We start from the raw sequence: 144,179 nt of genomic DNA, 5'->3' as shown, positions 1-144,179 counted from the left end.
CTCCCTGCTTAACTATGGTCGTTTCACAGCAGTGTTATCTTCAGATAGAGAAAAAGAAGCTTTTGTGTAGAGAACAAAAATCTACAGTCTTTTCGAATTACAATATACTTCTCCCTGCTATTGGAAGAACCAGGTGTCTACTTTGATCCAACCTCACTCAACCTCACGCTCACAAACTCATTTCGACCTCACGCTCACATCATCAGTCTGACCTTACGCTCACATCATTAGTCTGATCTCACGCTCAGTCAACCTCACGTTCACATCACCAGTCTGACCTCACGCTCACTCGACCTCACGTTGACATCACCAGCCTAACCTCACGCTCACTCAACCTCACGCTCAAATAATTAGTCTGACTTCACGCTTACTCAACCTCACGCTCACATAACCATCCTGACCTCACCCTCACTCACGCTCACGCCACCAGTCTGACCTCAAACTCACATAACCAGTCCGACCTCACGCTCACTCAACCTCATGCTCACTCAGCCTCACGTTCACTTCGTGAGGTTGAGGTCGAGTGAGCGTGAGTTCCAAACACGTAAGCGCCGACCTCATGAGTTTGGACACCTTTGCAGCAGAGTGAGCATCAAACAGAAACCACTCAAAAATTTTAAATAAATTGTGTTGGATGCTATGTAATGCACAGTAAAAGTTATTTTCATTAGAAAAACAGTTTTGTACATCCACCTGATACAAAATGCTGTTTGCTGATACAAAATGATAAATGGCTTACATAAAGTTTTATACTACAACAAGCTAGGAAATAATTGACAATATTTAAAATCTTCGAAATCCAAGTTCCATCATTTTGAGGCGCTAACATTGTAAAGTACCAAAACCTATTAGAATCGTCAAAAGAATGGGTTCCAATGGGGTCCACCAACTCAATAGAATATCATTACATTCCTCTTCGAGTAAACAGTCGGGGAACAAAACTTTTGCCCATTATCCTACTCTTCCTTCGGTGATTGCAGTATCATTATTATTGTTGTTTTCAGTTTTCCTGCTTGATGAAAATATCTTGCGTCAGCTTTCTAAATTACAAGGATTTTGTATTTAAAGTGTAAACTAAAAATTATACTTACTTACTTAATTATTATACTTACTAATGGGAATAACCATTTTTCATTTTTTTTTATTTCAGTACAAGCATGCTGACCTTGTATATTTCCCCACAAACAAAGAACAATTTATGAGAAATTATCTTTCTTTCCCAATGTTCACAGCTAGCAAATGTTGTCCAGAAAGAACATAATAATAATAATATTTGGTCTAGGAATTAATTCGTGCGTTTGGTACGCACACATTGAAGCTGTAGTACAAACACAAAATACATAAATACCTTAAGAAAAATACTGTCCATCGCTAGCCACCACTTTCGCCCATCTGTCAGGCAATGTACGGATTCCGTGGCGAAAGAAGTCCTCATCCTTGGAAGCGATCCAGTCAGAGACCCATGTTTCGATATCTTCTAAAGAAGTAAACCGCTGTCCAATCAAATCGTTGTTCATGCAATCGAACAAGTAGTAGTCCGAAGGAGCAACGTCTGGTGAATACGGCGGGTGGGGTAAAACTTCCCATCCGACATTTTCTAAATAGGTTTTGACCGGTTTTGCGACATGTGGGCGAGCGTTATCATGTTGAACAATAAGTTTATCATGTCTGTTCTCCCATTCTGGTCGTGTTCTGGCCAGAGCTTGCTTCAAACGCATTAATTGTCGTCGATAACGTTCTCCATTCATAGTTTCACCCGGTTGCAGCAGCTCATAGTACACCACACCTTTCATATCCCACCATATGCACAGCATAGCCTTTGCACAGTGAATATCTCGTTTTGGTTGTGATGGACCTGGTTCACCTGGTTTCACCCAGGCCTTTTTTCGTTTAGGGTTCTCGTAATGGATCCACTTCTCATCACCCGTAATAATTCGATGCAGAAACCCCTTTCTGCTCTTTGAAGCAGCAATTCGCAAATGGTTTTTCGTCTTTCAACGTCTCTGTCTTTCAATTCATGTGGAACCCAATGTGACATCTTTTGAATCATTCCCATGGCTTTCAAGCGTTTGGAGACTGTTGTTTGATCAACGCCTAATGCTGCTGCAAGTTGTTCCTGCGTTTGACACGAATCCTGCTCGAGCAATGCTGTCAATTCTTCGTCTTGAAATTTTTTTGGCTGTCCAGCTCGCTCTTGGTCTGCCAAGCCGAAATCACCACTTCTAAACCGTGCAAACCACTTCTGACACGTTCGCTCAGCTAGAGCATGGTCACCATACACTTCCACCAAAATACGATGACTTTCAGTCGCACTTTTCTGCATGTTAAAGTAATGCAGCAGGACACCCAGCAAAAACACTTTATCAGGCACAAATTGCGCCATGTTCACTTAACTACAAACTGGTGTGTTGACGCTTTAATCCACTGCCCTATACTACGAACGATACGCGATGACAGGGGTTTGCAACACATGTGTGGATACACGGAACTGTGGGACGCTCCGTTCGTTGCGCCATCTCTTGTCCACCCGCACGAATTAATTCCTAGACTAAATAATAATAATAATAATAATAATAATAATAATAATAATAATAATAATAATAATAATAATAATAATAATAATAATAATAATAATAATAATAATAATAATAATGAATATCTTAGATCGATAATCAGAAATTTTTGTATATACAATACATACTATAAATAAACCTGAAGCTCAATATTGATAGGACCTAACTAAATACAACGGGTGCGGAAACAATGGGGACATCAGAGACAGCCGTCTTGTAGAGAGCTAGGAAAAAACAAAAAATGTCTAATAAACCTTGGGCGGAAAATGAGTCTCCCAAAGTTAAAAGGTATCGAAAATGACGGAAACAATTTTAAAGTTACATACAATAGTTATTAAAGTTATGAGGTCTACTGAAATCGGCGAAAGGATTTACTTAGGAACTAGTATGTGCTGCATTTAAATATTTGTGTTGCAGAATCCTACAATAACAACTTGTACGAAGGAAATTCGGGAGCAGGGATACGCTTTTAAGTACTAATAATTAAGTATCAATAATAATTTTCAAGTAGATGACATTTAAAAATAATTTTATTTTTCTTTTACTAACAGATATAACTGATGCCAAGTTTCTCTTACATATGGCAAGTAGTATTTTCATAATTTATGCAAACAAACACAATAAAGGTATTTTCTCATTACAGGAAAGCTTTTGATAATAAAAAGGATCGCCGCTCCCGAAGAATTCTGAAACATGAACATTGAGATAGACTGCACGCTAGTTTCTAGGTAAAATACTGAATTAGTTAGGAAAGGTCCCATGATTTTAAGCGTTGACTTGAAAATATAAGAAATAATAATTAACATTTCAATAAAGTATATTAAATAAATTATACATAATTAATGTATAAAGTGTCGAAGACGACTGAGATAATAAGTGAACTACATTATATGCTAACAAGTTAATTGATGTGATTAATATAAAAGAGAATATATGGACATAAATAATATAAACGTAGGTACTGAAAAGTAATGAAATAAGTAAATATTAAGACAGTGAGATAATTAAGATTTAAGTACCTCAAATACTCAAAATGTGCTAACACTAACGTCTATAGAAATCCTAAGTTAACTTATCAAATTCTTATCTAAAGGAGTATCATCTTCACCTACTTACCTGGATTGTCGCTATCCAGGATCGAAACCAGCCACAGAGGTTTGGGGGGCTATGAATATGTTAGGAGGGGGGCAAGTCATTAAAAATTCTCTTACACATATCTAAATTGTTTTTTTGCATTGAGGTCTGGAGGGGCTACGAAAAGTTTAGGGTGGCCAGGCCCCCTAGCCCCCTCTGGTTGCGGGCCTGTAACTATCTGTACTATATATCAACCTGAGGAAATAATATCTTTGTTGTTATTGTATATGTATACTCACCTGTTATTGCGCCTTTGGCGTGGGAGACCCGGGTTCAATTCCCGGCGGGAGCTCATGTGGTTCGGATTCCACGTTAATCAGTAGGTCCACGTCTCATATAGCCTCGCTGCTGAACGGGACGTAAAACTCAAAATCAATCAATCAATCAATCACCTGTTATTGCACCAAAGATCTAAACCCTAAAAAACACTTTACTTTGTTACCTGCTGTGTAAACATAATACACCTATTTGTATCCAATGCATGCTTGCATATATAAATCGTCCGGTTCCAAAACGGCTATTGTCCATTTACAGAAAATCTCAGAAAACCGATAAAAAGTCTAGGATCTATGCGTTTTGTAGAACTGGAAATATTTGAGGATAGTCAAATTTTTCATATGAACACACTGAAGTATTCTCAGTTCTACTAAACATGCAGCAAATCTGCACGTTTAGAATCTATGTTTCTTCTGTTTTCTGGAATTTGTTGTAAATGCACAATAGCCATTCTGGAACTGGACGACTCATATGTGTTTGTTATCCATATAATAAATGTATCAAAATGAATTCAATGTTATAATTCTTTGTGCACTTACATTTTTTTTTTAGTGCTTACTTCTTATTTTCGATTTGTGTAATTTAAATCGGTATAATGATATTCATATTTGTTTGTCATATTTGCCTTTTAAAAACATATCTTGGGTGTAAATTCATAAGGTCGTGATTCATAAGGTATTTAAAGTTTAGTTTCGCTCGTTTTCAGCAGCTTACAACTTCGAAAGAATGTATTACTTCACCCTATCTTTCCTAGATACACTTTTGCTTCTTTCGGGTGTTACATATAAACATGCATTTATTTTACCACAGTTTGAGAGACAGGCACGTAGCCAAGGGGGGGTCCAGGGGGTCCGGACCCCCCCCCCCTTTCGAGACAAGAAATGAAAAAAATTACGGAAGGATGAAACAAAATGAAATTAGAAAAAAGAAGTGTCAGCGTTAAAAATAAACTAGAGGAAGCTTTTGGTTACTCTTTCTTATGAGGAAATTTGTATTACTTGCAATACATGGTTGCGAGGTGAGCGATATATCCTGGAAGAGTCAGGGAATTTAAAATTTCTAGAAATGTTGCGGAATTCTCAGAATTTCTGCTACTAGTCAGGGAGATTTTAAGCTTCCGAAAGCATAGTGCCGTTAACAGCGTGGACTTTTTTATCATAATTTTTTGTCATCGTATCCTGGCAATATTAAACATGTTCTTTCAAAAGCAATTTTCTACTGCTCCTTTAACTGTCATTTGAAACAGACAGTACTTGACGGAATAATAAAAACAATGTGGAATGAAAGTTCTGTTCACATTTGATTCAACAGAAAAAGGAACGCAGATATTGCAAAATATTTTACAAGACATTATTGAGTATCTACTTTTTATAATAGTGAATATGCACTTTTTATAATGGTTGAGGTCATAATGAAAGGAACATTGTTATATTTGAATAATCAGAGGAAGGATGTAACTATTGTATAATCTTTTTCAATACTTTTTTTTTTTTTTTAAATTTTACTCGAGATTTCTGCATAGTTTATTAAAATACTTACCAACATATCCTCACAAACCAATATATGTTGATAGTAAAGTAGTTTAGATTGATCGAGCTCCTGGGCCTTCAGAATTTCATGTCACCCCACTCCACCACCCCCGGTTACGAAATCCTGGCTAAACGAACCAATATATGTTCCAGTAAAATTGTTTAGAATGATCGAGCCCCTGTTGTGATGACAACAGTATTTCATGTCACGGACCCCCCCCCTTCACGAAATCCTGGCTACGTGCCTGTGAGAGACATTAGGTAACGGAACTATGATAATTTGTAATCAGAATTTCCGCTAATAAATAAATGTAAAAAATTGATATAAAATGTGGCATAAAATATTTCTTCGAACACTTTTCAATATTTGAAGATATCAAGGAAAGAAATATTGTATAATTCTCAAGAAATATTACTGTCTACATCATAGGTGTCTCTGTAATCGATGTCTGCCTTTCCTTCAAGATAGATAGTCAACGAAATTGCATAATTATATCTTTATACGATACTGAAAACTGATTCATCGCAATTCCTATTCAAGCACCATATTTGGACTATTTCATTATATTATTTATTCACTAATTCACTTGTTTAATACATTTTATGAATTGAAGAAATTCCGTTTTTCCTAGTATAGGTGGACATAGTAGGTTAAATTTATAATAAGATTTAAGGTGATTATTTTTTTATGAGATTCTACCCTACTAAATGCCAATTATATTATATTTTGGCTCAATTATATTTTATGGTATGCACTGCTCCGTTTGTTCATTTAACAGACGCTTTGCCGTTTTAAATCTTAATAATTTTGCATGATTTGAGATGAATATGCCCTTGTACTTTAAATACTGTAACAATAAGAGTAAAACGAAAAAAAAAAAAAAATAGTTGTCATAAAACTAGGGTAGAATCGTTTCCATTCTTACATTAAATTTGCTAGCACGTTCTGCAAACCTTATAGCCGGATAAGGCGGTGAAAAGTGGCGTTACACGAATTGCTGTGATCTTTATACCAAAGATACCTCATATCCAGAAAATCAACTTCAAATTCCTTCGAATTTCGAAGTTATTGTTGAAAAAGCGTTCATATCTCGGAAACGACTCAAGTTATGAGGGTAAAACAAAATGTGAGTATACGTTGCTTGAAGGGTCTTACCGAAAAAAGAAAACAATGTATTTCTATCTTCAAGGGAACGCAGTGGCTTAGTGATAGAGCGTTCACCTCCGGTGCTTGGGGCCCCTGTTTCGATCCCAGCTCGCATCGTGTGGACAAACCGTGCTCGTGGGTTTTTCGGGGTTCTCCCGTTTCCTTCCACTTTCTTCATTCCAGCATTTTATTCAATTCTCATAATCACCGTCTCCTTTAGCCTAACCGGCATAAACGTTGGACGTAAAACTCAAAGATTTCATTTCATTTTTTCGACCTTCAAATTTCTAGCACAAAATGCGTCGAAGATATTCGAATTCAAATACTTTTGCTTTATGTTTGAGTGACCGCCTTCTATTTTTCACCATAGAAACAACATCAACCCACGTATAATATATTTTGACCATGGTTTCATACTCGCGTGCAACTTTCTGTCCTCAATTGGTGCAACTGAGTATTAATGCATGAAACTTTATATCCTACACATGCGCAAAGAAATAAAAATTTAACTGCAGATGGCGTAGATAAGTAGCGACATTTCATTAGTGCACGTCTTTTATTAACATATCTTTGCTATGTTATTCTTTGGAATCCGTTCTTTAGGCTATGTGATCTGTGCTTTAGGCAAGGAAGCCAAGAATTTGCTATATGGTAAGATTTGCTGAACTCTTCACATTTTAAATATTGCACTTTTTATCCAATGAAGTAGGAATAATATTACTAATCTCCCACAATTTAAGTATGTGTTCATTAGATCACCAAATAATAGTATTAAGAATTACTGGCTCTCTGTAGAACATAAACTGCAGAATATTATTAAGATGCAATTAAATGAGACACTCAGAAGCATGTAGTATTTGAAATGTAACATTTCTAAAGTGTATTTCGAAAGAAATCACCTACTGAATCGTGAGTTTTAAAATTATTTATGGATAAACTTTACAATACATGCCCCAGTTGCGCATCGATAAATAGGACCGCTTTAAAAGGGCATAGTAGAGTAGGGTAGGGTAGAGTAGAGTAAGATACGGATAAGTAGGGTAGGAGTAGTAGCGGGCTATCTTAAGGTTAGAGAAGTTTTGATCCATTTTCGTAAAATTAATAGAGTGTAATTTTTCGTTTCTGTGTGAGTATACCAGCTGGAGCGGGCGTTGTAAAGTTAACCCTTGGGTGCAGTTTTACTATACGGATCCATAGATTTTTAAAATTTACAGAAGAAATTTTTAATAATAATTTAGTAGAGTAGTGTATAAGTAATGGAAATATGGTCTGCACTTACGTCTGAGATGCGCAATAACGTGAAATTAAAGTCGAATCTGAAATGCACGTAATCTTACATAAGCTGGCATAAAATGTTGTCAAGTATCTAATTTCCCCATTTTATGTCGAGAACTGTACCCAACCAAGGCCTACGGGGCTTCTAACCCGTTCCTACTCCTCCTTCTACTACTAGGGGAGAGGGGGGTACATTTGAACAGGGGGTACCTTTGAACATTTAAGATAACAGGCTAGAAATAATAGCATATCTGGTGGTTTCAAAATTTTTAGTTTGGCAAAACTGCGTTGCATGACGGTCAACTGTTATCTGCAATTTTAATGTAACTGTTGATGAACAGCAGTACTTTGTTACATTTGTGGGGTGAAAAGTTGGAATTTTTGTGAAGTTTTGTAAGATTTTTGACAGAAGCCTGTGTTTTGATATTATCTGCCATTCATTGCAGAAGCAAGTACATTAATTTACTTATCCAATGTTGCCCTTTGTATTTCACAATAGCTTGTACTATCTGGATATTATCAAATTCTGCTTGATCATGCCGGTTGGGGCAGCTTTGAACAAAAATTAGGGGGCACATTTGAACATTGTTCTACCTATGCTTTTCTGAAAGTTATAAGTACCAGCAACATGTTTGTGTTCTCAGACAATGAAGACAAATGTTCAATACCAACTGCTGATATTGTGTGTGGACTTTCTAATTCTTGTCTGTCGTTTTCGATTACTTTTAAACTCTCGTCCGCCTCACTTGGGAGTTGAGTATAACCTTGAAGTTGAATTGGAATATAACTGTCACTATTCATCTCAGTGACCCCAAAAACTATGAATTCAACTCAATTCAGATGTGTTTCCAAAGGGAAGGCAAATTATTTAGAGCACAGAGGCGCACAATATACAAATACGGGCCTGCATATATGTTTCAGCAATTATTACTATTATTATTATTTCCTTGCCATACGCGATTGGTTAATTCTTGTGCCTTAAACTGTTAATGCTGCTTTGTTACATTAGCCTTGTTGTTCGTAAACGAATTCATCCTGAAAATAACGATTATTGTAGTAAAATAATGGTTTGTTCAAAACTGCCCCACGTATGTTCAAATCTACCCCATGCTTGTTTAAATCTACCCCCCAAGGGGGTACATTTGAACGACACCCCCTGCGCCCTTGCACAGAATGACAAGATCAAACAAACTACTCTATTTTATGGCAAATATAATGTATATTATATTTAGCTTTTGTTACAGTTCTATAAGGAAATTTACTGGGTGTTTGGAAACAAAAACGAATATTCGAAAACAGATGTTCAAATGTACCCCCCTCTCCCCTACTTACTCTTATTCTTACTACTACTACTACTGCTACTACTACTCTTACTACTATTACTACTACTACTCTTCCTACTACTGCACCTACTCCTACTACTACCACTACTTACTCCTATTCTTACCACTACTCCTACTCCTACTACTCTTACTAGTACCACACCTACTCCTACTATCACTTTTACTACTACTACACCCAGGCACGTAGTCAGGATTTCGTAATAGGGGGGGTCCGTGACGAAATACTGTAGTTATTACACCAGGGGCTTGACCATTCTAAACTATTTTACTAGCAACATATATTGGTTCATTTATCCAGGACTTCGTAATGAGGGGGAGCGTGACATGAAATACTGTGGTTGCACACCATGGGCTCGGTCCATCTAAACTATTTTTACTGGCAACATACCCATATTGGTTTGTGAGGACAATAAAATGAAGATATGTTAATAAGTATTTTAATTATAAAAATGAAGAAGTCTTGAGTAAAAGAATATTTTTAAAAAGTATTGAAAAGTGTGTATATAATCTTCCGAGAACATTCGAACTCGGTTCTTCTTGTCTTCTTTCTTCTTTTTCTTATCTTCGTTTAGTATAATCAAGGATAGCAACGACATCTCTTTCGGTAGTAAAGACATCCTATAAAATTGATTAGTGTTGCCGCGAAATTGAAAATTTTTAACAAGTGTAAGTGGAATCTATAATGCCAGGTTCATATTATCTTTATTGGTGATTGTAGGCATTTCTTAAGTTCTACCTGAGAGTCTATCTGATTAAACCGGTTTACCGATCATCATTTGTAGTCCATAGGAATAGCATGGAGATAGATGGAATTCGGAATGCTCCGTTACAATAAGTATCCATTTTTAACTTGACCCCCGTTTCCTCCACACAAAGCTCCTCATAGGAAAGATTAATCAAACGCTTGCTGTGGCGTTTTATTTCTAACACTAATTCTTCTTTTGCTCCTTTCTTTTTTGTTTCACCCTTCCTTAATTTTTTTTATTTCTGGTCTCGAAGGAAGGGGAGGGGTCCGGACCCCCCGGACCCACCCCTTGGCTACGTGCCTGCTACACCTGCTACTACTTACTCCTACTCCTACTACTAGTCCCTAATCCTACTCCTACTACTGCTACTTATACTATGGATCCGTATAGTAAAACTACAGGTTGCTTGGTGTTTTGCAGAAGGCCTGTTAAAATGAATCTGCACCGGAGAATGCAAGAGCACACCTCGGAAATGATTGCTGAAGCTACAGAAAATGAAACCAGAGAGAAAGAAGTATGCTTTTTATGAATTTCTGTGTGCATCTGTATAATAAAACTGCACGTTTAGTTGTTTAATTTATGCAACTTTTGGTTATAGAAATAGGGATTAAATACATAGTTGCGTAGCTTCTTTATAATACATACATTTATGTTATGAAGAAAGAAAATGTAAATCAGAAAAATGTTTATGATTGAAATAGGATTAGCTTTACAAAATCCGTACCAGTTAGTTTAAAATTAAGACGATGAAATTAAATTTTATGTGGTCACAAATACTGTAATCTTTTATTTAGTCTTATCAGTGTAATTTGGAAAACATTTTGGATTGAGGGCTCCAAACTTTGACATGATTAGATTGTTTCGCTTTTAAGTTTTTTTACAGGACCTACAACAGAGGTTACAGGACCTACAATTTAACGTTGGTTGCGAACAAATTAGCATCGCCAGGAATCGAACGTTTCGTTTCTATTTTTCTATTTAGCGTTCGTTACAGCGGCGTGCTTATATAAGGCATGGACTGACAGCTTAACGTCGGATCTGAACCATATAAGCTCCCACCGGGAATCAAGCTCAGATCTCCTGCGTCAAGCTTCTCTTCATGACGCACAGAGCTTCCCCGTTTTTGATGGGACTTGCGACAACACGTGACTAGTATATTACAATTTCCTTCAAGAAAAAATTACATAATCGCCTACCGATATAGTGATAACATTCAGGTTAGATGTAGGAGTATGTTCCAGAATGATATTTGTTGTAGACTTTGAGTGAGCATTTTCTTTCTTCTCCAAGACTAATGACAGTGGAAACCTGAAGTGAAAGTTTGCACATCGTACTTTCGGAGGTAGTGCTCTAATCTTTAGCCTAGGTTCGCTTCCATTTTCGTGTCTTTAACTCTTCAGTTGGAGTTCTACCACAAGAATCAGCTGTGTTTTTGCAGCGCTGACTCCTCGTAAGAAATTCTATACCCTGGCACGGGCGTCAATCCCACCGGGGGACGTGTTCTCACCAATATTTGTAAAATGATTTTCGTCCTCCCTCTAATATTTCAAGTATCTTAGGTCAACTATGACCTAAAAGAACCTTAAACATGTATCTTTATTTCTCCTGGATATTCCCCTCACACTATATTTTATTACTACTCTTTTTTTTTGACATAGTGGTAGAGCGTTCACCTCTGGTGTTTGGGGTCCCGGGTTCGATCCCAGTCCCCGCCAAGTGCTTTGCGGTGGACAAACACCGTGTGCGTGGGTTTTCTCGGGGTTCTCCCGTTTCCTCCCACTTTCTTCATTCCACCATTTCATTCATTTCTCATAATCACCGTCTCCTTTAGCCCAACCAGCATAGGCGTAGGACGTAAAACTCAAAGATTTCTTTTTTTGACATACACTTGATAACATTTAAGTTTAACTAAAACTGTAAAACAAGGTTGAATTTTATGTTTGAATAAACAAACAAGCTAAGTCTGTGTGTGATTTAAAATCACATTTAAAAAAATCAGTAAAACAAAAAAATAAGTTTTTGTTTGTTTTTAAGTAAAAAGTGCTTTAAAATGCAGTGTACAAAGACTATTTTTTAATTTTTGGTGAAGCACCCCAGACTCCCCCCTTTTTTTTTTGCACGTATTGCTCCCCAGTCCCGCCGTAGTCTGTCTCCCAAAGTTTATGTGCTGCTTACGCCAATGTACCCTGGGAACTCACCCAGATTACTTTTCCTGCTCCTGGTTGTCTCATTTCACTCTCAATCATAAATCATAAATTCAGTCACAACACTGTGCAACTTAACATAACTATAATGTGTCTCCTGTTCTTTCACATGTCTTTGCTTCTTTATAGTTTACACATAATTGTAAGCAGCATTGAATATATAATGAACCCACAGATAATACAAACTAGAATGCTAACTTACCTATTGTTGATCAGGGAAACTATTCCGCTAATTTCAGATTTTCTGCAAAGCTTCGTTTTCTTCCTACGGCGCTTACGCGCACTCTACGCTATCACTTTTTTCAATTGCTCTTCTCAAAAACCAGCACTAATGAACAGGTACCCGTCGTTTTATCCATAAAGGCTAAGTCTTCACACTAATTTAAAGAGTGTTTGTGCAAAGTTGCCCCTCAGGTGTGAAGTATCCCCAGTTTATAGTATATGCTACGCTTGGACAGAATATTTGGGTAAGTAGTAATAGTGGGATATCTTATGAAGTTTTTTAAAAGTTTCGTGTTCTTAATTTATTTTGTTATAGCTTCACAATCTCGTGACTGGGCCCATAAAAAGATAGAGCAACATGCTCTATTATTGAACAAAAACATCCTGTAAGTTTCGTGTTGATAGCTCTAACTGTAGCTGTGAACGTATGGCTCCACTACATTCTTTATTGCAAATTATCTAAGTGATTCACACTAGCTTTGCTATATTAAATAATTTACATTAAAATACAAATTGCTGAGCGAAGCAACGTTTATTATAAAACAATAAATGTGTGACAGTTTCGCCAACTAACTAAACATATTGGCTTCATCAGTGTCTGATGAAGTCAAATTATCTAGCTGGACTGGAGTTTAGCCTTCCTTTCGGCCTTCCATGTTCCAAATATCAAAGCAGACTATTGGTTCAAGTTAGCGTAATGTGTTGTTTTCATCTTGTTCACACGTGCAGTAAATATGTTCATTCTTGACTGAAATAAGTAATTCTGTTTTTGTTATTCATTGACACGTGCTGGATCCCAGCCATGTATCATCATCACCAGATTTCACTAGTAGAGTTAAGAGTTAACGCAGGGTCCGAATCACACCTGGGATCGAAGCTCTTACCAGATTGTCTATCACACTCGGCTCTCCTGCACCGAGGGCGTGTATGCTAACCATAGCGAGCGAAGTAGCTCAAGTGGTAGATCGTTGGCTTCGCATTCGGTAGATCGTGGGTTCGATTCCCGCTGCCGACCATCCTGAATGGGGTTTTCCAGGGTTTTCCTCAGTCCGACCAGGCAAATGCCGGGATGGTACCTACTAAATAGGCCCTGGCCGATACCTTCCCAAATCCCTTCCATTGTTATTGTTGTTGTTAAATATCTAGTATAAAATGGCCTCTGAGCTTATCTGGTGATTATGAAATGAATACAGCTACGATGAAGCTTGAAAATTGTCCGGATAGGTAGAGAGAAGGCGATTGGCGCTGTTCGGTACAAGTGGAGTTTTTAGTAACAATAGTATGAAGTGTAACATCTAAGATCCTCTTGATTCGATTTTATACCTTCTAATAATATAATAAATAATACACTATAATACAATATAATACAAAAATGTATATACTCTAATATATAATACAACAATAAATCACGAGAATTTTCTGGAAGTTCTCAAAACATCTCTATATAACATCTTACAATATTATGTGTCTCAGAGTAGAACACATTACAAACAAAAACACTTAATTACAACTCAGACAAGGTATAGTCATGCCTATAGTGAAATTGAAACATTAAAGGATCCAATGTCTTTTCTCGCCAAAGCAATTAAGGTGTTGTTGGTGGGTTAGCACTTATTTCAATATTCCGAATAAATCAATGATGACAAATTCCCCACTAGAATGTTTGTGAGAAGGTTGCTTTTCATTCAAAAATTAGCTCAATTGAATAACAATATTAAGTAGTGACTCAAGAGACCTCAAATTCTGAATGCTTGTAAATTTGGAACGATTAGAGAGAGTGATACTATATCTTGACTAGGGCAATGGAGGTAAAACAGCAACTATTCCTGTATAGTACCATCAAGGCTGATACCTTGAAGTCTCCTATTTGGATTCAGGTCAAATCTTTTTAATAGAAATGGTCTCATGTGCATATCGTTTTGTGGTAGCTTTTCATCATAAACCTACATTTCACGTATTTCCTACTAATCTTTAATCATTTAATAGATATTACCTTGAAAATATCTCTTTAATAACTTACAATTCTCTTTCCAAAATTTAAGGAACCTTTACCTCATATTATATACGGTAAAGCATTCAAAACTTGGGACACCATTTGATATTATTCAATTGAGCTAACTTTTCTCATGCATTTTTATTATCTGATATGGAGCTATTTTAGAAAGTCAGACTAAAAAAATTCGGAAATCGAAAAATATGGACAACCGTAATATGTAAAGATAACCAAGAAAGTTCTGTCGCTTTTTGTGGAGCTCTGTGTTCCATTGGCCCTCACACCTTGAGTTGAATACGAATAGAAATAAGGCGAAGATCAGTTGTTGATGTGGGTATATCTAACATACTTCCTGGTTGTGGCAGTTCAGTTACAGAGTGAACTTGCGTAAGGACAGAATGAATATGGGACCACCACAGGGCGTCCTAAGAGCGTGTATGCTGCACAATTCAATCTGGGGTCAAAGGCAGCTGCGGCGGGGCTGAAGTTATGCCAGGCCTTTGGAGAGAGTGTTGTGACTATGCGGATAGTGCTGCGGTAGATTAACTAATTTAAGGACGGTGACGAAACACTCGAAGACGCACCACGCACATGCACAAAATGAAGATCTTCAGGCAGCAATTCCGGCGAGTAAAGAAACCATTCGGTAGCACCTCCATCAACTTGGGAAACGCTACAAGTTGAGTCAATGGATCCTACATAATTTGACTCCGGGCCAGAAGGCAACGCGAGCGATACTTGTGTTTCTTTTCTGTCTCGTCTGAGGAAGGAGCCATTTCTGTGATGAGAGGTGGGTTCTGTACGAAGCTCCACAGCACAGTCATCATTGGTTAGCATCCATGAACCGGTTCCAATCAGCCGGAACCAGCACTGCACCTGAAGATGGTCCTCCTATGTGTTTGGTGGCCTGCTCGCAGCATCGTGCATCGGGAATTCTTACCGACTGGTCAAAGCATCAATGCAACTGTGCACTGTGAGCAGTTGAGTTTTGAGGAAAACTGAAAACTCTGGAGCCAGCACTTCTGAATCGCAAAAGGACCCTCCTGTCACAGGACAACGCTAAACCCCACATGGCTAAGATGTCCTGGGACATCAGTCTACTCCTTGGATGGGAACGCTATTGCATCCACCATACTTCCTGGACATTGCACCGTCCGATTATCACCTGTTCCCTTCCTTGGGCAATCACCTTAGGAGACGTTAGTACATATCCCTAGTAGAGATGCAAAATGCTTCGCACCACGGGCCACCAAGTTCTATCGCGATAGAATTCATGGCCTTCCAGAACCTTGGCAGAACGTTGTCGATGCTGATGGGGGCTATTTTTGATCTTCCAGGTACGTCTTAGGTGGCATATTGGTGTTCGAAGATGATAAGTGAAAATGCGATAGAACTTTCTTGGCTATCTTTATAATACATTATTAGTGTGTATCAGTTGGTTAAGTTACATTTCAACGTATGTACCTGCATTTTCCATACACTTCTGGAATCTTTTAAGAACAGAATTCAATGCTCATCTTAGCATTTCAATCGAAACGTTTGCAAACACTTCACGGATATTTTTTTCAAGACTCTTAATATGCCTTGGTTTTAACTTGTACACTTGTTTTTTAGCTCCAAAGGAAGAAGCCACATGTAGTTAGATCGAGGCTGCGTGCAGGCCATTCTGCAGGTCCCTGAGGCCAATCCATCTGCCAAGGAAATTGTCATCAAGCCATGCTCTCACTTGAATTGCGTAGTGGGGCGGAACTCTATGTTGCATGATTAAAAATTCCCTTTCATTTTCCCATCCTTGAATCACAGGCCATACACACGTTCGAAGCATCTCCGAGTATCGTTCACCACTCATGGAGTTGCGTAGCGCGTATGGCTCAATGAATCTGTTAGACGTCATTCTACACTAGGCGGTTACCTTTCGTCTTGATTACATATTTTCGCCGTTACATTTGTATCAAACTATGAACAATAATGACAGTTGTGACAGTTCAGAAACTGAGACATGTTTGAAACAGCGCTTCATTTGACCACTGGATATTGTCGTACAAATGTGGATAATCATCTCCCCAACCAAGCATATTCTCACAAAATTCCATTTGCCTGTGACAGTCCTCATCAAAAAGTTCGTGAACGTAATATTGCTTCCAATATTAAAAATGTAGCTCAATTTTTAAAATGGTCATTACCGTGTGACGTTACAATTCTGTTTCCCTAGCAGCTTGTCGTGTAGACTTTGAAGGGCTACGTTCAAACATATTAATTGTTTTCCGATTGGAATGTTAAGGGCCGTCCAGATCGACTTGCATCAAACACACTACCTGTTGTCATTAATTTCTTATCAAAACTTTTTATTGTCTTAGGGTTAAGCGTTGCATTCCCACCTCTCTCTTCCTTCCACTATCTCTGCACTTGCACCACCGACTTGAAATCTTCATATCTGGTGGCAATCTTCTACGCTGTATACACCACTCATTTTGCGGTTTTTACTGGATCAACTTCTGAAATCATACAGACGTGTTCAAGTTGTTAGATTCAGCATTCAGTTTCTGAATATTTTACTGTTCTTACAATATTACGTGACAAAATACGTTTGATCTTAGTCCAAATTACTACTTTGTAACTGTCCTAATTTCTAGTGGATGTGGCATATGCTTTTCAATATCAATAAAACAAATGCGTACTTAACATTCAAATATAATTAATTACTATAAAGTGTGTATATCCAAATTGGAAATAAAAAATGAAATGGAATACTTACAAGAAAATTATCTCTCACACAAAGATTAATATTTCTTATGAAATCTATTATTCTTTATTAAGTCTTTAATCCTTTTGGTATCCTATGTACGAGTTTAACACATTTTGCCTTCAATTCAGCATCGTAATACCACAAATTGTTGATCTTGATCAATTGAAGTTTGGTTCCAATGTGCGTCTTCTCTTGCTTTTCTTTCATGAAGCTCCACAAGTTTTAAATCGAGTTTATGTCAGGACTAGTACCTGGCCACGGAAGAACACTAATTTCGTTGTCCCCAAATAATTTTGTCACAGCTTTGGCTCGGTGGCAAGGCGTTCCATCATGCATAAAGAGGAATTGTACGTAATCAAACTAGAGTGCAGTTAGGGAAAGCAGTTCTTATTGAAGAACTTGTACGTATTGATTGTGCTTCATTGTCCTCTACTATATACAGTCTTCCAGGCCCGAAGACAGAGATCACACCCCAGACCATGACGGAAGTAGGATGCTTCACGGTTTATTAAAGACATTCTAACTTGAATTCCTCCCAGGTCAACATCGAAAATATTGTGAACATTCATCAGACAGAAAGATACATGATTCATCACTGAAATACACTATTCTCCAATAATCAGCAGTCCAATATTCTAGGCCTCGTGCCCATTCGAGGCGCTTCTTTGCCATGATTGGAATAGACTCTAATTTTGGTTTTCTTTCTTGACCGTGTGTGCTTTTATTCCCTCGGCACAAAGAATCCTTCGAACAATTTCAGGCCAAATGTCTGCGCGATACTCAGCCTCTTTTATGCTTAAGTCTATTGGAAGTTGCACTTCTGTTTCCGAGAGCCAATCTTTCATTTTTCTGATACGTCTTAGCGATAGCTTTGGTTTTTGCCAACACTTTCTAACCCTATTTTGGCTCTTGTTCATTTCAACAGATTCTACTCACAGATTTTTGTTCTATCCCCACTCTACTAGCAATGTATTGCCGTGTATATCTTATTTCCACCAGAAGTATTTTGTTAACTTCTATTTTACGCGGAGAAAGGTCTTTTGCTTTTCCCATTATGCTGCTATTACAGGACTACACAGAATGAAAGATTGATACACGAAACACGTCACGATCATTTTAAACTGGTCTATTCGAACTGCTGAGCGCTTTGAATGTCGTTATCTTCTTACGAAAGCAACCACAACACTTCACACTGTAACTTGTTGATAGGAACTACAATGGCTATCTACAACTGAAACACCACTTTCAGAATTTCCACCCTCACTAATATCTGCTGTTCAACGGTGATATCACCACTTCAACTGTACAATAAACAAATGAAGGATTCTATGTGTGTGGTTTAACCATTAAATTAGAGGTTCTAGAACTCTGAAATTAGGACTCCTACATCAATTTTGCATTTTTCGAGCGTGAGTCTAATGATTTGAACACGTCTGTAAATGGTAAACCACACATTAGTAAACAGTAGTATAGAGCTGATGCTAGTGTCTAGGAAAGTCTAAATTAAAAATATGCATTGAATTTACAAGCACTTACATACATACCTACCTACACACACACACACACACACACACACACACACACACACATATATATATATATATATATATATATATATATATATATATACACACGATGTGAAGAGCATGAGATAAGTGGGAGGAGCTTTCCATACCCATCTCACCCTCTCACCACAGGAATGTACGACATATGCAAATGATATGTACATGTTGTAAATAATTAATAAAATTTTAGATTAGCCAAAATAAAAAAATAAAAAAAATAATATAGTGTCGGTAGAGCCAAAATACAAATTAAGTTAGAATTTACATTCCTGTAAACATGAGTTCTATATTAACGTCCCATTGCCCCGTTAGGGACAGTAATGCTGCTTGAAGCTCTGACTTACGTCAGATATTATCTTAATATTAAGAAAATGTGAATTTATCATCAAATTTCATTAGTTAAATCTGGCAGATACAACATATCCTGAAATGCCTGAAAAGTAAAAAAAAATATATATATATATATTACAAGTTATTTTGTACTCACCCTGCGGCTAAGTATTCAATTAAAAACTCCACACACTTTCTAGAAAATGGACACATATTTATTTTTAATTTCACTACTGAACACACAACAACACCACACGCAATATATATAGATATATATACACTAGATATTCAATAGATATATTTTTTTATCAACTTGATAACTGCTTAAAAGAGTTTTTTTAAATAATAATAGAGATCTCTCTCAAATTCAAATGTTCACTGTCACTAAACCGTTTAAACAAGATATTTCAATTCACAGTCACCGTAATTACACTTCACTCCAGATGATTCTCCGGGAGAGGTCCAATTATCCTTCATTGGAAGTCACTGTCTTTAGATGTTATCTTCTATTCAGAATAAAGTTTGTTTCAGAGAAATTGTTGATAAAACACATTGGCATCTTGTGTTTAAGAAAATAAATCAATGATGTCAAAATGACGTTCAGCTATGAACACAGTGTTTTCACTTTTGGTATGCTAACTGATATTCGTTTACTTGTCAGACATTTTCAGTTGTAACTTTGTCAATAACGATTATTGATTTTAGCACCAAATAAAATGTGGTTCTTCAAAATAAATATCTTTTTATAACAGATGTCCATATTACACTGTGCTCTCTTCTTTACGGCTGAAGTTATGTATGTATGAAGATATGACTTCAACTCTCAATTTCTCCAAAAAAAATAATTGTCTGACCTTGGTGACAGTGGATCTTCAACTAACTAAATGTTTTTACTCTCCTTTGCTTTTGTTACACACACTAAAGCTAGTTTTTACCAAAACTCGCCTCCTTCGCGGCTTTCAAAAGTTTTTTTTTTCATTGTCAGAGGATAGCGGGACTTTCTTTCACAATAAGGGTTGCTTGCGAGAGACCTGACAGGTGTATCCCTCTAGCGGTTACTGTTTCTTTTTCGAATGTAACCAACCTCTCTCAGTGACCGATATCCTTCTCTGTTTACATTTATATTTAATGATATTACTGATTAACGAATTACAATTGACATGTAACAAAAGTTGAAAACCAATATTTAAATATCCTATTTTACATTTATAAACTTGGGTGGAGTTGTCATTGTTAAAAAGCAGAAAAAATACCAAATAACTTGTTTGTGGTAGACAATTGTCTTCTGCTACCTTCCATCACACTCCAAGGCATGCCGGGAGTGCCAGAATCAACATACAAATTAAGCAAAGAATAGCAAACTGCCAAAATAGCTATTCTATAAGAAAATACGGTAAGGATCGCGATTCTACATACTAATATAACTATATCGGATCTGTCCAAGAATTGTTAGAGGTTGGAATTTATATTCAAAAATATATTTCATATTAGTACCTTCTGGTAACCCTGGAACAATATGAAAATTGAATTGATGAAGGTTCGCTGACTAGGCACCCAGAACTGTTGAACCACCCCCACCGGAGAGGTAGCGGTTCCATTAAAAGTGTGAAAATCGCGGTCAGTGAAACAATTTCTCACGTATTGTATTCGAAAATTCGTATCTAGGTGTGTATAGTTTAACAAAAGATTGCTCAGCGACTTTCTGTCGCCAATTTTGTTTTGTCCATCCTTAGAATTTCTTTCCTTTTCTTACAATATATTTCTATAATAGTTATAACACATTAAGAGAACCTTGATTATAGTATTTTCTAGATACTATAGGTTGGCAATATTTGGTACTCTAAAGGTCACTAACCTCTATCTCCCTGAAGTTTCAAAATTCATACAGAACTTTCCAACAAATATATAAAAGAAAAATCAGTTTTCTGTTATGCCACTAAACTTAATGAAATTTAAAATAAAATAAAATAATATCAGAATGATTGCTTGAAATCTAATGTATAAAGAATAACTAAACTAATTAAATATATATATTAATTCTGTATATAAAATTGAGATTGCATATGCAAATTTTATGAATAATAAAAATAAAATAAATAAAATATCTCTGTTAAGCTTGCTCATAACAAATCCCCATTTTGGAAGGTTGGGATATACTTGTGAAAAGATATCACAACGTTCTCACTTATGCTAATTAAACATGAATAGAATTACCTAGAGTGAATACTATATATGACACTTTTGATTAAAATTAATAAAATACAACTATTCTAGAGAATTTATGCTATTTGTCTACCTATCTATCTATAGACTTGTATGAAAAACTATATTACTAACAATACTATATATATAGAAATATGCTTTAACCTAATGTGATTATATGTGTGAATATAATAATATAAATACTACTTAATGATTATCTATGTATCCCATGATACGTTGGAGTTACCATCTTGAGAATTTATGTTTCTGCATTCTCCTTTTCAGGTGTATCACTTTCTCGCATGTTATATTTTTTTTAATTGAAAAGCATTTCTCTTAATTATCTCCTTGCCAGTGTTGAGGTCTGCACGTGTATAGACATTGGTGTCTGTCTTGTGGACTACTTTCCAGGGGCCACTATATAAAACCATTAACTTTTTGGACACCCCTGCCAAGGCATCTGATTTTGGAAAGAGACGAACGAGTACAAGGTCTCCAATATTATACTCTACAAGCCGATGATGCTTGTCGAAGTATGCTTTTCTTGCTTCTGCCTTTTTCTTCAAGTTTTTCTGCGCAATTTCCACGTAATACTTGGTTTCAGCAGATCTGTCCACTTCCGGTACCTCAAACAGACAAGCTATATCACTTGTTTGTGAGATGTTTAGATGTAGCTCATAGGGAGAAAATCCCGTACTTAAATGTTTTGCTGTATTTAAGCACCTTTCCACTTTAGTAAGTAATCGTGGCCACTCTTTTTGGTTATGAGAGCAATATTTACGTAACATACGGACTGTAGACTTTACAGCTGTTTCCGCAATTTCTCCCTGAGGAAAGTAAGCACTACTCATAACATGCTTAATTCCTAATTCTTTCATTGCATTTTTCCACTGTGTGGACTGGAACTGGGTCCCTCTATCCGTAATGAGCATTTCTGCATTTGGGCATAGTTTGAGAAAATCTCTCAATTTTTGTAATGCAATGGATGTAGTTGCTCTCTTACAAGCATAAAGACCTACTAATTTTGAAAACACATCTAAAAATACTAATATGTATTGATAACCACCATATCCCTTAGTGATTGGACCGCAGAAGTCAGCACTCAGAAAGACGCTTGGCTTCTCTGCTATAACTGAATGCATAGGACCTCTATAATAACAAGTAGGAAGGTTTGCCTTCTGGCATATGGAGCATGAGCCACAATATTTCCTGATTACAGTGCGCATTTTTGGCCAAAAGAAACTCTCTGTCAACTGAGGCACAAGTTTGCTAGCTGAAAGATGTCCACTTTGTTCGTGATAGTAATTTAATAAAGGTTTGACTAAGACTTCCGGGATACATATGCGTATGCCCATGTTATCTCTCTTACATAGCCTACCATTCAATATTTCATACCGGTGGCTTTTCCCACAAACTTTACCATTCTTTTCTCCATTTTCTACTTGTCTTTTAATGGGACCTAGAAATGAATCTGAAGTTTGTCGTTCAGGTAACATGCTAATTAAACTTCTCATTTCACATGGAATCTCTTCTAAGATACCCATTAATGATTCAAAACTGGTTTGGCTTCAATGTCAAATTCAACATTACTATGTGGTGGATATCTTGAATGATAATCAGCCATATTATCTTGGGCTGAAAACTGAAGTCTAAATTCGCTAATGAGAGTGCCCATCTTAAAATTCTCTGATTGGTGAGTCTACATAGTAAAATAAACCTTAAGGCCTCGTGGTCTGAACGTATTATGAATTTATTTCCTATCAAATAGTGTTTAAATTTTGCTACCCCATCAACCAATGCCAAAAGTTCCTTTTCAGTCGTCGTGTAATGTTTCTGAGGGCCAGAAAATATTCTCGAGGACATTCCTGTCACTCTTTTCTCTCCATCATCGTCTATTTGATACAAGAAATTGGAACTCGTTCGATCAGACGCATCTACTTCTAAAATAAATTCTTTGTTAGGTAGTGGCTTTTTAAGCACTACTTTCTCTTGAAATATTTCTTTTATTTTATTTAGGGCTTCCTGATGCTGTGAACTCCATTTGAACTTAACATTTTTCTTTATCAACTCATAAAGAGGATACAAGACATCCGAATATTTTGCACTGAAACATCTGTAAAATCCTAAATAACCTAACAGCTTACGTAACTCTTTTACATTCTTAGGTGGTCTAAAATCAATTACTTTCTTAATTTTATTCTCATCCTTGCCAATTCCTTCTTGAGACAATTCAAAACCAAGTATCTTAATTTTTGGTTTCGCGAACTCACATTTTTTTAGCCGGAGTGTAACTCCTCCTTCTTTCAATAAGGTCAACACCTGGTCCAAATGAGACAGGTGCTCTTCGAAGCTAGTAGATGCTATAATTGTATCATCAACATAAGTATTACAGAATGATTTGACATCATTTCCAAGAATTTGATCAAGTGCTCTGATGCACGATGACAGACTGGTTTTTGTTCCAAATAGTAGTTTCATGAAACAATACGATATACCTTCATATACGAAACCTAAAAATTGTTGGTCTTTTTCCCTGACTTTCACGTTTACAAAGAATTCAACTATATCGAGTTTACTGAAATAATTCTTATTACTAAGTGATTGTAAGATGTCAAGAGGGACTAATGGTTTGTCGGTCTGTCCTTTTATAACTTGCGAAAGCCTCCTCCCATCCACACATAGACGAATCTGCCCATTTGGTTTCTCTACAACAACAAGTGGATGACTATAGCTACTAGGTGATTTTTTTATAATTTTCCATGCGAGCCATCTGTGAATTTCATTCCGAATTGGATTCTGATATTTCATGGGAAAATTGTACATTTTTGACCTAATGGGTGTGGGATCAGTTATTTCAATACAATGTTCATATCCTTTGATTGTTCCAGGTCTCTCGTCAAAAATATCACGATGTTTAATTAATAAAGAAGCTAACATGGCCTTTTGATCATTATTAAGTTCTACATAAGCGTTTACATGTTCGTGGATTTCTTCTACAGTGGTTTTCGTATCCACCTGTAACCATTCTGAGGGTGACAATACTCTTTCTTGCAGTTCCTTGATTGTTGGAAACTTTCTAAGCTTCAACTGTGGCTTGGGGTCAGTCTCATTTAGCTGCTCCCTTGAATTGCCATAAACCATTTGCTGCAATTCATCATGCCACTCTAATTCACTAAAATTCTCTACCGTGATTGCATTATCAGCATCACAATTAATTGTCTCCTCTATATATCTCAATACTAAATCTTGGTTATCTACTTCCACGTCTCGAAAATTTATTTCTACAGTGTGTGGCTTATGTAATACTAATAATCCTCTAGAATAATCTAACACAGCATGTGCTTCTACAAAGAACTGAGATCCAAGGATTAAATCACGATTAAGGTTTTTCACTATGATCCCTACTGTGTGAAATAGTTTCCCATTAATGTACAATGCTAATAGAGTTTGCCCCAATATGACAGCTACCTTTCTACCAAACGCAGAAGTAACTTTCATATTGTTACTTTTCAAAAAAGGAGGTGCGAGATTACTGTCCTTAACTGTGTTCCAAAGATTTTCACTCAATGCTGATATGGATGATCCACTGTCTAGCAATGCATTGATTGACTGCGCATAAATCATTACATTAATTTCCGGTAAATGTATAATATTGTTTCGAGTCACAGGCTCGTCTCGAGTATCAAGCAAATCATCAAATATTCCGTTTGCTTGTTCAAATACGGGTTTACTAATTAACACACTTTTACCATCTTTTAATACTAACTTAACTGAGTTATTTTCTATGTCACACTACTTTGATCAAAATATTTCTTTTCTATTATCTTTGCACAAGTGACACAATTTTCTTTTTCTTCTAATGACCTATATTCTAAAATCTTCAATGAAGTTTCTTTTTCATTGTGTACCATACTACCATTATTACTGTTTTGACTGTCATCGAGCACGCACTGGGGTTGGACCACTAGTTGGATACTGGGTTCGTTATTTCGGATGTCAAGTATCAACTCTTTCTCAGTGCATGCTGGAAATTCTCATTGTTCATTGCGATTGTTTTCCCTTGCACTGGTTGTATTTCCTTGTGCTGTGTAAGTGTTGGAAGTTTGTCTGCTGTCATATGTTTCTAATACTTGAATTTGTTCTGTGTCATCATATGTGTTCCTATTATTATTATTATTATTACTACTACGGCTGTAAAAATTCCTTGTATTTACACCCCGTGTACCTCTCTGTGGTCTCGTGTTTTGATGAGATGCGTTTTGAGAATTGTGTCTGTTATTTCTGGATGATTGATTTTCAGTATTTCGGCCACGCCCCCTTGAGGTCTCTTCATTTGCATTGGAATTTCTTTCAGTCCTTTCTACGCGACCTCTTGCATTTCTAGAGTAAGGAACACGGTTTTGTCTGTAAACACGATTGTTCCTTTGTGGCTGTGTGGTCTCGTGTTGTTCACGTGTGACCTCTAGTATATTAATGCTCCTCCTCTGAGGGACATTAATCCTATCCTGGTATGAATACTGAACTTCAGTCACAAGCGTGAGTAATTCTGAAATAGTTTCTGGTTTTGCGGCTATTATAATCCTGAAAAGAGAAGGCGAAAGTTGGCGCGGAAGAACCTTTAACAGGATTTTCTCTTTAAGGGGAGGGTCTAAGACCGCATTTAAGTGTAGCAAGTGGAGCAAGTACTCCGATGCGCTTTTGTGTATTTTTGGATTGAATTGACTTGTCAATATGTTTGCTCTTAAAGCAGCTAATCTCTCTTGGTTCAAATATGTGGCTTTAAATGCTGTTATAAAGTCTGAATATGTAACAATCTTGCTTCTCATGACTTTAAACCATTGCAAGGCACTACCTTTTAATGTGCGAGAGATGAAGGACAGATGTGCTTCAGTGTTGACACCAGTTAGTTCAAAATAATTATCTAGGTCAACAAGGAAGCTATAAGTCTGGGCTTCATCTTCTAATCCTTGAAAACATGGTAACTTTAAATCTCTATGTAAAAAGGAATTCATAGCCGTTGCCAAGGCAATCTGACTATCCATCTGAGTTAGTGACTGTGCAGGTGGTGAGCTTATTGGTTGGAACGTATTATCACCTACTGCCCTTGAACATGATGGCAATTCCTGTTCCAATTGAAAGGTTACACTGTCTGACCTATTACCATTGTCTGTATTTTCATTATTAACATGCATTCCCCTACATTCTTCGCCTTGTGTCTTATCTTGTAACCTACTTATTGAATTACATAATTCTTGAACTTTCTTTTGGTAACATTATCTAATGCAATAAGTTTTCCTTCTAAATTTTGCACTTTTTCTATTACATCTTGTTTGAACATAGTATTGGCCTCACTAATTTTTTTCTCTATGTCTTCTTGCAAACTGACCTGTCCTGCGATTACATTTTCTAACTTATCTTCAAATTCTGATCTAGTGTGAATTATTTCATTTTGAATAGTGTCATTTTTCTCTTCTAATGTGACTAGTTTTGAACCTATTTCTGTCCTAACACTTACAATTGAATTTTCAGTGGCCTCAATCCTATCGTTTACCTTTCCTAATGCACCATCTACTTGATTTACTGTTTTCTCAAGATCATTGTGTAACTGTTGCTTTGTATTTTCGAGAGCTTTAGATAGTCTTTCTTCTAAATCCTTGTGAGCATTTTCAAAATCCCTACGCGCATTTCTAATTTCTGTATTTGTATTCTCTAATTTTTCTTCAACCTGCAAAAGTTTACTTCTATTTCTTTTTGGCAAGCGTTCGTTTGATCTAACTTATGATTTGTACTATCAATTTTCTGTTCTATTTTCTTCTGTGAAGCAACTATCGTTAATTTTATAAATTCCATTAGATTTCTCATTTCCTCACTATTTACTCCTAATGGTGGTACTACAGGATTACTTGGCCTAGCTTTCTCTTTATCTCCTGTCTCTTCTTGACTACGTTCTACTTTATCACCTTGTGATTGCCTAAGTTCTAATATTTCTCTCCTATCACCTGTTGCTACTTCACTTATTTCTTGGACATTTATTATGTCTTCCTCTGAAGGACTCAACCTTTGTGCATAATCTAAGAATACCAGATTTTCATCCATCTTTCTCTTTTGTGACCGAGTCAATACCATTAACTTTCTCTAAAGAAATCTCAAAAATTATCTCTAAAACTCGATTTTTAAAATTCTAAAAATTATCTCCCCCTTTATTGTTTACATCTAAAACATAACTTTTGTATTAATGAGCTTCATACTTAATTATGTAACAATTCTTGGATCAGACATGGGAAAATATATTCGCGAACAGTTAATTTTGACTTGTGATGATAAATTCTCATTTGCAATGACAGATGCAGCATTTAGTCTAGCAACACGCTGGAGCGATTTTATGTAACACAATGACCAGCGTGATCAAGCTTACCCGCATGGGCGCCAAATTATTGTGAAGAGCATGAGATAAGTGGGAGGAGCTTTCCATACCCATCTCACCCTCTCACCACAGGAATGTACGACATATGCAAATGATATGTAAATGTTGTAAATAATTAATAAAATTTTAGATAAACCAAAATAAAAAAATAAAAAAAATAATATAGTGTCGGTAGAGCCAAAATACAAATTAAGTTAGAATTTACATTCCTGTAAACATGAGTTCTATATTAACGTCCCATTGCCCCGTTAGGGACAGTAATGCTGCTTGAAGCTCTGACTTACGTCAGATATTATCTTAATATTAAGAAAATGTGAATTTATCATCAAATTTCATTAGTTAAATCTGGCAGACACAACATATCCTGAAATGCCTGAAAAGTAAAAAAAAAATATATATTACAAGTTATTTTGTACTCACCCTGCGGCTAAGTATTCAATTAAAAACTCCACACACTTTCTAGAAAGTGCACACATATTTATTTTTAATTTCACTACTGAACACACAACAACACCACACGCAATATATATAGATATATATACACTAGATATTCAATAGATATATTTTTTTATCAACTTGATAACTGCTTAAAAGAGTTTTTTTTAATAATAATAGAGATCTCTCTCAAATTCAAATGTTCACTGTCACTAAACCGTTTAAACAAGATATTTCAATTCACAGTCACCGTAATTACACTTCACTCCAGATGATTCTCCGGGAGAGGTCCAATTATCCTTCATTGGAAGTCACTGTCTTTAGATGTTATCTTCTATTCAGAATAAAGTTTGTTTCAGAGAAATTGTTGATAAAACACATTGGCATCTTGTGTTTAAGAAAATAAATCAATGATGTCAAAATGACGTTCAGCTATGAACACAGTGTTTTCACTTTTGGTATGCTAACTGATATTCGTTTACTTGTCAGACATTTTCAGTTGTAACTTTGTCAATAACGATTATTGATTTTAGCACCAAATAAAATGTGGTTCTTCAAAATAAATATCTTTTTATAACAGATGTCCATATAACACTGTGGTCTTTTCTTTACGGCTGAAGTTATGTATGTATGAAGATATGACTTCAACTCTCAGTTTCTCCAAAAAAAATAATTGTCTGACCTTGGTGACAGTGGATCTTCAACTAACTAAATGTTTTTACTCTCCTTTGCTTTTGTTACACACACTAAAGCTAGTTTTTACCAAAACTCGCCTCCTTCGCGGCTTTCAAAAGTTTTTTTTCATTGTCAGAGGATAGCGGGACTTTCTTTCACAATAAGGGTTGCTTGCGAGAGACCTGACAGGTGTATCCCTCTAGCGGTTACTGTTTCTTTTTCGAATGTAACCAACCTCTCTCAGTGACCGATATCCTTCTCTGTTTACATTTATATTTAATGATATTACTGATTAACGAATTACAATTGACATGTAACAAAAGTTGAAAACCAATATTTAAATATCCTATTTTACATTTATAAACTTGGGTGGAGTTGTCATTGTTAAAAAGCAGAAAAAATGCCAAATAACTTGTTTGTGGTAGACAATTGTCTTCTGCTACCTTCCATCACACTCCAAGGCATGCCGGGAGTGCCAGAATCAACATACAAATTAAGCAAAGAATAGCAAACTGCCAAAATAGCTATTCTATAAGAAAATACGGTAAGGATCGCGATTCTACATACTAATATAACTATATCGGATCTGTCCAAGAATTGTTAGAGGTTGGAATTTATATTCAAAAATATATTTCATATTAGTACCTTCTGGTAACCCTGGAACAATATGAAAATTGAATTGATGAAGGTTCGCTGACTAGGCACCCAGAACTGTTGAACCACCCCCACCGGAGAGGTAGCGGTTCCATTAAAAGTGTGAAAATCGCGGTCAGTGAAACAATTTCTCACGTATTGTATTCGAAAATTCGTATCTAGGTGTGTATAGTTTAACAAAAGATTGCTCAGCGACTTTCTGTCGCCAATTTTGTTTTGTCCATCCTTAGAATTTCTTTCCTTTTCTTACAATATATTTCTATAATAGTTATAACACATTAAGAGAACCTTGATTATAGTATTTTCTAGATACTATAGGTTGGCAATATTTGGTACTCTAAAGGTCACTAACCTCTATCTCCCTGAAGTTTCAAAATTCATACAGAACTTTCCAACAAATATATAAAAGAAAAATCAGTTTTCTGTTATGCCACTAAACTTAATGAAATTTAAAATAAAATAAAATAATATCAGAATGATTGCTTGAAATCTAATGTATAAAGAATAACTAAACTAATTAAATATATATATTAATTCTGTATATAAAATTGAGATTGCATATGCAAATTTTATGAATAATAAAAATAAAATAAATAAAATATCTCTGTTAAGCTTGCTCATAACAACGAGTACAAAGAAAGAAGGAGATAAAATTCTGTGAGGACTTCTTTTCTTTACTAGGTTAAACATGGAAGTACATCCAACTTGTGTCATCTGTATGCAGAGCTCGGGAACTATGACGTATATATTTTCAACCCAAGGAATTATGGAAAGAATTCCAAGTAAAATTGCTACTTATCTTCCTGTCAACGTAAGACAGTTTTCTCATTCTATTAACTAGGAGATTTGCTACTAGGACATGTAATATATTATGTTAGTTTTAGTTTTCATCTGACTTTTGCAGTCATAAATTTACAGAATAGTGTAATCAGTTGGATATACCTATAACGGAAACATTAAATTTTAATTGGCTTATTGGCTTCATTGATGTATCATAATGAAATTAACGCGTATTACGATTGTTGCAGCTTAAAGGTGAATTCTGTAAAGCATTACTTACGTATTTAGACAGAATTCCTTAAGGTGAGAGAAATAAGGAGAGTACTCAGCAGGAAAACGAAATATAAATTTACGTGATATGTCTCATAACAAATATAAGTTTCATTAGGAATAATTAATGAAATGAAGTGCATGGGGTGTAGAGATAGGAATTTATGAGAACTGAAAAACATGTAAAATGATATCCAATATTTTATTCGTTGAAAGACTGAAATAATGACAAGTATTGTTGAAAAGGTGAACTGAAGTAAAGCAAATTAATGTTTATATCATGGAATGGGTGAAACAAGGTTTCAGCTGAATTTTGAGGCATGACGAGTCAAACATTCCGAAGTACAAAATATAGAGTAAAGGCACCGAATATGGAATAATTTTTGTTTCTTCTTTATTTCTCAGAAATGCGCATTCCAGAATAAAAATATTATAGATCATAATACTTGCGATACCTTTGCAAAACAAAATACAAGTATGAAAGTTTGTTTCACAATATTGATTTTTTACAATATTGCAAAATTGAAAGAAACTCAATTTCCCATATTAGGCACACCCTGTACCTAATATGGAACACTTTCTGTTCTTTAAATGGAATACTAGAACAAAATATGCGCGTCTGCCTACAATGCGACATTTGGATAATTCAAGCATAGGCAATGCATTCGAGCAATTTACTTGTTTATTTAAGAAATAAATTTGTTTATTAGTTTAAGCAAATGAGCGAAGGAAGTGTTCGAGCCTCCAAGTCCGAGATCACATCGGCCCTTATGGTAAGTCTACGAATTGTAAATTACTCGACCCTGGCCTCAGTAAAAGTACAATACCGACATACATCTGATGGGACTGATGAAAACCTGGGAAACCTAACTCAGAATGGGCGATCTGAGCATGGATCGTGCCCATGCTCGAATTATCTAAATGTCGCATTATAGATATTGTGGGCTATGTATCATATTTGGTAAGTCTGTAAGACAAGTAAACAAAAAATATATAACATTCTCAAGATAATTAAAACATAAAACAGCAGAAATACCAGAGTTCTACGTAGTACAAGGATAATTATCGAACTTGACTGGGGTTATTTATTATTAGATCTATGTTTGTAAACTGCTGTAATAGGCTGTAATAGCAACTTATTTTAACTTTTGGAGTAGCTATAATATATTTTACCTTGAAATAAGCACGTTTGCCAGGTAAACCAATAATAAAAGTAACAAAACGAAATATTCAGGAAAACAAACTACATACGGTCAAAGGCGCCGAATTCCATGGTTGCTTTCAAAAATCCTAAAGCTATACCATCGCGTTGGCGCGCTCTGCAGCTTTTAATTGCAAATCTACGGCTGAGAATCTTTAGTAATTTCGCATTCTTTATGAGTCCACCTAATTAAATCTTGAAAAATTCCAAATATGGAATGATTCGTAACATTTTTCAGCATCCAAACTTCTATAACTACTGTTTGACATAGGATTCGCTCCAAAAATTAATGCTGTTCTACACTCCTTAGTGTGCCCGCTTTAACAACAAACGAAGTTCAAGATAGTCGACATCTATCAACAAACCTGTCTGACTCAACACGCTATTCGATTGAGTTTAATCGTTTGAACCTTCGTAAGGAGAGGAAGAATTTAAATTTGCGTAGCGTTTACACGGATGCTTATAATGTTCCTTTCATGGCTCTCGAATTTGACTCTGCATTACATGAATAATCAAATACTGTCAGAGATTGATATTATATTTTTCTTTGTGCATAGTCTCTTGCGATTCCCAGGTTTCATTACTTCAACTTATCAATCGTATCTGCACTGAGGAAAATTTCACACCTCGATGACGTAAGGTTCTGGTCATTCTGATCTTAAAACCGGAGAAAGCCGCAATGACTACCAAGAGCTACAAATCAATCGCTCTCATGATACTGTCCGGGTACATAGTGTAGATAGTGAACAATTGCCTGGTTTGGTATTTGGAGTCAAACTCTATCTTGAGAAAATCTCAGTGTGGGTTTTTCTCTTTTGGATTATCTACTGACAATCCTGCTAATCTCAAAAGCCAGATTCAAAAAATCTTCTTCCATCATCAGCGTCTTGTTGCTATATATTTTTTGATTTGGAAAAGACTTATGACACAACTTGGCGTTACGGAGTGTTAAAACAGCTTCATGACTGAGATATTCGTCAGCACATAGTGAAATTCATAAGCAACTTCATGGATTTCTAGATGCGTGTTAGTTGTAGTCTCTCAGAGCGATACTTATAGGACAATGGTGTCCAAGAAGACAGTGTCCTTATTCACGTTATTTACTGTCGCTATCAGTATTCAGTCACAGTTGTAGTCCTATCTGTAATCTGCTATACATTGACAATATTGTATTTTCACTCTTGACACCTACGGTGTAACTCGACAGGTTCAAATTACGTTAAATCTTTTTTCTCGCAAATTAAACAAAACACACTTTGTTTTGTCTCCAGGAAACCTGTTGTGTATACCGCTGTCACCAAGGGATTTCCCTTTTAATCCGTACTTGTATCTCAGTTGCACTAGTCTCTCATTTGTTGAGTCAGTCGGATTTTTCGGTTTGACCTTTGCTCCTATGTTAAATTGGGAACCACAAAATTCGTAATCTTAAGAAATACTGTCTCCGAGTTTTGACATTGCTTACGATCATACCGTAGTCTTTTACACACGAGAAAGAAAGTACAGTTTGACAATTTGACAGAAAAATTTGACAGTTGACAAATTTTCATTTGGCAATAATTCGGGAACAAATGAATTAATTTGGATCTTTTTGTTGCTATCCTTAGAATTGTTATAACTTGATAACTTGCCAAAAATCGGTACTCTAATAGGGTAATTTTTGTTTAGTTATTAGAAAAAGAAATTTTGTCAACTGAAGAGTACTTTCTTTCGTGACTGTACGGTTAGCCCCGTTCCTAGCTTTATGTTAGTTAAATTAGTTCTTAAAAGGTTGTTTCTTAGAAACAAATTTGGTGATCTTGTTCATAATTCATAAATAAATATTTTATTAATAATCTAATAATATTGAGCTAGTCATAATATGCGGAAAAATCATAGTAGTAGTAGTTTATTCTTGGGGATGTGGTGAAAGTCATTTTACGCTAAAAGGTGCACGAGGAATATTTTACTCTTGAAAGTGGAATTTATTCCGACAATTTTCTAAAATATGTCGCTGATGATCTCCGATAATCAACCCAAGTAAATTGTAAAACATAATCAGATCGGATCTCGAAAAGTTTTAAGCACGAAGAATACACAACATAAATTTGATTATCGTAGGAAGAGTATAAGATTGCACAGCAACTGTTTGAAACCTGCAACCTGTACTAATATACTAAGAATGAAAGCTGTTGAATACAGCAATGACTACATTACAAACAGCGCGATCATCAGCATGTTTAAGACAACTGTAAGTCGTGTATAAAGATACCAGTTGTTTCAGTTACTCAAGGTAACTGCTGAAGTCCGTTACGTTTCATTGAAAAAGCAGTACGTACATTCATGTCCAAAATGATTGTCGCATATCTATAACTGCCTTCTTGTAAGAATATAATTCGATAATGATTTTGCAGGGTACTTTTAATACTGATACTATGTGCGTAATCGGGAAATGTATATTTGTGGTAAATTTCATAGGAAAAGAAGAAAATACGAAAATTAGAGTGCGTAAAACAAAATGTTGCTAAATGGACAAGAAAGTTTTATTTTCGTTTTTTTGTTCTTATTTACTGCTCTTTTGACATGAAATTTCCCACATACATGTCTTTGCCGATTATATACATAGTAACATTCTAAGAAACACCGGGCGAATTCGTTATCAAATTATATTCCTACAACATATTTATAGACATGCGACAATAATTTTAGACATGAGTGTACATTTGCAAAGATTACCTTTAGTTCGAGTCAATTATCGTTACTCAATATCTCTCAGTTCGTGTTCAACGTTATTAAATTCCAGTTAATTCGAAGGTGACTTGCGAACAGAATGAAATTTGGTTTTCTCTGAAAGAAGGCAGGTTTGTTAATTAAGAGGTCTCATACTACTAGCATCATAGTTACATATCGCTAGCATCAATCTGCAGAACCACATACACAAGTATGTGCTACGTTGTTTGGAAATCATCTGAATTAGAGCTCTGAAATTTTTACGATAATGTTAAATATTGTAGTGATATGATCAGTGGCAAAGCGTGCTGTAAAAAACCGGGTAGACACACACACACAGACACAGACACACACACATTATATATATATATATATATATATATATATATATATATATATATATATATATATATATATATATATATATATATATATATATTCTATTTGTAAAGTATTTGTTTTTTACTTCTAATTCATAAATATAGTATTAATGTTTGAGTTTTCAATATTCTTTGCAATATATGTTTACTTCTTTAAGTATAAAATTTTCTGAATGTTACACATTTGCTAGAAATTGGGGGCATTACTTCCCCATATCGTCTTTAAGAATAATCATTTCTAAATACTTTAAAAATAAGCTGTAAAGTAAAAAAAGAAAAAAAACGATAGAAGAAAACATAAACACCTTATAACATCTAACCTAATACCTTACAGTCTTGTAAAAGAGCTCCATACCCTGTTCTTCATTTCGGTGAAAATATTAATAGCTCTTTCTTTGGATTCAGGTATCCTGCAAAGCTTCCCCACCAAGTTCTTTATTATAATTGTCCGTAATTCAGAAAGAATGTCCGTAATTCAGAAAGTGTCCGTTTTGTCATGCTGTTCGTTAAGTAAGTTTTCACTCTTTTCAGGGCACTCATTGAATGTTTTTAAAAAAACTGAAGTTGATGAAATGCTCAATACCATATTTAGAAGTTTTGTTGTTTCCTGATATACGTTTTGAAGTTCATTACTGAGAATATATTTCAAGTATTCGGGAAAAGAAATGTGCTCGCTACTATCGGAACGTAAGTTGATAAGTTCATTCTTAAGCTGATCTGAGCAAAAGGTATTAGGAAAGGTGGATATCAAGTCATTCAGTTTGCCGTATAGAAGAATTTGTTGATACATACTAAAATTTTCTATAATTTATTAGTTTTACAATGGCCAGAATTTTGTATTTTTCAAATCTTTAATCTGCACAATTATTGAGCGAAGAATCTAATATAAATAAAATAAAGTTTGTATGTTGGTCTGTGTTTGTTTCTGTGTGCGGCCTGGCGATCAGACGAGTGGACCGAGTTACCAAAACTTGGTCATGGGTACCTTGGTCTAGGCCCCAGACCAAGACAAAGCGTTTTTTTTTTTAAAAAAATTCAAGGGAGTCTCAGGAGGGCGTTTACCGGGACATGTAAAAAAAAGTACTTGTCACTCTTGCGAAAAACACAAAAGTGATAGAATTGACAATACATCTCAACTTTTCGTTAGGGGGGTCTTCTTTTATTCTGATGTCGGAGAAACATAGGGACAAAATATATATATATACTAATGTTCTTCAAGGGTACGTTATAACAATTTAACATTTTATAGAGGGAGCTCGAAAGATGGTTTAAAATAAAAACCAATAAGAAGAAATAGCGGTCTGTTTCTGTAACTTAAAAATCCAGCTTAAAATAAATAAGATAGGCAGCCCTGTAAAAGTAGAGCAGCAACTACGTGCAGGTAGTACTACACAGCGCGAGTCTTTGGACTTTTAACTTCTCACGTGACTTTTGTCCTACGCTTCTATAGGTTGATGCAAGTTAAATAAATGCAGTAGAGGAATAATGTTCTTTTAAGGTTTCGCGAGACGCTTTGCTTTCTGTCTTTCACATGGAAGCAGTTTTTTTTTAAAAAAAAGCTCAGAATAAATTATAGGAAATTTTAAGTTCAGAACCTTTAAATTACAAAATTTTAAGTTAGTATTCTGACTTAATGGCTTTATACCAATAAAATTCTAAAGAGTAGACGCTATTTACCCTGTCTCACCTCAAGCCTCGCCACTGCATATGGTGTATAAATTGCTAATTCATCCTTGAATCACCCTATTATTCAATGTTTGTTGGTGGGTTAGAGTATAATTTAGTGTCTCTATTGGCGCCGAGGCTATATGACATGTGGATCTACAGCTTTAAGTGGGATAAGATCTACTCGAGCTCTGATTCAAAGCCGCGCTGAGGCAAGTACGTCAACCATATAGCCACTAGAGAGCTCACATGATTTTAAAAAACAATATATTTTTTCAAGAGGATAGGTCGGTTCTTAATTATCTTAATTCATGATTTATGTCACGCTCCTTTCAAGAACCAAACTTTCAAATGATATTCTAACATGTAACAGATGCAGAAATGCGAAAATTATTTTGCGCAATTTGTTGAACAAATTTTAGGTTTCCATGTTTGGGTCTTTAATTACCGTAGGTTCATGGTTTACACGTAATTGTTTTCAGCATCAACCGATCTTACAAACGATATAACATAAAGTGTTACGATTGCTTAAATTGCTCGCTGTTGCAATAATGATACGTATTTCCTTTATGTGGTTTGAAAACGCCAAATAAAAGAATAATTGTATTATTAATAACTGACGTAAAATATATTATTATTTGAGATTAAATTATTTAGTAGACATATCGAAAATTATTTGATTGTTATCATCATAAAACTTGCGTAGTAGCTAGATATAAATAAAACAAGTGAGTATCATTTTACACTTTGAAATTGTGGTAGACTTCTAAACTGTGCAAATTCAAAACTCAAACTGGTCGTAGTAAAACTACAACTTCCAGTAATAATGGAAAACGATAAGATATTAAACTAATTTTTAGGAGCTGAACCCACTTTTCAAAAACGTGTTTCTTGCAATATCTTACTAGTGTTGCTACATAAAGATAATATTCACACCGAAAGTAGTTGTAGTTTTCTAGAACTTTCGGTTGTACAAGGAAATAGTCGGAAATGGAACAAATTCCTCCGACGCTTAATCGATTGTAGAAAACTAGTTCTCTCTATCTTTTATTGTTTTTGCTCCTTGGAAAGACACTATGAAACTTTATTATGCCCTAGGTACCCATCCCCAAATTTAAGAGGTGAGCATCAATGTACTTATGTTCTTGCAAGAGATTATACCTCTGTACACATCAATATAACCATATAAGGTAATAAGATCTCATGAAAGAGAAGTAAATAGATCAAAATATCCCTGAAATTTACATTTTTGACAACTTTTAACCCATAACAGGGAACGAGATGTAACACCCAAACTTACAGTGGTACATATCCCGGTCCTTTACTACCATAACAAATTTGTAGTTTTGTTAATTTCTAAAATTTAATTGGAGTGGTTCTAGATACCCGTCCCGAAATTTACGGTGGTGAGCTAAAGTACCTCTGCCAAAATTCAGAGGGGATGGCCATAGCCATAGCCCCTGAGCCTGGAATCCAGGGATACAAAAGTTTCCTCAACTGTCACCCTTACTAGTTACATCTATTGTAAACCTAAAAAGATCACAAGGAACACATAGATAAGAATGTGAAAGCTAAATACTAGTTACAAATTCTAAGTTGTAAAGTTAATAATTGAATAATAATATTAAAATCTTGCTATGATGAAAATCCTAATTTCAGAAGTGCATTATGTTTACTGGATTAAGGTAATTTTCTGAGGGAAAGGAGAATGTCCTTAAACGAATATCTCCAAAACTGTTTCATTGCCCGGATATTTATCTTCCTCTTTTATGTAAGCCCGCATCAATACGAATAACCAAGAGCAGTTCTTGTTGTGTATGCTCACATCCCAAAGATGTCATCTTGGTTACATAGAAACAAGACGTTCCGGAACATGTTAATTTCGTAAATTTTATACTAGAAGAATCGTGCATTAACTTTGACCTCATTGAACATCCCAGCAGAAAACCAAAAGTACGGCTACGAACGCCATTAGATCTGTTGAGTATCTTTCTGCCTGCAAAATTCGATGACTCTATGTGTCCCTTTGTATACAAAAAGTTGATGGAAGACATACATTATTATTATTATTATTAAAGATATACAAATCTCAAATTTAACTTTTTGGTTTTTTTAAATCTTGTTCAAGTTTTGACTTATTTCTTAATCAACTCAATGAAAGAGATTACCGCAAATTTCAGAACAGTTCAACTTCCTTCTATAATCAGTGGTGCCAATCCGAGGGAAAATTCCCATTTTGTGGGAGTTTTTTAATATTAATTTCTCAAAAAGGCATAAAGGGAATTTTCACCTCAATTGGCAACAAATATGAGATTTTTTATCAACAGCAACAAAATTTTTCATGGGTTGAATGAAGGCAAACAACTTCCCAATAATCTTGAAATCAGTGTTAGTTCTTAAGTTTTGTTACCGAAAAGTGCATGCTAGTGCAGAAGTAACTTATGATTCTGAAAAACCAAGCCCTAAAAGTGTAAATTGTGCTCTGGTATATGCATATACAACTTATAATTAACTGGAAAAATAAATTAAAATGCAAAATGAGAAACAACGAACTTCAAAAATGTTGTACACAAAACGAATGGAGAATAAAGTTCTTTTAATATCCTTATATGCATTAGAATAAGATGACATAAAGGAATAATACAAATACGAAATCTTGACGACAAAAAACTACTTGTTGTGGTCAATATTTTCAATTGGCTCTTTCAATTAAGAAAATTAAGTTGTCCATCAGCTACTTATTTCCGTGCCAAATTCTTTGCGTTAATGAACACTGGCTTAGAAATGAAGAAATAATTCTATATGTACCTAAAAATTATATCATAGCAGCAAGCTATTATAGAAGTAGAATTACCCATGGAGGAGTAGCAATTTATTTAAGAGATGGCTTCACCATTGACTATATTGTTATTAACGTAGATAATTTCTGCTATGAGGGGGAATTTGAAGTAGTTGCAATTTCATTTCCTAGCGCGAAAACAATTGTGGTATCAATTTATCGAACACCAGATACGGAGGTCAATGTCTTTCTTGCACGCTGGGAAGACCTTACTAACTACTTAAGTAAGCATGATAAATATAAAATATTATATCTGGGGGATGTAAATATCAATGTTTTAGTTGATACTCCTACCAAGAATTATTTTTCTGATATACTTAGATCATATAACTTTTATTTTCTAAATGATCAGCCAACAAGAAAGGAAGCTTGTTTAGATAACATTATTACAAATGTATATAGAAATGATTTATCGTGTGGTGTAGTACAGTGCTCATTGTCAGATCACGATGGCCTATGGGTGTTATACCCCTTTGTCAAACACAATAATACTAGGGTGGTGACCAAGAGTTTTCGAGTACTGAGTTTAGATAATATCTGTAGTTTAAGACATAAATTAAAAGAAATTGACTGGCAGCAAATATTCTTTAGATGTAAAAATGTAGTAGAAGCGTGTGAATTTTTTATGTATAATTTAACACGATGCCTAAACGAATGCTGTCCAAGAAAATTTAAATGCTATAACTTATCTACAAACAAATTACAGCAAAATGTTAGTAACTGGTACACTCCAGAACTAGCAGAGCTTCGTAAGGTTGTCATTGCTTGGTATAATAGGGCTAAATCGGGCTGTCCTGTGGGAAAAGAAAAATACATCAGAGCTAAAAGACGCTACAGAAAGGAAATAAGTGCGGCAAAAATTAAGGCAAACGACAATTTTATTGTAAACCATACAAATAAATGTAAAGCAGGGTGGACAATTATAAACAGGGAAATAGGGGTACGAAAAGAAAATGACTCAATATCAATATCCCCTGACACTTTTAATGAATTCTTTGTAAGTAGTGCTAAGTATGTAAATGGTAATACAAGCAGTATCTCTAAGTCCGCAGAAAACGATGTTATAGACTTCAAAAGTATTCTAAGTTCATGTAGAAATCAAACTAGTAACTTGACATTTAAATGGACAAACGTAACACCTGAAGCAATTTTGTCAGTGGTTCGTAAGTTTAAGACATCTGGTAGCGAGGATTATTATGGGTTTACTAATAGTACAATTAAAAATATTATAGACGTAATAGTGGAACCCCTTACACACTTAATTAATTGGATACTAGTAGAAGGAGTGTTCCCAGATTGTCTTAAGATTGCGGTTACTATTCCCATACATAAAAAAGGGGACAAAAACTGTCCCAGCAACTACAGACCAATATCTCTCGTACCAATTGTATCAAAAATTATTGAACATTGCATGAAAGAACAACTAACTCTGTACTTTGAAAATAACAATCTCATTAACTGTGCACAATATGGGTTTCGGAAAGGTATGTCCACAACTAAAGCTGTTGAAAAAGTTGTATCTGAGTGTTACGTTTAGTCGAAAAATAAAAATATGTAAAACGTTTGTTAATAAAATCTCCGTTTTAAAATAGCAATAGTTTCGTGAGATACTCGTAATTGAGTGACCTTGGCGGTGCCTGTGGTGAAGTGCGCGAGCTTTCCGCTCTGTGTCGCTAGTTGTCGCTGCAGCCAGCTGCCTGCTGCTTAACTGGCGGACGGTGCAATTTAACATAGGTACTGATAGAGTGAAGTTCGAAAACTTGATAGTGGGAATTGTGAAATGGAGGTGTTAATATTTGAAGTTGATACGACAGGAACCAGTGGATTTTGGCTGCAAGGAGACCAAAGGAATATCTAACCACTAAAAAGGCTCTGTAAGAGAACAGGTTTGGAGACAGAAAAAAAAAAAAGGAAATGAAAATGAATGAAATAGTTTCTGGTTTGTATGTTAATTATTCTTATTTCCATTAGAAACTTCCATTTCATTTTTCTTATTGTCTTGTTTGAAAAAGGAAATAATGAAAAGGAAAATAAATGAAAGAAACTTGGATTCTGTCAACTTACGTAACCATTAAATGCCTTGGTTAAGCTATTTAAATAAAACCCCTTTTGGATTTTGCTTTTAATTATAAATTAAGTTTCAGTAGCTAACCCTGGTCATTCTTATTGGGTAGAGAATTTCAATATCATTTAAAGTTTCGATAAACAGTGCTTTATTGCGTTTAAAGTGGGGATTTTATATCTAAAGATTCTAGTGTCAAACAACTCTTGGAAAAAAAAAAGTTAATGTGTGTTACTTTCTCATTGGATGTTGTATCTGAAAGTTAATTTAGTCCACTGCAAGACTTTCTTTATTACTTTTCGTTCAAGTTATTTGTTACAAATTTCACAAAATAAAGTTTGTTAGTTGTTATCTGAAATTGGGATTTGCAGTAATTTGAAACTGATACGAACCTATTCTACCCTTCTATCGTAACTATCGCGCTCACTCGATGTGTGGACGTTAATTGTCAGTGCTGGTTGTTTTATTTTCAGGAATTATTTTGCAGTAAAGAATTTTAATGCTATTTATATTCCTAGTGGGTAAAACAGCTAGAACTGGGAATTGGCGGATACATGAAATTATATATGTGTATTTCATTACGCAACACATATATAATTTAAATAAGGTACCTATGTTAAATTGTGAGTGCAAAAATAATTGAAGGGTTTTCATGAATAGGTTTTCTCTCTTTGAAAGTTTCTGTATAGCAGAGTTTCTGTGGAAGGATTTCCTGCTTAATGCTTTATTGGCAATTTGTTTATTGCAATTGGTACTGTTTGTATATAGACGTTAATGTGTTCGTACCTCTTGCATTGTTTATGGCAGGTTGCTAAATGCGTAAAACTGATAGTTATGGAAGTCGCATGCTAATGTGGGAGGAAACTTTATGGAAGTATATTACAGAAACATAATAGATATAAAATTCCCAATTTATATTGTAGTGTTTATATGTATATATGTAATTCCTCTCTCCCCGTTATATTGTTTTGTATTTAAGAGTAATATGGCGCAGTTTAATGATATAAGGGCTGGTTTTGTACACGATAATGATCAATCTAGCTCTAGTGGCGATGAGTTTGTGGGGTATCAATATGAAAATCCCTTATTTGAAAATGACCTGAGCGGAAGACAAATTCCTAATTATAATAGTGCTTCTCCTAATATGGGAAGGGGAGCCTCCAATGTGAGAGGGGGTGGTCGGACCGAAATGGTACCTCCACTAACCCGTCAATTTCAATTCAATTTTTCAAGGCATGCTTCGGATAGCATGTATAAAGTCTTAATGGAGGAAATTAATAGTTTACCAGTAATTGATGGAGGAAATACAGACTTGACTTTCAAGTTTTTGCTTCGTTTAGATAGTTTTCTCAGGGGACGGGATTTCCCGTTGGATTTGGTGCTAATCGCTTGTCTTTCTCGAACAAAAGGGGAAATTCAGGAGATGGTACAATCTCTGATTGGAAGTTCCCTCTCATGGGAGACTGTTTGTAGGCGAATAATGTTGCGTTTCATCTCTACTATTGCTAGAACTCAATATATGAAGTTATATTTTTACACTACTATGAGGGAAGAGGAAACACTCTATGACTTTATTGACTCTAAATTATCTATAATTAAGGTTTTGGATATGAATTTTGATGAGCATACTATTTGTAGTCTAATTGTAAATATGGTTACTCCTCGAACGCATGAATTTTTAGTTGAGCACGGATTTCCTAACACTTTTGAAAACTTGTTAACTTTAGCTGCTAGGTTTGATGCTTTGTTCCGATATAAAAGGGATTATTATAAGTTAAGTAAACGAACCTTAGGGGACAAACAAAATCTGGTCGCAACACAAAAGTCACCTAATATGTTGAAGGCTCGTGGCATGCGTAGCTCAGTGGTTCAGGTACCGAAACAAAAATGTTATATTAATCATCCTAGTGTTCACCAGTTAGGTTATGAAGAAGACTCAATTAGTGGAATGCAAATGAGGGAGAATAGTCAGGCTACAAAAGTAAATAGATCTTTGGGTAATAATACACTAAAATGTAAATGTCCTCATTCAGATTTAGATAAATTCAATAGAGTAAGGGGTGTTCAATCTCAACCACGGTCTAATGTGAAAATAAATGAATTTGGGGAATCTACTGAATCAAGTATAGCTCATATGCCTGATAAAAGATTAATGAATTTAATTTCGGTGTTAATTTATATAAAAGGCGAAGCTGTACCTTGTGTAATAGACACTGGCAGTAGTAATAATTTCATTAGTCAGCGATATTATCAACATCTAAGTAGTATGTGTCGTATAAAAAGTGAGTATGTGAACTTACGAACTACGGGTCTTGGAAATACTCAGATTCTCGTAAAACAGAGAGTTCGTATTTACTTCCGCATGGGACGTCAGCAGTTTTGTGAACTGTTTTATATCATCGAGTCGGATGACTTTGATATTCTTTTGGGTAACAGTTTTCATACAAAGTATAGTGCTGTTATAGACTTACCTAATAACTTATATAGAGTACAAAATCGAAGATTAAGCGTACCTATACAAGATGCCTCCCAGTTGTCGGCAGAAACTGTGCGCTCTTCCCTTTATACTTCTAGGGGAGAGGATTGCGGAAGGCAACCACCATGCAACCTAGGTTCGCTGGAAACATCTTCTACTCCTAGTACTTCTGCGAGTTTTCAACAACAGCATGGATTGCCGGAAGCTGCTGCATCCATGTCACATGGAGCTGTTCCAAAAGAGCCAGACCCAGAGTTGGAGTTTTGCTATGATCATTCGGTTCTTCATCCAGAGAGGATTACCGAGGAAAATTTACAAGGTAATTATAAGGTTTCGCCTGAACTTTTACAAATAGATCCTAGTTTACAGAAATATGTTGATAAAATTTTAAATAATTATCAAGATGTGATATCGGATAAAATCGGTAGAGTCAAGAACTTTGAATATAAAATAGAAGTAACTGATAATACTCCCATTAGACAACAACCTTATCATCTCCCTACCTTTAAACAAAAAGAATTAGAACAATATATTGAACAACTTGAGAAAGATGATGTTGTAGAGAGGGTAGACTTTTCACCTTTTACTTCCCCATGCTTTCTTGTAAAAAACTCAGATAAAAGTAGTCGTTTGGTCGTAGCGTATGGAGAAATGAATAAGCGGGTGATTTGTAATAATTTTCCGTCTCCTAACATGGAGAACGTTATATCAAGTATTTCTAATCACTCTATATTTAGTAAACTGGATCTACGATCCTCTTTCTTTCAGTTGACCTTGACTAAAGACAGTCGTCCTTATACTGCCTTTGTCACAAAAAATAAAATTTATCAATTTAAGGTTTGTCCTATGGGTTTTCTAAATAGTCCATTTGTGTTAAGTAATTTAATGAATAAGGTACTTGATGGGTTAATTGGAAAGAATTTGGAAGTATTCTATGATGATATTCTATTGTTTAGCTCTAATGTCGAAGAACATAAGAAATTGTTAGAGGATGTTCTCTCCCGTTTAAGAAAATGGGGTATAACAATTTCCCCTAAGAAAACATTCTTGTTTCAACAATCTATAAAGTACTTAGGGTTTCGTTTTGAAAAAGGAACTATGTGTATTGACTCCGACAGAATTAAGGCAATTCAGGATATTCCAAAACCTAAAAATCGAAAAGGAGTGAATAAAATATGCTCATTTTTTGCATTTTACTCTAAATTTGTAAGAAATTATTCTGAATTGATAGCTCCTCTACAGGAATTACGATCTCCTAAACGAGTATTTAAGTGGACCAAAGATCATGATATTGCACTTCAAAGATTGAAGGATGAATTTTGTTCTCATGTAATTTTGAAAGTTCCTGATATGAACTCAAGCTTTATTGTCCATTCGGATAGTAGTTTGCGTCATTATTCGGGAGTTTTAAGTCAATATGATGAAAATGGTAATTTGAGACCTGTTGCTATGTTCTCTAAAGCAATTCCCCCTACAGATTGGAGTAAAAATGTCTATGAGTTGGAACTTAAAGCCCTCACTCTTTGCTTAGAACGATTTGAATATTATCTATTCAATCCATTTGTTGTATACAGTGATAGTAAAAGCCTCTCTTGGCTTCTTACAAATCATAAAAGACAACGTCGGTATGGAACTCTTTTGGAGAAACTTGCACGTTTTAGGTTTAGAATAGTCCATATCCGCACTAAGGTAAATTGTATAGCTGATTTTCTCAGCCGTGTTGGCAATCATTTGGAATTTTATACGAAAGACGCAGATACTGTTGAAGTTGTCAAAGATCATGGTAAAAGTGTAAATGTGTCTTTTGTAAATTTTTGGAAGTATCCTGATTTCAGTATATCCTTGAAAGAACATCAAAGGAAAGACCCAGAGCTGCAAGAGATTATAACCAAACTCGAAAGTAAGCAAGAGGTAAGAGGTTACAAATTACAAAATAACATCTTGCTAAAACGAACAAAAGGTAAATCTGGTCAAGGTTTTAGAGCTGTCGTACCTTCTTCTTTAATTAATAGCATTCTAGAGTATGCTCATAATTCTTTAGTACCAGGAGGTCATATGGGAATTAAGAAAACGATACAAAAGGTTGCTTCTCGCTTTACATGGTCAACAATGTATTCAGATATAAAGAACTATGTGAATATTTGTGAAATATGTCAGAAATGTAAAGATAAAACTAAGAAACCTATGGGAAATTACTATACTAGAAATGTTAAGCATCCGAATTACATTTGGCACATTGACGTAGCTGGGCGTCTTCCCAACAGTTCGGGATATGAGTTTATTTTGATTGTAACAGATTCTTTCAGTAGATTTGTGTTTTTAGAACCTTTGAGACAATTAAATTCTAAGACTATTTGTAATAAATTATTAGATCTTTGTCTGAGATTTGGATTTCCAGGTTCTATCTTGCACGACGGCGCGACATATTTTGTATCAGAGTACTTTTCTCAATTTTTGTACTCTTATGGTATTCAGGATGTAAAATTATCCCCTTATAACCCGTCGCCGAATAAGGCGGAAAGAACCATAAGGTCGGTGAAGAATTTAATTCGTGCATACGTTGATAAATCACAAAGAAAATGGGCCCAATTGTTATCTAAAATCGCGTTCACTATCAACATTAGCATGAATGAAATTACTGGTTATTCACCTAGTGAAATTTATATGGGAAGAAAGTTTTATCATCCTCTTGACATTAAATGGTTATTAGATCTAGAAATTTTGGACGATGACCTAAATAAAGATGAGAAATTTGCTATTATCTGTCATAATATTCAGAATTCCTGGAAACGTAGTGAAAAAATTTACTCTCAGAAACATATTCCCGTTAATATACATGTAGGAGATCTTGTCTTAGTAAAAAGAATGTTAAAATTATCAGTGGAAAAGCACTTTAACCCTAAAATTGCTCCTCCTTGGGATGGTCCATTTGAGGTGTTAAGTAAACCTACACAAAACACAGTGTGGTTAAGAAGTGTAGAGAATCCTAATATTAGGTTGAAACGCCATGTATCCTTTTGTAAAATCTTTAACGTTCCTCCTAATGCTCAAGGTAATAATAATTAAGATACCTTTATATATATATTTGAATTGCTTGGTATTTGTGTTGAGATTTATTGTTATATGTCTTGTTGTTGGAATACTTGTTGTGTTTGTTTTATTCTGTTTTTTTCCTGCAGGAAAATCTTCATTATTGTTAAGGGCTAGGAGTTGTGGTGGTAGAGCCCATCATCATCATCCGTGTTCGTCGCGTGATTGTCGTTAATATGGAATGGAGTGGATAATCTAAGTTTGTAAGAGGATTAACCATATAATATTGATCTTGAAGGAAATTTGGTAATGTACAAATAATTTTTATTTTTCTCCTCTTGTTTTGTCTAATAGTATTGTTTGCCTTCTACAGGGGAGGGGGAAATTAATGTGTTACGTTTAGTCGAAAAATAAAAATATGTAAAACGTTTGTTAATAAAATCTCCGTTTTAAAATAGCAATAGTTTCGTGAGATACTCGTAATTGAGTGACCTTGGCGGTGCCTGTGGTGAAGTGCGCGAGCTTTCCGCTCTGTGTCGCTAGTTGTCGCTGCAGCCAGCTGCCTGCTGCTTAACTGGCGGACGGTGCAATTTAACATAGGTACTGATAGAGTGAAGTTCGAAAACTTGATAGTGGGAATTGTGAAATGGAGGTGTTAATATTTGAAGTTGATACGACAGGAACCAGTGGATTTTGGCTGCAAGGAGACCAAAGGAATATCTAACCACTAAAAAGGCTCTGTAAGAGAACAGGTTTGGAGACAGAAAAAAAAAAGGAAATGAAAATGAATGAAATAGTTTCTGGTTTGTATGTTAATTATTCTTATTTCCATTAGAAACTTCCATTTCATTTTTCTTATTGTCTTGTTTGAAAAAGGAAATAATGAAAAGGAAAATAAATGAAAGAAACTTGGATTCTGTCAACTTACGTAACCATTAAATGCCTTGGTTAAGCTATTTAAATAAAACCCCTTTTGGATTTTGCTTTTAATTATAAATTAAGTTTCAGTAGCTAACCCTGGTCATTCTTATTGGGTAGAGAATTTCAATATCATTTAAAGTTTCGATAAACAGTGCTTTATTGCGTTTAAAGTGGGGATTTTATATCTAAAGATTCTAGTGTCAAACAACTCTTGGAAAAAAAAAAGTTAATGTGTGTTACTTTCTCATTGGATGTTGTATCTGAAAGTTAATTTAGTCCACTGCAAGACTTTCTTTATTACTTTTCGTTCAAGTTATTTGTTACAAATTTCACAAAATAAAGTTTGTTAGTTGTTATCTGAAATTGGGATTTGCAGTAATTTGAAACTGATACGAACCTATTCTACCCTTCTATCGTAACTATCGCGCTCACTCGATGTGTGGACGTTAATTGTCAGTGCTGGTTGTTTTATTTTCAGGAATTATTTTGCAGTAAAGAATTTTAATGCTATTTATATTCCTAGTGGGTAAAACAGCTAGAACTGGGAATTGGCGGATACATGAAATTATATATGTGTATTTCATTACGCAACATGAGGTAATTGATGCCTTTGAAAACAGTTCATTCGCTTGCGCAACATTATTAGATTTAAGTAAGGCTTTTGATACTGTTTCACATGAAATATTGATTCAGAAATTACAGTATTAGGGATCAGAGGAACTGAGCTCTTATTGATCAGGTCTTATCTAGAAAGTAGAAAACAAGTTGTGTGTGTACAAAGTAAACAGTCAAACGTACTTGAAATATTAACAGGAGTGCCACAGGGAAGTGTCATTCGACCTTTTCTATTTCTGGTATACATTAACGATTTACCTGACTACTTATTAGAAACCACTGTTATGTATGCCGATGACACTACATTTATAACGAAAGATAATAATATAAACGCAATACACACGAAAAATAATAAATCAATAGATAAATCTACTGATTGGCTGTTTCACAATAAATTAAATTTGAACCATAATAAAACAGAGAAGTTATACTTTCATCTCAGCAGCTCCACAACTGATACAAAAGAATGCTCCTCAGTTAATCTATTAGGGATATACTTAGATACGAAATTAAACTGGAATGTGCATACTATGCAACTTTGTAAAAAATTATCAAGGGCAGTATATGTGTTACGTAAATTGAAAATATCTGTAAGTAAAAGTCTATTAATCACTGCATATTATGCTTTCTTTCACTCTCATCTGTCGTATGGCATACTATTATGGGGTAATTCTTCCGGGGCACAAACAGTATTTAAGTGGCAAAAAAGAGCGATAAGAACGATAACAGGAATTCCAGAGAGAGAATCATGTAGACATTTTTTCAAAGATTTTGAAATAATGACCATCCCGTCCATGTACATATTATTGTGCCTCATTTATGTCAAAGAAAACTGTACAAATTATGTTACTCGAAGTAGTGTTCACTCACACAATACAAGGCGCAAAAATGAAATAAATATTCCCCATGTACGGCTATGCAAAACTCAAAATAGTTATAAATATATAGGGATGAAATTGTATAATCTATTGCCACCTAGAGTGAGAGAAATGGAGATTAAAAATTTTAAATGTTTTTGTAAAAGGTGGCTCTTAGAAAAGTGTATATATAGTATTTCAGAATTTACGGAAGAAATTTCAGTATTAGAATAGAAAAGTAGTACTAGGTAAAATATAAAATATTGTATTGATTAATTAAAATTGTAAATATTATATGTACGCAAACTTAAATTTTGACGTTGTCTATTACAACATCATGTTGTTTAACGACAATAAATAATTCTTATTCTTATTCTTATACTTGACAAAAGTAGAAAATTGGAATTTACGAGTAGCTTATTTATTTATTGAAGCAAATGTATGACATACAATAATTTCATTTTTCAGTTTTTTTTTTAATGTTAATTTTGTAATTAGTATAACGTGGGAAATTCAAGAGTAAAATGTTAATTTCAGTCTCTTGAGATGGGATTTTATAATATTTCAGGTCTACAATACTTTACTCACTTTCAATCTTTTCGAACTGTACAACAACTTAATCTCTCTATGTAAAGCACATACCAATTTTATCTCAACCGAACGAACCTTCAGTATTCAGCAAACTCACACAGACTTTGTAGTAAATAAGGTTAAGTTCGAAAATATGAGGAACGTGAGCTACTTTTTAATGATTTCATAACGGTTATTTAGTTTGCATATGTAATTTTACAGATGGATTTATTGACACCAGAACAGAAGTATATATGTCAAGAATGTATGGAAGAATTGAACAATTTATATGACTTTTGGAGAACAGCAGTTGCCTCTGAGCAAGAACGATTCGAACTACAAAAATTTGGCTTGTGGCCCAAGCCACGTAATTCGAAAAACGTAAGTAGTTTAGTGGTATGTTTTCATTCATTTTAAGACTTCGGACGTTGAGAGAAAGTTTTCTATTAAATATGGGTCAAAAGGTATATATATATTTCCAAAGTTATAAGCAGCCACAGCCAAATGCGAGATAATTTTACTTTGTGGTTACCAAGCTCGAAAGGTACGATGCATAATAATGAAGGCAGCTGAATGATTTACTTAGAAAGTATTATGAGCTATGACCTCATTTAAGAAACATAAAATACATGAGCAGTGAAGTTGATAAAGTCAGGGTATAGGAATACATATTTAACTACAAAGTAAACCTAGATCTAAATTATAATTTTCTATTAGATAAACTTTAAAATATATTCTGTTTAGAAGGATATGTTACAACTAATTATTAGTAATTTAATTTCCATCGTTTCCAGAAAAACGAAAAACTTAATATCCCCAGTCTGCCATCTTGAATTGATTCATCACACGTCTCTCCAAAAACAAATCTTTCAGTTTTATGTCCGACGACCATGTCCTATAGGCTAAAGAAGCGGATGATTATGAGAATGAAAGAAATGATGGAATGAAGAAAGGTCGAGAATCCGGAGAACCCCGACCAAACCCATGCATATTATGCTTTTCTACCACAAAGCCCACTTGGATTCAGGTGGGATCAAACTATGCACTTAACGCAGCAGAGATGAACGCTTTAGCAATGAATCACCGTCGCCCCATCGCCCTTTCGAGGTGAAGTTTGTAACATACATGCAATTAGATAATTTATTGGTTAGTTAGAATTTAAGTGCCCCTTCTAATTCCTAAAGTTATACGAGACGTGCGCCTACAGTTTAAAGTGAAATTTAAACCACAGTAACGCGTTCAAATTTTAATTCTTTCTTTCCCCAAACGAAATCCAGGACCTCCCGTACCAAAGGTGAGCGAAGAGACTACAAAAGAATGAAATAATAATCTGTGTTATCAGAAACATATCATAAAACATACAATGTATGAGCATGTAGACAATTCAAGAGAAATATGCCACCGAATGTTAACATATTCGCCTTTAGAGCGAGAGATCCGAGTTAAATTCCCGACGGGAACTCATATAGTCCAAATCCCAGGTTAGGCTATATTTCCACGTGTTATATATTTTAGTTATTGGAAGGAATTTCTCATTCAAATCCAAACAATCAATCGATTTGGAATAAAGTGAAATGTCAATCCTAAGAGAAGGATCTTGGGGTTAAATATTTTTTCGCTCTAAATCTTGTGAAAACAAAACCGAAATCTCTACATATGAAAGGATAAATTCTGAAGTGAGTGACGGACTGACGGACTGATGAACTCTCAGGCCAAAACGCTTAAGTTAGAACTTCAAATTTGTAATGTAAGGTACCAATAAGGAGATGAGAGATATAGCAGTGGCAGTCATTATACAGAGAGTTCAAAAAGTCTCTATACACCTGAATCGTGGCAAGTGAAAGTCGCATTCAAAGTCACATGAAATAAAATTTTATGCGAAGGTTTGCAACACTGCTATATTATCGCCTTGCGTGAAGTTCCTTTCTTAGATTCCAGTTGGCAAAGTGACGTTGAAGTGATTGTTGCATCTATTTAGCGGTCTCTGAAACAATGGTGTAAACTTTGGAACAACGAATATTCCTGGTTGAACATGTGTTCCGTGAACAAGGTGAGTACAAATGTTACAACTAATTATTAGTAATTTAATTTCCATCGTTTCCAGAAAAACGAAAAACTTATTACTATCCCCAGTCTGCCATCTTGAATTGATTCATCACACGTCTCTCCAAAAACAAATCTTTCAGTTTTATGTCCAACAACCATGTCCTATAGGCTAAAGAAGCCGATGATTATGAGAATGAATGAAATGATGGAATGAAGAAAGGTCGAGAATCAAAGATAAGTTTGCAGCTAGGTTTCCGGATACACCTGTTCCGAATCGTCACACTGTAAGGGCACTGATCGATAAATTTAGAGACATGGAACGGTAATGGACTATGATCGAAGTGGTAGACCGTCAGTGCTCGATGAATCAAAAATGCTACACATATCGGATGCAATGCAACGTAACCCATAAACCACTTCGAAAACTTGCCCAGGAAGAAGCAATAAGTGTTGGTACGGCACAAAAGGCGGTTCGTAAGAAACTGCGTCTTATCCCGTATAAGGTGAGAGCGGTGCAGCAGTTACTTCCTCCCGACAGTGTAAAACGAGTGCAGTATTGTGAATGGTTTACACGGTTTGTTATGGACAAGTCTGACGATGTTTTGGATAATGTTTTTTTTTTTTTTTTTTTTACTGATGAGGCTGGTTCCATTTATCAGGTTACGTCAATGCCCAGAACTCACGTTTGTGGTGTGCAGAAAACCCATATGTCATACATGAAGTTCCTCTGTATGACCAGAAGGTAGGGGTGTGGATTGCAATATCCAGAAGAAGAATAGTCGGCCCCATATTTTTCAGACAAGCAATAGATTCAACTCGCTATTGTGAAATTATTCACCAGTTCATGGGAGAACTAACGGAAGACGAAATTCGTAATGGTTGGATACAACAAGATGGCGCTATAGCACATACAGCTCGCCAATCCATGAGATTACTGCAAGGGGTTTTTGGAGATCGAATAATTTCAAAGGGATTGTGGCCACCTCGGTCTCATGACTTGTCTCCTCCGGATTTTTACTTCTGGGGCTATGCAAAGAATTCTGTTTATAAAGGGAACCACCACACGCCACAAGAACTCGAAACAGCTAGTCGAGATTTTGCTCATAGCATTCCACATGAACAACTTGTGAGAGTATTTGAGAACAAGAAGAAACGTGTGCAAGCATGTTTGGAGGCTTATGGGGGACATTTCCAACATTTGCTGTGAAAATGTGTGTGTATATGCTACGCCCTGTACATAGTGCTTTTATGCCATAATATATAATAAATTTTGAGTAAAATAATTTTCTTATTGCTTTGAATATGTGACAATTCAGGTGTATAGAGACTTTTTGAACGCTGTGTATAATAATGCCCATGTTTCAGAATCTATTATGGTTAGTGACATGAAATTTGGTATTTACATTTCTAGTTTAAAATAATAAGACACGTGTTTCATCGTTGTTTGATAGTTGACTTAGAAGGGAAGGAAATGGGGCGAGAGGGAAAAGGGACATCGATTACATTTATTATACACGTAGTAAGAGTATATAACTCGAGATTTCTTAAGGATAGATGTATCATATTTGGCATTTGAGCTTCTCATTTAGAATAATAAGACAGCTATTTAAGTACCTTGATATTTTACCTACAAGAAACGAAAATGGATGGACAGTAGAAATGGACTGAAATTACAATTATTACAATAAGATAACCCTTTCTCACAGTGAGGGTGCGGTGGCTCAGTGGTAGAGCGTTCATCTCCGGTGCTTGGGGTCCCTGGTTCGATCCCAGATTGCGCCTTGTGGACTTTGTGGTGGACAAACACCGTGCTCATGGGTTTTCTTGGGGTTCTCCCGTTTCCTCCCACTTTCCTCATTTCACTCATCTCTCATCATCACCGTGTCCTTTAGCCTAACCGGCATAACCGTGGGACGTAAAACTTACAGATTTCATTTTTCATTTTCCCTTTCTCACAATCCCTAACAACGTTTGATAACGGATTGAAAGGTTTGATCATATTGTGTATGTGCATGTAAATAAAGTTTGGCAGTTGTTGGAAGAGGAAGACGAATGTATTATGTGTGGGAACTTGAAGATAGTGGAAGTGAATGGGAAAGTGAAGCGTCAGAAATTTCAGATACTATTAGTGATTCGGAGAGTGAAAGTGTTGGTAAACAATGTGGAAGTAAACAAAAGGCTTATTACGCAAAAGATGGAACTTCGTAGTATTCTGAGCCGCTTCTACGGCAGAAGACGAAGCCTCACAATATTAGCAAAGAAAAGTTGAAAAGGTTATTCTTCTTCCTAATACAACAATAAGAGATCAATTAGACGCTATATTCTTATTCCTTGAGGATGGTGTTTTGAAGACTTGAAGAAGCACTACGAGAGCATACAACACGGAAAATTGACAACCAGTGTAAGGTTACTGACGAGACTGCAATTAGGTATTTTTCTTTTTATTCTTTATACGGTATATATATTAGAAAGAAAATAACACTACAGGTACACATTTGGGACAAAATGTGATCATGCATTTTGTAGGAGCCTTATTTTAGAAGTCATAGAAACGTTACATACGACAATTATTTCACACATCGAACTTTCGCCGACACGTACTTCGCACTAATTCTTACCGAACAGAAAGAGGGAAGTTAAATCACTTTGTGAAAAGTATTTCCTGTTAAAAATATTTTAAATTAAAAACATTGAAGACAATTTTTTCAATAATTTTACTTCGAATTAACAACACTGATACTGAGTAGAACATTAAAATACATTGCCTTTATCGTCATATTTTTTATAACAAAATATCCTGAATTTATCATTTGTAAAAAATATAAAGGTGTTAATATGATATAATTAGTTCGAGTATACTGGAATTACCTTGGCACTTCATGGGGCGTTTACACTTAGTCGATTTGCGTTCGATTCAGTTGAATTGACGTCACTTTCAACTTAATCGACCGTGTAAACGGGACTTCAACTTAATCGCTTGTTGATCAAAGGCGACTAATCGACTGGCAACTGAATTAAAGATGTTCTATTTTCTGTGGTTGAAATAATTGAACACATCCATCAATCTGATTCGGCCTAGTTGCTTCGATTTAGTGGCAAATGCAGCGAGTCGATTTAGTCGTGCGACTAAATCGACTAAGTGTAAACGCCTCATTATGCTACTAAATTAGCTTGACCGTTCTAGGGTTAACTGCCAACTGAAAATCTGATGTAGTTAATACTTGGATTTGATACTATGATCCAACATTTGTTAACGATGTTGTTACCTAGGCTAATGATTGGTTTGAAGAAGGCCCAGGAGAACATATTATTATATAACATGTTCGTTTTATTTTGAGATGAAGAATATTTTCTGTGGTCCGTGCGGCGCCATTTGTAGAACACTCAGTATGATAAGCCTTAAAGTGTGGGTAAAAGGACGGTGCTCGTTACGGTTTTTTGTAAAGGGAAAGAGAAATTAATGTGTTATTGTTATTACCTAAATATTTTCAACTCATAGAGTTAAAAGTATTATTTTTAACAGATTAGATGATTTTCGACTCAGAAACCACGAAAATGTTCACTTTAAAAAATTCAAATCAATGGTTCAGAGAAAGTAGAGAAAGGGGCTAAAATATTGACAAATGGAATGATATACGTGAGGTATAGCTGTATTTGCCAATTTTCAATAAACTTCTTTACAATTTGCGGGAATTAATTTATTACAACTGCCATTTATAAATATATACAGAGTAATATATTAGGCTAGCATACAAATTTAATACAAAAATACTGAGAAAAATAAATAAAACAAATACAAACAACAAGAATTTCCATTTGGTCATATGGAATTTATTTTTCTTCGTCATCCACATATCGATACTGCATCATTTCTGAAAGAAATGAATTTTGTTTTGTTAATACATTTAGAATTGAAATTGGTAGTAAGTTATTATGTATGGTTATCAGTCCTCTACATAGCATCAGTTTTATGCATAAAACAGTTAAATAATTTGTGTTGAACAAGACCTAAATCCACTTTATAATTTGTGAAAGATACAACTAAAATACATAAATAAATAAGTAAGTATATAGAATTAAATTTTAATAAATATTAACATGCTTATTAACTAAAATTTTATAACTTTGAATTAAAGACTTCCTATGATATATATATATATATGTCGGATCCAGGATTTTCTGAGGAAGTGCACCAAATAACTGCCAGTACGTTTGAATTAAATTTGAGTTTTTCAAATGAATTTAGGCATCTGTAGTGTGAATGAGGAATTGCCTTGGAAATGCTAAGAGTCTGCTCTCGGTCTTTCAACCTTCAGAAAATTGACTGAAATTATTGATTTTGCAAAACTCACTGCTAGCTTCTCATTGTAGGTAGTGTATATTTACAACGAAGGGGGATGCACGTGCTCCTTTGCACCCCGTAAATCCGGCCCTGTAGAATTAGAATATAACTACTTTGATCCTATCCTGTTCTAACTATGAAAGTAGGATTGCTGTTAGCCTATTATTGTACTTTTACAAATATAATCATCATCTATATCAGGAGTGAACTGGCTCTCCAGGCACCTGTGCAATTGCCCAATGCATTTCCCTCTTTATAGTATTCCCTGCGATATAATTTACTTAACAAGGAATATAAAATGATTAATTTTCCTTTGAAATACATTCTTTTTATAGAATAACGCAAAAAATAATTTGCGTATTCTGTGAATCTTTGTTGATAGTAACTTTTCAAGGCACGAGTAAGATTGGATAACTGAGATTGAATTGCTGAATTATTATGACTGTTTTCTGTAATCAAATACCGAACTGAAGCAGCATCTTGTTATTCTTCCAAGTTAAAGTTAATTTTGCGGGTCTTAAGTTGGGTTTCTTAGTTTTAAAACCTTAATTCTCTTAGTTAAAAGAAGTGATAAAATATTCGGATTTCACTCAAATATAAACCTTCCACTCTTTCGAAGTGCTGTCCGTAATTATATTTCTATTGATTCTCTTAATAGCCTTCTATATCCATGAATATACAAATGTGTCGAGTGTATGCAGATTCACTCATAGATAAAATGTTATTAAAATATACAATAGGAATAAAATTACATGATAGCAAATTAAATAGAAAGAAAAGACTGAAATTAACTATTAACATGTCAAAATCGCCACATCTGAAAATTGAAATAAAATATCAATCATTAGTGCTACATTAATTTTCAAGCACAACGTTAGTGCTTCTATATACAGAAAGTTATTAACAAATTATAGTGGCAATTCTGTCTTGACGTCAAGCCAAAATCGTCACTTTTACAAATAAGCATTGGTGAGAACAAAAAAGATGTTAATCGTTAGTGCTACGTTAGTTCTGGTTAGTGATACAAGTATATCGTTAGTGCTCCAAAGTACGGAAAAGTATTAAGAAATTAAAGTTGTGATTTCGGCTTCCCTTTAATCCAAAATCGACACTTTTAAAATAAGTTTTGTGGGAAACAAATCGGTTGTCAATTGTTAGGACTACGACAGTACAGGTCAGTATTTTAATCACAACGTTAGTGTTCGAACGTACGAAAAGTTATTAACATATTAATGTGGCGGTCAAGCCAGTATCGGCACTTTTTAAAATAAGCTTTATTGTATTGTAGAACTTAATCACTAATGTATTGTAGAACTAACCAGCACTAACGTAGAACTGACAATTGGCACACTTTCGTTTCCCACAAAGCTTATTTGTAAAGGTACCAAATCTGATTTGGCTACAACATTAATTCGTTCACAACTTCCCGTACGTAGGACCATTAATATTGTGCTTGTATCACTACTCGCACTGGTGGTACCGAATTGACACCATTTTCGTTTCCCGTAAAGTATATTTGCAAAACTAGCGATCTTCGCTTGACATCAAGCTAGAATCCCACTTCAATTTGTTAATAAAGTTCCATTTGTAGGATTAACGAGCGCTAACGGTTGACACCCTTTTACTTTTACCTAATCTTTTATGTAAAAGTAACCATTTTGGGTTGACGTCAAGCCAGAATCTCGTCTTTAATTTGTTAATTACTTCCTCTACGTAGGAGCATTAACGTTATGCTCATAGCACTAATCAACACTAACGTTTGACACCGTTTTCATTTTCCGCAAAGTTAATTTATAAATGTGGTGATATTTGCTTGTCGTCAACCAAAATTGTAATTTTAATTGAAACTTTCCACGTATAGGAGCACTGATGTTGTGCTTATATCACCAACCAGCATTAAAGTAACACTAACGATTGACACCCTTTTCGTTTCACGGAAAGCTTGTTTGTAAAATGCCCCTTCTTCCTTGACCGTCCCTTTAATTTTATTAATAACTTTTCTTACATAGAAGTACTAGCGTTGTGCTTCTACCACTAACGATTAACCAGCTTATTGCTTTCCGCAAAGCTTATTTGTAAAAGTGGTGATTTTGGTTTAATTTCACGTAAGAATCACGACTTTAATTTGTTGATAACATTAACATTGTGCTGGTAGCATTAACAAGCACTAACGATTCATACCGATCCAGTTCTTGGACGCCGTTCCCGAAGCTTCTGGAACACTTTTGTTAGGCAAACAGTGGTGTACCACTGAGCAGTAAGAATTCTTTGTTCTTCAAGTGGAACAGTTGCAACATGGCCAGATTTGGAGAAGAAAATTGCGACCATCTTCTTCCCCACACTTCGCGGTCGCTTCACTTCCGTGGGTGGATTTTCGTCTGGAAAGATCCAAACTGTAGACTGGCGTTTATTTTCAGGGTCAAATTGATAGATCCAAGTCGCATCACCAGTAACAATGTCAGAGACGCGTCGAGAATTGCCTCCATCAAATCTTGCAAGCAATTCTTCACACCATCCTACACGCATGCGCTTCTGCTGTTCAGTCAAAGTGTGAGGCACCCAACGAGATGAAACCTTCCTGAGCCGAAAATGATCATGAAGAACTTTTGTTACTGCTGGCGATCCAATGTTCACTGTAGATTCAATGTCCTTGAAAGTTATTCGAGGATTTTCTCGAATCATTTGTTCCACAGCGGCAATGTTTTCATCTGACACAGTTGTTGCCGGACGTCCAGCTCTCTCTTCATCTTTAAGCGATGTCCGGCCTCTTCTGAATTCACCAAACCACCGAAAAATTGTAGCACGGGAAGGAGCAAGGTCCCCAAATGCCCCCTGCAAACGGTCAAGGCTTTGTGTCTGGTTCAAACCACTTTTGAAATCGTAAAGGATCATTGCCCGAAAATGTTCCCTTTCGAGCTCCATTCTAGACAGCCGAATACTGCTCGCATCAACAAACAAGTGAAGGCGATAAGCGATACGGTCACGCCGATAAGCGAGGGGAGTTGAAACTTTCTTCGCTTCTTCGCTCTGGATACCACTACCGAAAGCAATTGTTGGAATTCAAATACTGTGCCACAACAATGCGTATCTCAAAACTTTCGTAGTGACCCTCGTAATCTCATGTTTTAGGTTCTTAGAATTGGAATAAAAACTTGAAATTCGGTATGCTTGTACGTTTTCGTTAGCGCTACCTAAGCGTATCAGTAAAAATAAAAAATTCTAACTTTAGAGTAGTTTTATAAGGAACTGAAAGATGTTTCCCTGTGTTATTTATACACTGAGAAAAAAAGGACTAGGATTTCCGTGTGTATACATAGTATTTACGCGCATGTACTCCTCAAGTAATGTAATTTCATGTATAAAAGTACAGCAGATGGGAACACCATGCCAAGTCTGGAGTTCGGCGTCTGGATTTCGTGTTAAAAACATCTTTGTTCTCTTTCCTTCTCACAGAATGATATGACTTCTTATTACTCCGTAAGGTAGGGAGTCACAGATTTAGAAAGAACCAAGAGGGGACAGTCGTAGGAAGGAGGTAACAACATTATATATGAAAGTTACCACCGTCGGAACGGGTATGGCGTTAATTCTAGATTTGAAGTGGTGGTCCCACAATACAAAGTTTTCGCTGGACGGTGTGGACGGTGGTCTAGATCGTACTACGGATGAAACAACAGTACTTACTGTGGTGACGCGCGTAACCTGGTAAAAACAGAATTTGCATGCCGACTGGATTTTGCATTTTTCTCCGTGTATGAAACACCTTTTACACCTCCAAATTATTGAGCACTTCCTGTAGGGCTACAATGATTAAATTTGGCGTGATTGTAGCTTTTCGGGACAAACTCACAGGAAAATCGCCAAAAGTGAATATTTTTAATTTTTAGGGGGTCTAAGGATGGGATGAATAATTTCCCCATGTTATTTAAAAGTGCCTTTTTGGACCTATAATCTCATGTTTTAGGTACTTAGTAATGGAATAAAAACTTTTAATTCGGTATGCTTGTACGTTTTAGTTAGCTTTACCTACGTGAATCATCAGAAATAAAAATTTCCAACTGTAGTGGTTTTATGCGGGACTGAAAAATCTTTTCCATGTTATTTATATGGAACGTCTTCGACCCCCCAAAATATTTAGGCACTTCCGACAGTATTAGAATGATAAAATTTGGCATGATTATAGCCTTCCAGGACTAACCGACAGGAAAATTGCCAAAAGTAAATACAGTATAACCTCGTTAACACGAACTCGCTTAAGCCGAACACTCGGTTAGGACGAACAAAATTTCGGTCCCGGCATCGCTGTACGTTATCTTATAGGAAGTTTTATCGGTTAACACGAATTTCGGTTAGCACGAATTACGAACTAATTTTTAGTCCCTTGAGTCAGTAAATGTTTTCATTTATCACTAACTTTCAATCCTTTTTTTTTCAGATCATTTTTCTTATTTCAGATTTCACTCCAGATCAGTTTTTGTCATACAGTATTTATACAGACGAAAATTGCCTTTTAAATAAGAGAAAAACCAGAAACGGGTATCTTTCCTCTCTTATGAGGTGTTGATTCTGTCCTCCGTCAAGCGCTGAACATGCAAGTGCTTGGCAGACGAGCTGGCGACAGCTCGAGACAAAACGTCTTCTCTCCCCTGTAACTCCAAACTGGTGACAGTAATCATAAATACTTTTCCGTTACTAGCGGTACTCACCCTGCTAGCGGAGTTATAAATTTTATAACTTGACCTGGGTTTTCTGCGTGGAAACTTTTATTTAAATCTTCGAATATAGGATAATAAACTTATTGTAGTGTTTTCACTTTTCAGAAGATGGTACCGAGACCGAAACTAGTCTTGATCTCGATCTTAACTCGAATTTGAGACCGAAGAGTGCTTTTCGAAATCGAGATGAGACCGAAACTCTCAGTCTCGTCTCGATACAATTCTGTGGATGGTATCAAGACAGAAAATAGTCTTGGTCTCGTCTCGAATTTGGAACCGAGACTACTCAGTCTCGTCTCGATATCTAGTGTTTTGTATGACATACATCATATAATGTAGTGGTATGTATAGTCTGTATACTGTAGTGCGTGTGTATGGAGAAAATGTATTCGAGTAATAAAATTTGGGTCCCCGGTTAACACGAATTCTTTTAACACGAACTCCTGATTTTTCAGTCCCTTGGAATTCGTGTTAACTAGGGTTTACTGTATTTTTTTTTTATTTTTTTAGGGGTCTAAAAGGGGATGAAGAAATTCCCATGCTATTTAAATTGACGTTTTCTTGGGATACAAAATCTTATCTTTTAGATAGTTGAAATAGGAAAAGAAACGATAGAATTGTGGGTTCAAGAGGTGCGAGACCGTAGGTCGAGCAAAGACAGTGTGTGGGGGCGAATAAGTATCCAAATTATTAAATTGAAACAATGCATTGAATAGTAGCAGTAAATGACATTTCTAAATCAGGAACAGTTCTTTACAGTATTTCTAAGTAGAATATTTATTTGCATTGTTTATTAGAGAGAAGGAAAATTACAAAAAATATGTACACTAGAAGCTATAATATAAACTAGTTTTGTCAAAGAATGTTTTGTCAAAGAAATCCTATTTCAACATCTTAGCTCAAGAGTATTTAAAACATAAATAATAATTTCTAATAAACAAAATACTGGTAGGTGGCATTTTATCTTGGAAATAATTGTAAAGCAAAGAGTAATTCAATAACTATAATGAGACTCCCGCTGTCTTGGACTCACAATATAATTAGAATAAAATTATATTAACAGCAATAATTGATAAAGATTTGGTCCCTGAAAGTGTGATATTGTCCGTTTTAAATCCTTACAAAGAAACGAATCTGGTACGTAGCTACAGGCTACTCTGTCAAAAAAATATTGGAACTTTCTTGGAAAACAACACGTTTCAATTATATATTTTTTACGAACTACTCCCACGTGAACCATGCCTTCCAAGGTACTTCAGCTTGATAATTGCTTGAAATATGCACTTTAGTCAATCATCAATTATTCTTTGAATGAAAATCAATAGACTCAAGCAAGCTTACCAATTTGCTTAGGAGGTTTAAGTGTAAGAAAAGTCTCAGATTTAAGCCTTCCAGCTTTCCTGTCCTCATGTTTTGGAGTGAAGCCACTTGTCTCCAACATTCTAAACATTTCAGTTGACAAAGTGGAAATTCATCACCTGACGGAGGGATTTGGAGATATGCAATGGTATATACAATAATGAGACTCCCGCTGTGTTGGACTTACAACAGAATTGGGATAAAATTACGTGAACAGCAATAAATGGTATCGAATTGGTCCCTGAAAATACATATGATATTGCCCGTTTAAAATCCTTACAAAGAAAAGGATCTGGGCACGTCTACAGGCTACTCCGTCAAAAATATTAGAACTTTCTTGGACAACAACACGTTTCAAATTTGTGTTGCTCTACGTCTTGGTTTAAATATATGTCACAGCTTCAAATGTACATGTCAAGAACAAGTTGATGAAAAAGGATTACATGCACTAAGCTGTTCTGGGAGTGGAAGTCGAATATCTCGTCATGGAGAGCTAAGTAATATAGTAAGACGAATTCTTCGCAGTATTGATATACCAATTATTTTAGAACCATCTGGAATGTCCCGAGATGATGGAAAACGACCAGATGGAGTGACATTAACCCCTTGGAAAATGGAACAACGACTGGTATGGACGTCACATGTGTAGAGACTTGTACATTCACATTCAACATCATCGTGTAAAGAGGCAGGAAGTGCTGCTGAGACAGCCTGTAAGCGAAAACACACCAAATATTCCAAACTAAAAGGTCTAAAAGATCATCATAATTTATGATTACGATTATGATCATTAATAAGATATAATATGATGTTCATTGACTTTGCTACTGAAACTATGGGAGTTTTAGCCAGAAATCTAGAGAATCCCTAAAGGAAGTTCAGTCGAAATTAGATCTCAAGACGGGAGATTTGAGAAGTGAACATTTTTTTTTATTTCAGCGTATTAGCTTAGCAATACAGCAAGGTAATATGTTAAGTTCATTCCCTTCTAAAATGGAAGAATTTTTTATTTGAAATGAACAGGAAATTATGAACACTTTGGATTGAAAAATTTGTCAACTCCGTGATGTTTCTCATGCTACTTCCAAGGCTGTGGAAGATCGACTACTTGCTGTTCTCAGTTATGAAATTAACTTGTTCTACACAATTTTGTTTTTAATTTTTATTTATTCGAGTATTAACTCAAAATCAGATTTGAATCGAATATGTAACGTTTTTTACCTCTTTATTATTGAAAATGTCAACAATATCAACATGGACATATAGTAGTTATGCTATCTTTCTTGATCATTGTTGTTTGTCAAAAACACTGAAATACAGTATATATGCATGAAATATTAAACAAAGGAGGATTTGTAAATTTATATATATATACCCCCCGACAAACACTGCCTTTACGAAGACACTTATGTGTCGGGTAGGGAGGATTGCGTGCTACAGTGAAATTTAGAGCTATGTCGGTGGTAGTTCAGGGCCACCCCTACCGAATTAGTCTAAATAGAGTAGCAAGACGAATAGTGTTTTGGGAGAAGCCAGCAGTTCTCCGGTAGCCAAGTTGGCGGAAATCATAGTGATTGATACGGCAACTTGGACATTAATCCCAGGCGCGGTCAGAGTGACTTTAACGATTGGGGTACTGCGGGGTGAAAGGCAACGGGATACCACCACTCTATTTTCCCTAGTTTGCTGGCAACAAAATGAGAACATACGTACAATGGTCTTTCGCAGGTCAAAATATATTTCCGGAGGTAAAATATCCCTCCATTCGGATCCTCAGGGAGGGGATGGCTTGGGAAGCGGACTATTGAACGAGAATGTAATAATGGTGGGAAAACAAACAGAGAGAGAAAGACAGGGAAGAGCAAATGGTTTAGGATAGGGACATGGAACGTACGTACTATGTTACAGGTAGGAAAATTATAAAATCTTAAAGAAGAAATTAAACAAAATAATCTAGATTTGGTAGGAGTTTGTGAAGTTAGAGGGAAGGTAATGGGATGTTGAACAGCGAAGAATATAGAATGTTTTACTCAGGGAATGAAAATGGCGGTCATAATGGTGTAGGAATAATTCTTGGAAAGCGTTTAAAGGAAAAGGTAGTGAAAGTACAATTTACTAATGATAGAGTTATGATGTTAAGACTTAAAGGGTAAACGAAGAATCTAGTGGTGATACAGACATATGCACCGACAACTTCGCATGCAACAGAAGAAGTAGAGGAAAATTATGAGAAAATAGAAAAAAATATAGATAGGGAGAAGAGGGGTGGATGCGTAATTGTAATGGGAGATTTTAGTGCAGTTGTGGGAGAAAAACAGGAAGGTAGTATCGTAGGCAAATATAGTTTAGGCGAAACAAATGAAAGGGGAGAGGGACTAGTGAATTTCTGTAGACAGGATTCAGTGGTAATTGTAAACACTTGGTTCAATTAGCACAAAAGAAGAAGATATACATGGAAATCACCAATAGACGGCAGAAGATATCAGATAGACTATGTTATGATTGAGGACAGGTACCGGAATAGCTTAAAGAACGCGAAGACCTTTTCGGAGTCTGATATTTTCTCAGATCATAATCTTGTGCTGGTCGAAGTAGATATTCAGTTGAAAAATGTAGACAGAAGAAAAGTAGATAACAAAGTGTTGAATACTGAAAAGTTGAAAAACGAGGCAATTAGAAAACTTTTCGTTGAAAAATTCGAAGTAAAATATTAAAACCAGAAAAGAATAGGCGCAGATAGTAACGCACAGTGGTAATACATTAAACTTTGCTTACAGCAGGCTGCAGAAGAAGCAGTAGGTTACCGTGAACACAAAACGGCTAAGAAACCATGGGTTACAGAGCAGATGTTGCAGAAAATGAGGGAAAGGAAGACGTGGAAACAGATTGATAAAGAAGAGGGCAGACAAATGTACAGAAAGTTGAATAATGAGTTACGGAGAGAAACAGACAGAGCGAGGGAAGAGTTTTACAAAAGAAAATGCGATGATACAGAAGAATTAGAAAGAGTTGGGAAATATGAGGAAATGTATAAAGAGGTGAAATCTGTGGAATGTAGGAGGAAACAAGGGGGTATTACGATAGCAGTAGAAAATGAGAATGGGAAGATAGTCAGCGACAGAAATGAGGTTATAGGAAGATGGAAAGAATACGTTGAAGACTTATATGAGAGTAGGGATAGACCGTGTAGCCTAAATGTTGAAGTAGAAAATGAAGTAGGCGAGGATGATAAAGGCTATGATGAGTTTGAAAACGCTATTTCCGAGATTAGGAATGGAAAGGCAACCGGGATAGACAATATAATAATCGAATTCATTGAAAATATGGGAGACAAGGGAAAGAAAGAATTGTTCTGACTGCAATGAAATACATGAAACAGGAGAGTGACCAAAAGACTTTCTTAAAACTATCATGATACCGATGGCTAAGAAACCGTTCCCAAAGAGATGTGAGGATTATAGAACTATTAGTCACATATCTCATGCAGCTAAAATTTTCCTCCGAATACTAAACAGGAGGTTATATGGAAGAATGAATGAAAAACTTGAGGAGGAGCACTTTGGGTTCATAAGAGGTAAGGACACAAGATATGCTACTCGATTATTATGGGCGATATGTGAAAGATTTATAGAAAAAGGAAAAGAGGTGTATGTTGTATTTATTGATCTAGAAAAGGCTTTTGACCAAGTGAATTGGGAATTGTTGTTGGGAGTCCTAAAGAAGATAGGGTTGGAATGGAAAGATAGAAGACATAAGAAACTTACACATGAACCAACAAGTAAGTGTTAGGATAGGGAAAGAACTGACGGAAGAGAGTGCAATTGGAAGGGGAGTTCGACAAGGATTCTGCCTCTCGCAACACTATTTGATGTCTATCTAGAAGAGATAGTGAAAAAGACTTTACATGATAATAACGGCATTTCGATAGGAAATAGAATGATTAGATGCATAAGATTTGCAGACGATATGGCGCTTGTTCCAAAATCTGAAAAGAAAATCAATAAAATGTTAGAAAACCTGAGGATGGCTTTGAAAAATATAGGATGAAAATAAATGTTAGAAAGACAAAAACCATGGTGTTTGGAACGAAAAGGTATGTGTCAAATATAAAAGTGGGGGGGGGGAGAAAATAGAACAAGTGAATAGTCTTCGATATCTAGGTAGTATTCTTAGTAATGACATGAAGTACGAACGTGAAATAAAAGCAAATATAGGAATGGCGAAAGAAGCCCTTAGGAGGAAGAAAAGTATGTTTTGTAGGACCTTGAATAAAGAGTTGAGAAAAAGACTCATAAATGCTTCGTGTGGAGTATTGTACTATGTGGGGCGGAAACGTGGACATTACATAAAAGTGAAGAAAAACAATTGGAAGCCTTTGAAATGTGGGTATGGAGAAGAATGTAAAGAATTAGTTGGGTCAAGAGGAAAGCGAATGAGAGGATGTTACAAATGGCGGGGGAGAAAAGAACACTTTTAGATATTGTTAAGGAGAGGAAGAGAAACTGGTTGGGACATTGCCTAAGAAGAAATTGTATCATGAGGGACGTCCTAGAGGGTATGGTGGCGGGAAAGAGAGGAAGGGGGCGAAGGAGACTATAATTAATGGATGATATAAAAACAAAGATCATACGTGAAGATGAAGAGGTCTTCATAATATCAGCAGTTTCCACTCATCCTGTGCATCATTACTTAAAGATAATACAAGCATATTAAAATTAGTTTATACTTCCACACTGTGGATAATATTACTAGAAATTAGAACTAAGAAAATCATGGAAATGAAGGCTCCAAGCAAATAGGTTTTTATTGCAATATTTGATTATTTATTCTCTGATGTAGCAAAATAACCCTGTTTATAGAAATATTACACCGCTCACTTCAGTAACATTAGAGTATTTTCAACAATTACTTACTGCGTAATCCACTTCTTATCTTTGGGTAGTTGAAGCATGGTTAGTTATTTCCAATATAAGCTGTTGGTGTCAGAAATAGAGCTTTGGCTGAAATAATTTATCTCTATCTTACTAACCTGTTAGTTGTTTATCCCTCTGCAACACATACTCCTCTAAATTTTCAAATGCTTCTTCGTCATCTAGTTCACCTCCTAAATTTTTTGGAAGTATTGCTGGATCAAAGTGTTCGTGCAATGAGTCAATACTTTGATAGTGGAAATACATCTGAAGAACAAAAATAGTAAATATTTAAAACATAAATGTTAGGTTGATTTTTGAAACATTTACAAATGTATTATTATAACGGGTCTGATTAATAGTGTGCTTTCAGAACATAACAAAGCAAGAAACAACTGATAAAAGTTTTAACATTTAATATGCAAAGTTGACGAGTGGCAGAGAAGAAAAGGTTGAGGATCACTCATGACTAACTTTAAAATGGACTACTGCAAATTAGTTGTGGCATAACGAATTCACTTAAATATACTTCACTCTGGCGAACATGTGGTAAGCGTCACTTCCGGTGAAGTACTGTTTTCAGGTAAAAAGGGCTGTGATCGAACTACAAGAGAGTGTGTAGGTAGTTTTGTTTCGGAAATTGATGTGCAGATGGCAGGAGAAGCTTGTTTGGTATGTGTCGTTGCATTGAATTGTGTGAGAATGGTCAATCTTCCTTTCTAGTTTACTCGAAAGTTAGAAAATGACTACCACTATGTTCATCCGAGTCGCTCATATAGTATAATAGGTGAGAGAAGCAAACTTATAATTACAGTAACATCAGAAAAATACATATAAAAGAGTTGTTCTGAAAGTGCCCAATTATACCCGTTTGAGTCGCGCACATACAATTTGGTGTGGGAAGAGGCCTAAGACCTTCACATATAAAAAATGGTGACCATAGGTGAGCGCAAACATGGCCAAAATGGGTCAACAATACAATTGAAATGCCCATAAGGGGCGCATGTTTTTGACATATATTTTGCATATCGCCCAAAGAAGGGATGGGCTCCGTGGAGGTTTTATGGAATTGAGACTACACATTGAGCTCTACAAGCGCTATGAATTTCATCGCACTCGAGCCTGCAACACAAGGCCAACGGTGGGGTAACGTTGTTCAAGGACCACAGTGGTGAATTTTAATTCCTACAACAGCTACCAAACTTACCCAATCCTAATACAATTAAACACCTTTGGGATACTATTGAACGACAGATTCAACTTCATCGTGGAATGTACTGGAATACATGCGATTTGTTGTGCAGATGTGACGCATCTCTTTCCAGCCACGTACAAAGCCTCATTGATTCCATGCCATACCACATTGCTGTAGTTCTGTAAACCGAGATGGGTAGGTGATCATAATATTTTGGCTGATTAATGTATACTACTTTCGATTTAAAGAAACATATTAAGAATGCATGGCATATGTATGCTCGTGTTTATAGTAAGTACAGACGGAACACAGGAGCACACGCGATACTAACTTCAAATTCCACGCAAGTTAAAACGTTTGGGTTCGGTAGTCTTTGAGAGTTCTAGGCGAGGTGGGAGAGAAAAGTCACCAGTCGAAAATGATGCCGTTTGGGGATTCTGTAGCGTCTTTTATACTTTTTTTTTTTGTGATGATGTAGACCATAGTGATCCCCTTCGATCACGTGTACCATCTAAGATGATATTCATCTTCTGTTTGGTTGTAGGAATTGGCTCAGTGGTAGAGCATTCACCTCTGGTGCTTGGGGTCCCGGGTTCAAACCCTGCTCCCGCCAAGTGAACTTTGTGGTGAACAAACACCGTGTGCGTGGGTTTTCTCGGGGTTCTCCCGTTTCCTCCCACTTTCTTCGTTCCACCATTTCCTTCATCTCTCATCATCACCGTCTCCTTTAGCCTAACCGGCATAACCGTGGGACGTAAAACTAAAAAAATTTCATTTCATTTCATTTTCTGTTTGGTTGTAATAGTATTAGTAATAGTAGAAGCACGTGACTTTGTTTACAAATATGAGGAACGTGGAGGATATAACAATATAAAACTGGCTCTAGGACTGTTTTTTATGGAACTCCATACTTTCTCTTTTTTAATTCAATTCAAAACCCTCCCATTTGGACAATCTGTTTTATTTATTTAAATAAGTACATATCGAAATAACGACATTCCTCATATTACACATTTCTCAACTTTGCATAGCAGAATTTTGTGTCAATTTTTTAGCTACGTCTAAAAATGTAATTACCTTTGAGGTATTTTCCAGGTATTTATTGGTATTGGTTTTACAAATAAATTCTGCTAATGTATACATTATAAAATCTGATTTATTTCTACCACTTTGGAAACCATTCTGAATCGTTAAAAAGAAAATTATTTTGTTCCATAGAAGCAACTACCCTATTTTGATACATTTTCTCAATAGGTAAGCTATTTACTAACTATTGAAGTTGCTCTATAGTTAGTTACATCAACTCTTGACCGTTTATTCTATATAGATTTAATGACAAATTTTGAATTTATTTGAGAACGCTTCCGTTTGTGTACTTAGGTTAAATATGTATTGCAGTTATATTTAAGTGCATGGTGTTCACTTTTTTTAATATATACGAGGGTTGGGGCAAAAGTCATGACAACTATTTTTTTTCTTGCAGATATGTGAACGGATCACAAACTTCTATGTGTCGTGTGAAAGTTCTGCAGGCATAGTGTGTATGCAGAACAACAGATGGCTCTGTGATAGCTGGTAGTTGCACAGCAAGCCCTGTGAAATCAGTCAGTTGGTGAGTGTCGTGCGAGATGGAAGTAACCCGTGTTGAGCATCGCGCTTACATCAAAATAGCCGTTCTCCGAGGCTGAAATGCGATGGAATGTCACAGTGAATTAGTGGAAGTGCTTGGGAATAATGCCCTACCATACCGGACAGTAGCATGGTGGGTAGGAAAGTTTCAGCAAGGAAGTGTGTCAAACAGTGATGAGCAACGTTCGGTACGACCTGTCAGTGTGCGGACCGACGTGGCACGTGCCGTCATCGAGCAGCTCCTGGATGAAGACAGACGATGGACGCTACTGGAGTTAGCGGAGGCAAGTGGCATAGAGAAACGCACCGTCCACAGGATATTGCGTAATGAGCTGCAAGTACGCAAAATCGCATCGCTGTGGGTACCGCATTCACTGACGGAAGTTCAAAGGTGGATTTGCTATGCAATATGCTCCGACCACTTTTCACGCTGGCAACAGGACGGCGATCAATTCTTGTCACGAATAATCGCCATCGATGAATTTTGCATACGAACCAGAACTGAAACGTCAGTCCGCAGAGTGGTGACATGCTGGATTACCAAGGAGGCAGAAGTTCCGTCAGAATCCTTCCCCAGTCATATTGATGGTGATCGTCGCGTTTAACGTCAGGGGTGTCGTTGTTTGTCACTTTGTTCCACATGGCAGAACAGTGACCGCACAGTACTACAGGGACTTTCTGGTGCGACAGGTACGACGTGGCATTCGGGAGAAACGTCCGGATCTTGTGGACAGTGAAATAATCCTGCACGACAATGCAAAACCACATAAAGCAGAGTGTGTATGCAGCTACTGCGACATTGGGGATGGGAAGAATTGGAGCACTCACCGTACTCTCCTGACATATCGCGCTGTGACTTTGATCTCATTCGAAAGGTTAAGGAACCACTATGTGGTAGGCGGTTTGCAACACGCGAGGACATTGCTAATTCTGTGCGCGAACAGGTGACCCGATTCACACATGGTGCGGCAAATGCTGAAGCGGATGGTATTCAACGTCTCACACATCGTTGGCAGCGTATGGTGTAAGTAGCAAGGGACTACTTTGAGCGTCTTTAAGCCCAGATTTGTCAAGTCAACTGTATGCGTACTGTGTTGTCATTCTTTTGCACCGTGAAGGTCATATTGCCCTGTATACTACCGTAATAATTTAGTGTGTTACGATATGTCAGTGGTATTTATTGTCCACACATGTAGTTAACACCTTGTCCTTTCGTCTGTATATGTCAGATTTTCCAACCGGACTGGTATCTTCAAGAAAAAAAAAATAGTTGCCATGACTTTTGCCCAACCCTCATATATATATATATATATATATATATATATATATATATATATATAGTTATTTAATATATTCTAGGTAGTCTTCAGTTTTAGTTGATTAATGAATTTTTCAATTTTTTCAGATATTGAAGTGAAAAAGATGGAATTCTTTACTCTTATTTTAGTTTTAAAGTAAGTTCTTCAAGTGATTTTTTCATTAATTTTTCACTCATACTTGAAGTGTTCATTCACTATTAAGTAATAACATTGGGTTTTCTTCAAATTTTACCAACCTATTTTCGGTAAGTAATCCACTTATGTCTGTTACTGTTTTATAATTTTTATCAATAATATCAGCAATAACTGTCCATAATTTACTTGTATTACTTTACATTCAGAAATGTTCTTTGCATAATACGCAGTTGTGACTTCCTTTACCTATTGTATTACATTATTATTCTATCTTTTGTTAAACTTCTTTACTTCTACGTTACGTTTGTAATTTATAACTTTTTGGCACTATCTTGCATGGAAGTTACTAATCCTTTCGTTTATCACCGTTTTAGCTTTCGAGATTTATTATTCGTGCTTTGAGCGCCAATTTTTACACTTTTCCGTATATAGAATTTAATATTATGAAACCGTTATTAATTGCTGAGTGCACACAAATACATTGAAATACAGTTTCCCATTTACATTTTTGTAATTCTTTATTCAAAAATTGACGCTCAATACTACTTGGGCAATATATTATTTTATCTTCTTTCGATAGTGTTATTTGTGCATTTATATTTGCAAAATAATGGTCTGTGACTGACATTTGAACTATATATAGCTCATATACAATTCGCTACATTATTTGTTAAAAACAAAACATGATCAATGCAAAATTTAGTGTATTCTGTAATCTTAATAGAGTTGTTAACAGAAGAGGTAAAACCGTTAGTATACAAAATATTTAAATATCTATCTATATATTCACAGTATTTTTTTCTATATCAAAATTGTATCTCTAAATTGTAAAGAAAAAATAACGAGTTTGGATGCTCATTAACCAAGGATTCTAAAAATGCACCGTCGTCACCATTAGAAGATCTCTAGTTAGCTATTATGATATTACCATTTTCACGACCGTTTATTATTTCCAAGTTCATCTGACATGCATCGCAAGTTCTATGACCTTATTTACGTTTACATGTTCGTTTATAAAGACGATTACATCACCTACTCGAGTTAAAAACCTTCATGTATAGTAACAGTAATAACATGTTAAGTTAATATTACAAGTGGAATCACTTTCCAAATTTCTGTCAAAATGTGTATGTCTACACATACGGTTATATTTTAATACTTTAGCCTAATATATGTCAAAATTAATTGAATAGCTCCGCCGTACAACGTTGCAAGCAACACTTTCTGTCACATTGAGATTTTAGCAAAACAACATGGTAAACGACATTCCCCACTACGTGAGTTACGTATTTTTGATAGAAAGGCATAGTTTGAAACTGAAATAGTAAATTTAAAGCCTATACATGAACAACATATCGTTTGTTTTTTCGATTTCTGTAAAGTTGGATTATTGTCACTTGCAATGTTGTTCGGCGGAGCCATTCAATTGTTACATGCACTTAGGTCTAAATCATCACAGATGTTTATTTCTATTTCACGGTAAAGATGTATCTTCCTTTTAGTTTTTCAACATATTCTTTTAAATTACAATTTCAGTTTCAATTGCTTTCAATTTTTTGGTTAGTCTGCTGACTATTTTTCAGAACCGTAATTTCTTTCTAAAATTCATCAAACTTGGTAGCCATAATAGTTAACGTTCCAGTTCACTACTAGTGTCACCAAGGTTTTTAATTTTCGGGAGTCTTGACATGTATTTTACTTACATGGTGAACTGGTTTCTACAGCTCTATTTCTTGGTTTAGTAACGTGTCACACTTTTCTACTTACGTAGTAGCACAGTACTACTGTTCTCTTCCACCTTCCAATTTACAAATCTTTTTGACTTACTTTAATGCAGTACTTTAAAATAATTTTCATATCAAGAAGTACAATAAATCACTTCCTTTAGATTGTCAATAGATGCAGATATTTATTTCTTATAGACACCGCATAAATCAAACATGGTTAATAAGTGTGACGATTACTACAGCGTTTTCAACGAACGTCTTAATTTCACAACAGCCTGACGACAGAATACACTACAGCGTTGACGAAAGACATTTCTTTATTAGTATCACGTGAATGGGAGTTATAACATTGTAATGTTAGTACGTCCGTTACTTCACACGAGTTTTTGAATTCTGTGTTTTGCAATAGATAGCTAAAAGCATTATCTCGGCCGAGTTTGTTTATGAACATCTCTTAACATCTTTACTTTACTGGTAGCTATCCACATCACATTTTCTACTATTCAAACAAAAATATTATTGAACTTGCCCTTAGGTGGCAGAAAATATCCTACAGCGGTTGACATCTACCGGACGAAATTGAAAGTTCTTGTGATTGATCCTTTGTACTGTCTATTAAAGTTTATTATTCTTCATTCTGCATACTGAAATAGTTCCAAGAAGTCATATTTTTTTGATAACATAGGCACGGATAGAATTCAGGAACATACATACAGCGTGTCCACAATGTAAGTCGAACTTCTGTAATTTCAATATATTGAGTTTTGCGAAAAACTTCGAGATCCGTATCCAATTATTTTAAATAAGAGCTTTATATTTTTAGGTAAGTGGTTTTCACCAGTGATGTCGCCAGAGGGAGGCCAGGGAGACAATACAGATATTTCAAATACTAAAGGGGGTCACAAAGTATATCCTTTGAAAAGACTTAAGGAAAGATGTGGTGTGGTATAAATTTATTACTTGGTGGACTCTTTTCTACAATGGCAGAGCAAAGACAAGGCCCATAAAAAGCTACTGTCTCAATATAATTCCGGAACTGTGAAAACTATGAAACACATCTACAATTAGTTCTGACGAAGAACATTTCGAGTAAAACTGAAGTGGCCTCAGGACGCTTCATAAGGAGGCAGAGGGGCTAAAGGAATAGATTGTGTAGTGCCTCATTCAGAATGTCTTTCTACACAAAACAACCTACAGTAACACTGAAGTCACAGTGTTACCTGTGTTCACTGAAGTCCAAAGTCAAGGGTCGAAAAAGAAACTATTCTCTTAGCGAAATGTAGAAGCATTGAAGAGAAGACAGAATGGTAGTTGAGCAACATTTTGGATGTGGGTTTCGTTCACTGTATATTGCTAACCCCACCCTATACCCCGACTCAAGGAAACACAAACGCGCTTTCAAAATTCACGAATTTTACGTTATCTTTCTCAACTGTGTCATATGAGCTAATAAAAAATAATAACATTTGAACTTACATTTTTAGCAATTGGAAGGTTCGAAATTAACGAATATGCAAATGTAATAGGTGCACGCACAATAGTGGGTATCCATATGAAATGGTGCTCTTGCTCTTGCAGTGGAAACATCTAGAAGAAATGAAAAATAAAATTCATTGCATTTGAATGTTAACTCCGTAATCAAATAGATTTTGGTTAGGAATATATATCTAAACAATATCCCTGGACTTGATATAGAGGTATTATATCAATAATTATTGATATAATGATTATAATGATTATAATCAAAGCTTTCAAACTTATTAGTCAGTCTTGGAAGAAAGTACGTATTTAAAGAAAAGAAATAAAGATAGATTTTTCTCCTTTCATCACACATATATGAAGCACATACTACATTCAATCAAAAACAGAAGCATCATATATTATATACAAATTTGTACATACACTTTGAAGATTTTCTTTCTAAGAAAAGCAGGGTGGAAGTCAGAGGGCTAGAACTCTAGCATCAATTTCAGGAGGCTACTGAGACTTACACATCTCTATGTGAGATATTAGAGCATTACTTGATCCACTCACTCTCTAACCTACTTTTTTATTATTTATTTTATTTTTGGTTTCTGCAACATTTATATAAAAACGTTTGGTTTTATTTAATTAATTTACTATGAAACATCCTCACTTTAAAGTTAAGTCTTGAGTTATTACAGTATATGATTATGTGTCAACCTTTCGCATCCCAAATGTAATACTCGTAGAGTAAAGTATAGCTTTGTTTGATCGCAGAATCCAATAAGGAATATATCGTATACTAATTTTTAGTATTGGAAGATTGTCAAAATGTTGCCTTTTCTTGTATGACAAGAATTTCTTTATTTTATACAATTTCTTGGTTTTGTAATTTTTTAGTTTTTTTCTTTTTTAAGTAAGTATGAATCTACAGTGATATTTGCAGATTTGTAGAATTCTAAGATTTAATTTTCTGCATTTTTCTTATTTTTATTCGGATATTATTTACTACTTTGCGTACATACTCATTATAAATAGATTAATTTTATTTTATTATATCCAGTATTTTATTTTGGTTAATTTATATTTACATTTTCATTATGGACAACATGATTGCATATAGGAGCATGCATTATCGCACTAGGGACGCCGAAGATCATCCCCTACCTCTGAACATAGTGGCCCCTTTCCTTGCATTTCAATGGGAGTCATTTCGTATTTGGTAGATTACAAGCCCACTTTAACAACTTGACTGACGTGCAAATACAAAATGCTATATGAGGCATTGGATGGCAAAGTGGCATAAGTCATTTTTAAAATGAGTGAGATTAAGTCATTTCCGTGAACTTGAAATCATACCTGCTGAATGGCAACGTTGCGTATCTCAGAATTAAAAGACCGGACCATAGGCCAAACGATGGCACAACAAAGAACCTATTTTGTTCGCTTTTTCTATATCGATTCTAATAAATAGTCTCAGCACCTCATAATGTCTCAAAACTAACTTACGCCACTTTGCCATCCGGCGCCTTATATGTCAGTCTAGATTCAAACGCTGTTATGTTATTGTCATGACTAGAATTATGATAAATTAAGTTGAACCTTTTGAATCTTTACGTCTGCGTGAGTTTTTTTGGTGTATTTACAAATCTCACTACTAGACAACCTATGTTTTGTATGTTTATTTTATTTAGATTGCATTCTCACGGTTTCAAATATAAATTTGTGTGCATTCGTCACGATTCGGATGAAATTCATTCTCGCTATTTTGTTTGATGGATAGCTACCAATTTAATGACATTCTATCAGTGGACTACCTGCCCGAGACACTAAACCTTTAGCTTCCCGTTCATTTGCTACAATTTCCCATGAACCCTTGTTGCTTGATCTCTCTCTGTATTTACAAGTATTTACAAGGAACAGACATTTATCAACATTATAAACTAACCTTACATTTTTGTAGATTATGGTGCTAATCTTTACTCACAACGTGAGCTATCCATAATAATAATAACTGTCATACTAATGACAATAATAATAATCATAGAAAGCATTTTTGCGCTGTGCTTTCAGCGTGTCCTTTTCTCCACAGGGTAAATGTGTTCGTTTGGGACTTACGATCGTGTATCGTGTTCCATTTGACATCGATTCGCACCAATGACGTACCCGAGATCCCAATCACCACCGACTGTTATCACTTTGAGTTTGCAATATTTGTCTTCGTGAGATAACAAGTTCCAGTGTATCACATTCTGGCATGCATGACCAGAGTACATAACTTTCAGGGGGTATGGGAGATCATTTTACTTCCTGTTCGAGGACCTTGTGAATCGTAGGAGTAAGCATATTTACATCTTTCGTGATGTCCTTCCACTTGCGCAAGTTTCAATGCAATACTCGTCGAGGAGTTGGATAGCTTTCCTTGTCAGAGCAGTTTTGTTCTCTGCAGCTATCAAAGACGTGCTTTGCTCTTATCATTTGAGGCGAATTCTATCTCATGTTTCCATTTCATATGATAACCTTGCTGTTTCACCATTTTTTCTTCCGTTGCGAACTTTAAATTTGAAGCATATGTAACGGAATACATATTACAATTAAAACCAAACATGATAAAAATTATTTGTCACTCTTTGGACGTAAAATGATATTGATCTAGATTTTCTTTCACTGTACTATAAACATTTACATTATATATCATTTTGTACTCAGAGAAGCTTCCAGAATTTTTTGTGAAGTTTTAATATGTTACTGTTGTTATGAACGGATGATTATAATCTGAGCTAGATTTCCTTTTGTACATACTTATTTTCCAGCCTATTTTCATCTAGGACTGGGAGCATTTATATGTATACATATCCATCTCATCCAGAAACTTTGTATCTATGCAAAATTCTGCAGACAGAAATGACACCCCACATTTAAATTTAAAATTCGACTAATTTTCTTGCTTTTTTAAATTATTATTCGCTGCTCATATTTCATTGTACTAATTAGGAAGCAGGTTGGAAATATTACCTCTACGCTCTGGAATTAGCAATATCAGAGTTTGTTGGGCATTTTTTGCTTCTTCCCTGAAGTATACCATTTGTGATTTGTAATGACAAAATAGACATATATATTATATAGTAGGGATATATAAGTAGAAAGCTTCTTGTATTCTGTATATGCATATTTTGAGCCATAATTGATTAGATAGCTTCACCACAAATCTGTTTATTACGGATTTGTGATTTTTGTTTAGTGTCCAATAAAGGGGAAGCTAAAATTGGACAAATCAGACGACTTAAAATTCATACATTCAACTGTGTACCATTAGGACCCTGAGAGGTACTAAAGCCATTTTGAGTAAAGTTTTTGACGAGCCATGCTAGTAGAATCCTTAGAATTCTAATCTTCCATTTTTTAAAATAAGTTCTCTGTGAATATACATTTTACTTATTTCTTTATTTATTGAAATTGTATATAAGTTCGAGAGACTTTTCTAGTATTAATAATTCAAATCAATACGTTTATTTTGCGCCTGATCATTAAACAATTTTCTGTTCAAGGAGCGAGTAAAGCGCACAATAACGCTTGGCTCAAGGCTCCTATCAGGAAAGAGACATATTTATGTAATGATTTTAGTGAAAAAATGATTTCTTCATTTTTGGTAATGCCTCGATTGAAAGCAAACTACTTACATTATTCGAACTGTGTAGTTTGTTATATTGTATGTTCGAATACAACACTTCAATTTTTTGAGAATTGAATCTCAATCACTCTAGATTTCACTCAAAATGTTTTTAAATCTTATATTACTCCTTCTCAAAACTGATACCTGATATTTTTCAATGGAAGATTTAGCACACAAAATTCTTTTCTCGTTTTGGTAATCATCCATGATGCACAATATGCGTGCATGATTACCAGAAAGGTGACTTTCCAGACAATGGACCAACAACTGAATTGAAGATTTCAGATGACTTCAGTATCGGAACTCTCGCTTTAGCAAATCATCCCGCTCTTCCAGCTGATATCCAATGTTGCCATCCTAGAAAATTAGTGGAGCAGCAGTTTCCATCAACCCCCTCAAGAATATGCAATTTTCGACGTCAGATATGTTACCATTTTGATTTTGAGTTATAGTTGATATTGGGAGTATAGTAATATTATGACCTACCCTGATTTCATATTCAGACCATCGACAACAGGCCTTCCCAAAACACCAGTAGAGGACAGTAACTGTCTGTTTACGGATATCATACTATCACTGGAAGACACTTGTTCTTGTATTTCTTATGTATAAACAGACTGCAATAAGCGGCAGAAGCACTTCCCTTTTCGTGTACTACCACTTTGCTAACTTTTCTTCAACAGTTTTTCTGTCAACCTTAACTCTTTTACCTCAGCACCTGACATTGAGAGATACAACCAGAAACCAAGGAGAGCCATGTCCGCGAAGACTTTGGCCATCATACAAAAAAACCGGAGAGCGAGGTCAATTATCTTGAAGAGGAACCAGAAGCAGATCCTTGATTTGGAACCAAAATCTTGGAGCCCATGAACGTTGGCGGAACTCACATAGCCAGAACTCCAACATCAATTCCAGGAGACTACTGAAACTTTCAGATCTCAATATCAGATGTCTGAGCACTCCTTGACCCATTCACTCTCTAACTTATCTTTTTTTTTTACTTATTTTTATATTTTGGTTTCTGCAACATTTTTATTGAACCATTTCGTTTTATTGAATTAATTTACCATGTAACGTCCTCACTTTTAAGTTATGTATTGAGTTGTTACAATGTATGACTATTTGTCAACTTCTCGCATTCCCGATAAGATACTCGTAGCGTAAGGTGTATTTTTGATCCGATTCCAATACTGAAATACTATATCAAATACTGAATTTTAGTATTGGAAGAGTATATCATTAATTACTTACTATACACTGACCATTAAGATTAATGATACAAATACATCACATTATTGAAGAAGTTAATCATGTAAGTAAGTTGCACATTACGCTGCAAGCATATTTCCGGATCCCAAACGTTTCAGGTACCATCTGGTCTTATAGGCCGATACAGACAGGACATCACAAGTCATGACCATATATAAATGGCTCTCGTAGCCGAGTGAGCTAGAGCAACATGGTAGTAATGAAAATCTTTTTGACGTGTGTTCAAACCCGGCCCAAGGAAATATTTTTTATTTTTAAATTTTTTACAACACTTCTTTCATTAAAATAAGATAGAAAATAATACTCAAAAAGTGATTTAACGATTATTTTTTAAATTTTCATAACATTTTTTCATTAAAATAAGGTTGCAGTTTTACTATACAGATCCATAGTAAAAGTACAGACGTGTTCAAATTATTAGACTCACGCTCGAGAAATGCAAAATTGATGTAGGAGTCCTAATTTCAGAGTTCTAGAACATTTAGTTTAATGGTTAAACCACCCATATAGGATCCTTCATTTCTTTATTGTACAGTTGAAGTGGTGATATCACCTTTGAACAGCATATGGTATTAGTGATGGTGGGAATAATGAAAGTGGTGTTTCAGTTGTAGATAGCTATTGGGTTCCTGTCAACAAGTTACAGTCTGAAGTGTTGCGGTTACTGTCGTAAGAAATTGACGACATTCAGAGTGTTCAATAGTTCGAATGGGCCAGTTTAAAATGATCGTGACATGTTTCGTGTATCAATCTTTCATTCTGTGTAGTCCTGTAATTGCAGCATAATGGGAAAAGCAAAAGATCTTTCTCCGCGTCAAATGAAAGTTAACAAAATACTTCTGGTGGAAATAAGATATACACGGCAATACATTGCTAGTAGAGTTGGGATAGAACAAAAATCTGTGAGTAGAATCTCTGTTGAAGTGAACAAGAGCCAAAATAGGGTTGGAAAGTGTTGACGAAAACCAAAGCTATTGCTAAGAGGCATCATAAAACTATAAAGATTGGCTCTCGGAAACAGAAGTGCAATATCTAATAGACTTAAGCATAAAAGTGGCTGAGTATGGCGCAGGCATTTGGCCTGAAAGTATTCGAAGGATTCTTTGTGCCGAGGGAATAAAAGCACACAAGGTCAAGAAAGAAAACCAAAATTAGAGTCCACTCCAATCATGGCAAAGAAGCGCCTCGAATGGGCACGAGGCCTAGAATATTGGACTGCTGACGATTGGAGAATAGTGTCTTTCAGTGATGAATCATGTATCTTTGTGTCTTATGAATGCTCACAATATTTGCGACGTTGACCTGGGAGGAATTCGAGTTAGAATGTCTTTAATAAACGCTAAGCATCCTACTTCAGTCATGGTCTGGGGTGTGATCTCTGTCTTCGGGCCTGGAAGACTGTATATAGTAGAGAGGACAATGAAGCATGACCAATACGTACAAGTTCTTCAATAAGAACTGTTTTCCCTAACTGCATTCTAGTTTGATGATGTACAATTCATGTTTATGCATGGTGGAGCCCCATGCCACCGAGCCAAAGTTGTGACAAAATTCTTCGAGGACAACGAAATTAGTGTTCTTCCGTGGCCAGGCACTAGTCCTGATATGAACCCGTTTGAAAACTTTTAGAGCTACATGAAAAAAAGCCAGAGACGAAGCACATTAGAATCAAACTTCAATTGATCAAGGAGATTAACAAACAATTTGTGGTATCACGATGTTGACTTGAAGGCAAAATGTTCTAAACTCGTACATAGATACACAAAGGATAAAAGACAAAGGATAAAAGACAAAAGTAGATATAAAGAATAAGTGATTTCATAAGAAATATTAATCTTTGTGTGAGAGATAATTTTCTTCTAAGTATTCCATTTAATTTTTTGTTTCTAATTTTGATATACACGCTTTATAGTAATTAATTATATTTGAATGTTAAGTACGCATTTGTTTTATTGATATTGAAAAGCATATGCCACACCCACTAGAAATTAGGACAGAGTTACAAAATAGTAATTTGAACTAAGATCAAGCGTATTTTCTCACATAATATTGTAAGAACAGTAAAATATTCAGAAAATGAATGTTGAGTCTAATAATTTAAACACATCTGTAGTAGTAGTAGTAATAGTAGTAGTAGTAGTAGTAGTAATAGTGGTAATAGTAATACTACTAGTAGTAGTAAATGTAGTAGTGGTAGTACAAGTAGTATTAGGAACGGATTAAGAGTCCCGCAGGGGTTCATTGGGTCCTGTTCTAGACATCAATTAGGCAAATTAAAGACTTGCCCAAATTTTTCTGTACACTTTACGTGACCAACTTAAAACAGCTGGCTAGGGTAGCGCGAATACTGAAACGTTTCGAATCGGCAAAAATCCACTCTGCAATCACATTTAGATAGAGTTATATATTTATTTGCGACAAAATCACTTGATTTATATTATAAAAACTAGTTGCTTAATATTGTGATGATTAATATCTTTAATGCAAAGCCCCTACTAAGTTTTTTAAGAAATTGTTTGTTCTATAAATTATCTTATATTTAGCAGCATATTAGCAAATGTTATAGGATTCATATCTTATTCATTTATTTTCAGATATAAATATGGATGTAAAATGAAATAAATAGTATTGCCTGAGTGAGATCAGTGATCTATTAATCTCATAACTAAATAAAAAATAGTATTATTTAGAAAATTCTTGGGCTCAATAGTAATCTAATGCGGTTGCATCCTGCAAAGATGGAACAGTAGAACAAACAACAATTGAGGAAATACATTACATTTCCGAGTAGTTACCATCACGAGATGCGGATGTATGACATAGTGTGCCACTTGGACTATATCTATACTCCCTATGCTAAAGATGACAAGTGGATTTGCATCTAAGATTCTTGGAAATCTGAAATAATATAATGATAATATCTGAGTTGTATATTTGTTTGCTCCATTGTAGTCATATTTCTTGTGTTCTAGTTTTCTTTATTCTCAATACAGAAAAATGGAAAAAAATAAACTTTTAATCGTTCCACGTAATTCTCAAATTTATTTTACAGACTCCTGAATTTTACTTATTTTAGTAAAAATTTTGTTTACTTACTATTAGTCCCTAAATTCACTCTCATTTTCATCATTTCGAAAAAGAAATAACGCATCAATTATGAGGATATTTTAAATGACAAAATTAGGAATTGAGACAAGATTTAGCGTGTATTTTTAAAATATATATTTCTAATTCTGAGATTACATTCCTTCTTCTGGTGATATGGCTTCAAACTATGCAAATTTGTCAATTTCGATGTAAACTGTTATGGCGGATTTGGATTAGAAATTTCATTAAATATGTACTAAACATAAGATAGGCTGTTTTTCGTGATTAAAATCGTTTTTGTTTTATCAAATTACACGTTAAAGCAAATCAATTAAAATGCTAGAATTATTCGGTGTTATCCAGCAAAAATGACTGCCATTGGAGTTACAAAAAATATTTAAAAAATATCAGTATCATTATTTTTGGAGTCTGTAATCACGTCGAAATACACAAGTACAATATCATTTGATTATTAAATGTTGAAGTAACCTTTATTGGATCACTTCGTACGAAGTGACTTAATAATATGAACTTGTCTGATTCTCTAGGAGTATACACAACTTCATGTTTAGAAAACGTAAATGTCGAAGTTGCTACAACGGTGTGAACGTAACATTGGACTATAGGTAGAGGCAAAAAAGATTTGCATTTCTCGATTTAAAAGTTTTTCTTTAATGTATGTATCTCAAAGCTACACAAAATAGATTCAGGTCCTTTCTGCAATTATTGTTTAATAGTTCCTTAAAAATCAATTGCGAGTTCCATATTTTAAAAATTAAAATATATATATCTATATTCGCAGAGCGGTTAACTAATACTGGCCGGTATATGCTTACATATTTGTACAAACATGTCAATAGTTTATACACAAATACGGGAAACTAAGAGGAGAAGAATAGGCTATCAATTCTATACAGTAATTTTCAGAAGTTTCTAGACATTCATTGTTCGTATGTCACCCAATAAAATTACTTCCTAAAGAATGTTGACAATAGATTTTGCAGGCATTACCGAGGGGTGAGTAGGGAACTTCAGTTAAGTACTGAAAGTGTGTTTGATAGACAACATTGTGACCAGAAGCTTAAAATATGACTTGCATACGGATACGGCAAAAATATATTTTCCATCTTTTAACGTGGGAGAACTGTGATAATGCAGAAATATGCCTATATATTCTCAGAAATAAGACTCTTATATAACATATCCAGAACTCATTCTCCTTTCATTTATATTAAACCAAATCGGACGACATACGGTACTTTCCTTAAGTTCACCCGTAACCTAGAATTGTAAGAGTGTAAGTATTGTTTGTCGTGGCTTAAATCATTCAGTGCATTATACATAAATATTATTAACATAATATCTTTCAAGGTTCACAATTTTATACACTCGCATATCAAAAGAAAGGCCTCTACACTTTTAAGCAGATAGTGAGAGAACAGGAGGAGGTTTATTAGATAAAGAATTTTGTTTGAATATTCATGTTTAAATTTTAGTTTCGTGTAGCTTTTCCTTCTTTTTCAACTACACATTAACGCCTTTGAAGGTTTGCAATTCTTAAATTAAAGTCAATTTGATATCTTATTTCATTTTTAAAATATTAGGTGAAAAAATAAGACAAAAACGAACGTACTTATTACTGTAAACTTAATCCATCACACTGATAGTATGATAAGAATGTGAGAAGTTCTAAGTTTGAGTTTTAGGTCAAATTATGAGAGCACTTGGTTGATTGAGGGTGGTGAAAGATTCTATAAGCGTCAGATTGAGTAAGTGTGATTTCTAATTCATATCACAAACATGAAGTTGATTGAGTATGTTGTGAGTCTGGTAATGTGAACCAGACTGATATCGAGAGAGTGCAATGCTGATTTGATATTGTGAGGGACATATTGTGAGCAAGAATTCAGAGAAATATTCAATTTTCTTCAAAACAGTAATGAAAGATGGTAAAGCATCAGTCCCATTTCATTGGTAGGATTAAAGTAAAGAGACTATCTCAGTAAGAAGGACATGACCTAGGATTATAAGTCGAACTATTTTAACTTTAAAAGTGAGAAGGTTAACCATTCTTCTACGTTTGCATATTTACCAATATTTCTATGAACCGGTTTGTGTATACACTTTTTATTTAGCAGAGCAAACATCTCACTTATTTTCAGAGTAAACTGAATAAGGATGATAATTCCGATTTGCACTATGATCGTATCCTTTGAAGGAAATAAATCTAGAATCCTGTTTCATGGTGTATTATAGTATGAAAGGCTCGTATATTTAAAATGAAATGCTCTTGGATTACATGTAATACGAATCACTGACACGTTGAACACCCACTGTTACTATGCAGATGTATTCAAACATTCTTTGGTATCAATTATTGAGTTCATGAGTAGAGCAAATTTTCAAAAACATAATGAGCGGCTGCATGTGACATACAAAGTCCAATAATTCCTGTAAAGTGTACCATATTTCACTGTTTATTTGACCACCTATTAAGAACCACCTATTTTACTAGGTCATGAAATTATAGGGATTCGCACACCAGAAATACTACCGTTACATTTTGGTAAGTTGTTGCAATCGTGTGATTTACAATACACAAAATAACGTCTAATGCCTTTTCCTCTCTGTGTTGCAGCAACTGGTAACGATCATGGTATTTTTAGGCCATATTAAGCTCTCCACGTTTTGTCTTGCTCCCACGGCACTGTTGAATGTCGCATAGAACAATGTCATAGTTTCACTCTTATTCCACGAGGTATCTTTCTATCAGTTATGACATTGTTAGCTGCTCTCTTTTCAAGTGTTGAAAACTTAAAGACTCTTCGCTAAGCTCAACCTCGTTTTTTAAATATTAGTGAATAACATAAAGATAGCAGATTACACGCTTATTATAGCTGGAACCGAAGACGACTACAGGAGATGATGGACAAAATGGTTGACACTGGGAAACTATGTGAAATGAAAATTAACATCGAAAAATCGAAACTCATATGAATATCCTGTAGAAACGCGCTCTTGCGGGTAAGAGCAGAACAAAGAGAACTTAAAGCGGTTGATAATTTAAAATATCTGGAAAGAGTTTTGACGAGACACGCTTACCACACCAAACAGATCAGGCCATGAATTGCCATAGCCAAAGAAGCATTCAAAAGAAAAGATCATTCCTAACTAGCAGGTTTAATACTAGACTAGGAAAGAAGTTGGTCAAGTGCCATATATAGAGTATTGGACTGTTTGGTACAGAGACTTGGCCATTACACAAGTTGAAAAGAAATATTTAGAGTTTCAAAATGTGGTGTTGGAGGAAGATGTTTTAAAGCTGGTAGGAGAGAAAAGGATGTTTTCAGCCAGCATCCTTCATAGGAAAGTCAATTGAATTGGACAAATCTTGCGAACAACTTGTCTTCTACATACAGCTATAAAAGGAAATATGGAAGAAAAATGAAGAGTAGAAAGAAGAACAGAATTAATATATGATTTGAAAAAATAGAAGAAAATATTGGAAGTTAAAAGACGAAACTGAAGATGAAGAGGCGTGAAATAAAAATTTCCAGAAAGTAAGCAAGGCTGTATCTACTTCCAAGAGTTTTAGTATAGCGTATAAATTTGGATCTTTAAGAATATGACTTTCATAAACTGAGCACCCAAATTTCTGCTCTTTAGCAAAAAGTTTGTAAACAATTGTGTTTTTTTTTTAAAGTAGCACTTTGTAGATACTAGTAAAAACTGTTCCAGGAATAAAGTAACCATTTGCACCAGGAATAAAGTAACGTTTATCATGTCATTGTTTACAAATTAAACCCAGTGTATTTTCTTGTCGATTATATTAGATCCAAAGACAGGGTAAAACTGAAAAGGAAACAATCTGTTATTGAGCAAGAAAGAAGTTATAAACGTTGCTTCTGATGTCGTTCATTTAGTTGCTCACAGTAGTTACACCGACTTTATGGAATGCATTATTCCACATTTGTTTGAATTAGACCGGGCTAGTGACATTCCAGCTATTGTTCCTGCAGACTCGCTTCACAATTACCCAGTAGCATTCGATGGGTCGAAGCTCGGGAACATTTGATGGGTTAAGTTCTCTACAGAAATTCACCTTATTTGCGGTTAGTATGCAGCAGTGGCAGTAGGGTAAGGGCAGGAGCCCAAATCTTGCCAGAATAGTGAACTTTGAAAGCGCCTGGACAATAATCGTTTCTAATGCACTCATTTCTGTAAATATCGCCTCCAATTACACAATTTGCGTAAAGTCTCTGAGACTACAATAACAAATGACTTCCCATCAAATTTAGACTCCCGGCATATTTTATCCTTATCACTAAGCACTTCATCTTTCACCACTGTGTAAAACTGGGGGCAGGACAATGTTTATGAGTCCATTTTGATGTGTGTTTTGCCGTCAATTAGAATGCATCGAGACGATACGGTTCTCTAGAACACGTTTTAGCACGTTGTTTCTGATCCATACATCTTTGGGCGCTTTCTGCTTTTGGTTTGATCACATGTTTTGTTATGACTTATCCCTTTCACCGTTCATTTTGTAGTAATTACCGTTTTGCCTACATTTTGAGCTGACAAATGGGGTCTCGTCATCAAAACACGCAGTCTTCCCTTACAAACTTGTAACAAATATCTCTTGTTTCCGTCCTCTTTGTTTTAAAAATTTAATAACACAATGTTCCCCAAACTTCATTATCTCCTTTCTGGCACTCGAATATGATACACAACAAAAAATAAGGTGTTGAAACAACACAAAATGACTAGCATTTTAGCGTGGTACTTGTGTGTCAATTCTACACCAAGCACATGTCCTTAGAGCATATCAGAAATACCTTGTTACTGGCTGTGAGTATTTGCATTGTTTTTTATTGTTTGGTATGAGCGAAGTTTTGCGAAATATATTTCGCACTTATGGCACTAACTAATAACATTCTATGTTTTCTTTAATCTGTCACAATAATATTGCTGTAAACCTGCTTATCATCTGACAACAGTTACATACATAGCAGTGCTTCCATCTGTTTTCTTTATCTGTTATTCTTGTGTCTTAGCAGGTACGAACAGAAAATGGCAGAACTTTTGCCTATGTAACACTTGTCAGACGATTCACAGGTTTACAACAATATTATTGCGACCGATTACAGAAAACATAGAACATTATTCGTTACTTGTCATAAGTGCCAAATATATTTCGTAAAGCTTTGCTCATATTAAAAGATAAATACCAATACAAATTCTCTCGGGTAGTAACGAGTTTTTACTGATATGCCCGGAAGGCGATGTAGTTGGTGATCATCTTTCAGGTCGATAGTAATATCAACAACATCAGCTGTGACGTACCAAACGTCAGCACGGCTGTTTTTTGTACTCCTGTCCTCGATCCTGGGACTTGCTCGACAGATATTCGCTGAGCAACAGCTATCAGACTTATCTCAGCCAAGGGTAGCTCGTTGCGACACGTTTAGACTGGGGCATTTCCTCACCTAGACCACTATCCGAATGGGTGGTCTTCAACCTGATACCTGTATTTGTAGTATCATCTTTGTGTTCACTAGCTATGTCTTCTCCAGGACACACTCACATCGCTTCCGGCTCTTCCGTTAAACGGAAGGAACGCCGTGGTAAACATCAACCTAATCCTGAACGCTCAAGATCGCCTCGTTCTAAAGAGGATCCTCAGTCAAAATCACCACGAGCTAAACGTCCTCATACTCTTAGTGAATCATCATCATCTACTACTACTTCAGGTCATTTCGACATGGACGAAGACTTTCCATCTTTACCTCCTTCACAGGATCCGCCTATAGTCAGCAATCATCAGTCTCCAGTAGTATCTTCTTTTCTACTCACCAATTACGACCCAAAATATCAGGATCTAAAGCAACTCTGCCTTCGACTCACCAAATACGTTTCACGTGCAAACATCAGTCAAATAGTCTCAACCCGTAAATGAATAATCATCAAAAGTCCCGACTCCAACCTGGCTGCTACACTGTTAAATACATATTCCTATGAAATCTTCGGCAAGAACGCTCATCTGTCTAAACTACCTGCTTCTAATACGAGACAACCTCCACCACCTCGTCGATCACCAGCACTCTCAGTTGTTATTCGAGGAGTACCACCTGACTATACCGATGAAGAGATTGCCGAGGAACTCAAACTTGACTGCCACACTATCCTTAAGTGTATCCGCATCAAAAACGCCTCTGGAAACACGTACATGGTCCGTGTGCTTACCAATTCCTCATCAACAATCGACAATCTTCTTTCGCATGGCGCTTACATCTATCGTAAAAAGCATAGAGTAGAAACCTTTAAATCACCGGCACCCCTCCCCGTCCGTTGTGAGATCTGCCAAGTCTATAACTCACATCACACTTCTCAATGGCCGAATACGCCCAAATGTGGTTTCTGCTCCGGATCTCACGCTACCAAAACCTGCAAAAATCTTACGCAGCCTCCACTCTGTAGTACCTGTGGTTCTAATCACCCTACCTATAGCTACAAATGCAAAGCCCGACCAACCACCGAACCTTTCAAGCCTGAACTTGTTCCTCTCCGTCCTCACGAGACTCAAGATACCACTGTTCCTCCGCCATCATCCGTATATCAACCAATCACCATCAATCAATTCTTGTCTTTCATCACTGTTACTCTTCAGAATATCCATCCTTTCCTTCGTCATCACATCTTACAACAGGTTTAACAGACAGCAAAAGCCATCCTTCACGTCGACTTTCAAGCCACATATTCTGGTCCTACTGTTTATTTTCACTCCGATGTGCTCCAAACAGCAGTGTGACTCTCTTCAATATCTATCACATAAACTAACTTTCGCTGTACCTTTCATCATGGAACTGAACTTTCTGTTTTTAAACATTCGTTCCCTATCACAACATCAACCTCTTTTTGAACAACTACTCCGGGAAGAACATGTTACTACGTTTCTTTTAAACGAAACGTATCTGACCCCGCGCCTCCATCCACGTATCTCTGGTTATCAGTTAGTTCGACATGATAATGCTCTTCCAGCACGTCGTGCTAATGGTGGAGTCGCCATCGGCTTTCCACGCAATGTTCCTTATCGCCAGCATCTATCTACTGTTCCTAATCTTCCTGAACATCTCATTTTTACGCTTTAGTTTAAACATCTATCTGTCACTGTTGCTACTCTTTATGTTCGTCCCGGTCATCCCAATCCGCAAGACTTCTTTCACTACATCTCTTCTCATTTCCGCTCTTTCATTATTATGGCCGATCTGAACTTCCATAGCCGCTCAGCCCACCAGAAACTAGACTTTCAAACGTATATCACTATTGTCCGTTCACTGTAGCTTGGCGCTGTGTTTTGACACAAAACCTGGCCAGCGAATCTTGGCAGTCCTTCCCCTACTTTCCCCTTATAGCAGTTGTAACAGTGGAACTAACTCATCAATTTTAGCACTAGTAGGGTTTGGTATTTGCAAGTTGCGTAAATTTCGAAAGAGTTTACTTCTTCTCTAATCAGGACCGTAACTTGTGTGGGACAGGGGAGGGGCAACTACCCCCCAGGGAGGTTCCCCGCCGTTCGAAGGGGCCCATTTGGAGACGAAATTTTCTTAATCCATATACAATACGAACATGAAATTATAAATGAAGCATTAAACAGTTTCACTACATTACATAAAGCAGCGCACAAAAGGTAAATAAAACAAAAGTGAGCCTTGTGCCCACTTCAGTAAGAAACGTCTATTATTAGGGGCCCTAGAAATAACATTTATTCGTATTGCTTTGAGATTTGTCAATATTGTCCCCTTAATTAATTTGTCATGTATGGAATGGGCCCAAGGGCGTAAGTAACGGCCCCGCAGACCTTGCCGTGAGGGAGGGCCGACAGGCTCCGGGGGACATAAATAGTAAGAAAAAGTTAGAAAGAGGGGGGCCAAGAATGAGAAAAACAACTTTTTCTAGGACGCCCAAATACACATATTAATGCTTGCCCCCCAGAAAAAAAATATAAGTTACGGCGCTGTCTCTAATGTGAATTTATTGGTACACTTCTGCTAATAGTTAACTATATCAGGTTGGTCTCTTTAAACCGGTTGGGCCGTGGAGAGAAACAATATTACAGGAGGATAGTATTCATATTTTAAGAAGGTGGGGAAAGGAGAGCAAGGATGAGAAAGATGAGAAGAAAGAAAGAAAGAGAATGAAAGAAACACTTCTACATTTACTTCATAATGAATTTAAACACACATAAACGAAAAAGGGATGTCGGAACCCACCACCATAATATTTGTGGAAGTGTTGACAACATAATATTCTGAAGGAATATATTTCCCGCCAATTCTGAGGCCTCGGTGTTTGGCCCAATTCTGGCCTTGCAGCAGTGGCGGATCCAGGGGGCGATCATGGCGATTGCCCCCAGGAAAGAAACCTTTCTCATTTTATATATTTAAATAAAACCCAATCCCAGAGTTTGGAGCTCTTAAAAATAGCTCTAAGTAGCAGTATTAAAACCCACCGCCCTCAAGAAGTCCGTCCTGGATCCGCCCCTGCCTTACAGAAGCTACTATCTAGTCATTCACCTCGTGGGACTGAGGAAAACCTTAATAAGGAATACCGGCCAGAGCCGCGTTCATGCCCACACTCGATCTACCTATTTTAATGCCTTTTTTCGTGTTGCACAGTGTCTGGTAAGGGCACCCAAACAGGGCAAATGTGTACAGCTTTAAAATGTTTAAATGTTAAAATTCGCTTTATATTGTACTTTGAACACTTAATTCAATGTGTATTACATTCTTCTTACAGCAGCATGGTTTATTTCCTAATACTTTAAGTCTATGGTTGTTAGTATTTATAATTATTGCATCATACTAATCCTTCTCAAAGCTCGTTCAATTATAATGAAATTCTACACTTAACAGTTTGCAACATTGCAACCCTTCACCAACAGGCAATATTTGGGGAGAATATTTCCACCTATATTCGCATCGAAATTCCCAGCCCTTGTTTACAATCAGTACAATATGTTTCTGTCGCCTTATCATGAAAACAACGCTGTCCAGCGAACCTAACGGTCTTCGCTACCTCTGTTTATTGTTTACAACACAAACTGCCATCTTCCAATATTGCCAGGCGTACAAGGTTTTCGCACACTTTCGAACAAGAACACTTGTACAAAATTGAGTGTGCATTATATGTAAGATTGTATTACATAATAACTAACTCAATTTTTCATAACGTTAATATCTTAGTCATCTCAAAAGCAGCAATTTATGTAGTAATAGCACTTGGTCCATGACTGTGCAGAAGTAGGTACATTCGGTTCGGAGATTCATGTGCCTGGCAACCATGAATTAACCATGTAGGGGTGAGAAGCAAGGTTTTGACGCTCGCACTACAATTGTTGTTTGTAAACAATCTTCCATCCTAGAGTGAACAGACAATACCCACACTACTGGGTGCATTCACACTCTTCCAAAACCAACTCGTCCCGAAAGTAACTCCACCCCGGACGTGGTAATAACATCCGCCAATCTCTCCCCACGCTGTGCGATCACGGTCTTGGACCCGAGCGACCATGTCCCTCTCCGACGATCCCGTTCTAATACTCCTCGTTTCGATCAAGCTGACTGGGTTCGTTACCGTTCCTATATCTCTGAAAACCTCTCTGATGTTTCGCCTCCAACTACAGAATTAGAACTCTATACGACTCTTGACACTGTCACCAACACCATTCACTCAGCGTCGCAGAACTACATCCCACAATTTGTAATCAGACCACACCAACCGCCACTCCCACCCCACTATCTCTCACTCATCACACGCTCCCGCCAACTATATCGAGATTTTACCCGTACAGGAAATCCTGAATCCCTTCGCCTCCACCGCCAGTACCAAAGTACAGTCCATAATTATCTCGTGGCTTACAAGCGCCGCAGCTGGATTAAAACGTGCAACACTCTTGCTGACACCTCTCATCCCACCAAGTTCTGGAAGCGTTTCCATCAACTCACTGGCAAAAGTACCCGTACCCCCTACCCACTTCTCGATGGCGATCATCCTCTTTCAGACGATACTACCAAAGCTAACGCCTTTGCAACACATCTTCAAGGTATTTTCACCCCAACTGCGCCTGATCCAACTATCCGCCACCATCCTACTGATCATCTAAACCTTTCCTCACCCCGATCATGAGCTTCCTCTAAACAATCCACTCACTGTCCCCATCACTGTCCCGGAAATCTGTCAAACCGTCTTTCGAAAAAAGAACACTGCTTCCGATATAGATAAAATCACATATCGTCATATCAAGGAAGGTCCTTATATCTTACATTACCTCCTTTCCGTTATTTTTACCTTCATCTTTCGCACTGGCTTTTATCTCATACCCTGGAAAAGCTCTACCACATTAATGTTTCTTAAACCCAACAAATCAGCGAACTCAGTTTCCTCTTATCGCCCTATCCAACTCACAATAGAATTTAGCAAAATTCTCGAACATATCCTTGTCACCCGTCTCCACACCCATCTCACTGCTTATAATTTACTCTGTCTCCATCAAGCTGGTTTCCTCCCTTCCTTTAGCATCTCAGATCAACTTCTTCGCCTCACTACTTTCATCACCAACCAGTTCAACACTTCCAAACCATCCTGTCTTCTGTTATTTTATCTCGAAAAAGTTTTCGACAAGGTATGGCACCTGGGCCTTCTCTATAAACTCTTTCACTTCAATCTACCCTATTGTTACATTCGTCTTATCTATCACTTTCTAACCTGTCGCCTTAGCTACGTATCCATTAACAATCATCTATCTCATCCCATTTTTCTTCACTCAGGTGTTCCACAAGGCTCGGCTCTCTCACCCCTTCTCTATCTTCTTTATGTCGCAGATTTTCCTACTCTACCCGCCAATGTCACCCTTTTTCAATATGCCGATGACACTGCCCTTCTTGCTACAGGAAATACCATCTCTCGCCTTAAACTCTTACTCCAACCCGCCATCGATTCCTTTCTTTCTTGGTACCACACGTGGCGACTTACCATCAATGCCACAAAAACTCAGGCGATCATCTTCTTACCACCTGGCCAACGGTCCCGTGTCTATCGTAACCCCGCCAACCTCCAACTTCACATTTCGCACACTCCTATTACCATCAGTAAAACAGTCACCTACTTAGGCGTTACTATTGATCAACACCTCAAATGGACTCCCTTCCTCAAGTATATCTGTCAGAAGGCCTATTCTCGCCTTAATCTTCTTCGTCGCCTGACCGGTACCACGTGGGGTCTTTCTGCTAACACACTTCTGAATACCTATAAAGCTTTCCTCCGACCAGTCCTCACTTATGGCTTTACAGCTTGGGTCGATGCTCCTCCCTCTTTCTACAAACGCCTTCAAATTCTGGAACGCCATGCACTCCGGCTTGCTTTCCGAATCCGTCTGCCTAGCCCCACCCGTGATTTATACGCCCGTACACCATTTCCCCATATTCTCTATCATCTTGAAACTCTCCGCTTACGATACATCTCGCAGCGCTTCCAGAACCACCATCCGCTTCTCTTCGACACTATGCACGTCAACGCCACCTTCCGTAAAACGGTATTACTTCGCCATACTCCCTTATCTTTACTCTTTACTCTCTACTACTACTCCCTACCGCCAGATAATTTTCACCTTCATCACGCATCTTCATTCATCTTCCATTTTTCCATCTACTGCACAGTAGTCCTACTGTTTCACTAAGCCTCCCACTGTCTACATCACGATCCAGAGTAGCCCTGGATCAGAAGATAACATGCATATGTCTACTCTAACCATCTCCCTGTTGTTGTGATATCTACTGCACCTCATTCTCATCTCATCCCATCCTAATTGAATGATTATGATCAAAGGCCATAATGTCCTTGCAGCTCAAAGACAGTCCCGCTGCTGCGAATTGATGCTTCCTTCCACATTGTTTTTTGGATTTTATATGGAAATAAAGAAATAAATAAAAACTGGTTTCTAACCATCCACCTTTTACCTATCTCCGTTCAGTTTTCCTTTCCTCCCTCATCCCTCAATAAAGGGTGTGACCCTTTGGGTGGGTGCTAGTCGTAAGCGGCTAAAAAAAAGTTGGTGATGAATTAAAACACAAGTAACACGCTAAAGTAGTAGTCATTTTGTGTTGTTTCAACACCTCATTTTTTACAGTGTACATTCACTGATTTGGCGATACCTCGCATTGAAAGATTCTTCCGAGAGCAAAATATTTGTAGTATTAATTTTTGCATCACTTCTCTAATACGTAACATTGCTACTCACTTTCATGTACAGAACAAATCTTTGCTCTGGCATTTAAACTATGGTCGTGTCGCTTTGTGGAATGCAATTTATGAGACACTAATGAAAACTCTGTGCAGTTGTGAGGTGTATATTTTTACGATATTTTTGATTTCGTATCAGTTAATGATTGATATATATATATATATATATATATATATATATATATATATATATATAATTGTGATGGCTTTAGCAAACAGCCTTAATCAGCTACAGTTTGTGTCTTATATAAAAGTTCATCTTAATTTGTATATTGTAAAATTCTCCCTATGAAGAGGTAGGTAGAGCTTGGTAGATTAAAATTATATGTCCGGGATCTTTTCCCACTACCGCTTTTATTATAAAATCTACTATAAATAGTATTGTACAAGAATGTCATTTCTCTAATACGAAGTAGAGAAAGGTGACCCAAGGCCTAAACAGTCTGGTTAGAATCTTCACAGAGCTCCGTAGCAAGCTGGGTGGATTGGATTAGGAATCCCCAAAGTTCCGAAGTGAGCAGAGAGGAAGTTAAGAGTCACAGAGCTAGAGTGACGTTGGAAATTCCGGTAGAGCTTCGAAGCAAGCTAAGCGGGAGGAAAGGAAAGGCCTTGAGTTACGAAGCAAACTAGAGGCTTTGGATTGAGTATCTCTTAGAGCTCCAGATAAACTAAAGGAGGAGTTACCAATCACAGACTGGTGGCCATGGAATCCTCTCCGTTATATAGACTCTCCGGGAGGCGGTGGAACTACTTTTCCTTAGTCGTCATGTGATTGTAGGTGTCGCTCATGTGTCCGTCGCCAGCAACTTAAAGTACTGCAAAGTAAGGCATAATACTCCATCGTAAAGTGCGCGTGATTGTTGTTCATAAATGGGAGGACGTGCAGAATGGCTTGTAAACATAATCACATGCTGGGTGTATGTAAACACAAGCACGTGGTATATTACAATATTATATAAAGGTTTGGAAAGGTGAGTTTCTAATTTAAAAGTCTTACTTGACCTGTCACAGTTTTAACTTTACACTGGCTTAAGGACTTTTTATCTTATGAGAAACATAACGGTAGAGTCTAGTGACTGAACAAAATATTATAGGTATCAAAACAAAAGATATAAATTCAAAATTCTGATTTTATATACTATGTTATTTTCAAACCATTCAATCAGTTAAGCATTTCATTATCGGCTTATTGTAACATATGAATCTATTAGAAGTAATGCATTTTTTTTTCATCTCTGACCTACCTGATATAATTTGGAAGAGAACATCATAGTAGAGATGCTAAACCATTTTACTAGTTTCCAACTCATATTTTTTCCTGAAACAATAGCTCGCGCTCCACGTGATTTCACAGTTTCTTCATGGTCAATAAGAATATGCATCATAATATCCGTTAATTTCATAAACTCGTTGAACGTTATTTTTGATGGGTCTATATTTCCTGTCGGCAGAAATAAAATGTTGGTAGAATAATTCATATTTTAAACTCATTCTTATTTATAACCATAGTACGTATTTCCATTACCCTTATCCTTGTAAGCGGGGCCTCCCAGGCTCAGTAGCTTCATATTTTTTTTTTCGAATTTCTGAATAACCATAAATATTTCGATGCCATAAATGTCTGAATTCTTCTATCTTTAGTCGAAGTTAAAGTCATGAACATATCGAGTTGGTAAGGCTAATAGAGTTGGTAAGGCCCCAGTTGCAGTCTACGTTACAAAACTATCTTTCCAGGACAAGGGTTAAATTTTACTTTTGATAAAGATCTTTTTTATTTACAATAATTCATACAATATAAATATACTTGTATAAGTTACATTACTTTATGCACATAGGTAATTATAATGAAAGAGTATATTTACAATTTCTGTAATGACTATTCCTTATATAAATTATAAAACCTGTTAGACGTCTTTCTGATCACGACAATGTTGGGCGGTAAATGATTAAGCCGTAAATTTAAAATTGTTCAAAAGAAGAAATTAATTTTGTTACGATGAGTTCATTGGTATATAAATTTGTTTTATGCAGAATTTATAGTTCTTTTAATACTTGAAATATCGTAATAAGGGAAATTATACTCGTAGTTTATGGCAAACACGATTCAATATTCCGCTTCACTCCTTCGATTACAAAATATTTTGTATACGTAGAAAATCACATACAAATCACAATATCGGAGCAGTGAATCGAAACAACCTAAAACAATAGACAACGAAATATTAAAAAGTATTGTACAGAATATGCACATACTCCAGAAATTAGATTCATTTTCTAAACAATTTAATTGAGAAACACAAGTAAAGTATTCATAGCCTAACAGTAAAACTGAAAGGAAATATTCACAAATGAATCTACTATCTACAGGATGTCAATATAATAATCTACACTAGCAACCACCATTACACTGGATCATTCAATAGATAATATCGTATTTCTGCACCGTGAGGAAAAAGAAAGATAACTTTCCTGGAACACTACCGTTAGTCAGGAAAAATCTACATTTTGACTCCACAACACTCTCTTACCTGTCAACAGAATGCAATTGAATTCTGAATTGTAGAATTCCCCGCTGAAAGAAATTGCCGGATTTGGAGGGAATTAATTGAGTCACTGTTCGTTCCACGACATCTTGCAGTGCTTCACCGGAAAGATTTCTTTGCAGGCTGTGAAAAAGACAGTAGTCTGTTGGTTCAAGAGCCTGTAAAAACGCTAGATGCGGAATTTTCTCCCAGCCTCATTCCTCGATCTTATTACAGATCTTTATTGCAGCATGTTTGTGCGCGCGATATCACCATAGACAAGTACACCCTTGCGATGAATCAAGAAGAACGTTTATCCAACAATGTTGCTGACAGTAGACATCTGCATTGATTGTTTGGTTCATTGTTGTCAAAGTGAATTATTCCACGGATATCCCACCAAATGCTCAACATCATGTTGTGGGGGCTAGAGGTCATGTATTGGCACAGTTCCTGCGTCCAACTCCAAACTTACCCACTAACGTTTGTGTGGAATGTTATGGTAGAATACCCAAGTTTCAACCTGTGTGTTTCAACCTATATACTCTGTTTACAAATGGCTTACGTATGGGAAACCTAGTTTTTGTGACTATTGGTCGAGTGAACCAGATCTGTATTCTGAATATATTTAAGATTTTACGCCAGTAAAACGCTTGTTCCCTTCTCTCCCATCTCCATCTCAACGATAACCCGTTTGTGTGGAAGGAATTCACATGATTGTAACAAGCTGTATAAAATTCTCCTTTTAACTCATGAATTACAAGTTACTTTTACGATGTTTCAACTGTCACACATTGTTCACTGTTGATGAACCGATGGTGAAATTGTAGGGAAGTTCTTCTTTGAAACAATACATGTGAGACAAACCTGTAAAACGAGGCTACAGAATTTGGACGCTCTGTGATAAATCAGACTATAATTTGAAATTTCAAGTGTATACAGGAAACGTCCAGAGAAAAATAAGGCAACAATTTTTGAAAACAGTAGTGTTGGACTTATTGACAGAATGGAAGGCAAAATTCATATAATATACATAGATAACTACTTTCCATCCTATTACCTATTCGAGATATTGAAGCAAAACCAAATATTTGCTTGCGGAACAGCAAATCCTAGAACAAAATTGCTTTCAATGCTTAGTAATGGAAAGACATAAAAAGAGGAGAATTTAATCTTTCTGTAAGCACAGACGAAATTATTGTGTGTAAGTAAAATGATAATGCTATAATAGAATTGTGAATTTAATCTCTTCATTGCATCAACCATCCGAAATCTCAGCATTATCCAGAAGAACAAAGATGAAAGCCATCAGGAAATATCTTGCTCTAATGCACTCAAAGATTATAATACAAACATGGAATTTGTTGATAGCTTTGATCGTTTGAAATCAGAGTATGCACTAGACAGGAAAAGCAAGAAGAATGGTGCAGGTTATTTTACCACTTTCTTGATTGCTGTGTGACATTCATCTTGTATAAAGAACTTGACATGGATCAATTCACCAAGAAAGATTTGAAGCACAGTATGTATAAATCCTATTGTTAAAATGATGATGGAAATATGTCAGAATTTGTGTATTATATATAAAATAATAAAAATAAACATACATAAAATTTTTATCCCGGAACATTTTTGTACGTTGTACAGTAATTTGCTCCTTAATCGACAAGCCTGGTCAATAAAATATAACTAGTTTCCTCATCTCTATACACAGGATGCCTAGGTTCTCCATGGACTTGTTACATGGCAACATGTAACATGCAGCTGCAGACTGCAGTGCAGATAATTTGTCATTGACAAAGAACAGCTAAACGTATAAAGAACCCCATTACCTTAAATGGCTTAGAGCTTCGTTAAACCTAAATACGGTTTTGGTTCCTATTATTGCAACTGTATACAGTACAAAAGACAATACAGCAGTGCTCTATGAGATTTAATTTACGATGTTAAAACTTTGCAATAAACAATTTAATGAACGTTAACTTTGAAAGTGGCCCTGTTTTCGATTCCCGGTGGGGACACTCGATTGGAAAGTGTAAAAGCCCTTTTCAGGCAAGGCATAATCAGTGAGATTTTCCTGTTTTTCTCTCATTCGCATTAAGCAAATGCCGGAATGGTAAGTAATACAAAGGTTCCAGGACGCTTTTTCCTTCCTCATTTCTCCAGATAGTGTGATCGCCGATGGACGTCATCCCTCAAACGCAACGGGCTAAAATGGCCATAGATGTAGAAAGTTCAGAAACATCATAACTCCTATACCCAGTTAACTTCGAAAGTTTCTTTATTTTTAGGAAATTCAGCTGTAACAAATAATATGATTAAACATACATTTAAAATATCGAAGACAGTAAAATAAAATATTTTTAAAAAAGAACGTAGCTGTTGAGTACATTGGAATGAACCTATATAAAGCAGTAACTGAACATTGATCACAATTTAGAGTGAACTAAATTTGCACCTAACATACTAAATCTTCCTCCTTCCCATTCGTGACAAGTCATTGCAGGGCCAAGGACTGGGTAGAAATAAGACTACTGTACACTTTCTAGACTTCAGTATTTACAGGAAGTGGTGGTTGTGGTTGACCACGAGACGAGATGAAACAGAATTTATCAGATATTCATGTTACAAAGACACAGTAAACTCTGTGTAGCATTGGATCGTAGAATAAAATACTGCCCCATAGAGGATCGACGTCCGGCTGCCCAATTGATGGGTAGGCCAAGAGTTAGTAATATTATTCAACTATGAAAAAGGAAATAACTCATCTCTCAATTCAACTATAAAAAAGACTACCTATAGTTTTAGTACCTGCTTGGGAATTAAAACAAGAAATTGTCAAAGATTTTCGTACCCAGATCTCAGACATACAAATTGCTATTCGAGTTCATACGGATTTTATGATGCAAGTATATGTAGATCGGAAATTTTTATCTAGGCGAGAGGCAACCAAATTCATGGTTTGCACTATGTTAAATATTTATTCTCAGTGCTCATACTGTGATTTATACAGCTAACATTAAAGGCGTTCATTTGATGTTATGAGTGGACTCTGAGACCTATAATTCGGTCAGTATTTATCTTCATTTCTTTCTTTCTTCTCTGTTTTCAGGGAAATACCATTTTACAGACTACCAATACATGATCCTGGCATATTTATAATAGTATTAATTTAGCAACAATGGCATGGCACCACCTAGACCTCGGAATAGGATTCAGACATGGGATCTAGGTCCTGGATCTAGATACAGATCTTCGGATTTACGAAGGCTGCACGAGCTTCAACTCCACAGAATGGCTATTAATCACCAACGTTTATTCATTAGTCTTTATTGTGATCAGACATCACTTCTTCTCTTAGTAAATACGTGAGCAGTAGTTACACTAATGGGTTTGAGCAAGTAGTAGAATCGAGACAACATTTTAGTAATGCAGGCGGTTCCCGAGTTCTCATTAAGCATAAAATAACAGTGGAACTATTATTTAAGAAATAAGACTTTAAATTGCCTATTATAGCAATATAACAGCGATCTCAGAAAGCTACAATTATGAAAACAACATGACCATATCTTAGAATCCATTTAGTTTAGAAACACAAAATTTGGTACTCAGGCTTCTCATTTACAGTACTAAAACACGTATTTCAGCGTTTCTAGATGTTTGAGCATGGAATAAAACGAGATGGGGATGATCTACTAAGATGTCCATACGAGGCGTTCGCATTTCATGTGAGACTTCTCGAGTTCACCCAAATTCTATTTGAAAGGTGCAAAAGAAAGAACGCAAAATGTTGTCCAAGACATAGGAATTTGCTAGTCTACGTACTGTACATAACTGTACTGTATTAATTAGGTGATGAATTTACGTACCTTCATAGCACACAAATATTAACTGTCCATCTTTTCCTCTTGTCTTCAATATTCTGTAGATATTATGGCTAAAAAGATGCTTCAATTCAAGGGGAGATCCAAAATGGAAATTTTCTTTGTAGTCGTACCGTGTTTTGTGGAACTTTTTTACCTGTAAGAAAAATATTTTCTTACTTTACCTTGTATCCAGGTGAGATATGCTATTTATGATAAATTTAAGAAATTTTAAGATTGAAATATAGGCCAGTAACATATTTGAGGTAGCTTATTGAATTAATTTAATAAAGTATAGGACTGATAATTAAATAATGAGAAATAAGCCTACCTTGAAAAGTTATTTTTAAATAAACCTGTGTCTAGAATACAAATACAAATTAAAATCTCTGTTCATCATATGTAACAATGAAAAGTGACTGAATATGTTGTAGTCAGAGTGCGCCATCAAGATGAGTTATCAACTCAACAAATTCAGCTTCTTGTCTTGTTCGGTCAGATCGTCAATAGGCTACAGTTGTTCGACAAAATCCAAAATATCTGTCATTTTTTATTTGCTTAATTTTTATAGTTTCTTTCTTTGTTTTGATTGTTTTCATATTTTTATGGACTCATCAGTTTTATAAACTAACTGTTAAGTTGTGAAAACACAAGTTTGATTCATTTGAGATTTCCTTCATGCGAAGAGTACTTTGAGTTCTCACAGCGTCACAGTGTTTATGTTTAATTACTATGCTGGTGGTAATTATTAAATTGATTACTAATTAAGGTACTTAGCCCTCCTCGGGTGGTAATTATTTATTAGATTGATTACTAATTAAGGTACTTAGCCCTCCTCGTTTGTCCAATGGCTATCACGCAGTTCGTTTCCCTTTGGGTGAGATTTGAGATTACGCAGGTTCAGATTCCGCCTTAAGCTACAAATCTGTCTCATGTAGCTTCGGTGCTGAAAATGAATGCCAAACTGCAGCCAACAAAATGATTAAGGTGCATAAGTGTAATAAATTTTGTAAAACTTTGTTTGATGGAATGACAAATGCTCTTCCTATTTTATAAACTTATTTTACTTCCTTTTTCTCCTCCTCCTAATTGGTCAGGATTCACAAGGTTAGATTTTCTATCGAGGCAGCGATGTCTAGGTTTCAGTGTGTTTTATAGGGACTATCTGATTTACAACTTATTTTGAAAGTGTCCAAACATGAGACATAAGGGTGTAATAAAGGTTTACTGAAGTTGAAACTTTATATTCACTTTTATTTTCACATGAGAGACAAAAATACATGGCATACTTCACACCAAAACTAAGCAGTCAATAAGATTTTAATTTCCTTTACTTTTTCGTGAAATTAATTTAGTAAACTTGTGAAGTTTCAGACATAACTAACGTTAAAGAAAAACTATATTAAAAAATATGATATAATTATGTCCTTATTGTATATGCTGAAGTATTTTCCTATCTGTTACCACCAGAAAACGAATAACGTCATGTCAGATATGGCACAAAGAGGCGAATATCATGCCAATTGGGCTTTTTAAAAAAAATTGCGTAAATTTGCAAAAAGTGTACAACACGCAGATTTCGAGTGATTTAACGCTCTTCAATTGTTATGGATCTGTAGAACGCTCAAAGTTCAATCAATCGAATGACATTTGAGCTTGTAGTGCACTTGTGTTTATGCGCATCATCATCTCCCTTTGTTTCTACATTTTCATTCCAGCAATGTATAATCATTCACTATCATTAATCATCTGTTAGGGGCAGAATCGGGACAGAATCTGTTTTAAATTAATACACATGCCGTTGATATAAAAAAAGAAGAAAGCTTGACTTGTTAGAAGTTTCTGAATCCGTTAGGCTATGTGATCTGTGTTCTGAATTATGATTTGTGATACGTAATCGGATCATGGAATGAGATTTATGTTAACGATGTAAGCTGTAATAATGATTAATTGTTACATATAGAGTTAAAATTGAAACGTTACCTTTTAAACGATATTTAGGCTATGAATTTTTAGCATTGCTGAAGTATAACATATTGGCGCAGTCGGTAGGATTTGAAGTGAACGCTAGCAAAGCCATGTTCAGGGATCCTATTTATGTTTATTTGAAATGTAATGGACAAATTATCAAATTTTTACTTGATACAGGAGCATCTGTTTCTGCTATAGGTTATAAATCACCTTTGCTGAAAGACACTTCGATCGAAACTTTTCAAGATCGTTTGAATAATGCAGACGGATCACCTATTAACACCGTGGGAAAATGTAAGGTTACTGTAGAACACAAGAACTACAAGGATTGTTTGTCCTTAATGATAATAAAACAAGATCCATTCCATCCTATCTTAGGCAGAAGTTGGTTAGATGAGTTAGAACCAGAGTGGAGGAGTCAATTGATAAATATGTTTGGTACTACAGATGATTTAAGAAAGATTGCGGGAGAAAATAGTCCATCTGTAAATGTATTGAAAGAGCAATTATTGAAGCAATTTGAAGATGTTTTCAAAGGATCTATTGATGTACCAATTAAGGATTTTAAAGTAAATATTCCTGTTAAACAAGGTGCTACGCCTATATTTAGAAAAGCGTACGATATACCGTTTGCATTACAAAGCCAAGTAAAAGACGAATTGGATAAATTATGTAAAGCAGATTTTTAAAGAAAATTACAGAAGCAGATTGGGCTACACCTATGGTAATAGTCAAAAAGAAAAATGGTAATATAAGATTGTGTTTAGACTTCAAAAGTACCCTTAATTTAGTTACTGAAAAAGGATGTTATCCTTTACCAAAAATACAAGATGTACTCAATAAGCTAACTTCAGCCAATTATTTTGTGTTATTAGATCTAAAACAGGCCTACTTACAACTCGAAGTGCAGGAAAGTTCTCAAATATACTTAGTGGTAAATACTCCTTGGGGTTTATATTTGCAACATCGATTACCTTTCGGCCTTAATTGCTCAGCTCAAATATTTCAACAATTCATGGATACAGTAACAAGAGATTTGTTTGGAGTAATTTGTTATCTGGACAATGTACTTATTTGGGGAAATACTCTGGAAGAATGTCATCAAAGAACTGTCCATGTTTTGCAGAAGTTCAAAAATTACAACATACAAATTAATAAATAAAAAAGGTGGTAATTCCTAGACAGTTAAGGGAACGGTACATGAAAAGGTTACACCAGAATCATCTAGGAGAATATACTACACTTAGATTAGCATGGCCAGACATGGTTAATGATTTCCGTTGCTACTTAAGGAAGTGTGAGATTTGTGCTGCGGTGGCAAACAATGTGCCTAAAAATAATTATTCTTCTTGGCCTACTTCAAGCAAGCCGTTTAATAGGATACATATAGACCATTGCCAATTGTTGGGTTTCCTGTTTTTAGTTGTAGTAGATACGTTTTCCCATTGGATCAAAGTGTGGAAAGTAGATTCTACTAATGCAGCTGTTACTTTAGAATGTTTGGAAGAATTATTTCAATTAGTTGGATTTCCAGAATCTATTGTGACTGATAATGGACCATCTTTTAAAGGTCAAAGATTTCAAGAATATTGTAGAAAAAGAAATATCAAATTATTAAATATACCAACGTATTCACCGGAGAGCAATGGAAGTGCAGAAAGAGCAGTGCAGACTTTTAAAAAGCTACTGATAAAACGCTATATTCAAAATGGATATAAAGTTAGCAAGCAAGCTGTGATGCAGTGGTTGAAAGAAATTAATTACACTTTATTGCATACTCCTTTGAAGGTTATACATACATCACTGGCTTCTTTGGTATTTTCTTTCAAATCTGCTACTTGGTTCAATGTAAGCACTTCAGTACCGAACTAAGAAAATAAGTGGTGTGTGAATGAAGAAAAGCCGGAACCACAATTAAAGGAAGGTATGAACGTTTGGGTACGAAATTACAGAACAGACCTTCCTAAATTTATTAAAGTAAGTTTCATTAGATACACAGGCAATAACACATTAGAAGTACTTGTTAATGGCTCAATACGTAAATGTCATACACATCAAGTAAGGATGGCTGACACAGTTTCAAGTCAAAATAAGGGAATGACAGAAGTGAAAAACACAAAATTATTCTACAAGAGAAGATGCAGTAGTGATAGTACATGTCATTCTGAGGTGGATAGGAGGGTGGATAATACTTATTTAAAACAAGACATTCCAGAAAACTTGGAAATGAGCTATAATGATAGAGAAGGAACAGTTATGACTGACGGTTGGAGAAGGCCACAAAGAAAACGGAAACCTCCTGACAGATGGGGGTATGAATGAACATTTGTTAGAGGGGAGGAGAATGTTAGGGGCAGAATCGGGACAGAATCTGTTTTAAATTAATACACATGCCGTTGATATAAAAAAGAAGAAAGCTTGACTTGTTAGAAGTTTCTGAATGATGATTTGTAATACGTAATCGGATCATGGAATGAGATTTATGTTAACGATGTAAGCTGTAATAATGATTAATTGTTACATATATAGTTAAAATTGAAACGTTACCTTTTAAACGATATTTAGGCTATGAATTTTTAGCATTGCTGAAGTATAACATCATCCCTATAATCAACATTAAATATTTAATTTAATATTCAACTAATCACACACTCCAAGTCTCTCAAGTTTGGTGCAACAGATGCACGTACTTGTTGAGATGCTATTTAGATAGAACTGTGAGGACAATATAAGCATGGAATAGTGAATTATATATGTAAAATGTTTCGAACAAGATTCCTTGTTTCTTTAATTTTAATAGAGATCTTTTTTTTTTCGCCCTTTCTAAACTGCAATAAAGCCCTTATATTCTCCCACACAGACCATATTTACTTCAGTCCAGGACTATTCGCTACCCCAGAAACTTAAATTGTTTCTGGTTTTTGTTTTGCCCACTACATTTGGTTTTATAATTGTTTCATAAGTCCTTCTTTCATCTTTTCCTTCTTTAGTAAGTCGCTCACTTGAAACTGTTTGAGAATTCTCTGGGAATTTCTGTGAAAGTGGTGTTCATGAGACATTTACTTAGTTTAGCCCAGTGGTTCTCAAACTTTCCGATAACAAGGACCCCCTGTTCATTCGGGAAGTAATCTGCGGACCCCCTTGTAACGCTATCTGAAATTTCAGATAGGTATTAAAAAGTATACTAATTCGAATTACCACTGACAAGAAAAAGGTCATGAAAAATAATGCAATAAGTAATTTATTCTAAGATACATAATTGTTTCCTAGTGAACGAAATTTCAATTGAAAATACAGTAAGTTTCAAGACTAAAAATCAATAATATTTTAAAAGGAAATTCATTGATAAACAACGTTCTCAAATATGGCGTCACGAATGTGAGGAATGAAATTCTTTATGTTTTTCCATAATTGCATTGAAATCTGGAATAATTTTTGTCACCATCAATCTTAGGTCCTATTCTACAATAAGACGATTTCGCTTTAAAGGTTTTAATACTGCAAAGAGCAGAAAAAGTCTGCTCACATACGTAAGTGGTGGGGAAAGGCATCAAATGTTGAAATGCCTTTTTAGACTACTCCTCGTACTTACAGCGCACACTCAAACCAATTTGAGTCAAGAGTTACTCGCAGTGGCATATCTAAGAACATATTTTGGGAGGGGTTTCTCATATTTTTTGAAATCCTAGAATTGGGGGAGGCTTGATGTTTATAAGCAGAGGAATGACTAACATTTACTTCTTTTTTTAAAATCTGGAATTGATGGTAACGGTGGGAGCTTTCCGCCACTTGAAGATGAAATCCATGGAATTCCGAGGCGTCGTACAATTAATTTACAAGGGTTTTTGAAAAAAGTGCCCTAACAAAGAAGACATCTCTCCCACTTGAAGTAGTTCTATATAACGGTTGACTAATTTCAGGGCAGAAATTTAGTAACGTAGGTATAATTTCTAATTCTCTCTTTTTAGTAACTGAAAAAGTACTTCTTGCGTAACAGCTGTGAGTTCCATTTTATTACAACACATTTCAATTTTTAGGCGTCGCGGATCCCCTGGCTAGGTCCCACGGACCCCCAGGAGTCTGCGGACCCCACTTTGAGAACTACTGGTTTAGCCCCTATGTACTACTTTACATTAATGACTAAAGTAGAAAAGTAGCAATAAAGTTATGTGAAAATTTACGAACCTATTACAAAACATAAATTTTCTAATGTACATAAACTCAATTTCCCTTACCAAACCTTACCTTTTCAGATGCTTTCTGTGTGTCGAGCTCATTTGACCAAAGAAACTTCATTAGATAACTGTCATCAGTGTTCACTTTGAGATTCTCCTCGGCTGGTTAAAAACAAAAAAAGTGTAACAATGTACAGCTTTTATTATACTTTAAAGTCGAATCACATAAAAAAATGCAACTTCAGTTGAAATTTTGAATAGTAGATATCTCTAAATATGACGTAATGATCAACAATAGTGACCTAAAAATATACAACTCAATACTTATTGCAAATAACTAGTTTTGCGAGTCTTAAATGTGCACAATATTTTAAAATATAAGTTGATATTTTCGAATTTGAAATGGTGCTCAAACAAAACAATGGAAAAATTAGTATAATCGAATATTGTTTATAAGTTACCACAGTTTTGCGGTCACCACTCTACTCAAATAACTACAGTTCATGCTTTGTGCAATTTCTGCCCAGTTCAGACACAGATTACCAGTTGATCTTTTTAAATAAAATATCTATATACACGACGTCTATCTCAATATTTACTTATTTGTGATGGTTGTAATATATAATAATTATCTCTACTAGGTCTACACTGAGAAAAATCGTATGTGGCGTACTTGGAAACGTAAGTTATACAGTAGAGCATCGATTATCCGAACGTCGGTCAACCGAACGACCGCTTAACCGTACTGTGTACTCGCTCGCACCTGTTACTCTCCTACCCTACCGTTCATCATCCCCCTCACTCCCAAACCAAGTTTCCCACAGTAGTCGCCGCACTGAGCCACCGCTGGCGGAACATTGCTTCTAATGGGGCCTTCATAAGGCGCTGCTGACCGCCCAAGCCGCCAGTCGCTCTGTTTCAACAATCAGCACACTTCTGTCGGTTTGGCACTGGCTGTAGAAGTACAGTCCAGTACAGTGCAGTACAGTACAGTACAGTTCGATTATCCGAACAAACCTGTTTTCCGAACACCCATGTCCCCCAATTACTTCGGATAATCGACGCTCTACTATATGTATAAGTCCTGTAGTTTTTGGACTTAACGTACAGCAAACGTATAACTGAAAAAGTATATTTTATATGTAGTTTCCGTATAAGTGTTCCGAATAAACGTACTTTCCGTACAAACGAAAAAAAAACTGTCTTTGGCGGTCAGGATCTCACATACAGATGGACGTATGTAACATATAGCTGACATATGTAACATACGTATACATATGTAATACTCGGAAGACTGTTAGATGTCAGACATCCTCCAACTACATTATGTAACATTTAAGGGCAGTACATACGTAGGATATGGATAACGTATGCTCCGTACTGATTTCTATAGTAAATATAAGGATACCGGATATTTGTACAATATACCGCTTTCCGGATAACGGATTTTTCTCTGTGTAGCAGTAATAAAATTGTAAAATAATTTCTCGAAGGTAGATGCTACCTTAGTTGTAACAGTATGCAAAAATAAATCTGGTTGTATTTTGAAACTTCAGAATGATCAATTTGTACTGTATTCGTCTTCCTTCGAAACTGGATGATAGATCCTTCACTTCACTTTTGTTACTTTTCATCCTTAAATTTAGTTTCGACTTAGAAAAACAAAGATTTGCTTTAAGAAAAACGGAAAACGTCTCAATTTCCAAACAACATTTCTTTATTTCATTCTACTTTATTTTTAAATGAGATTTGAAAGAGAGCAACACTACCTGAGCAAGAAACTGTCCTAAGAGAAAGGAAGTACTTCTACAAATTACCAGTTTGTTTCAACAAAATTAAAATGAAAAACTATCCCAACAAATACCCGTAACTACTCGTTGATCTAATTCTTTGTTTCAACTCCTTCCATGATCAATCATTTTAGATGGAATTAACATGCCATATTTTGATCCAGTTCTTCTGTTATAGTGCGTGGTGTTAGCGTAAAAATATTTCACATCCGGCTACCAGTCTGGAATTTTACACAGTTCTTACATGTATACCAAAGAACAGAAGACCGCCGGGAAACACTCGATCAAACGTCCGAACTCATGTGATGATGTCATCAAAATAGCGAAGAAGTCGATTTAAGAAACAAGCTCCATCTCCGTTATTTAAGAACCGATTTTCTTCAAAAGGCTCATTTTAAACGAAATTAAATTTGCAATAAAACATGACAACAAAACGTATCCTCTAAAATTAACCGTTTCGGAGTTATTAAAGAATTTCTTAATGTAATGAATAGTTTTTATCTTAAAAAAGCTAAACTAAATCGAAAACCGTTTGGTTTAGACGAAACACTTTGGTAGCATATTTTCTTGCAAATTTAATTTCCTTTAAAATGAGCCAAATACGAAGAAACTTTTTTCCATAAATAATGGAGATGATATATATAATGTGTTAATGATGTTATCAAAATTGAGTCAAAGAAACATGCTTTATCTCAGTTATTTATGGACCAATTTTTTTTTCGAAATTGGCTCATTTTAAAGGAAATTAAATTTGCATTAAAACATGTTAAAAAACATTTCCTCTACAATTAATCGTTTCGGAGTAATTTAAGAATTTATTAAATTAATGAGTATTTATTGAAGAAAAATACAAAAATAACTCCGAAACCCTTAATTTTAGACGAAACACTTAGTTAAAATCAGGACGGCAGTGATCACTGAAATACCGTGAATTGCAAAATTACTTTTACACTCTAAAGGCATCAGATATTTTTTCTTTTTAACCACGATTAGCTAATCTTTATATTAAACAAACTTTCAATAAAATATTGAGATTTTGTTTTACTGATTCCAATATGTATTCTATGGGGCAAAAACATGGACATTACGCAAAAGCGACGAAAAAATGCTTTCGAAACGTGGCATGAAGAAAAAAAGTAGATAATTAGCTTGGTTGAACGGAAAACGAATGAGAAGGTGTTAGAAATAGTAGCACTAGGAGAGAAAAGAATAATTTTAGATGCAATTAAGAGGAGGAAGAGGAACTGGTTGGAACTTTGGCTGCGAAGAAATTGTATTATGGGGAATGTGCTAGAGGATTTGGTAGAAGGAACGAGAGGGTGGGGAGAAGGAAACTAGTTGAAGGACGATATTAAAACAGAAAATTGCTACGTCAAGACGAAGAGACTAGCTGAGGACTACCGTACATCGAAGCTTCTAGTTGCATCAAGTGACCTGCCAATAATGGCAGAATAGCTATGATAATGATGATGATATGTTTAGGAATATTGTTCAGAAAAGAGAGAAAAAACTAAAATAATAATCATTATAACAAACTTCTTAATATATTAGAATAATTTGAGTGAAAACTGGAAACGACTCAACTGTGTGTGACCTATATTAAAAATACACACGGGTGTTTCTGGCGAGGGGGACAGGGAGACGTGTACCCCCAACATTTTGTTGAGGAGATGAAACTGGCCAGTGCTGATCTATATGAAAGAAGTACAGAGACGCAGAACAATTAATTTTATATGTGTTGTTAAATATTAGGATGATGTGATTGAAATATCCATTTGAAGTGTGCCACTTCCAAGGAAATGTATGCATGTTTCTGACGAAGGGGACAGGGAAACGTGTACCCCCAATATTTTGTTGAGGAGATGAAACTGGCCAGTGCTGATCTATATGTAAGAAGTACAAAGAGGCAAAACAAATAATTTTTTTGTGTTGTTAAATATTAGGATGGTGTGATTGAAATATCCATTTGAAGTGTGTCACTTCCAAGGAAATATATGCATGTATTTTAGAAAGCTACATTTCCTGGTTAGTCAAAGTAATCTCGGCTTCAGTCACACACTTTTGTCATTGCTTAACCAGCAACAATTGGATTTTATGACGACCAAACACCAGAGGAGTGGAAGAGTATATAGAAAGTTGATCTGCGAATTAAAAAAAAAAAAAAAAGAAATCTACAAAGAAAGAGGAATATACAATAGAAGTAAAGGTGACAAGAGAAATTGAAAAGGATAGAGGCATTTTAATAAGGTATATGAAGGTAAATTTCATGGAAATAGAAGGTAGCAAGGGAAAACTACTATGGCAATGCAGAAATTAAGATAGAAATGAACAAGATGTGAATTGAATTGAATGGGTGAATTAAGTGATTTCATAGTTGAAGAAAACTATGATGAATGGGTGAGTTAAGTGATTTCATCACTACTGCACTCAACTTAAGCATGGATCTAAAACGCATATTTTCGGTTCCAAATAAAACGTCTGGTACGTACAGAAGGCATGCGCTTGTGGATGTTCCAAGTAAATGCAAATAAGTGTCCTCCTTTACTTATCTTTGATCTAATTGAGCTTCAAGTCCCCTGTTTCAGAATCTTTAAAAAATGTAATTCTCTCATTATAACTTTGTAAGTCATGTAAAATATAGTCATTGTAAGCTCCATATGCAGCTCACGACTTTGGGACAGTTCGGAAACAAATGAACAACAAATACTGGTGGAAATACTAATGTTTAATCTGACCATTCTATTGGTAACGGCAGTATGAGGATGCAGTTAGCCTCATAATTCAAGTAAATTACCATTCACTAATAATTTTGACGTAAATTCAGTTGGGGCCTAGTAGCATTCTAGTCGTCTCCGTCCCCCTAACTTTAACTTGCCAGAGACGCCCATGGAAATTCAAAATAACGGCATCAAATTCCAAGTTATTAGAAATAACTGTACAAAATCAGTCACTTGTGATTAGGGATTATTTATTGTTGTATAATGTTACATCGCTCAAATCCTCTATGTGCTGTATACTTAAGGAGGTTAAAAGTTATATTGATAAACAATTATTCAACGTATAAACATCCACCCATGATATCAAACTTGTGGTTACATGCACTAAATTTTCGTCAATGTCATGAAAATGTTATTTCGATATTAATTTTATGTTAACATACTAATAATTTCCAATGGACGCTTGAGCATCGGAGCCAAAGACATATCCATGTAGTCGACCCCTATGGTGTACAATATTACCGATGTTCAATACTACATTTCTCTTTAGTATTGGAAGAACATCAACGCTAATATGTTTTGAAATGAAATGAAATATCTAGTTGAATATCCCACGATTATGCATCGAAGATAAGGGAGACGGTGATGATGAAAATTAATTAATTGGTGAAATGAAAAATGTAGGAGGAAACGGGAGACCTCCAGGAAACCCACGGCACATTGTGTTTGTCTACCAAAAAACTCACATGGCGCAAGCTGGGATCGAAGCAGGGACTCTATGCACAAGAGTTGAACGATCTACCACTGAGCGACCGCGGCCAAAACATGTTTTAGTTTACTTTTCGCTTATTCGTTTCTTATGGACACAACTATTCTTTGTGTGATTTCTCAAAATCCCAGAAAGTAAATGAATCAAATGATTGGTCAAAGTAAATCAGACACTGAAGTTCTTATACTTTGTAACAATTCATAGAATTATGCTCTCGATCGTCTTTTTCTAAAAACCGTTCCAATTCATTATCACTTTCCGTGTTCCAGCAAGTACCAAGGAAATACCAAAGATACACGGAGTCTGCATTCCCACACCCGGTGGAAGAGTGTTACAACTCAAAAAACGGAAGTTTTGAGTTATCATCACTCAAAAGAGAATAGAGAGAGAGAAACGAGCTCTACCTTATGATATTTTAGCATAAACGTAACTAAACAAACATAATCTGTACACAGTAAAAAATGGTTGTGTTAATTCAACTCAATTTTAACACAAGGCAGCGTGACTACCACTATGCGGTGTTAGTTCAACACATACCCCACGGTGTTGGCGTTTAACACACAACTGGTGTTGAGCCGTGCCGTAAGCGTTAATGAACCACAAATTTACTTCCTCAAAATATGTAAATCGCCTATATGCGTAATGTGTTTACATTATGATGAGTCTAAAAGAAAAACATTTTAAACAAGTAAAAAAATACTTCAGTGGCGAGAGAAGGCACGAACCACCAACCTTTCGATTACTAGCAGCGTGCTCTTCCGACTTGGCCACGGAGGCGATGAAGAAAACGTCGCTTGTAGAGGGATAAATTGTTAAGATCTTTTGAATTTGGCTAATCAGAGTGCTTCTTTAAGCTGCGTATATTCGACGATAACCATTCGGGATAAGATGTAGACCTAATTTTATAACAAAATGACGACTGTCTATTTACTTTATTTTATAATTCTTCCATATTCAATTTCAAATTAACGGCGACAGTTGCTATCTAATAAAGTTGATACGTAGTACACATTCGCTGAGAAAAAGAAGCAATAAATGCATCAAATGTGGGAGATGAAATTTTGCGTATACCTGGATTTGTTTAAGTATTTCTTTCTACTGTGTTTGTCTATAGCTTAAATTGATAAACCTTTATAATTATATGCCCAACATATTTGACAATCACGCAGAACACAACACCGAAGATTCTACACTTGTGTTAATTTAACACACATTTTGTGTGTCATTTCAACTACCGGCATTTGACACACAACTCCAAATGGAGAGTGAGTTGTTCTAACCACTTGTTTGTGTTATATTTTAACACAATCGTGTTAACACATAAGCATGTCGTTGAAATACAACGATTTTTTACAGTGTAGATGGCAGAAATACCAGTATGCCAGAGAGCGATTTCGATAGAATAACAAACTTCAAAAGTCATGTTCCCACAAAAGTGTAATTTTGACAGTCTTCCACCGGGTGTGCGATGACTAACATTTACTCTTGTTTTACTATGGAGGACTAATGCTCACAATCTCACACAACTAACGATAGAGTAGTCATGCCTCAAAAAGCGACATACTGTAGGTATATGCTACATAAACAGTTCGACTCACACGGATTGGATAAATTACTGCTAACACATTCACTCCAGCGGCATTTTTATTGAAGCTTTGAAATCCAAGTGAAAGATGTAATGATTCTATACATTTTTCATGATTCTAGAAAAAATCTATACATCTAGAAAGATGTAATGATTCTGTACATTCTATAAAAATATCAAGTAGTGCCGGTACTGGTGCAAAACTCTTGCGCAAGAATCTTGGTCTTGCATCCCTTGGTCTTCGTCTTTGTCTTGCATTGGGATTCCCAGTCTTGGCGTTGGTTTTGCATACAAGACTCTTGCACAAACTGCAAGACCAGGACTCTTGCGCTCATCACTGGAAGTGGACCGAAGTGAATGAAATTGTGCTCAGATATTGTAAACGTAAAATCAGGACTTACGTGTTTCGTATATTCCTGAAAAAAAAAAAAAGTTGGGTGGGGCATAAATTCCTCGATTCCTCGAAACAGTTGATTACGAAATATCAAATTTGCAAATAAGTATAGTCAGAAGTTCCGAAAGGATATGGAGAATTGCAACGAAACATTGTGTGGAGACAATACGCTAAAAATAAGCGAACACGTGTTTTTAGATTCTGCCTGAAAACCAGTGCTGGGGCCAAGGCTCCCTACGAAAAAAAGTAAACATAACCGTACTAGCGCAGCAAGGAGTGCACCGAAGCTAATATATATATATATATATATATATATATATATATATATATATATATATATATATATATATATATATGTATAGATACTGCATATGTAAAATAAAGCAATTTGTGTTTCCCAAGTTTTCCCACCCGATTTGCTTCAAATTTGCACAACAGTAAACAGAAAAGAAATCAACACGTGTTTTTGTTTATGCGGAAAAGCATTGGTAAATGTTAAAGGCGCCTCCCGAGCGTACTATAAAATACACTATACTGTTTTTGCTTACTGTTGATGTGCCAAATTTGAAGCAAAACGGATAGGGACACTTGTGAAGCACGTGTTGCCTTATTTTACATATACAATATCTATAGACAATTTCATTCGTTTCTGTCCACGCCTTCCTGCGCTACTAAGTAACATATACTTTTTTCGGAGGGGCTCTTGACCCCAACACTGTTTTCCGCAGAAACGAAACTTTTCCGTTCGTTTATTTTTGCGTATTGTCTCTACACAAAGTTTCCTTGCAATTCTCCATATCTTTTAGAAACTTCTGACGTATATTTTTTGATTGTTCGTAATCAGGGTTTGGAAGGATTTGTGGCCCACTCAACCGTTTTTTCTTTTTTCAGGGAAATACGGAACATGTATTCCTCGTTTTATGTCTACAATATTTGTGCACAAATGCATTCACTTCGCTCCACTTCTTCTTGCGTTTCGGGCGTCAACTTTCCAATTTTGGGGGGCTTTAACCCCCCTAAAACCGGTTTTCTACAGAAAATTTAAAAAATACTTATTCGTTTATTTTTTGTATTTCCATACACAAAGTTCCGTTGCGATTTTTCGTGTCATTTAGCCACTTCTGACATACTGTTATTAGGACTTTTGATATTACATGATCAAAGGTTTGGAAAGTCCGTGACTCACCCAATCTTTTTTTTCTTTTTCTTTTTCTTTCTTTCTTTCTTTTCTTTTTTTTTTTAAGAAAATAAGAGACGCGTATTCTCTCATTTTACGTCTACAATATCTGTGCAAAATTTCATTCATTTCGGTCCATTTCTTCTTGCCTTTCGAGCGTCAACAGTTAAAACTTTGGGTGAGGGCTTCTGCCCCCTAAAACCGTTTCTCGCAGAAAAAAAACACGTATCCGTTTATTTTTTGCGTATTGTACCAACACAAAGTTCCGTTGCAATGTTTCATGTCCCTTAGGCAGTTCTCACGTACTGTTATTAGGACTTTTGATATTTTATGATCAATGTTTGAAGGGGTCCGTGCCACACCCAACCGTTTTATTTTTTTAAGAAAATACGAAACATGTATTCCCTCATTTCACGTCTACAATATCTGTGCACAATTTCAGTCACTTCGGCCTACTTCTTAACTTTCGGGGTCAACTTTCAAAATTTTGGATGCGGGCTTTTGCTCCCTAAAACCGTTTTTCCGCAAAGTAATAATAATAGTAATAATAATAATAATAATAATAATAATAATAATAATAATAATAATAATAATAATAATAATAATAATAATAATAATAATAATAATAATAATAATAATAATAAGAAGAAGAAGAAGAAGAAGAAGAAGAAACACGTATTTGTTTCTTTTATGTATAGTATCTATCGTCAAGTTTTATCAAGTGTTACATGTCAGTATGATGTGCTTATTCCGTAAAAGCTACGAAAACTCGATTTAGGGGCCGTTCAAAAATTTTGCGATCCCTGATCAAAAAAAAAAAAAAAGATTTTGAATCCGATTTCCCGCTAACAGTAGAAGCCCAAAAATTGGCATTAGAGCAACTAATTAGCCCATAAATAGCCCATAATTCTGAGATATGTTCCAGTCGTTTTAGTGTTGGTGATTGGTCTAACTTGACACGCGTCTAAAGCTTTTGCTAATAAACAAATTGTCGGTCTTAGGAAACAAGTTAATAAGTATTATTTTACAGATTTTTTAGAGAAACGGTTTCCGTTAAGATGATTTGTACACATTTTTCTCTTAATGAACAATGACATCCTGTTTCTACCTCTAAATTTTAGAAAATTTAGTTGATAATTGCTTCAATATGAAGTTTATGTCCAACATGATCCATTGTACTCCATAACTTAACATCACTAAAATTTGCAGTTAAGATTTTTTACATTAAGGCGGACAATAACGATTCCTGTTTTCCGCATATTCTCTTTAAAATCTTAAACACTATAAAATCTGAGCCGTCCCGGGTAGTAAGGGTGAACTCCACAAAGTTGCTTGAAATCTGAAAGCTCGAAAATTAACATACATTTAAGGTGTTTTAGTAGTAATACAACTGCTCTGTGTCAACTGATTCTGGTGTCTACATATATGGTTTGCAGGAACGCCAATTTCTCTGTAACTTTGTGTGTGTGTGAGGAGGGAGGGGATATTCAGATGTGTGTTTTTATGCAGACAAGGGTCGTAAAAGGCATATATGAGGATTTATAAATATATAAAGTTACATATTCATAAAAATACATGGGGTCCACATTAGCATTGGGGGGCCGGGTCACCCAGCTTCTAAGGATTGGCGTCCTTGATGGTTTGTGGAAGAATTTCCTCTTTCTTTTCGAAAGTACAATTTCAAAATAAAGGGACGATTACTCTTACCTTACCTCTTTACCTTATATTTTCAGGAAGCGTGTCTTAATTGAGTTTGCCCTTACTACCTGGAACACCTAATATGTATTTGCGAATGTTATAATCATTTATTTAGATTTTAGATTCTATATCTATTTTCCAGTATTCCCATGGAAAAGGAGATTATAACGAAATATCGTAATACTGACATCTAAGTATAGTTTGCTAATTATTCTGTTATTTAGGAGAAAAAAAAACTATACTGCGAATTCTAATTCTTAAATTAGTTTTGAGATTTTGATGTCTATTTATAATACAGGAGAGAACATTATATATGCATTTTGGATTAAGTTTTTACGAGAGTGATGAAACGTTTTCTTTTAAGTAGTTTTTATAAGAAACTATTAGTATCATCTCAAAAGCAATATCTTACCTTTGACACAAAGCCTTAATTCTTTGAGAGATTCCTTGGTTTTCTGGTCTTTGAGAATATTGTCATAACTATTTGTTAGTGAAAAGTTCAAGTCACTCATATTGGAAGCAGGTTGGTTGGCTTCGCTCTTTCCCAATGCCACTTTCCCTCTGAAATTATAACTGTTATTTAGTTCCTTTACTTGTACGTATGAATCATGCAGTCCTCTGTATCTCTATATCTATTAACATTCACTCGTAATATAACTTTTAATTTTACTGTATATTGGAAACAAACAGAAACAAACAAACAAACAAGAAAAAAAAAAACTAACTAAGAAACACAAGTTAAAGAAAACATTTGAATGACAGGTGCACATTCCTAACTTGTATGTCATTGCCTATTATATTAACTTTTGAAACAATAATTAATGAAACATTTGTTTATGAATATGAACAAAATCGTCTGAGTCATAATAGAAAATTGTCCAGGAAAACCTAACATCGATGAGTAAACTACTTCTTCTGAAATGACTCATACCATAATATGAGGCTGTTAATAAAATACTAATGTATGAAATATAAACAAAATCGTTAAAGATGCTTTTGAAAAGACTGTCTTTTTTATTTTCATCTTTCAGTACACTATCCTTACTTTGGAAAGTAGAAAGAAGATTCGAATGATTCCTCATGAGGAATCTTATTAAAATCATAAATTTAAAATCTCATGTCTTACCGTCGCTCGATTTTGCAAAAATAACCCGATGTTGAGTTCGAACTTCCAACTCGGAACGTTTCATGAAATGAAATCTTTCAGTTTTACGTCCGACAATTATGCTGGCTAGCCTAAAGGAGACGGGGATGATGAGAGATGAATGAAATGGTGGAATGAATAAAGTGTGAGGAAACTGGAGAACCCTGAGAAATCCCCTACACACGGTGTTTTTCCACCACAAAGTTCAGTTGGCGCGAGCTGGGGTCGAACCAGATACCCCAAGAAGCAAAGGTGAGGGCTCTACTATTGAGCCATCACAGCTCGCGGAACGTTTCATAAAAACTTTCGAGCCAACATATTAAAGCTTACATTAAACAAAAGTAAGATTTTTTGTGTTTTGGTTTATTTACGAAAGTGGATTGAGAAAAAATTATCATGAAGTGTAAATAGCTGAAGTTGTAGATAAATGCAATTATGTATATTTGTTTTAAAATGGGTACCCTTAAGTTTTAAATACCAAGGAGGCATTAAATATTTAGTGAAATACGCCATATAAATATACTTATACCAAAAATGCTCTTGAGAACTGATCGACATCATTTTCAATTCTAATAAAATTGAAAAATGGGTTTAAACGTGATCGTGAAGCCTGGAATGTAATATGTGAGACAAACGAGCACAATCTATCAGTATATCAGACATTAATGTAAAAGTGCTCGATGTGTTACTACCAATTAAGGATGAATGTGATATGTCAGGAGCTCTAAGCATTTCAGATGAATGAATATTTCATCTCTGGAATTACAAATTATGCGTGACGAAAGTTTCTGCAAGATGGGTGTTGAAATATTTGACCAAAACGAATCTGAATACAATTTCCTGGGGACAACATAGCTTGCTTTAATAAACACATCATCTGATTTTATACATTGATTAATAATCACCGATAAAACATGAATACATTACTACATTAAGGGGAAAGAAATAATTAGTATTGTACTGGAGAAAATAAATTTCCCGATTCGTCCTGTTTTCAAGACGAAAGTCGACACAAGAAGTACCATTTTAAATTTGTGACGAGATGAGAAATTTTGAGGTTTCGTGATCAACATCAATTCCCAAGACTTACATCTCAAACGTTGTTTTAGTGTTACATGACTCCTAGGATAAAAACTATAAAATGCTGAAGTGATTGTATGAACATAACCGAGAACACCTACCAACTTTTAAAGATAAGTAAGTTATTACAATATTTATTTCAATAATATGCATGATTTAAATGTTATTGTATTACACATTTTGTGGACCTCTAGTGACGCTCGCTGAAGGATTCTAATAACTTTAAGATGAAATTAAAGCAAAAATTTACATAAATTTACAAAACAAGGCGAGGGAAGCTTTCCGAAAATCGAGATCAAGTTGAGAAAGAATGAATTGAAACGAGACGAGATTATTACAAAATTTACTAGAAAAAAATGAAAAAAACTTATTACTTGTATTGTCTCATCTTGTCTCGTGGGCAACAATGGATGCATCCTGATTCTTCACTTCAAAAGAAGGTCAGCTGAATGAAATTTGTTGAAAAAGTTATTGTTTGGGATTTTTAAGACGGAAGACACTTTCCCATTTACTATAAGAGTGGTTCTCAACAGATGTGTCGCAACAGTGGCGTGTCACGCATTCCCCTAAGATGGTCGCGAAATTTTAGAATTTAAAAATCATGAAGAATTTAATAATAATTAGTTAAAATTGAGACAGACTGTAACAGTCAACACCTGCAGCGGTAGCACTAATGCTCAGTGTTATATAGAGTCATTATAAAAACTAATTGGTTTCACTATTATAATGGATATTATTATTATTATTATTATTATTATTATTATTATTATTATTATTATTATTTATAATAAAGATATAAAACAAAGTGTTCTGGATGTTCAGTAAAGTGTATCGTCCGTCTAAAAAGGTTGAGAACCATTGTACTATACTCCACCTAGGAAACCATGCCGCTGAATATTAACCTGAACGTCTGTATGAACTACAAGAAAAACTAAAAGCAAAAGGCCGATTTTATCACAGAAGACACTTAATTTGTATCACCATAATGTTCGTCCCTATATGGACACAATGAAAAGGATATGATTTGGTTCTACATCCTCCTTATTCACCAAACTTTGCTCGACTGGTTTGGGCTCTTCACAGAGCTGAAGAAGCACCTTAAGGAGCTTCGAATTTATCATAATGAAAAGTTCAGAGCATCAGTTGAGGCTTATTTTGATGACTGGAGGAATGTCTCTAGCACGAGCGATGGCTTAAATTTGTTTGAACGAAGTGTATGTTCTGCCAAACGAGACTCTCTTGAAAAATAAACACAATTTTGAAGAGGTAAATCAATGTTTGCACATCATTCAGACGACCTTCGTACTTTTGCTTGTCATTATGCATAATTTACTTGTTATGCTAATGATACAGCTACAACAACATTATCAACCGTAAACTAGTTCTTACCACCTTATTGAAAATTTCTTCTGAGTTTGGATTTGACTAATGTTGTATAGCTGCTAATTATCTTTCTATTAGCAACAAAGCATAACATATTCATGTTTTTAACACATCCTTTATATGTTGAAGATTTTCAACGAACAACCAAGGTTTTCAATCAACATTTCTCATAATATATTTTAATATATTTACACTTCCATAGTGATATTGTGCACTGTAGAAACAAACTAAAAAGTTTTTCTTTTATTATTATCGGGCAATTTTGATCTTATCCTTCACGACCCCAATCGATAGGATTACTTCCTAAGCTTTCAAGAAAACACACTTCTTCTTTAATATATATAAGTTCGGTTTTTTATTTGTTTAGTGAAAGTTATCCCGAAATACGTTTTTAAAGTGTGGAGAAAATTTGTCGTCCTCTTAGCCTTGATTGACGATTGCCAAAACAGTACAGTAACAGAGAAGCAAGCCTATTTGCAATGCAACGAGAGAATATGCAATGTGTGGTGAATATCTGTGGCGTTCACTTCCTTCTTAATGACCTGTTTTAATCCCAGAGAGTGGAGACACCTTACAAAAATACACTTCCGAGCGCAAGTACTAAGGAATTTAAAGAAACTTAAAATAAAATTTGCAAAATATTGTACCAAAATATAATACTTTTTAGAGAGAAAATTGTGAAACATTCTTAAAATTGAGAATAAGGAATTTTAATCTTCCTTCTTCTAGATTTCCACCTCAACAGTTAAGACAATTAAATTAGGAAGCCTAAAGGAAAATATACTAGACATTGCACCAAAAATTGACTATCGATTTTCCTGGTGAAAATTGGTTCGAATCGATATAAGGGTTAAATTTATTTCGTCAACCTTGGCTAATTTCAACCCCCAAATGGTAAGAACTCTAGAAAATATCTATCACATTTATCCATTATTATTATTATTATTATTATTATTATTATTATTATTATTATTATTATTATTATTATTATTATTATTAATGTTACGAAACTTCCAAGAAAATTTGTTACTTTGTAGGAAAGAATTACGTAAATAATATGTCTATTTTCTTCAAGAAGGAATGAATTCACCCCTTCCTCTTGTAATACTTAAACCACAAATACTTGAGGTAAATTTTATGCTTAAATGGCTTATTCCTGTCTTTGGCGCAGGATAGATTCTGATTCGGTTCTTGGTGGAAGCTCATGCGGCTTGGATTCCACTTTAATCTCTAAATCTATGTTTCATATGGTCTTACTGTTGAAGGGTACGCCCATATTTCTTTAGTCTTTCACATTATTAACTAACTTCCTCTATGGCCTATGGAACCCGGAGGTTCAATGCGCGTTCACAAAAGCTCTCCACTGACATTTACCCTTAGCCAACTGGATCAAGTTTTTACTTTGTATTCCTATTTCTACGAGATCCATCTTAATATTGTCCTCCCATCTGCTCCTAGGTCTTCTTAATGGTCGTTTTCTGATTGGTCTTCCAGTTACGACTTTGAGATCGTTCTTACTTTCTTCGATCTGGCTACATGACCTGCCCACCTGAGCCTTCTAGACTTGATTACCCTAACAATGTTTGGTAACCTGTATAAATATGTATTTCCTCGTTATGAAGTTTCCGCCATTCCCCATTCCCGTTCCTCTTGGGTCCGAATATTCGTCTCAAGATCTTGTTCTCAATTACTTTCAGTCTACGTTCTCCCCTCAGAGTAAACGACCATGTTTCGCAACAATACAGAACAACCGGCGTGATTATCGTTTTATATTTTCAGCGTCACATTCCTCGACAGAATTCTCGACGACAAAACATTTTAAACTGCAGAATAACACGAATTCCCTGCTTTTAGTCGACATTTAATTTCTTCGTGAACATGATTTTCGTCTGTTAATATTGATCCTAGATATCTGGAAGTATCCACTTTATCAAAAGTATTACGTTTTTATTTGATATTTCAACGCAACCGTAATAGTCCATGGGCCAAGGAGGTGATAACTCACCCCCCATACGGAACTTTTGCTACTATATTAAAAATGTTCCTTAGGGTACTTACAATCAAAAAATCGTTGTTGATCAACATATAATTGCAACACCTGGGTCCTGGGGCCCTTAACCCTTTAGCACCTGTGTATATTTACAGACATCGATGGGGTCTCTTTAAATGACCGTAGATCAGACCGTTAGTGCAACACTGGAACAAATTATACCTCGATCGATTTGTAAGATTGTAGGCTTTCAGTTTAAGTTATGAACTGGACATTTCTGTGTACAAAGGAAAACTACTTGAGGGATATTTAAGAAAATTTCCCCTAAAAAGTCCCTTCTCGCGATTCTTTTGTTATTATGTAGCAACACTGCAAACTACGTGAATAATAAAATGTATTTATGTGTCCCATTTTATGTTCAACTTACACTGAAAATTTCATCTTGATCCATCAAATAGAAGCAAAGGAAATTTGTTTTATTATAGTTTTCACAGAGTTCATAATAATAGATTTCCATGAAAGTACGAGTATGACTTTATGTCAATATTCCGACGGTCAGTGCAATACTGGAACAAGTTATACCTCGATCGATTTGGAAGAGTGTAGGCTTTCAGTTTACGTAACGAACGAGACATTTCTGAGTACAAAGAAAAAATAATTGAGGGATATTTAAGAAAATTTCCCTAATAAAAGTCCCTTCTCGCGATTCTTTTAGTTATTACGTGGCAACACTGCTAACTAGGTGATTAATAAAATGTATTTAGATGTTTTGTTTTATGTTCAAATTAAACTGAAAATTTCGTCTTGATCCATCAAATAGCAGCAGAGGATATATGTATTTTATAGTCTTTACAGAGTTCATAATAATGGATTTCCATGAAGTACGAGTATGACTTTGTGTCAATGTACAGTTATTAAGTGGTAACACTGCTAACTAGGTGAATAATAAAATGTATTTATATGTCCTATTCTATGTTCAACTTAAACTGTAACTTTCGTCTTGATCCATCCAATAGCAGCAGAGGAAATATGTATTTTATAGTCTTCACAATTTTCATAATAATTGATTTTCATCGAAGTGTGAGTATGACTTTGTGTCAATGTTCCGTTTTATTTTTCTATAGAAAACAAGTTATGTAAACTATTTTAGTTGCTTTTCTCATTCGTTATATTATGACAGACTCCCAATACGAAGAAATCGCCCAGGAAGGCTTTATGATTTATTCGTCCATGGTATAATAGAAATAATTTCAAAGCAATAATTTTACTGTTCTGCGGTTACATTATGTTCCTTTGAAAATACTTGTTGTTCTGCTATTCTACAATGAATACACTTCGAAACATGTCTGCTGATATGTGAAGTTATCAAACAACTCTCAAAGTTATTGTGTAGGGCATGTATTCCTATTACATGTGCACACAGATAATCACACTTAATATAGTATGTAATATAGTTTTTAATTGCCGTAATATTAAATAATTTGTTATATTCTTTGTATTCTTGACTGTAAGTAGATAATAGTAGCACATTTGCCCTGAAATCCACATGTTCTCAGTTATTCTGGAAAAGATTGACGAACAAAAAGAATCCAATCAGGTAGACGACAATTGCAACAAGAAAAAGGATTACTGTTGTGAAAAATCGAAAATTCTGTGTAATACACTACGCATAAAACGAAACTGAAACGACGACAAATTTCATTTAAAAAAATATTCTATAAGAATTTTCAGGTCAAAGTACTGCGGCAAGAGACTGACACTGCAAAACTGCACCGCTTAACATCAAATTGCATCCAAATTCCTACAGAATATGACACAAACAAACACGGTCTATCCCTGGAACTACCAAAGTTTCATAAAATAACCACGATTGCTAAGTCAGTCTACTGAATCATGTGTGGCGGAAAATTGTACACTATTAGTGGATAATTCACCATATTTGGAGAGTATTGCTATACGGCAGTATGTAGCAGACGTCCTGTTTAACGAGGAGCAGTGCGTATTTGGCCAGAAATTTAGCTAAAATTGGGATCACGAGAAAAGGGAAAGCGTTTCATGGGAAACTCTAGTGACATGTGTAACTATAACAGCTGAACGTGTCATTAAAGGAACACCTATTCGATAGGAAGACGAAATATATATAGGCGCTGTTCCAGGGAATGGTCAAGGCCAATAGACCTGGAAGGTTAGAGGATTCGTAAACGGTAGTTTTCCTATTTCGTGTTTTTTCCAAAGTAAGTTATTAAGAGAAAGGCATGTGGAATCGTAATTACCCTCAAAATTGAAATAGCAGATCCACAATTACTAAATCTAAAAGAAATCATTCCATGTATTTTGAGCTTTGTTCCACAATATATAAGAATATTCTCAAAATGTTTAATCCAGTGTCTGTTTCAAACCGAACAGAACCAATTATTGTTTGGTTTCTGAAATAAGACGACACATTCGGTTTGAAACGTAAACCATAACCAAACCTGTTAACCGATTAACCAATATTTAGAAACATTTCTAGTGGATAGACTGTAGCTAGTCTTTCGATTGTGTATTGTTGTTTTGAACCCATCTGGCCACTTGAGCTGTTTGGTATCATGTTGGGCAAAAATTAAAAGAATGAAAGCAGTGTGCTTCAGAAAATAACTTTCTTAAAGATATGTCAACATTTTGTAAACGTTAAGTACCAAAGCCTGAGGTTTAGTAGTTGTTTCAATTTCGAAAGTTGTTAATATTAATTTAGAATTTTACTCTGTTGAAATTTATATAAAAAAGTGGCTAATTTGAAAATATCTTTAACATTTTTCCATAATGAAATGTTATTTATTTTAGAACTATTTTAGCTTTCCTTGGATTGTAAAAGCCAATGGCTTGAGTTTCAGGTTGTTTACATTAAGGAGCAGTCTGATTGGCCAAATTAGAAAGACCTTAACGATTTATCCCTCTACATGCGACGTCTCCTTCATCCCGTTCGTGGTGAAGCATGAAAAACACCCGCCTACTAATCAATAGGTTGGTGGTTCGCGCCCACTCCGGAGTACTTTTCCTTAGTATTTTTTAAGACTCACTTTAATGTAAATAAATCACGCATATAGGTGATGTGACATATTTGGGGGAGTAATTTGTGGTTCATTGGCGTTTTGTCGCGCCTCTGCCGCTGGTGATATAATTTTCAAAACGAAAGTGGGACCACAGGGATTATCGCTGCAAGGCATCCAATTTTTGCCGAGAGGTAGCTAGTTGCCCATCGCTGTTCCATGGACGTTTTCGGAATGAGGTAGCTTGAGTTTCACGTTGTTTACATTATAAGTTTTCTTTTTCTACATTTCACAAGAAGAAAACGTCCATACAAAATAAACAGAAAATATGCATGAAAACGGGATTCAAACACTGTTTTTGGCATTCGAGTTTCATACTTTAGCACTCTACTACAAATTCCTCATACCAATATAAGAAAATAAACTAGTAGTTACGGAAGATATAAAAATAGTTTCCTATTTCCACACGTGTTGATACAATTCAAAGAATGAAAAAATAATGTCTGCCGTCTTTCTTTTGTGGAAATTACAAGTTAAGGTGAGCAAGAATAGTAATGTTAACTGGGACCGTCGTTAAAAACTATGAGACAATCTCAACTTGCAGAACGTTTTAATATTTTCGTCATTGAGAAAGGTCTACATAACGTGTTTTTGAGTTAAAGAAGGAAATCTCGTGTAAGTTATTGTGACACATAGGGAACGTCTCCTTGTACGAGGATTAGTATCTTGTGTATATTCTTACATGCAATGATTTTAACTGGCTAATAGTTTGGGTTGAATTTGAAGTTACGCGGTAGGTAAGTGGTTAGCGTATTGAACTTCTATTCGGCGGACCCGGGTTCAACTCCCAGCCAGTTTCAAACTTTTTCAAATATTTCAATGTCAATTTCAATACATAGTCAGTGTGACAAGCCAGATGATTCTTCACTCCAGAAAGAAAAAGATGTTGCAATACATAACGAAAAAATACATTACATACACAGCAATGTTTAGAATAGTATATGGTGTTTATTGGACAAGACAATACGAACCATAGAGATTCATCTCAGAATGGAGAAATGTTTCGTTAGTCATCTACTTTACAATTTTACCTGCATAAACATCTGGATCAGTGCTACAAACTGTTGTTAGTGCCGATAAAAGTTTCGTGTAAGTATGGTTGCATATATCCAGGCGTTCTCACAACTGCAAATGACGTGGACCCCAAGTAATGGTATTAGAACACTTACGGGGGGAGATACTTTTGCTGGTGGCTGTACAATCAGGTGGAGTTTGCTATATAGTTTTGGGGGTGCTTCCACACAACTGCATCATTTGAATTGATCCCCTAACTCACCGGATATTGATCCTATTGAACATTTATGGGTTGTTGTGGAACGAGCTCTTCGCGCCATGGCTCCTGCAGTGAAACCTATGGGCTCATTATGGTACAATGTCAGGAATACATAGTGTCAGATGTCCGTGGAGACGTATCAGGGAGTTCATGCCACGTCGTGTCAAGTACGACGTTCTAGGAAAAGTGAACGAACATGGTATTATATAGGTGGTCGCAGTTTAGTCAGCATTCAGTGTATTACCGTTCGTTTTCTATAACGATAATGTTGGAAGCGGAAAAGTACGCTTGTATCTCTTCAGGTTGTTTGACGGAGAATTAACAAAAGATATGAAACCTAATCTTAGAATACTAAGAAATGAAATGAAAGACCAAGCACGGAAGACACTTACACATGGACCACCATTTAAAGTTAAAAGACAAGAAATGATATAGGATACTGAAGTTGGAGGAGATGTTCGACAAAATGTTTGCCTTCCAGTGATATTATTTACTATATAAAATATTATTTAATTAGAGTTATATTAGGGAACAGATTAATGTGATAGTAATTAAAGAGACGTATATTGCTTTTCAGACGATATGGTTGTTGTTCTAAATCAAAACTTAACATAATTGTCAGAAAAGATTTTTAAAAATCTCACAAAATAAATTAAAAGGAAGGAAGAAAACAATAGTGGTTGGCATAATTGAGTCCGAGACAATTATAGAAATCTGGCCAAAGAAAGTAGACCTACTAATTTTCAATCCTAGGTAGTATTATTAACGAATAGATTATAGATATGTAAACGATAAGTTGAAAGCAACGTGAAAAATAATGAAATATCATTAAGATGTTTTGCTAATGCTAATTACTGTATAAAATAATTATAAAAAGATCCATGTGTTGAATACCGCGGGGGCGCGGTGGTAGAGCGTTCACTTCTGGTGCTTGGGGTCCCTGGTTCGATCCCAGCTTGCACCGTGTGAACTTTGTGTTGGACAAACACCGTGCTCGTGGGTTTTCTCGGGGTTCTCCCGTTTCCTCCCACTTTCTTCATTCCACCATTTCATTCATTTCTCATAATCGCCGTCTCCTTTAGCCTAACCGGCACAACCGTGGGACGTAAAACTAAAGATTTCATTTCATTTCATTTGAATACCGCATCGTGAGGAGGAGGAACGTCGGCAATACGAAAAGACTTCAATAAAATATTGTACTTGAGATCTAAAAGAAATTCTACGTTGAGGATAATGGGAAATCTTCGGTAATTGGAATGATGAAAGAACGAAAGGTATCAGAAATAAAAGAAGTAAAAGAATACAATATGAATTAATTAAAAATATATTACGGTATTGTTAGAGAAGAAATTGTACTCAAGAGTGATGTGGCAGAAGGTATGATGTAAGGAAAATGAGGAAGGCAGAGAAATGTAGTATTAATGGACAATTCTTACATTAAGACAAAGTTCCCCAAGTATCGTAGTACAAGGTATGATCAAAAAGGTCGTTGAATGTAGTTTTATCGATGTTATATCCATTTCAATTAGTAAGCTCGGTAGCCTAAACCTTTGGTAAAGTCAATGTCGAGTCTGAACGAGTTATAACATGTTAGTTGGACTCCAGAGGCAGAAGAGTAAGAACGTTTTAAGAGTGCCTGTCGCGCTTAAGCATTACGGTAAGCTTTGATCTAAGATGCAAAAACATGCCAAAGAAACTCACGGAATATCAAACTTAGTGATGAAGAGGTGGCATTGAAGACAGTTTACACGTGATATGAGCGATTCAAAAGAGGCAAGGTGTCGGTTGAAAACTAACAACGATCGGGACGTCCTTCGACGTTAAAAACACATGAAAATGCAGAAAGATTCACAAATGATTTGCACAAACATGCTCAAACATGCTCAAACATGCTCTCATGGGTCTATCAAGAGCATTTTAACCGACGATTAAGTGTTCAAATGGCTTCCCTCTTCAAGACGAAAACGCACCGTGCCACACTTTGCTTTCGATCCACGAGTTTTTTGCAAAAAAAATATTCTTGTCTGTCCACATTCGCTCTTCTCTCCAGATATAGTACCATGCGACTTCTGCCTCTTCCCACAAATTAAAATCTTGCTTAAAAGAAAATGTTATGACACTGTTCCTGACATTGAATATGCCAGGACAGAGAAGCTGAACGCCCTTCCAACAGAAGGCTTCCGGAAATGCTTCCAGTCATAGATTTAATGTCGGGATCGGGACAAGTGCATTGGTAGTCAAAGACAGTACCGGTACTTTGAAGGAGATGAAATCACATTCCATGTAAACTCATTACTTTGTTTCTAATAATATTATTCACCGTACTTTTTAATCATTCCTCGTATACGGAAATTACTACAGAAATGCCCCACCAACGATTGAATAAAATTACAGTTAATTGTACTAATAGAGGTAGAAACTGGATTCCTCAAGTTCTGAATTTAATTAGCCTTCAAATTTTTAAATAATTTTGACGTAAATTTAGATGGAATCTAAAAGCATTCTTTGTTCTAGTTGTTCCCCTTCGAGTTTTACGTGCCAGAGACACCCATGATTTTCATTACTAATTTTATAATATATGAAATTAATTCGAAAGAAATACATTTTACTTACAAACCAATAGCACACTTCGCAGCAATAACACTTCAAAAGGTCTACTTCCAACATTTGAAAACAATTGTTTTTCTTCCATGTTAAACACAGATGTATAGGATTGTTTTGAAATTAGTCTCGTATTCTAAGTCTTCATTTAGTTATGGAAACATTAACAATATTTATTTAGTTTGCCCTTGAATGTTTGACCTTAAATTCTTCTCGTAATCATATTGGTGGCCCAAGGATAAATCCTGTTTATTCATTATGTAGAAAACAACAATGAGAATAAACGATACACAGTAATACGTGCAGTTCTACCTCCATTACCTACGTATGTAAAATTGCCCCCCCCCCCCTTTCAAATTTCGATTCCAAACCGAAATCAATCGTTTGGTTTTCGTCTGCTATTGATTGTTTTGAAGAAAAATCGTTTGTTTCGAAAACCATACGGACATATTCACTAAATAAAGTTGGGGGGACAACTTCACGCTGCCCCCTCACTTTCAAATTTCGACTCGAAACCGACGCCAATCCTTAGTTTTTCGTTTATTATTGATTGTTTTGAAGAAAAATTTGTTTGTTTCGTAAAATGACAGACATATTCAAAAATCGTTTGTTTCGAAAAACATATGGATATATTCACTAAATAAAGTTGGGGGACAACTTCACACTAACTCCCATTTTTAAATTTCGATTCGAAATAAAAACCAATCGTTTATTTTCCGTTTGTTATTGATTGCTTTGAAGAAAAAATCGTTTGTTTCGAGAAAGTTATGGAGATTTTCATTAAATAAAATTTTGGGGTGGGCAATTTCACGCTGAGCTCTCTAGTATGAAATTTTGACTCGAAACCGAAGCCAATCGTTTGTTATTAATTGTTTTGAAGAAAAATTCGTTTGTTTCAAAAAACGTACGAACGTATTCACAAAATAATATTGGGAGTCAGCTTCACACTAGCCCCCATTTTCAAATGTTGATTCCAAACCGAAGCCAATCGTTTGTTATTGATTGTTTTGAAGATTGTTTCGAAAAACTTACTGACATATTCACAATATAAAGTTGGGGGGTCAACTTCACGCTGCCCCCACTTTCAAATTTCGACTCGAAACCGACGGCAATCGTTTGTTGTTCATTTGTTATTGATCATTTTGGAATAAAAAGCCTTTGTTTTGTAAATCATAAAGAAATGTTTACAAAACAACATTAGGATATCTATAAATTTACCCTGGTCTCTCCACTTACATATTTTGATTGTAAACAAAAATAAACCGGTTGATATGCGTTTGTTGTTGATTGTTTTGAAGAGAAAATCGTTTCTTTCAAAAAATATAAAGGGGGATTTACAAAACAAATTTCGGATGTGGACAAATTCACCCTGGTTTTTTACTTACAAAATTTCGATTCAAGACCAAACTGAATCATTTGATATGGGTTTGTCGTTTATTATTTCGAAGGAAAGTAGTTTGTTTCGAAAAACATATAGATATATTTGCGAAATAATGTTAATGGAACAGATTTGTTTTTCTATTGTTGACTATTTTCCAGAAAAAGGAATCACTTGTTTCGAAAAACTAAAAGAGATATTAGCGAGGATATATTTGGTGGCCAACTTCTCACTGCTTTTCTACTTCTAATTTTATATTCAAATCTCAAGCTAATTATTTGTTTTTCGTTTCTTATAGATTGATTTTAAGAGAAATTAGTTTTGTTTCCAAAAATAATAAGTGATTTACAAAATAAAATTGGGTGAGGGAACTTCACACTAGTCTTTCAAATTTGAAATTTCGATTAATAACTAAATTCACTCATTTATGTTTTTGTTCGTTGTTGAATGTTTTTAACAAAAATCGGAAATTATTAAAGATATGTTGATAATAATGTTGGTGGTTACCTTCACGCTTGAATACACAGAGATAAATCCATTATCTGGACAGCGATATATTGTATAAATATACGGAATCCTTGTGTTTACTACGGAAATCATACTGAACATACGTAATCCATATGCTACATACTTTTCACCCTTACATGTTACATCATGCCGTTGCAGGATGTATGACATTAAGAGTCTTCCGTATATTACATACATACACGTACGTTACATACGTCAAATATATGTTGCAAACGTCCATCTGTATGTGAGATCCTTACAGCGAAAAGACAGGTTTTTGCTTCGTACGGAAATTACGTTTATTCGGAACATTTATACGGAAAGTATGTATAAAATATACTTTTTCAGTTATACGTTTGCTGTACGTTGAGTCCTAAACTACAGGATTTATACATGCAACCTACGATTTTTACCTACGCCAGATACGTTTCTTTTTTCTCAGTGTGTACTTCCAAATTTTGTTCAAAGCAGAAAATGGTTAACAATGAGAAGAGGGACGCAATCAATAGCGTACGCGGAAGTTCGTCAAAGGCTTCAAGCTATTAAGTTCATATGATTTCAAGTGTTTATATATATATATATATATATATATATATATATATATATATATATATATATATATATATATATAGATAGATAGATAGATAGATAGATAGATAGATAGATAGATAGATAGATAGATATAGATATATAGATATATATATGCATAACCAAGACACTTCTGTCGCTTTTTCACCCACCAGCTTCGAACATCGCTATGTCACCTAAGACGTGCCTGGTAGATCAAAAATAGTTCCCATCAACATTGACAACCTTCTGCCAAAGTTCTTGAAGGCCATGGATTCTATCACCGTAGAACTTTTTGGGCCGTGAAGCAAAGAATGAATCAAGTGCATTTTGCACCACTACTGAGGATTTGAACTGGCATTCTCTAAAGTGACTGTGCAAGGAATGGAACATGTGATATTCGCACGGTGAAATATCCGCGGAGTATGGCGGATGCAATAGTGTTTCCCATCCAATGCCTAGAATGGTGTCCCGATTCATCCTAGCCACGTGGGGCTTATCGTTGTCCTGTAAGAGGAGGACCCCTTTGCGACTTAGAAGAGTTTTCAGTTTTTCTTGAACGCGGCTTAACTGCAGACAGTACACAGTTGCATTGATGCCCTGATCAGCTGGTGACAGTTCCCGATGAACGATGCCGCGAGTAGTCCACCATACACACAGGAGGACATTATTCTGGTGCAGTGCTGGTTTCGGCTGTTTTAGAACCTTTTCATGTAATGTTAAGCAATGATGACAGCGCCGTGGAGCTTCGTATAGGACCCTCTTCTCATTCTATATCAGTGCTGTCCAAATGGCGGCCCGCGGGCCGCATGCGGCCCGCCAAACCATTTTCTGCGGCCCACAAAGCTTTCAGGACTTACGATTGTTATTACTCATACTACGTATTTTCACTCGTATTTTCATTTATATTTATTCATTCTTTTAATATCTCCACTCTTCTTTCGAAATAAAGCATCAATTTAGCGCTTTGTACAACAAAAAGGCGCGGGCATTCACGGCAGCACATTTTCTTAAGCTTTGAGAGTTTAGTCGAAAAAGAGTGTTAATGTTTGGGTGTACTTATTTGTGTGAAAGTGTATTTTTCACCAAGGAAACTGTGAAGAATCGCTTCACAAGGTGCCTTGGAGATTCTTCTCTTTTACATCATCTGCGGCTCGCAACAATAGGAATGGATGTAGATGTCACAGCCCTTGTAAACGCTGCTAGTGACCTTCATTTGTCACATCGAATACGTATGTAATATTTAAAATACATTTTCTATATTTTTCTTTTGTAGTATAATAATAATAATAATAATAATAATAATAATAATAATAATAATAATAATAATTATTATTATTATTATTATTATTATTATTATTATTATTAGCTGCGGCCCTCCACTTTACTAGTAAAGACAGTTATGGCCCGCAGGCTAATTATAATTGGACACCACTGTTCTATATCAACACCCTGTCCAGAAATGGCTCCTTCTTCAGACGAGACAGCAAAGAAACACAAGTGTCTGCTTCAGTTGCGTTCAGGCAGACCCAACTTGTAGTGGTTCCCAACTTGAAGGAGGTGCTACCAAATGGTCCCTTCACTCTCATTGAATTGTAGTTCAAGTTCCTCACATGTCTAGCCACTGTTCGCCTCAATTCCTGCCTGAAGTTCTTCATTTCGTACACATATTGTTCTTCCGGCAGATGGTGCGCTTTTGAGTGTTTCCTCACCGTCCTTACATTTTTTAAAGTACCGCTGCACTGTCCTCGTAGTCACGACACCTTCTCCAAAGGCCTGGCATATCTTCCGCGCCCAGTTTGACCTTATATAGCAAACACGCCCTTATGATGCTCTGTGGGTTTCCATGTTCAATCTGTCCTTACGCAACTCGGTAACGCAATGGGCTGGATTTCTTATGGGTAGGCGCCCCCGTGAAGTTGGACCCCCAACTTAATTTTGTGAATATGTCCGTACGTTTTCCGAAACAAACAAACTTTTCTTCAAAACAATCAATAACAAACGAAAAACGAATGATGGGCGTCGGTTTCGAGTCGAAATTTGAAAGTGGGGTGGCAGCGTGAAGTTGCCCCCAACTTTATTTTGTGAATATGTTTGTACGCCTTTCGAAACAAACGATTTTTTCTTCAAACAAATCATTAACAAACGAAAAACAAACGATTGGCTTCGGTTTCGATTCGAAATTTGAAACTAGGGAGCCCAGCGTGAAATTGCCCACCCCCAAATTTTATTTAATGAAAATCTCTGTAACGTTTTCGAGTAACTCCGTAACGAAAAACAAACGATTGGCTTTGGTTTCGAATCGAAATTTGAAAGGGGTTAGGCCAACTTCACATATCCAAATTATAATGTCACTGCTTCTAGCCGTTCTAAACTTACAAGGTACCTTTATCGCTTGGGACACCATTCAATATTATTCATTTGAGGTAAATTTCCTTGTGGGTTTCTTTGGTGTAGTATATTAGGGAAGAATACAGTATTAGCGGATCATCAAGTGTACAGTATTGCCAACCCAACATGAACTTGTATTTTTAAAACAATACTATGATACGTTAGATTATGACATATTTCAAATTTGCATACCAAACGAAAAACTTATAATATCACGCTTGTTATTCAATATTCAAACTAATGACGTTACCGAGTCGCAAACATCCAAATATTTATTCTGCTCTATAGAAGTAATATATACAAGTAAAATGGACTGTGCAATCCTCACTCGTGGTACCTTAGTGCCTAATACTATAGTCATGATTTCATAGGTTCGAATAAATAGGCACAAGTAGGCCTATATAAGGGATTGCAAATTCGACTTTATTCGAAAATGACGCCACAAAAATCTTTATCTTGTGAAAGAAATCAGAAATCATTACAAATTCATAACTTTGAATTGTTTTATTGTGGCTAATACTTTGCAATTATTATTTTATCATATCACCTTTCAGTGGCGGCTAATGTTAGTGTTGCAGCGTTGCGCAACGACCAAAGTATTTCAAGAAAAAAAATTATCATCAATAGTAGTGAACAAAAAAAAAAACTTTTTAATACTCGCATATATATGCTTTAAATAACATATTTTTTACTTCTGTAACTGTCCGTTCCGTTAATCCGTTTTAAAAAGCGAAAAATAATCCGTCACAGAGTCTCTAATTTATATTGTGTTGCAGCAAGCATACATCGACCAGATTCCTTCAGCGTGGCAATTGGAGCGAATGTTAAGTCTCCTTTCCCCTATCTCAGAAGTTAAAGGGACTGGTCGTTGCATTGCTTCTGCAACACAGCACGGTTTCCAGTGAACGAGAAGGTTTTTCGCGGTAAATAAGATTTCTGAATTTTATTTCACTAGCAATTAACGAATGAAATTTTGTTTTTATGCATTCATATTTTTAAATTGCAGGAGCATACTGAAGCAAATCAATATAATGACAATTAAAAAAATGATTACAGAATTACAAAATAAGAAAGAAAATATCTAGTAGAGCAGAAAACAAATGAAAGTAGACCCGCATTTACAAGTTAATTCTTAGCTTATATTGATAATGAAGGCTTCTTCCACAGTAATTTGTGATTCAAATATTAATAAGTCAGTATGTAGAATCGCCCCCTCCCTCTCTGGATAGCCTAGTATTTTAGTACATATATATTTCTTTTATAAAACAAGTGTATTTTATTCTCTTGATAAAACTGTATGATGGGGAACGCCACTTTGAATTTGGGACTAGTTAGCAATGCTCAGGGGTGTAGCCACGAGGGGGGCCACCGGGTCCGGACCTCCCAAAAATTTCGAAACTTGACTAACATTTGTAGACTTTCCTAACGAACTATACTTTTTAACAGAGAAAAGATTGATGTAGGCTAAATATTTTATTTTACGCCTCATCATGTACTCTCTCTTTTCTTAAAAACAATCGTTCTATCACTTTTTTTTTTTTTTTGCTCGTTTTCGGATGCAGAATAAGAAAGGTATATATTGCATAGACGTATCGAACCCCTCCCAACACATATTTTTTGGGGTAGAACTGGCAGTGTTGTTTGTTTTGATGTTCTTCGACTTTTACCTTCTGTTAGGTATACATGCTGATCCTACATCTGGCGGGTTTCGAGGTTTCCTTTCCAGAACATATGACATTGATAAGCATTGTTTCGCTTCATGTGGAAGTATATTGTGTTCATCGTGCATTGCGTAACAACCAAGACGGATGATTTGGAATGTAGTTTTTTCTTTTACCAACATGTGTGTGTGTTGATGTATGAATATGTGACATTCGGAATTCACATACCAGTACCTCTTTTGCATCACTGTTTTGCTTTTTTATTTATTAGATTTAATTTTATTGTGTGTGCTTTAATTCTGTAAATAACTTACAAATTATGAATGAATTGTATACCGTGACTTCTGTAAATAACTTACAAAAAACATTGACCAGCTTTCAAATGAGGAAAAACTTGCAATTAAGGCTTAGACAAAACAAGCAAAGGACAATTCAGGAGAGTGTTCGAAAAAAAATCCAGTTTAAATTTACAGGATGTTTTATGGCAGTAATGTTGTTTGCACTAGATACATTTCCTCAATTTATTTTAAATTTTCCTGGATAAACCGTGAATAAAGTGTGTTCAATGGACCTTTTTTGTAACACTAATCTCTGTTACGAACTCTCTTCAGTCAACGCTGAAGAGGAATTAGGATCACTGTAAGGGACTGAGTTTGCTAGAATAAATCGTTCGCAATAATCTTAAAAAAAAATATTTAGTGAAACTACTGAAGTGAAGCTTCTGAAATTAATATTAACTGTACCTATGGTGTCAGTGTTAGGGGCACATAAATCAAAGGGCAGAATATGTTATGAAATTATACACATACCGTTGAAACAAAAAGAAGAAAGAGAGAAGAATAAAAAACAGAAGATTCTAGATTGAATAGAACAACATGTAAATAAGTGACTGCTGAATTGTTTTGTAATGATAGTGTTTCAGGTATTATAGATTTAAAGGCAATACGTAATAAAAAGTGGGCACTGTTACACGATATTTTATGTTTTATTATAAGCATTTAAAAAGGATAACAAATGGCGCAGTCGGTAGGATTGCTTAGTAACAAAGCCATATACCGAGAACCTCTTTTTGTTTATTTAAAGTGTGATGAGCAAATGGTAAAGTTTTTGGTTGATACGGGAGCAGCTGTTTCTGCTATAGGTTATCAATCGCCTGTATTAAAGGAAACTTTGATTGAAAATTTTCAGGGTCGTTTGAATAATGCGGACGGATCTCCTATTGACACTGTGGGAAAGTGTAGTGTTATGGTAGAACACAAAAGTTACAAGGGTCGTTTAACTTTAATGGTAGTTAAACAAGAAACATTCCTTCCTATTTTAGGAAGAAGTTGGCTTGACGAGTTAGTACCTGAGTGGAGGAAACAATGGTTTGAGATGTTTGATATTACTAGTGATCTGAGACATATGGAAGCGGTAGACAGCCAAACAGTAAATTTATTGCAAACACAATTATTAAATCAATTTGAGGAAGTTTTTAAAGGATCCATTGAAGTTCCTATTAAGAATTTTAAAGTGAATATTCCGGTTAAACCAGGGGCTACGCCTATCTTTAGAAAAGCATATGATATACCTTATGCGTTACAAGATCAAGTAAAAAGCGAGTTGGATAAACTATGTAACGCAGGTGTTTTAAGAAAAATTACGCAAGCGGATTGGGCGACGCCTATGGTTATAGTGAAAAAGAAAAACGGCTCCATAAGATTGTGTTTAGATTTTAAAAGGACCCTTAATTTAGTTACGGAAAGAGTAAGCTATCCTTTGCCAAAAATACAGGACGTACTCAATAAGTTAACAGCAGCTAAATATTTTGTATTGCTGGATTTAAAGCAGGCCTATTTACAACTTGAAGTTCAAGAAAGCTCTCTAAAATACTTAGTTGTAAATACTCCCTGGGGCTTATATTTACATCACAGATTGCCTTTCGGTTTGAACTGCTCAGCTCAAATATTTCAGCAGTTCATGGATATAGTAACTAAAGATTTGGAAGGAATAATTTGTTATCTGGACGATGTGTTAATATGGGGAAGCACTTTAGAAGAATGTCATAAAAGAACTACTCAAGTTTTGCAAAAATTCAAGGAGTACAGTATTCAGGTCAATAAAGACAAAAGTATTTTCTTTGTACAATCTATTACTTATTTAGGTTATGACATTTCACAACAAGGTATTTTACCTGCGAAAGACAAAATGCAGCCAATTTTGGATACACCCCCTCCAAAAAACATTCTGCAGTTACAGTCGTTCATGGGAATGTTGAATTTCTATCATAGACATTTACCTTCTTTACCTACTAATATTCCTTCGTTATACGGTTTATTGAAGAAAGGTGTCAGGTGGGAGTGGTCCAGTAAGCATGAACAAGAATTCCAATTAGCCAAAGACTTGTTAAAGGAAGCTAGGATCTTACATCCTTTTAAAGAAGATGCTAAAGTTGTTTTAATGACGGATGCTTCACCAGATGGAGTGGGGGCAGTATTATATAACGAAGTTGAAGGTCAACTGAGGACAGTTGCTTGTGCATCAGCTACACTCTCGGAGGCAGAAAAAAATTATTCTCAGTTTGAAAGGGAAGCTTTAGCCATAATTTTTGGGGTGCGGAAATTCCACAAATTTCTTTTCGGAAGGTATTTTAAAATTTTAACTGATTCACAGCCTGTAAAATGGATTTTCGGGTTGAAAACTGCACCTGATGGTGCTTCTCCGAGAATACAAAGATGGTTTCTGTTATTAACAAATTATGATTTTGACATTGTATATAGTAAATCGGTGAAATTAGCAGATTATTTATCAAGATTCCCTCTAAGAGTGCCGACAGAGGAGGAAAAGGTAGCACCTGAATTTATTAGCGAAATCTCGTCCACTATTTTGGAGAAAGAGGAGATAATGGAAGAATCCAGGAAGGATCCCACGATTTTGAAAGTTAAAGAATGGATGATGAGAGGTTGGCCAAAGAAATTGCCTTCTTGTTTCGATTTCAAGGAATATCAAGACATGTTTAAAAAACGTTTTCAGTTAGAGTGGCAGGAAGATTGTGTTTTTTGGAGAGGAAGGGTGTTAATACCTAGAAGGTTAAGAGATCAATACATCAGAAAATTACACCAAGATCATATGGGTGAATATGCTACGCTAAAATTAGCATCTGAAGAAGTTTGGTGGCCTGATATGATGAATGATTTACGTTGTTTCTTAAGAAATTGTGAGATTTGTGCGGCAGTGGCTAATAATGTTCCTAAGACTAACTACTCTTCTTGGCCTGCATCTAGTAAACCTTTTGCTCGAATGCATATAGATCACTGCCAATTATTGGGTTTTCTATTTCTAGTTATTGTCGACACATTTTCACATTGGATTAAGGTGTGGAGAGTAGATTCTACAAATACAGAAACTACCTTAGAATGTTTGGAGGAACTGTTTGCATTAGTTGGGTTTCCTGAATCTATAGTAACAGATAACGGACCACCTTTCAATGGTCAGAAATTCCAAGAATATTGTAGAAAACGAAATATTAAGTTATTAAATACACCACCTTATTCCCCGGAGAGCAATGGTAGCGCTGAAAGAGCAGTGCAGACATTTAAAAGGTTACTAAGGAAACGGTATATTCAAAATGGATACAAAGTTAGCAAACAAACTGTAGCCCAGTGGTTAAAGGAAATTAACTATGCTTTGTTACACACACCTTTGAAAACCATACAATCATCACCTGCTTCGCTGATATTTGCTTTTAAACCAACTACTTGGTATAATGTTGGTGTAACAGTTCCGAACGAAGTAAAAGACTGGAGTGTAAGTAAAGATAAACCCGAACGTACTGCTATGGAAGGTAAAATTATTTGGGTAAGAAACTACAAGACAAACTTGCCTAAATTTATTAAAGGTAATTTCATTAGATACACTGGTTCTAATACAATGGACGTTCTTGTTAATGGTTCAGTTCGGAGATGTCATATTCATCAAGTTAGAATGACGGACCCATTTTTCAAGCAAAATGAGAGGACAAAAGTAAACTTTACAACGCCATTTTTCAGGAGGAGTTACAGTAAGGATAGTCTAGGTCCTTCTGGCGTAGATAGGAGAATTGATAATGCTTTTCTTAAAAAGAACTTGTTAGAGGAACGGACATTAGAAGATAAAGATGAAACAGTGAGTAGAAGACCACAACGAATACGTAGACCTCCGGACAGATGGGGGTATGAATAAACATTTTTTTTTTGAGGGGAGAAGGATGTTAGGGGCACATAAATCAAAGGGCAGAATATGTTATGAAATTATACACATACCGTTGAAACAAAAAGAAGAAAGAGAGAAGAATAAAAAACAGAAGATTCTAGATTGAATAGAACAACATGTAAATAAGTGACTGCTGAATTGTTTTGTAATGATAGTGTTTCAGGTATTATAGATTTAAAGGCAATACGTAATAAAAAGTGGGCACTGTTACACGATATTTTATGTTTTATTATAAGCATTTAAAAAGGATAACAGTCAGCAAAAGACGTAAAGTATTTTTCTACATGAAAAAGAATTGACATGTGCACTTTCAAGGAATTGAATGTCCCAGGAAAGGTTATCATTATTGCTTAAGCTTTCCATCGAAAAAGACTTGACAATAAGAATACCAGAGCTCAACCAGCATGTATTAGACAGATTTGCTCCAATCAACTTACTAATTAATTAAGGTGATTAAACGGATAAAATGTTCTGCATATTTTATTTTTTAAAAACAGAATTTTATTTAATTTCACATGTCACATAGCATTTGCATCTAAAGTTATGCTGATTAGCCAATGAGTCCACTTTATATATTCTGTCTCTTATCGTTTGTACTGCAACACCGGAAACCACAGTCCACCGGCCGCCACTGTCACCTTTACATTTTATCACCATCTGCAATCGTTTAGGCAATGATTCAGCCAGGCTGACGAAGTAAGTAACGTCCATGGTTATCCACAGTTTTTTGAGCATGTCCTTTAGATCCTTGATATTGTTTGGTCTTTTCATGAAGTTCCAGGAGTTTTCGATTGGATTAAGTCAGGAGAATTACTTGGGTACTCTAAAAACGTAATTATATGATCACTGAAAAACATTTTCACTGCCTTGGACGTAAGGGCTGGGGCCCCATCATTCATAAAATAATCACATTTATAAATGTCCAAAAATGTTCTTCCAAAACATTAATATAATTGCTTGCTTTTATGGTTTCATTCATGGGGAGAAGGTACAAACCTCCTCTGCCCTTGTTAGCACTGAATGCACCCCACACCAGCACACTATCACTGCAGTTAACGGTCTTAACTGTAAATTTCGGGTCATACCACTAAGCAGTACTCGACGAAACAATTCATACGCATAGGAGATCATTCCGTGCCAGTCTCCACAAACTTCTGCTTACACCAACACAACATAATACAACCCAAAAAGTCATTCTAATTGCTATGCCGGTGATCAAAAAGAGAATCTCAAATTTTGCATTGGATTGACCCAAACTGTTACAGAATGTGCCTGATGGTCACATATTGTTGATTAGAAGCTTGTATGTCGACCTTCATCTCGTAACTTTAGGCTTCGTCTTAGTGATGAGCAAATGCAAGACCAAGACCAAGACCGGGGTGTTCTTGGTCTTGGTCTTGGACTTGCACATCCAGTCTTGGTCTTGGTCTTGCACTGGAAAACTTGGTCTTGGTCTTGCACACCCAGTCTTGGTCTTGCTTGGAAGAGTCTTGCAAGTCTTGCTTTTAAGAAATGTTATGCTTTTCATAGGTAAATTTTACTCTGATATAAGGGATAATAAATTCTACAATGCGCCAATAGTAACAGAAATATAATGTATGTTTCTAAATGTAATATAGTTTACCTTCCTTATAAGTATGGTGATGGTGTTCAATATAGATGATGACCTATAGTATTTTAATGGGTATCCACACTTCACTACTTATAAGATAAACACAACGTTTCGTAATCTTTTTATATTTTTTTAACAGATCCAATACTCCACTGGTTCCCAAACTGGGGAGGCTACCCCCTGAGACGCATGGAAGAAAACCAAGACTGCACAGATTAATACCATGAATTGCAAAATTATTTTTACACTCTAAAAGCGTCAGATTTTTCTTTTCAACCATGATTATCTAATCCTTGTATTAAATAAACTTCTAATTAAATATTGAGATTTTGTTTTACTGATTCCAGTATGTACTCTATTTGCACCGTGTAACATTTTCTTCTTCTTCAGAATGGAAATCAACTTCAAGGGCCGAGGATTTAACAGTATACAACACTCAAGCGAAACTGCCATCACGAAACACACGAGTGGAAATATATGCAAAAAATAAACGTGATCTTCTAGCACAAAGTCGCTTAAGCATTGACCACCAAGTGATCCACGAGGAGCCATCTGCCGGAATTTTACTGTACAGACACTGCGGAAACTGGGTACCCCATCATACACATGACATTATTTAACATGATAAACGCAAACAAAAATTTACATTAGATGCCCACACAGACTGGATTACAAACGACACTATTTCATGACGAATATTTCCGTTAGAAGTAATTATTATTATTTTACATTTTCTGAAATTATTTTCTTGGTACAATATGCATTATTTGCATCTAATAATAATACGAAAGTATTTGTTAAGCAGAAATAAGACTTGTAAGAAAAGGCACAAGGACAAATAAAATACTTAAATACAAGCGACAATAATTAGAACCATCGTTAGCGTAACGTTTCGTAACACATAATATAAACGTTACAATACGAAAGAATATTTACTGATTTATGTTCTATCATAGGTTCGCCAGGGGCGGACTGGCCCACCCTGCTACCCTGCAAACGTAGGGTGGGCTCCCTCCACCAATTTTTAAAAGATGTGCTCAATTAAACCTACCAGCATCAAAAATATGATAGCTTAACTCGCGCAAACTTGTGTTCTGCATAAAAAAGACGTAAAGTTAAACTTTCATGAACAGACCTTATTCTTTTTCACGTTTATCGACTTGAAAAGGTTCCGTCTATGAGACAATCAGGCCCTAAAACATTGTGGGGTTTGTGATACAGCAGCTGTTAAAAACGAGCACGTTAACTTCTACTTTTTTTTTAATTGAAACACTGTAGATTTCAGGTTGTTATTGGATTTGGATACCATTGCCTACTCCGGTCCTTTTACAAGCCGGCGAGTGGCGATGTTTTAAAGAAACAATAGTTTCGTAGATATTGTTATTGTGGAAAGTGGAGGTGGTGCCGGAACGCTTTTGAACTGCATTGTCCTCAGACCAAGCTTCGAAAAAAGAAATTGGATCAGGCTTCGTTGTTGTTGTTGTTGTTGTTTTTTTCATTGCGGTAAAGCGAAAAGAAATTAGTCGCCACTATCAACGATTGTTTTATACAAACCTCAAACAATTACTATGAAGTTGCTGCCCTCGGGTCGTGATTT

At 35.5% G+C, this 144,179-nt stretch overlaps 1 protein-coding gene and 2 long non-coding RNA genes across 4 annotated transcripts; 2 read left to right on the top strand and 1 right to left on the bottom strand.

The window, feature by feature from the left end:
* The first annotated feature begins 30,157 nt into the window (after positions 1-30,157).
* On the top strand, positions 30,158-71,535 carry LOC145691858 (uncharacterized). The gene is made up of 3 exons (XR_014132569.1): positions 30,158-30,284; positions 50,068-50,226; positions 71,447-71,535. It is a non-coding gene; the product is annotated as an uncharacterized LOC145691858 (long non-coding RNA).
* On the bottom strand, positions 55,532-118,368 carry LOC145691857 (retinaldehyde-binding protein 1-like). 2 transcript variants are annotated; one of them, XM_081767169.1, is made up of 7 exons: positions 118,089-118,366; positions 107,617-107,708; positions 101,407-101,557; positions 96,260-96,456; positions 74,699-74,809; positions 67,337-67,484; positions 55,532-55,763 (listed from the first exon to the last, which is right to left on the bottom strand). In XM_081767169.1, exons 1-7 carry the CDS (start codon positions 118,186-118,188, stop codon positions 55,723-55,725), a joined length of 840 nt encoding a protein of 279 aa, XP_081623295.1. In that variant the 5' UTR covers positions 118,189-118,366; the 3' UTR covers positions 55,532-55,722. The 2 variants fall into 2 exon arrangements, with proteins under 2 accessions (XP_081623295.1, XP_081623296.1); XM_081767170.1 differs by lacking the exon at positions 74,699-74,809 and having other exon boundaries at positions 118,089-118,368.
* On the top strand, positions 71,537-82,981 carry LOC145691859 (uncharacterized). The gene is made up of 2 exons (XR_014132570.1): positions 71,537-71,605; positions 82,223-82,981. It is a non-coding gene; the product is annotated as an uncharacterized LOC145691859 (long non-coding RNA).
* Positions 118,369-144,179: the final 25,811 nt, after the last annotated feature.

This window comes from Thermobia domestica, chromosome 8 (assembly GCF_964235325.1).
Source record: "Thermobia domestica chromosome 8, izTheDome1.hap1.1, whole genome shotgun sequence".
In the NCBI taxonomy this organism is placed as follows: Eukaryota; Metazoa; Arthropoda; class Insecta; order Zygentoma; family Lepismatidae; genus Thermobia; species Thermobia domestica.
The sequence above is the reverse complement of the archived record's forward strand: the minus strand, read 5'-3'. Positions and strand labels throughout refer to the sequence as shown.

Bases quoted from the DNA above. Each gene is read 5' to 3' on its own strand.
- LOC145691857 (XM_081767169.1), bottom strand. From the start codon at position 118,188: ATGAGTGACTTGAACTTTTCACTAACAAATAGTTATGACAATATTCTC. The intron at 101,558-107,616 runs GTAAGGTTTGGT...TTTTTCTTACAG, and splicing joins CACAGAAAGCATCTGAAAAG to GTAAAAAAGTTCCACAAAAC. The intron at 96,457-101,406 runs GTACGTAAATTC...TTCTGCCGACAG, and splicing joins AATATTTGTGTGCTATGAAG to GAAATATAGACCCATCAAAA.